The following is a 101,828-nucleotide window of genomic DNA, read 5'->3' on the forward strand; positions in this document are numbered from 1 at the left end:
CGAGTCTTGTACAAGAACGAATGAAGTTTCCGGGGGAAATAACGTTGATCTTACAAAAATGTTGAAATGAGTCTCATAAAAACACGACGTTGTATACCTACATTTTATACCTACTAAGGACCATATATATAGTGTATCTCAGAAACCATGGGACGTCTAGTCATTACAGTCACATTTACTGACAACAGATCTTAGGACAGAGTCGTATATTTTCCAGAACTCGTTATTGATCTTAGGACAGAGTCGTATATTTTCCAGAACTCGTTATTGATCTTAGGACAGAGTCGTATATTTTCCAGAACTCGTTATTGACTTCCCTTCTGTGGGAAGATAACATAACTCGTAACCTCTCTCGTGTATGATGAGGGCAGAAATCGTAAATTCCCTCACTTGGAAAGAGGGCGGAATTCCTTATTTCCCCACATGTGGAAAGAGGGCAGAACTCGTAATTAACTTCCCTCATGCGGGGTAAGGACAGAACACGTAACTTCCCTCATGCAGAATAAGGACAGAACACGTAACTGCCCTCATGCGGGGTGTGGACAGAACTCGTAATTTCCCTCGTGTGGATGAGGGCGGAATTCGCAATTGCCCTCATGTGAATGAGGACAGAACTCCGGCGTAACTTTCCTCATGTGGGCTGAGGACAAAACTCGTTACTTCCCTCATACAGGGTAAGGACAGAACTTGTAACTTCCCTCATACAGGGTAAGGACAGAACTTGTAACTTCCCTCATGAGTGATGAGGACAGAAATCGTAACTTCTATCATATGGCACGAGAAAACAACTCGCAATTTTCCTCATTTGAGATGAGGATAGAAATGGTAACTTCCATCATGTGGGACGAGGACAGAAAATCGTAATTTCTCTCATGTGAGCCTGAGAACTCGTAGCTTACCTCATGTGTTGGGAATTAAAGCAGATACAAGATGTTACAATGGTTTGTGTCGCAAACAATCCTCGATGGCTTCACAAATAAACTTTGATGACATGACATTCATACACCTTGATAGTTCATTGAATACATACAAACTATTGAATACACACAGCACGTGTAACACCACGTCTCACACACTAGTACATTTGGTAGGTTTACGCCCCTTTGTTTTAATGAAGATCTAATGATACATGTATTTTATATTCATTGTCGTTCAAATTATCCTTCCTATCGTGAAAAATATGTCCACGTGTGACCAATCTGTTTAGTTTTCCACATCTCATTCATTCTTTTACTACATTATTTAATAGCATATATGATGGACGCAGGCTGAAAGCCTATATATCCATATCATGTATAATAATACAAAACATAATCATAAATATAAATACTACGGTGCAGTTGGCTTGATGTAAGAATTGAAATGTTATGCAATTACATAAAACGCTTATTTTTCCAGTGTTCATCTAAAATGATTTCGAATTTAAATACAGAATCAGCATCAACGACACTGTCTGGTAAATTATCCCAGGAGTCTATTATTCTTTGGCTAAAGAAATGTTTACGAATGTCTAGCCGACACCGTGGTTTAAATAAATTTTCTGAATGTCCCCTGGTTCTCATCGAATCGTCTATCTGGAAAAAGTTCAGAGTTACTCTATAATCATATACATTATTAACTGTTTGGAATATGTTTATCATATCTCCTCTATCCCTTCGATATTGAAGCGATGTATGATGAACAAGCTCATTTCGTGTTTTTACCATGGTTATTCTGCTGATTTTTTATGCAAAATCTGTACCTTCGACGCTAACTGAACGAAAGCAAGGTGATAAGAAAAAAAAAAGTCATGTAAACAAAGTGTTGTGTAAAATGATCGACTAATCAAACAATCTTGCATCATATCTTTTTAGTATACATGTCTTATCAGAACTGTATTACTTTATTTATTGTGACAAAAATCATATGAGTATTCTATTCCAGGAACGTATATCAGGGACATGTAAGTTATATACATGTATGTCCCTGCGTATAACATTCTCGAAGTCGGTCATCCGGGTACTTGTCACGTGACTGAACCCGGAAACGAAACCGCCATATTTGTTTGGGGGTAAAGTGGGGTAACGCGGTTGAAGATGCCGAAAAGCTGTTGTGTGTCGGGATGCACTGCAAACAAGAAGAAGAACCCGAATTTCAAGTTCTTCATTATACCGTCCGATAAACTCCGACGATCTAGATGGTTGTCAGCCATCAACAGAGCGTTTTTAAACGCAGACGGAACGATAAATAATGGCAAAGTTTGGTCTCCACCATCAGCACATTGTTACGTATGCTCGGCACATTTCATTTCTGGTGAGTATATTTTTGAATTAATACTATCATCTCCTTTATACACACGTAATTATGCAACGGCGTACATTATATCGGCAATATCATATATTGATATATTTACGTATCTCTAAATGAAGTGATAAAACCTTAACTCAATGCCAGTCTACAGTAGACAGAATGTTTTCTGCACAGCATGTCTACTCGCGATCGTTTCCGGTACGGTGTTATTACAAGTAGTATTGCACAACTCGTCATTTAATAACAAAATTCAAAATAAATTATATAATTTTTAGCTGTACCACTGATGGTCAGGAGATAAATGGCTGAATCATTTAACTGTTTAATACAAGGTTGAATACCAACCTCGCTGTCACCGTTTTGGAAGACTTCTTTTAATTCTTGAAACTATACAGTAAGTTTACAAACTATTATAAGTGGCATCTGAAAATTAATCCCATTACAATCAAGTTTCTTGTGCTTTGGTTGTTTGAAATCATTCCATAACTGTATTTTTTAAATTTCAGGTGAGAAGGTAAATGATCCTCGGCACCCTGATTATGTGCCTTCTGTTTTTCCTCACAATGAAAACAGAGTCTCTGATGCAACATCATCAAAGTCTACAGGAAAGATGGATCGCTATCAAAGGGTCATGAAGAGATCAGCTAACACAAGTTCAGGTGTGTAATAAATTACATGTACCTATCAATAGAATAACTATTGATTTGTTGCATAAATACATGCAGTACAGATTACTTCCCTAGTTATATTCATATTGTATTATTACAACTCAAAATCATTAAGTGAGTATTTATAAAGAAAAAAATATTGAGAATCACAGTGAAACCAATAATATGGAATGGAAATAATTCTTAGTATTTCTTTATAAATTCAGCGAGACTTTCCAGTGTTCTGAGACAGTATATTGTGTATCTACAAAGTATGTAATGTTTTTTCCTCTATATTTAGCTACATCACATGTGAGAAAGAGGCTTAAACTGAACAACCTACCCATCCCTGAGTCTGAAAACAACGAGGAGGATGGAAAGATAACTGAACCAGATCATGTTGTAACTGAACAAGATCATATTGATGAACCAACAAACAAGGATGATGAAGAACATGTGACATTTGAATCCTCAATGTGTCTGGAAGAGAGTGTTGATTTTAATGTTTCGGAATTTGAAACCCCAATGCAACGAGCAATGGAGCCATCAGAGAGAGAAATGCTGTACGCAGAGATTTCCAACTTGAGGCATGAGCGGGATCAGGCACTTGACCAGGTGAAATCTCTTGAGAAACTCTTAAGTGCTTCTTCCCTGTCTTCAGAAAGTGTGGCAGGAAATGATGATGCTTGCAAAAACATGATTGGTATAAGCTGGGGAGCATTTTTGAAAATTTTCCTTTTTCTTAGTACTTTCATGAATGCAACAAACAACAATCTACCATTGAAGGAACAGTTATTCTTAACTCTTATCAAACTACGACACAACTTATCTTTTGATTTCCTTGCTCATGTGAAAGGAATTCCAAAAACAACTGTGTTGGATTACTTCTGGAAGTGGATTGACTTGATGCATGCCAAATTAGGTTTTCTTGTGAAATGGCAAGACAGGGAAATCATTTTTAAAACTATCCCACCTGTGTTTAAGGAGAAATTTCCACGCTTAACTTCAATTATTGATTGTTTTGAAATTTTCATGGAGGCACCTAGAAATTTATTGGCAAGAGCACAGTGTTTCAGTAGCTACAAGAGACATACTACAGTGAAAGTGTTTATCTCTTGCAGTCCGCTAGGTTCTATAAACTTCTTGTCTAAAGCGTGGGGAGGTCGTGTTTCAGATGTACAGATTGTGCGCGACTCAAATTTTATAGATCCAAAATATCATTTGCCAGGTGATCAAATTTTAGCAGATCGTGGTTTTACGCTAGCCGAGGACTTTGCAACAAAATGTTCAGCTGAACTTATAACACCAGCTTTCACGAAAGGAAAAAAACAATTGCCAGCTTCAGAGGTCGAAACATCTAGGAAGATATCTTCTGTGAGAATTCACATTGAACGAGTTATAGGACTAATGAAGAACAGGTTTACCATACTAAAGGGAACCATGCCAGTTAGATGTGTTCAGAGTTTGAAAGATGAAAGTTTGGAGTCTGCTGAATCTAGTTGTGATAAACTGATAACTGTTTGTGCTGCATTAACCAATCTAGGTCAAGGCATTGTGTACAAAGGCTGAGGTATTTTATAACTGTATGATACTATTTAGTTGTACATGTTGGAATATTTCAAATTCTATGGATATTTTTGAAATAATCAGGAGAATGTCTTTGAAGTTAATTTTTGCCAGGATACAAAGTCTATAGGATGCTTAAGCTTTTACAAATAAATATTGTTTCAAAATCTTATATTGTATTATTGATCAACAATTTCAAAAAAATTTTGCAAAACCGTCAACTATCTTGTAATTAACAACAGTTTTGTCACTGGTATGTAAAATAAATTTAAAGTAATTCTTTATTCTTGAATTACTATTCTTTATCATCAGTGTTTGCTTCTTTCATCTAGTAAAATTATCACGAGAAGACATTATAAATAAAAGGGACCCATATGCCAAGTGTATAGAATGTATCAACACATGGGAATTAGCTAATATAGTTGTTTTATGTGTGTTGGGATTCATCCACCAGACATTTGATGGATATAACTTAAATCGGAGAAAACAATGACAAGTCCAAATTCACACACGTGTATATATATAAATACTTAATTCCATACCTGTCCTATGAGGGGTGATCATGATGGTCCGCAAAGAAAAGAGGACTTAATTGGACTATATAGATAACCTGGTGCGCATGTCAATTATATAATTATAAAGAGAATTTTTGCCCTAGTTTAGAATTTAAATGCTAGAAAAGTAAAAAAACAAATGTGAACTTTAACTGTATTGGTATCCTGGGCAAAATGTCCCTTTAAAACATTATTGTACACACGCATACATAGAAGGAACAGAAAAAAAAAGACTTTTTAAAATTCAAATGATTCTTTCATCATTCATCTTTTATATATTAACATCAAAAAAATAAATCCAACAAATTGAAGAACATATTCTGCAACTTAAAACATATTGCAACACTATATATATATATGAATATCTAGTACTACTATCACGATCTTGCACAGCCTAACGCACAATTCTCATACATTATAAATATATTATCCATGGGCATTTATATATAATTCATTTGGGTCTAGTACTATTCTGTATTCACAACATTGCACAACCTATACACCACATATCTTTGAATCAAAATCGAAAGAGTTATTTCAATTTTTTTGTTATACATATGAGATCATGATCATAAATTAATAGTAATAACAAGTATAATACACAACCTCCTAGCAATATATATAAACAGAACTGTGAATCAAAGTCATAAGAAATATTTTGAATCTTTTGTTATATTGATCATGCAGTTGATCTTATTTGAATAGGTCTATATCTGAGATCATGATTGCAAATTAAAAGTAATAACAAGTATAAAACACAAAATGTTCTGGCATATCATCATCAGTAATTGTGAAATAAAAGAGAAAATTTCACTTTCCATCACTTTTTTACAGGAAAGCATTATTGATTTTGCCAAATATACATTAACACTAGACACTACATATCGAAGTCACTTCATAGTTCACAAGATACACCCGAAATCCCTGGGAATACATAGCAAAACCTTTCACATTATGTCAGAATGTCACAATTTCTGTTTTTTCTTTTGCTGTCTACATTTAGGACAGTACCATGTTTTGGATTTGGGTAGTCTCTTTAACTTCAAGCACGCTGGATGAAACCAGTCATCACATCTATCACATCCAACCATGTCTGCATTGTCCTTCGTGGTTTTACATAAACAGAATGTTTTGTCAGCATCTTTCTGAACTATGTATCCAGTTATGTTGCCAGACTTGTTTACATTGCTGTTTTCAATCTTTCTGGTCAACAACTCTGGTAAAACCACACACTTCCAAAACTGTTCAAGACTTTCAACCATTTCGTCGATAAAGGCATCGTCCCTTCGAATACGGCTAATTACACAATCGTTGGGGCTCCATACCACAAAATCTGTGTATTGACCATCACAAGCGTACATCTGTAGCTGTACTTGTGCAAAGTACTTGTGGTTTCTCTTCACACTGAATGTGTCTGCATCCAGACAGAAAGTTTTGTCCTTTAAAGCCTCCATCAATGTTGTTTGTCTCATGTTGTATGGACATTTAATTTCCAGAAGGCCTTTCCCACAACACTCACAAAACACATGGCCATCTGGTGAAGCCCCAAGGAAAGGTTTACTGAAAGAAATACAAAATCCTGCCTTTGCCACGTTTAAGTTCACATGCTTATGAGATATGTCTTTCAAAAAGATCTCTCCTTTTGGAATAATATCTAGCTCACCGCTGTCTTCCACTTCCATCAGAAACTGATACAGTTTATAAGCATCTTCTTCATGCTGCTTTCCCCAATTCAATGAAGGTACATTTGGTGATGACGTGTTGGGAATGCATATCTTCTTCAAGAGGGAAAGTGACGGATTTGATGTTGAAGTATGCAGTACCTCCCCTGCAACTGAGGCAGTGATGCGGCCAGATCTCTGATGGTGCCAGGCTAAGGAACTTGATTGGCTCCTAGTAATGTCCTCCACCTTCTTTACTTCATCAACTGTTATTTTGAAATTTTCAATGGTTTTCTCAGATAACTGCAAAAAGTCTTCATCTGACATCATATTGTTTCTTTCATTAAACATGTTCCTCAAAGAGGGTGGTAGTTTATCTTTTACCAGTTTTGGTCCTAGTCCAACAAAAGGCCCCGCATACTCCTTGAAGGCACTAAGTCCAACTAAATTTTCCTCCAGGCTACTTAAAGACTCTAAAAATGTCTGTTGCTCTTCCTCTGTTGATGGTGTAGGTTGAGTCTTAAATTTCTTATTAGTAAGTCTATCCTTAGCTGCCTGTTTATAAAACTTAATGTCCGATATTGGTGCTGGCTGCACATCCTTGGTGAAACACTGGTTCCATAGACACGATTCATCGGTGCAGGTGGACCTTGTATATCCGAAACGGACCGCTGCTTCCATCTTGAACAACAGGGCGCCAATGTGAGAACAGGTCTCTCCGAGTCTACAAAATTTAAAAACAAAATAAACATCAAACAACAAGCTAAAAAAAATGATAAATGACATAGCCGAATCATGGAAAATAAATAATAGGCATTATGTTTCACATTTTATGGATATAATTTATCATTCAGTCTCATTTCTTCACAATTTATTGGTAAATTTTCTACACGTTTCCCTTATGGCCTTAAATATCTTCAATGTTGTTAAGTTACTGAATAATGCAATATGATCATTTTTTAACACAGTTATTTGGTCAAGAATCCTGTACGTATAAGTAGGCATGGCATATTTGCCATTTTATTAATTTTAATATACCAGATATTGAATTATTTTAATTCATTAAGACAACTCATTGAGTTTAAGTATAAACAACACTTATGTAATTTAAAAGACTTCAACTTTTTTAAAACTTGCCCTCTGATCCATCTCTAATTAGTCATAAAACAAATTTACCATGGGACGTACACAGATTACTTACCCAGCCATACAGTCGCAATGGGCAGTGATAACTGGTCCATTTCTCTTTAAAGCAACCCAAGGGTGATGAGGCTCGTCTGTCACTCTCCATGATGGTTTCACATCTGCCTTTGCAATCACATGTCCACAGGTTGTCTTTCTATGAAAAACTGTCTGCACCCATCCAGATACGAAGAACACATGGGCATCAAGGGATCTGTAGTTTTCCATAGCCTCTGATGAATATACACCTGTTAAATAAAGCAAAACAAAAATTAACAACACTAGTGATATAATTTTCTAACCATTTAAGAACCTAATGAATGTGTCATAGAGCTTGAGGCATTTTGCATATTTAAAATGAAGACCTTGAGGACCAATGAACATGTAATTATAAATTCTAAAGTATGAATATTTTTTCTATATATTATTTCTATTTCAACATATGTATGTGTTAAAAATCTTTACATGAACTTGGGTAAAATATAATTAGAAGTGTTTTGCTAATAGAAATGAAATAATGTTAAGGCCAAAGTATATATATGTTTGTGAGGGATTCAAATTCCTGTTCCATGATTTTTTGAGAGCAGGTACAAATTGAAGTTATATTTATAATTATGTAAAAGTTCAAGGAGTAGTAGTGTGCAGCCAGCTGGGATCAAACCCGTGACCCTCGGCTTACTGGTCCGCCACTCTTCCAACTGAGCTAAAGGGAAATTCCCCCTAGCCGGAAGTAGAAGGCGACCACACAACTATGTACGGTATTTACAATTAAAACCTGGCCTGCTACACTTATAAACTATATATATGCACAGTACTGGAAGTAGGAAAAACACTCAATTTTGGAGACATAAATATTGTAACTATCACATACAGTATAATCTGTATACAAATGTATTTTATTTTTTATTGCATGTGTATTGACTTTTAACATTTATTTATATACTTGGAGGGATCCCGGAGGGGCTATCAAGATTAGATAAAGTGGAAAATGGCCCAACATGTAGACTAGGAAACAACATGCATAATATTTCATTTTGACATAATAAGTAGTTGATATCTTTAAATTTATACACTGTGTCATAATATAGTTATATATGAACCGTTAAACCGACTGAATTTTATAATTATTGTGCTTGAGCTAGGTAGGCCAATGTCATTTATTAAACTGAATCCAGAAACCAATGTGTCAATTATTTAACTTTGTACCGGTGCTTTGATTCATATTGCTGCCGGCGTGCTATATTTATTCACCTGTGGAAGGTGTAGTGTCACGGTTCGTGTGTCACTGTTTGCTTTGTGTGCCAAAAATAGAATTCATACCTTCCAAAATAAACATGTTAAAACAGAGGAAATAACTACTAATACAGCCTTATTCGCGTGTCCTTTTGTTAAGCAGGTGCCCCAGGGTATATCTGTGATTATATATTGACTATTTATTAGCAGTGGTTAAATACTCACGAGGAAATTTGATGAGGTAACTGTAAACATCGTTGTACTGTAATGGCGGCCATTGCTTCGGGTCATTGATCCAGGTGTCAGCGGGGACCTTGTAGGGGCAGATATCTTCACCAATAATATGCAATTTTTCAATATACCGTCCCTTAGCATCTGGGGGTAACTCTTCTTGATATCCGAACGACATGATTAAGAAATATCATAGCTTGACTCAAAAATATGGCAGATGAAAATGGGACGTACGTAATTTAGCAACAATTTCCCCAGCTTACCCCCAAACAAATATGGCGGATTTGTTGCGAAGAATTGTCACGTGACTGTGACGTCATGCCGACATCGAGAATGTAGAGCTATATGCTAATAAAAAGTTATCAAGCAAAGGCATTGTCAACTTAGCCACATCAATCACTCCTTATATGTACAAAAGTGGGCGGTGCTTACTCCAAATCTCGTGCCAACGAGAGTGACCTTAGCTAAGATGGCGGGTGCTTGAATTGCCCGGGATAAGAAAATGATGGGACAACAAACAATAAGTTTTCGTTGCTGATACCGTGCATGCAGAACTCCTTACCATGCGACTTCTGAAGCCAAGTTGGGTCAACCATGGCGGTAGGCAGCGATTTCTTTCTTTTGCAAATAGATTGTATATTGTTAATGAAGTGTAGAAGATGCAAATTGCTGCGCATGCACTGGTCATACTGTCGTATTTTTTTCAACAAATCATTGCATAAAATTTTGTGATTGTGCTTAAATATACTGTATACTGGGTTGTTTTTCATCAATGCTTTATATAATAATATGCGCTTTGTTTCCACATTTTTGCCAAAATAAAAGAAGATATCCGACCATGATCATGCTATTCGCATCTCGAAACACCCTTAGTTATTCTAAATACATTTACAATGTAGTAATTCTTTTATACAGCTAGCGAATGTGTTAAGGTGTGAAAGGACGAAAAACACCAGACCAATAGCGAAGCTTTCCGGAAGGAATCGAACCAGAGTCTCCGGTTTGATAACATTGTCACAACCCATCATCCCATGTCGATGGTTCCGAGAAAAAAAGCCAATTAATAAAATAAAATTAGAACCATATAACGGCAGCTCAGTGGCAGAGACTATCAAAAACAGAGACAGTATTTAAAATCATGTACGGCGCCATATCGACTCCCTTTAATTCTTTTTCTTGAGATTTTGTTGGGCAAGTACAGTGAAAACACCCCAGCAAATCCAGGATGTGAACAGGATATGTTCTACCAAATGAGTTAAAGACTGATACAACACAAATTGCTTCAAAGTAACAGTAATGTTTAGAACAAAGACAAAATACAGCAGGACATATACTTTGAATTAAACCTAGCCTTTGTTTGCTTAGAACGAATATCCATACTCTGCCTACACTGCTCTCAGACAGGGCATGAAGTCCCTCCCATTACCGATAGTGTAGCAAGCCACATACATGTTGAATACACTTTTATACCTTAAGCCCTAACCTTTCTATATGCACCAGACTTGGACTTTTTGACAGATGTCTGGTGTCAGGACAGAGGAAACGCTAGTCAGAATTTTCTGACGATCTTACTACGTAGATACAAGGCAGCTTGAAAGGCGATATTAACATCAGAACCCTTCGGATTAAGGAAACACTAGCTGTGATAACATAGCTCTGGACGACGGACGGACAATTTCTGACAGATGGTTGTCGTCAGAGCTACGATTCCCTTCCATTGGCGGTAGTGTTGCAAAACAATGAACCTCGAAAATGCTACAAATAGCAGATGTTGTGTAACTTTGAAGTAATATTTAGTATAATTAAACATTTCTAATGCCCTTTTAGCAATGTATTAGCCTACCGTCACATCTGGAAATGTCTAATTTGCACATTCCAATATTATAATATTATACTGCTCCGCTGCCTCCGTAATCCGCCATGATACTTCTCGGAAAACTCATGAGGATGCTTATCCGCATATGGTATCCTTGGCCATATATGGATGAAGCTACTACGAATAAAAAACATTATCAGAGAAATTTAACCAGTTTTTGTAAGGGTTGTGAAGAAAGTGCATCTTACTTTGTGTAATTATTCAATTTCAAAATGTTTGACCATGCTCACCGAGGTATATAACTCCGAATCTGTTTATTTGTCGAAATCTTGCTGGAAATCTCATTAGCATCAATTTATTTTGATTTCCTTATAAGGAAATTGACCTTTACACTTGTATCAAAGATGGCGGTATGTTTGAACCGATATCCCAGTGCGTCTTGCTTGTTTTGGATTTTACCATACCTCATACCAATGACCTGTTCTAACATCTTATGGGAAACCATAATTGCTTAGTTGGTGATCATTTTTTCGGAACAAATGCAGTATTCTGATGATTCATGGGTATGAGCATTTCAACCTCATAGTTAAAGTTATGAGGTGGTGGTGTGGTTGAGTGTCTATTTACAGAAGTTAAGCAACATTCAGCAGGGTCGACACATAGATGGGTGACCCATCCGTATCACAGGTTACATAGCAGTGAAGGTATTCTGAAGGTGCTTTCTGACAGTGGGTGCAGTGGGGGAAGCACAATGTTCCTGGAGACTTTGTGACAAGGAGGGGTTTGGGAGGTGGGGGGTCTTTTGGTGAGGTGGCACAAGAGGGACAGCTGTTTATGCTGAGGATGCCAGGTTGAACCCAAAAGAGCTTTGGGACAAAGCTTATAGTAAGGGGCCAAAGTGATGATTCATGGGTTTCAGCTGCCTCGTCCAATAGCTAGCTTTGTGGAGGTACGGCTGAGCTCTTTGTCTATGTACCAAAGTTAAACAACGTCGAGCGTGGGAGCACTTGAATGGGCAACTGCTCTGTTGTACCTCTGTTACACAGTGACATGACAGCATAAACAAATGACAGGGCGGAAATATGTTACAGTATGATGGAACAAGACAGGGCTGATATCGGAGATAACCAGCTGATAGCTTAGTAATTAACAGTTTAGTATAGATATCAGAAAACTCGGTAATTAACATTTCAGTATAAATATCAGATAACTTGGTAATTAACATTTCAGTATAAATATCATTGTGGCAGAACTGGACCTGGTTGATCAATGATCAGTAGATACTCGTGAATTTTTCAATGCAATTACATAGAATATATACAAACTGGTTTCTTATATTCTGCAGGAAAACCAATATTTTCCGTGGACATTCACCCAGATGGATCTCGTTTGGCTACTGGTGGTCAAGGTAAGATTATCGAATACACAAAATTTCTATCTTGAATGTCTTACTAATCTGTTATGTAGTTTAAATTAGTCCCCAACAAGTGAAACCAGGGGGACTATAGGTTTCCTCTCATCTATTCTGCACATTCTCAGCCATGCTTCAAGGTATGTTGGTGAAAGTTGGTATGTAATTTCAGTATCAGTAGCTACAGATCAAGTACGAATTTCAGGGCTTTGAGTCCAAGTCACTGCTACTATGTTTATTGGGGGCCAGTAGGGGTCATGTATTGCTTTAGCAATAGCCAGCATGCTTGTTAACTTAAAGAGTTCATAATCTAGAGTTTGATGTTTGTATCAGAAAACATATTTGCTATTATGAAAGAAGGGCCTCATTTAAGATATATTTAAACATGTATTAAATAGCAAGACTGCTAGTTGATGTGAGATGCGCATGCATGCTTATAGAAAATGATGGATTCATTGTTGTGATTTACAGGAGAAGATTCTGGAAAAGTGGCCATTTGGAACATGGGGCCTATCAAAGATGAAAGGGAAGAGAAAGATGAAAATATTCCCAAGCTCCTGTGTCAGATGGATAATCACCTAGGTATCAAATCATATTCTCGTACTTATTCACTTGTCTTTCAAAAATCTTGGTTTTCAATATCTCTTCATTGTCATCTGTTGAATTTGTCTATCACAAATTTGGTTATTAGGTTTGCACTCCTTAATAGTGAAACATACGGATATAATTTCTTCTCCTTTTGTCAAATTTCCTTTATGGAAGAGCATAACATAGATCAAATGTTCAAATAAGGGAATGGCATGTTTGTGATACTGGGGTGATGTCATATCAGCTGTATTACTGTAATACTGGGGTGGGGTCAGATCAGCTGTATTACTGTAATACTGGGGTGGGGTCAGATCAGTTGTATTACTGTGATACTGGGGTGGGGTCAGATCAGCTGTATTACTGTAATACTGGGGTGGGGTCAGATCAGCTGTATTACTGTGATACTGGGGTGGGGTCAGATCAGCTGTATCACTGTGATACTGGGGTGATGTCAGATCAGTTGTATTACTGTGATACTGGGGTGGGGTCAGATCAGCTGTATTACTGTAATACTGGGGTGGGGTCAGATCAGCTGTATTACTGTGATACTGGGGTGGGGTCAGATCAGTTGTATTACTGTGATACTGGGGTGGGGTCAGATCAGCTGTATCACTGTGATACTGGGGTGGGGTACCGGTCAGATCAGCTGTATCACTGTGATACTGGGGTGGGGTCAGATCAGCTGTATTACTGTGATACTGGGGTGGGGTCAGATCAGTTGTATTACTGTGATACTGGGGTGGGGTCAGATCAGTTGTATTACTGTGATACTGGGGTGATGTCAGATCAGCTGTATTACTGTGATACTGGGGTGGGGTCAGATCAGTTGTATTACTGTGATACTGGGGTGGGGTCAGATCAGTTGTATTACTGTGATACTGGGGTGGGGTCAGATCAGTTGTATTACTGTGATACTGGGGTGATGTCAGATCAGCTGTATTACTGTGATACTGGGGTGATGTCAGATCAGCTGTATTACTGTGATACTGGGGTGGGGTCAGATCAGTTGTATTACTGTAATACTGGGGTGGGGTCAGATCAGCTGTGTTACTGTGATACTGGGGTGGGGTCAGACCAGTTGTATTACTGTTGATACTGGGGTGGGGTCAGATCAGCTGTATTACTGCGATACTGGGGTGGGGTCAGATCAGCTGTATTACTGTGATACTGGGGTGGGGTCAGATCAGCTGTATTACTGTGATACTGGGGTGGGGTCAGATCAGCTGTATTACTGTTGATACTGGGGTGGGGTCAGATCAGCTGTATCACTGTGATACTGGGGTGATGTCAGATCAGTTGTATTACTGTGATACTGGGGTGGGGTCAGATCAGCTGTATCACTGTGGTTGTAAGAAAATGAATGTTGTAACGTTTTAGAATAATATATGTGTAATATATATATTGATTGGATGACACCTATAGAATAATGATAAGTCATTCTGATATTGCATTTCTGTTTCTTGTTTTTTGTGTAGAATTGTAATTTATTTGTAGATGTATATACTGATTCTAGTCTGATGTCTGTGGAAATGTAATTTAAGTTTTGTGTGTTGATAATGTTTTATTGATGTCTGTGGAACTGAAATTAAGTAGTCTTTACAAATCGGAACTGATGTTTGGGCTTAACTGCTGATGTTTACCTTTGTATAGCATGTGTGAATTGTGTTCGCTGGTCAAGCAGTGGGAAGTACCTAGCCTCTGCCGGAGACGACAAACTGGTGATGGTCTGGCAGATATCAAAGTATGTAAATCTCCCATCATTTTACAATCCATAAAGGGAACTGGCAATTCACCATCTCATAATATTGATGAAATCAACTGTTGTAAGAAAAAGAATTTTCTTCAGTAAAGGTTAAATTAAACTTCACAATGATGTTGATTGTACATTTATCTTATATAAACATATGAACAGAGCAAAGGAAATGAACAAAGCAAACCATTAACATTAAGGTATCAACCCATTGACAGTTAGGTAGCAAAACCATTAACATTTAGGTAGCAAACCATTAACAGTTAGGTAGCTAACCATTAACATTTAGGTATCAAACCATTAACATTTAGGTATCAAACCATTAACAGTTAGGTATCAAACCATTAACATTAAGGTATCAAACCATTAACATTTACGGTAGGTAGCAAACCATTAACATTTAGGTAGCAAACCATTAACAGTTAGGTAGCAAACCATTAACATTTAGGTATCAAACCATTAACAGTTAGGTAGCAAACCATTAACAGTTAGGTAGCAAGCCATTAACATTAAGGTATCAAACCATTAACATTAAGGTATCAACCCATTGACAGTTAGGTAGCGAGCCATTAACATTTAGGTATCAAACCATTAACATTAAGGTAGCAAGCCATTAACAGTTAGGTATCAAACCATTAACATTTAGGTATCAAACCATTAACATTAAGGTATCAACCCATTGACAGTTAGGTAGCGAGCCATTAACATTTAGGTATCAAACCATTGACAGTTAGGTAACAAGCCATTAACATTAATTTAAGGTAGCAAGCCATTAACATTTAGGTATCATACCCAAATGTGAATGGTTTGCTTTCTTCATTTTCTATCTTTATTTTGAAAAAGTACACATGTGTTTATCGACTGAATTTGCTTCTTGCTGCTGACTGAAGTACATTCACAATATGTTAATAAAAAGTCACAATTATTATTTGTCTGGTCACAGTTATGCAGGAGGTACCAGTGTGTTCGGGTCTGGCAAGCAGAATGTGGAGCAATGGCGTCCAGCCAGTACACTGAGGGGCCACACTGGCGGTATGGATCTTCATATACTCTATACTGGGAAACTTAAACCTTTTCATATGACAGGGAATATACCCTGACTATATATGTGTGAAATGTTTTCAGTAGAGTTTAGTGTCTACAGTGCCTGTAAAAAGAAGTTATTGACAGTATATGCAATAAATGACTGAAAATAAGGGAGATATTGTGTCACACTGGGAGGTATGGCATGTATGCTATAATTCAGCAGTATTATGTTAGTACAGATTTTTGTGTCCTTCACATATCCTGTAGGGCCATAAAATCTTGATATCATGTGTTCCTGATATCTTCCTACTCAAGTTACTGTCACTTGTCCCACGGAAAACAGAGTCGAGTTTGTGTTGCCTTTATCCAGATCTGGACATCTTGAAGTAACCAGACTTGTTTATTTTACAGATATCTTGGACCTGTCCTGGTCGGGTAATGATGCGTGGCTGGCCACCTGCAGTGTAGACAATACAGTCATTGTGTGGAATGCTGAGAAGTTCCCAGGTAAGCAGCCAAGTGTTAGTCCCATCTATTGTGAAAACACAGGTTTTTTAAATCGCCTTGCGTCCATGGTCCGTCCGTCCCTCTGTCCGTAAACAATTCTTGTTATCACTATTTCTGAGAAAGTACTGAAGGGATCTTTCTCAAATTTCATATGCAGGTTCCCCTTGGTCTGTAGTTATGCATATTGCATTTTGGGACCGATCGGAAACAACATGGCCGACAGGCAGCCATCTTGGATTTTGACAATTGAAGTTTGTTATTGCTATTTCTCAGAAGGTACTGAAGGGATCTTTCTCAGATTTCACATGTAGGTTGCCCATGGTCTGTAGTTATGCATATTGCATTTTGGGACCGATCAAAAAACAACATGGCCGACAGGCAGCCATCTTGGAATTTGACAATTGAAATTTCTCAGAAAGTACTGAAGGAATCTTCTCAGATTTCATATGTAGGTTGCCCATGGTCTGTAGTTATGCATATTGCATTTTGGAACCGATCGGAAAACAACATGGCCATCAGGCAGCCATCTTGGATTTTGACAATTGAAGTTGTTTTTTTATTGATCATTGATCATTTGACCATTGAAGTTTGTTATCAGTATTTCTCAGAAAGTGTTGAAGGGATCTTTTTCAAATTTCATGTGATGTGAGGTCCCCTTGGTCCCTTGTTGTGCATATTTTGAGATCAATTTGAAAATGACATGGCCGACAGGCATCTATCTTGGATGTTGACAATTAGAAATTGTTATCGCTCTTTCATGAGTCATGAAGTGAATTACTTATAAGCTTGTGACATTGAATTTACTGTTTAACTTGTTTTATAAATTTCACATTTCATTACATGTGTGTTAATTCCAGTATGTGTTTCATATTAATGTTCCAATACTATTTGATCACAATCTCGGTGGGAAAATGCTATAGCGTCAAATTTGTTGTGTGAATTCTTAATTGAAGAATTTGATGATTACAGAACAGATTGTCATGCTGAAAGGACATAAAGGGCTCGTGAAAGGTGTGACATGGGATCCAGTTGGCAAGTACCTAGCCTCACAGGTAATCACAAATTTCTTTGATACTTACCTAGCCTCACAGGTAACCACTTATTTCTTTGATAAGTACCTAGCCTCACAGGTAACCACTTATTTCTTTGATAAGTACCTAGCCTCACAGGTGATCACAAATTTCTTTGATACTTACCTAGCCTCACAGGTAACCACAAATTTCTTTGATAAGTACCTAGCCTCACAGGTAACCACTTATTTCTTTGATAAGTACCTAGCCTCACAGGTAACCACTTATTTCTTTGATAAGTACCTAGCCTTCCAGGTAACCAGAAACATCTTTAATACATACCTAGCCTTCCAGGTAACCACAAATTTCTTTGAAAAGTACCTAGTCTCCCAGGTAACCATACATTTCTTTGAAAAGTACCTAGCCTTCCAGGTAACCACAAACATCTTTGATACATACCTAGCCTTCCAGGTAACCAAAAATTTCTTTGATAAGTTCCTAGGTATGTAAATCAAAAACTTTTTTGATAAGTAGCTGTCTTAAGTTGAAATTTTGTCTACATCACTGTATCCTATAAATCAAAGCAAAAAAAAAAGAATATTGAATGTCAGACTTGAATCAATTGTAATAAAATATTAGTCAGGTGAATTGTTTGATGATGATTGTTTTTAAAATCTAAGAAAAAAACAGGATATATAAGAGGCACATGTAAATTTGAAGAGGAGTTAAGATAAATTGCATGTTACACATATCTCCTCTATTTCTGATCAGTCGGATGACAGGAGTGTGCGGATTTGGAGAACTAAAGACTGGCAGGAGGAGTCTGTGATTACAGAACCATTCCAGGAGGTGAGCAAATACAAACCTGTTATTAAAGTAGAAAGGAATTAAATAGTTCAATCTTACCAAACAAGTATGCTTTATGAATGCCATTTATTTTACAGATATTGATGTATTTGCATGTATGACTAATTTATGTAGATCTGTTTTCCAACAATTGTGGAGATACAACCTGCCTCCTGAAACCAAATAATATTGCTATGTTTTCCCACAGTGTGGAGGTACCACTCATGTCCTGAGACCAAATAATATTGCTATGTTTTCTCACAGTGTGGAGGTACCACTCACGTCCTGAGACTAAATAATATTGCTATGTTTTCCCACAGTGTGGAGGTACCACTCACGTCCTGAGACTAAATAATATTGCTATGTTTTCCCACAGTGTGGAGGTACCACTCACGTCCTAAGACTAAATAATATTGCTATGTTTTCCCACAGTGTGGAGGTACCACTCACGTCCTGAGACTAAATAATATTGCTATGTTTTCTCACAGTGTGGAGGTACCACTCACGTCCTGAGACCAAATAATATTGCTATGTTTCCCCACAGTGTGGAGGTACCACTCACGTCCTAAGACTAAATAATATTGCTATGTTTCCCCACAGTGTGGAGGTACCACTCACGTCCTGAGACTAAATAATATTGCTATGTTTTCCCACAGTGTGGAGGCACCACTCACGTCCTGAGACTAAATTGGTCACCAGATGGTCATTACATTGTGTCTGCTCATGCCATGAACAACTCCGGACCTGTAGCACAAATCATTGAACGGGATGGCTGGAAGTGTACCCTGGATTTTGTGGGACATCGCAAGGCCATCACCTCTGTGGTAAGAACACCCACAATACATGTATCTGTGTACTGTAAATAAAACCCTAGATATCTATCACAAGGCCATCACATCTGTGATAAAAATGCCCCAGACACAGGTATTTGTGAAGGTAAAAATAACTGAATATGTATAGCTAGGCTGTCATATCTAGTAAAATTATCCTGTATATTGTTAAAAAGCCCTTGATACAAAATAAGGCCATCATGTTTCTGTAGAAAAATGTCCTTTCTCTACATAACTATTTGTAACAACTTAAGACCATACATACACAGCAAGGCCATAACACATTTGTCTCAATCTATGGCTTCACTAGTAGCTAATTCAAACATTTCAGGGCCATGTTTATAATGACCACATTCATATGACCCGACGAGGTCACACAGGGTCACATACGAGGTCACACGAGGCAATCCTCAACCTGAAATTAATTACTGATGAGACTTATTATAATACTTATATATAATGGTTCAAATTACAAATATGGCTGAAAAATGTTTGGAAACTCAGAGTTGGATTATAAAATGAGTGGACTGATCTTTTTGTTTGTGGTGACATTTATGTCTGTATGGTCAGGTATGTCAAAAAATTATCAATGTTTCGATATATGTGTTTCTTACCCTCATGATGGTATTGAATAGTTGAAAACATACAGTGAAGTGCTGACCGAAGTGCAGGTTGGCTTTCCCCCCTTTTCACTATGGCAGGTCTGATATTAATCGGTCCACAGATTTTAAAAAGGCCGATAAAAACATCCAATTATCTTGTAGCTTGGTGTTATCCTTTCAATATACCTGCATATTATTGATTATGCTGTTCTTCCCTTCGTATCCAATATCTCATACAAGACATCAGCCATGTAATGTTGTAGAGTATCTCTGTTCCTAATGGTGTCATGTCATGGTGAAAATAATCCTATAGCAGGAAAGTTGATGCTGGCTATAAAATGTTAAGTGTAGGAAACAAAGTCACTAAACTCTATTTAACAATACCATATTGTTTCTTGTTTCAGAGGTTTAATCCAAACATATTTTCAAAAAAATTGAAAAAGTCGTCAGAAAAGGTAAGAGTTCGAATTCTCAATGAGCGATACATATTGTTAGTTATAATGAAAAATGATAATTTTTACCAGGTTTGGTAGATGAAGTCAGTTTGGGATATTCAAGCACTGGAAAAATCATGTCATTGTTAATGAAACAGGATTTCACAAAAGTAATATAAAAAGTAAGTTGTTGACAAATTTGTAACTTTGTTGTCAAAGTATGTTCTACTGTATTTATAGGTGCAACAGTACACATGTTGTGCGATTGGAAGCCGAGACAAGTCCTTATCAGTTTGGGTATGTTAAATAAGCCATCATTATTCCTATGGAAAGTGCTTGGATCATTGGGACTTTGTATTGAAACATGTCACTTTGTCACACACAGTGATGGCTGGATTTAAGATGACAGATCATTGTATGAATGGAAAAAAATCTAAATTAATTTCTTTGTCATCCTCAAATAATGGATCTATTCTCCTTTTCTGTCCCTTCATTTATAACAATTTAAGAAGAGATATTCAATGGTTTAGTATGGATAACACTCTTTGTTCTGAACCTTTGGCAGGTTCGAGTTTGTGCATTCAACAGGTCCTTAAAAAAGAGATCTTTTTGACAGTGCTTATTGAATGTTTTTCCGTGTTACCGAATCATAATTCCAGATATTGACCAAATAGGTATTTAAATGTATTTAAGATAAACTTTTAAGAAATATCATGGAACTCTCTCTTTCAGCTGACCTCATTGAAAAGACCCCTGGTTGTTCTCCATGACCTGTTTACCAATTCTGTTTTGGACATTACATGGTAAGTGAGAAGATATATGCATTAAACATATTTTGATAGAAAGATTTGTATAAAATTACCTGAGACTTTTAAATTAAAAATATAGTTAATTGTTAACTCAGAGATATTCTCTGTATTGCTCACCCAAGTATATAGCTCAAATGAAATATCACTCCAAAATATACTCCGGGTATAGGAATTACTCATTCAAAACATACAGTAATCCCTCGACCTATCGCCACTCGATAATACCGCCACCCTCGCATACCGCCACCTTGTCCCCTAGAACGGATTTTTGCGCTCTTTAATTCCCCCGTTAAGTCCGCCACCCTCGCATACCGCCATCCGCCATATGCTTTCAAGAACGAATGTGCCGAATCACTGTATATTTCCCTCGATTTCACTGCCATGTTTAAATTGCCGTGGAACTCTTTAGTGTTCTAATTTTAGATACGGGTACTTCCCCATTCAAGCACAGGTGAAGTTACGCTTCAGTGATTCTATTCGCTGATCGAATCGTCATCGGTATTGACAAGAGGAATGTTTGTTTTGTAATAAAACAAGTTATGAATTCTACTCACATTGTTTATGAGTACGACTGACTGTCCGACAATTTGTTGACGCCGATAAACAAAGAGAAATTACCGATGTGCAGACAGAAAGCGACATCATTGACTCCGTTACAAGTTTTGATAACAGTGAAACGGACCTTTAACACTGACTATGACGAACCACAACATATTCCAAGCGGAACAGAGGCAAAAGCCGCTATAGAAACGGTAATGCGATTTCTAGAGACGTCGGACAAAACAACAGAATTAGAAATAGACTCTTGCAGAATGATTTCAAAAAAAAATATCGGAAACTATCACAGACAATATGCGACAAAAGCATATCAGTGATTTTTTTTACCAAACTACAAAAACAATAACCATATTTAGACACTTTTACTGTTCAGTACCTGAAATTGAAATGTTTGTGTTTTCTGATTTGATCACAATATAAGACATTGGATTCCTACATTTTTGTTTTTGTCAAATTCGATAATACCGCCACCCTCTTTATACCGCCAATTACAACAAGAACAAAAGGTGGCGGTATAACGAGGGTAGACTGTACGTTGTGAACAAATAACAGTCTAGCTAATTATTCACTATAATGAAATGAGTCTTTGTTCCTGAATGTACAATGTACCGAGCTGTGGTTTGTTTGGGTATAAGAATGAAGTATCACCAAGGGGCAATACATATTAGTATTTTCCTTATGCTCAAAGATTTTTAGTGATCTGTGCTAACATTTATGACATATATTTAGGGGAAAGAATGGGATGGAGTTAGTGGCTGGGTCTTGTGATGGAAGCATTGCCTACGTTGACTTCAGCCCAGAGGAGATTGGTGTAGCCCTATCTCAAAAGGAGATGGTAAGTACAGATAATTTAGTTAAAGATATACATCTAAAGAAGTACTTATTTCAAATTGTTTTTACAGTAAAAGTTTAAAAAGAAAGATAACTAGATTAAAATTATCAAACTGTAAATCTAATTAAAATCTAGATGGTCATTTTCACTATGTTACATGAACATTAGGGGTCCGTCGGGATGATCTTTCGGATTAACCAATAATATGACTACTTCCAGAATCTTGGAAGGGAATTTTATATGTCCGAATTAGCATGACTACAGTGCATAGCTTGCATAATCTTATCAATTTGTTTCAAGTCATTTCGTCCCACAAAGCATATAGCTATATACAAGCTGTGCCGAAATGGTTTGCTTTAGATGCATGCTGTGACAAAATAGTTTGCTTCGATGACATCGACAAATTGACAATTTGCCCTGAAAGTGAAATACACACATCTCAAAGGTCATCAGAATGTGACCCCTTATGGTATGTTGTTAGATGTTCATGTATAGTGAGAATGACCTTCTAGATTTTAATTAGATTGTCAAACTGTTAAAAGCATTTTAAGTTCTTTCAACTTTTCTTTGTATAGAACATGTTTCTGGAGAAAATTTATGGGAGATGCTTAACAGCAAAAACTCAAGGTAACTCTGCAAATCAGATCATAGAGTCGACTGCTCTACTAAAATTACAACAGCAGCAGAGACAGAAACAGGAGGAAGAGAAAAAACAACAACTTCAACTGTCTAAACAGGAAACACCAGAGAAAATGGATACCTCTGGTAGTCGTTCGTCCTTGATGAATGGATTAGATGGACCATTCAAGGTAAACATAAAGATATAATGGATTAGATGGACTATTTAAGGTAAACATAAAGCTATATGGAAGATTACTAATTGTTCTTAAATAGCACTTCTTGTGCTTCGCAAGTGTCCTTTGTTATTTCCATTTTTTCCACCTAGTTCTGTTGATAAGTACTTCATGTTTTGAATATCTTCCTTATTTTGTATAATGATTTTATTGTCTTGCCAGCAACAAAGTTTCAAAGGAAGTGAGACTAGTATAACTTTGCTGACGGCGACGACGGCGTTATCAGCGTTTCTTTTTGAAGTTTTGCATTTAGATACTGAGTAGTTAGATCACATAGTGGACATCTCAACACAGCCTTCATTTATGGAATGTCATCCAGAATTAATGGTGCTAGGAATGTTGAAATTAGGAATGTTGGGAATCAGGACTTTTAAAGTTCTGTGTTTAGCTCAGTTTCTCAAAAATATCTATGTTATTCCAACCACACCTGGAATATAGATCCATTGTGGTAAAAATCTGCAGATTTTGAAAAACCAATATAAAATATTTGTTACTTCTCTAATTGATTTACAAATTATTTCACAGCCAAATTAGAATGAATTCTATAATATATCAAATGCATTTTCTTCTCAGTTTAGAAAGTGATTTTGGGGGTAAAAATGACATTTAGATGAATTTTGAGAATAAGTGATTTTCCAAATTTGATATTTGTTTTGCAATGCATCAATTCACACATATTTATAATGTATACAGGTGCTTCCATACTGTTAAATGGAGGGCTTTTGGTTGTTTTGGAAAAAAATTTTAGTGAGATTTTGAGTTGGCTGAAAACTTTCGATACAACACTGACTCGAACAAGTTTGTGTTTCAAGGTGCCAATGTCAAAGACAAGGTCATTTTTACGATTATTGAAAACCATTTACAGTGCTCTTGTGCCTTCATTATTTAAGGCATTTTCATCAAACTTCATATATTGGTCAATATGAGAAAGCCTCGACAAAATACATGGCCTGTAAGCTGATTGGTATTACTTGCAATACCTTGTAGTTAAACAGATATGAGATAAATTGTGCAGCTGAAAAGAAAAAAAATATCTTTGTGAACTTTCTGTTCACATTTGACATAATGTCAATGAATTGCTCACAATAACGGAATCAGTCAAATTCCTGTTTATATTCCCTAGCCTAGAGACAAGCAGATAGAGACAAAAACACCGGATGGACGGCGAAGGATCACCCCAATATTTCTATGTCCCCAGCCAGATGTCAGTGGCAGGTAGGTGATACTGAGGAAAGCTTTATTGAGTCGTGTAAAATCTGGAAACTTCATTCCCAATATGCTTTATAGGTTCTGTAGTTTGTAAACTTTTTCATGTATCATACCTCGTCTTGTTCCTGTAATACATGTACAGTGCAACTTCTGAAAACCGATCCCTCTCAAAACCAATCACCTCTTGTGACCCATCAAAATGGTGATGTCTTGCGGCATACATGTGTAGAGGTAAATTGGTACATAACACCTATGAATAGAGGTGCATTCTGATTTAAATGTGTACTAATCCAAATGGTCAAGCTGAAACCATGTATCATAGAAGCAGTACAGTCTGTGTTTACCATCAGAAAGCTTGAAAGCCGGAGTTTTGCATCTAATTTGCATGAGGCACCAAATGGGTTATTTTTGCAGTGAACAAATTCATAAACGATAGGAAGCTAATAGTAGATATGGCTCCATTTTAAAATGCAATATCAATGTCCCAAATAAGATCGTTAGGAACTGGTTAATGTTGGAAATTATTGTTCTTATTTTCATTTGTAAAACCATTCTAGGTTGCTATGAAATAAATACACCTTATCGTGCCCTATAAGCACTGAGGTGTACAGGAAGCGACCAGCCAGATGTAGGTCAATACCGATGCCGGTGATAAATGAAATGATATGGATATGGCATACGTTTGCACTCAGTAATATAACTTATTTAATGAATTTATAGAATGCAGTATATAAATACTGCATTCTTTATATTCATTAACTTCCAAAATATTAACAATGCTTCAAAGATATGAAACGTCGTCTGATCAGTATTATCCCCATATTCTGACAGGTCAATATGGATCACTTCTCTAAACTGATCCCTCTCCACAAACCGACCCAAAATTCATGTAACGTGCAAGATCGGTTTTGGGATGTTCCACTGTACATGGTATATTTTGAATAGAGGTTGTGATAATTAGATACTTATTTAGACATTTTTTCTTTTCGAGAAGAGACACATCAGTTATCCAGTTGTTACACTGAGAGCTATGCATTGTTATCAATCCTTATGGGTTTTGGGCTTTGGCCCTTTTTCACTGTAAGACTCTAAAAAGCTTTGGCCCTTTTTCACCGTTTGAATAACTAATTTTGGTCTCATACCAGACTCTAAAAAGCTTTGGCCCTTTTTCACTGTTTGAATAACTAATTTTAGGTCTCATACCAGGACTTTAAAAAGCTTTGGCCCTTTCACTATTTGTATTTAGTCTGCTTCTTTATTTTATATACTGTAAGGGCTATTCCAGTTAGATATATATCCTGTAGGAGAAATCCAGAAATACAGAAATTCTATGCATGGTGAATGCAGGAGAAAATGTGTCTTATTTCATTGTACTGTTTTAATTAAATCACTACTTTAGACAGGATACAATTGACAAATTGTACCTGGTACTTTTTTTGGTGTACAAATGTCGGGTTCCATTCCTGTTATGTACATCTTTGACTGGAGTTGGGGCACTGAGATTTCTTACAAACTCACTTGTAATGTTACATGTTTGTTTCAGTGTGATCCCTGCCCCCTATAGTGCCATAAGCAGTAGTATCAAGTTCACTACATCTAAAGACACGAGTAAGATCCGTGTGGAGAAACAGAATATTGTAACACGACCAGGTCTTGCCTCACCGTCACCCAAGTCCAACCAGACAGCCAGTATGTCCTCACCTCCGGCAGGCTCCACTCCAAAGTCTAGCAGCGAAGCCACACCAAAATCTAGCATCAGGGCAGAGTCGCCAAAACCTATCAATGCTTCCATACAGGTAAGGAAGAGAGATAAAGACAGGTATTTTAAGACATTCTTTAACTTGTAAGAGACTGTGTTAAACTGGTCTTTTAAGTTTAATCCAATGACATTTTACATTGGTAACAGAACAAAATGTTCAATTTATCATTAAGTATTTTAACTATAGAAGCAGAGACCCAGTCAAATGACTGACAATAGCAAAATACAGCTAGATACAGGATAGTAGGTTTTAAAGAATTCAGTACGATGGGTGGTGGGGGCACTTGATCAATAACAACAGTGGATCTGAAATAGGTAAAGAGGTTATAAGGAAGTTTTTCATTTCATATTTGAACTGAAATTTTGACAAAATATGTGGACTTGCATGACTAAGGTTAGTTTAGCTTTAAACTGAAAATACTTACATCTTACTCCTCCATTCTTCAGCCAATGGCAGCCCTTACCCCTGTGAAGGAAAGTGCTGACAAGCCTGAGAAGGTGAAATCCAAGAATCTTGTTAGTACACCTGAAAGGTGAGAACATATAATCTGTTATACAATTTCATCATCTTATAATTGGCAAATATCTACACTGAACTCTGTGGGATTTGCCTACATTTGATTTGCTTCAGAGTTAGAGATTACACAACATTCTGCCTTAGGCCATATCAAATTAATTAGTTGGTTCTCAGGCCAATTCTTGAAAAAATAGATGAGGGAGAGAGGCATTTAAAAAAAATTTTTTTTATCATTTTATTGGATACAAAACAGATGAGAGATTTAAAAAAGAAATTCATTCACATCAAAATGAAACATTTTAATAAATGCTTTGAAGCAACTTCTGTATTCATTAATTTCGACAAGAAAGGAAAATTTTCACAAAAATGGCATTCTTTCAGTTTGTCGGGAAACATTGATGTCCAAATCGCCATGGACCCATCCTTTATCGAAAACCCCCAAGTATATTCCACGGCAGTATCATTGTTGATCCTTTCTGAATCTGCACGCTGTGTGTGCACGGATTTCAAAGCCATCATCTGCATGGAGATAGTCAGCCATTTGCATCAACTTACTAGGTCTCTTTAGAGCTTGTAACTGCTTTTCATTCAAACATTTGAAATATTGGCGAGACTACAAGTACGAACAGGAATGCGGAAAACAAATTTTAGATTTTTTCTCCGAGTTTACGGGCGCATTAGGGAATTTTTATTTCATTGTTTTTGTGATAAAATCAGTAATGCAGCTACATTTTTTTGGATGCGGGTGGGCTTGATAACCAATTAATTAATGTTCTATGGCCTTAGGGATGAGATCTGAGGAAAAAAACTCTTCAAATCTCAAGTTTTCAAGATTATTTAGTGTTGATATGATTGTTTTGGGGGAAAGAAACAAAAAATATCAGTGATCATTGTTGATAACTAGTGCAGTAGCTCACTTCACCAAATATTTCCACTCTATTAAAACAGATACTCGTCAAAATATTTGATGGGTGTCAATTTACTGGGTGATAAGTATATAGTATTACAATTAGCTTAGATTAATAGATTCTACTGTAAACATGATGGTCTCTGATTTTATCATACACAGACCTGAAAAGGACAGAGTCAAAGACAAGATGAAGGGAGTCAAGCGTAAACATGACGGTGTTCATGGGGAGCGACTAGAGAGAAGGGGCCGACCACGCAAAGTTGACAAGGAGAGAGCTCTGGCTGCCCAAATGTCTTCAGCTCCCGCAACACCAGTAAGTATTGAGCCATATTTTATAATGTAAATTTATTATTTAATTTGAAATTTAAAATATGTATCAAAAATAAATCTTTGAATTGTAATATTTTAACTCTTCGAATTGTAATATTAAAACTTTCAGCATGTAGAGAAGGAAACAATACGATACGTAGCGACGACCTCTGACCTCAAACTTCCAACACCACCTGTAGAAAAGTCTTTCACCAAATATGTAAGTTGAAATCCCAACCTCAGTAGGAATTGTGTAAAGTATTTTGTCAATGTTAAGAGATGGACAATTGAGTGATTTTCATCTGTTTACTGGGTATATTTGTGTAGAGGATTGTGTGTTTTATGGTGTAGAAATGTGACTTCAGTCTGATGAAAACTCCTATGTTTTACCATCTAATCAAAGATTGAAATTTAAGTAGAATCAAAACATATCATCTTTGATTCTACTACCAACACATTTGGACTTTCATTGTAACACCTGTTTTACCTGCTGGGTGATTTGTATCCGTAATCAAGCCAAATCCTCACTTGAATGTCCTACACAGATCTATGGACGAGCTGCTGATGAGAAGTCTTCAATGTTGGAGGTAACAAATGACATTCCTCTGGGAACACACAAGGTTCATCGCATTCAGCTAGTGCAGGATGGTGTCAGAGAATGGGAGCAGGTTCACACTGCCCGAATCCTGGCCATGGAAGGCTCTAAGTATGAAGGATAACACCACACTTATTTTATGTCATAGTCCTATCACTGAATATTTACATTTGGTGCTACAGTCTCCCATTGCCTCCATGTTAATCTGGGCAGCATCTATGAGCAGATAGACGCAGTCAAGATCACATGACATGATTGTTACGCCATTTTGATCAAATGGAAATGTTTCGCTATGCACTACAAATGAATCATATACCGCATTTTGATTGAGAACAATTGCATTACTACAACATCATTTGTGTGTTAGATTGGTTGCAAATCAAACACAGAAAGGAATTTGATTTAAAGATGCTATTCTTTCAAATGAACATACAGGGAAATTGGTAAAGATAAAGGATGTATTTATTTAACATAAACATAACAATTAAAAGCTTGTTAGATTGAATTTTATTTTCACTTTAAATGCAATCTGGGTAACAGGTAGATATTCATGGCGCTCTAACTATCTATTTATGATAAATACAATCTAACAAGCTTTTTTAGCCCACCATTATCAGATGGTGGGCTGTTCAAATCGCCCTGCGTCCGTGGTCCGTCGTCCGTCCGTCCCTCCGTCCGTAAACAATTCTTGTTATCGCTATTTCTCAGAAAGTACTGAAGGGATCTTTCTCAAATTTCATATGTAGGTTCCCCTTGGTGCCTAGTTATGCATATTGCGTTTTGAGACCAATCTGAAAACAACATGGCCGACAGGGAGCCGTCTTGGATTTTGACAATTGAAGTTTGTTATCGCTATTTCTGAGAAAGTACTGAAGGGATCTTTCTCAAATTTCATATATAGGTTCCCCTTGGTGCCTAGTTATGCATATTGCGATTTGAGACCAATCGGAAAACAACATGGCCGACAGGCAGCTATCTTGGATTTTGACAATTGAAGTTTGTTATCACTATTTCTGAGAAAGTATTTAAGGGATCTTTCTCAAATTTCATATGTAGGTTTCCCTTGGTGCCTAGTTATGCATATTGCATTTTGAGACCAATCTGAAAATAACATGGCCGATAGGCAGCCATCTTGGATTTTGACAATTGAAGTTTGTTATCGCTATTTCTGAGAAAGTACTGAAAGGATCTTTCTCAAATTTCATATGGAGGTTCCCCTTGGTGCCTCATTATGCTTATTGTATTTTGAGATCAATTGGAAAACAATATGGCCGACAGACTGCCATCTTGGATTTTGACAATTGAAGTTTGTTATCTCTATTTCTCAAAGTACTGAATGGATCTTTCTCAAATTTCATAAGTAAGTTCCCCTTGGTCCCTTGTATTGCATTTTTGGACCAGTCTGTCCTGAAAACAACCTGGCAAACAAACAGCCATTATCGTTAAATCTCAAATTTCTTATATAGCTAGGATTCCCTTGTTTGAAAAGTACTGTAGGGATGTCTCAATTTGCACAGATTAGTAAAATGAAGGGAAAAGTAGAGAAAAGATCAATCTGACATGGAACCTATGAAGATCATTCAATGGTGGGCGCCAAGATCCCTCTGGGATCTCTTGTCTTGTTAAACATACCCCACCACCCTTAATTTGTATGTAGGGATCAATAAAACAGAAAGAAAACATTGGTTGAATAATGTACTCGTTGCAGGAATTTTAATGTACTTTGAAGATTACATATGTTTACAGGTGTCGGAACCATATACATTTTTTCAATGATTAGGAAAAATACATGTATTATATATCTATGTATATATATTAATATGTTCTTTTAATAAACAGTTTATGTAAGTAAGTCAGACTGTTTGACTGTTTCCAGGGAAGTGGTTTGTGCTGGCTGTGAGGATGGATCTGTACATGTTTATTCAGTCTCTGGGCGTCGCTTGGTGCCACAACTTGTCCTTAATTCCCGAGTAGCAAGACTGTCCGTCAATGGGCATTTTGTGATGGCAGTCTCTCAAAAAGGCAGCTTATATGTCTGGTATATCCTCTTTGATGTTGATTTCGCTAGTATCTATTGTTACCAAACTCATATTCAAAGGCTGAGATGTATGAAGCAACCATGCATATGAAATGTAGGGGGAATATTGAACCTTAAAAAGTGATTGATTGATAGATTTACGGGGTCTTATGGCCCCACAGTAGCCAGGATCATATGAGGAGGGTCTTGAAAAGTGATATTATGACTTCAGGAAATCGGCTTTGTAATTTTAAAACACTGAGTGAATAGTATATTGTTTATGATGTCATAATCATTGCGATGTCACAATACCCAAATGTAAATTTTCTGTTTTCAAAATAGATATAATGGAATTCCACCCTTTTGTAAACAAGTTTCATATCTTATATAAAAATAAAGAACCTTTGATTTTGGTCATTATATTGTTAAACTGACCTGACAGAATCTAAAATATTGATCTCTGGCTTCAGTCTCGGTCAGTATTTGATTCTACCGGGCCGGTATAACACAATATTGACCTCCCCAAATGTCCATAATTGATAATTATCACTATGAATACGAATATTCTTTCACTTTCGTTTAGCAATTTATATCATTGTCACTTTTATTTCAGGAATATGCAAACCAAATCTGCTGTGATAAAAGATGTTAACCTTTCTTCAATAATGTCCGGTATGTAAAGCTATTTATGGAGGAAGAGTCGGCATTTATTTAATGTCCGCATTTATAAAAATTGTACTTGATAAGATCAATGATATTACAAATATTTTACAATGGACAAAAATATTAGTGGTTTAGAAGGTTCATTTACTTCTAGGAAATATAATGACAGAATATCAGAATTTGTGCAGTAGTTATTGGGAAGATAACTAAATAATTATCTAGGACAGTTTTCGTTTATCACAGTCGAAAAAGTATACCTGCTTGGACCAATGTAAACATTTGAATGGTATAACCAAGGGAGGTTACTCTGGATAAAGAATTTATGTATGCTTTACAGGAGAGGATAATATTACAAGAGCATCCATGACTAAGGATGGTGTTCCCATGGTTACACTGTCTACCCACAAGTCTTATACATTCTCACCAGATCTGGCATGCTGGTAAGTAGTTCTTCATCAATCGGTCATAGCAGTAGTGTAATATTGATTTTATTTTTCACAATAATGCCTCACTATATGATAGCACTTTATGGGCATCAAAGCAGCAATGTACATGTATTGTCCTATGATCTGATAGTTGTGCGAGTATTTGCCTCTTAATATTCATTGGTATTTTGGATGTATGTATGCATTCAATAGATAACTGTTTTCTTTTGGGACTAATAATGGATCCCATAATAAAAGCCATTTTCCAAAAATCACATTTTCATTCCTGAAAATTTCTTTCTCAATTCACCACTTTTCACAGCAGGTGACAAATTGTACAAATACTTGGATGGATAAATCATTCAGAATAATGATTATTATATAGACAAATTATTTGTTATTATTCCTCTGATCAGAAGGGGACAATACCATCATCCAACTATTGTTCCATCATTCCACATCACCAATTCCTACACAATAACTCTGTGTAAGTGGACTGCACAAACTCAAAACTTCACTCTGTTTTTTGGAGAGGTTATGCTTGGGACTTCTCTGGTTCAGCGACACCTTGTTGATATTGTTTTACAAAACTGAGATAAATTGTGTTTACTGATTTATATATCTTGCACTGTAGGACACTGTTATACAGTAAAGATGATCCACTACAGCATTGCTCAGATCACCATAGCTACACTCCAGCCACCTCCATACTGAGGACTCCAGGCCCACTGGCCTCACTACAGCCTTTACAGGACAGGTAACTACACACACCATGACTGTGTATCACCCTGCCTGTTACAAACACACCATGACTGTGTATAACCCGGCCTGTTACAAACACACCTTGTATCATTCCAGCTGTTGTGAGGAGATTCACTCTTTAAAAAGCTTTTTACATAATTTCAGGTTCCAAAATTTTTATGGGAGTTGTATTTCTTTTGTGGAGACAATACATAAGAAACAAACCTGTATTTAAGGGTTTTACATGATTTTAAGCTCCAAAGATTTCAAGGGCATTATGTTCTTTTGCAGAAATTTGTATAAAGATATATAATGGTCAGTGTTAAGGTTGCAGGTGTTATGGGTGAAAACAAATCAATGCATACGTAGTTAATGGTTCATCAGTTGCTTGTTTTTGGCAAAATACATTTTGATGAAGGCATTATTATCTAACAGGCAAGCATTTATGGTGATGGCTGACTTCTCCAGTGGAAGTAGAACAAGGCCTTGTTTGTTTACGTGTCTAGTTTTAATTTAGGCATCAATACTGATGGACTTACAGATCTTAACACCAGGCCTTGAAAAATCCTAAAATACAATAACATCATGTGGTCCACCAGATGATAATAACAGGCCTTGATAGCTCAGCTGGTTAGAACGTGGGCCACGTAACCTCTGGTGACTATCCGAGGTGTGTGGTTTGACGTTCCCAACCTGTGTAAGTTTGTGTTTGTCGGGAAGCTGATAAACGAGCTGGAATGTTGTTCAGTGAGGTAGTCACTCATCTGGAAGCAGACCTCGCCTAAAAATAACCCTGACTGTTCCTGGGGTTATAAACCCAGTAAACTAACAAAAGAGGATATAAACAAACATCTCTGATTCTTCTTGTTAAGCCATTTGCACTGCAAGTATTGAAAGTGCACAGGGCACTTATCTCTGTACAAATACTAATCCTTTACATCGGGTAGGAAAGTAGATTTTGAAACAGAACCTTCTTTTGAGTTTGATGTTCTTTCCCTTTTGTTAAGATAATTTTAATAAAAGTTTATTTGTCATAATTACAGACTTGGATCCCTTGCTGGGCGTGTACTGAGTTCAGGACACCACCTTCAGCAGACAGCCACCCTAAGTCACCTGGAGTCTCAGCTCACGGCCTGTGTGTCCCTACAGTCTGGAGCCGAGTACAAGTTCTGGCTACACACCTATGTCCGCTACATTGTCAAAGAAGGTCCGTATCAAATACAATTGTTTGCAGTTTGTTTAGGGCAAACATGATAATTCACTTGTTATGATAATTATTATGATAATTCAAAGATACTTATTATAGCCAGAAACAACTCTATGGTATATCCTAAGAGAGAAAATAAGAAGTGTATTGACAGTTACTTGGCTCATTGTGGTATGATATCCATTGCTGAACTAGTCGTAGCATGATATCCTTTGCTAGACTTAAACGTCCATCATCAATTCATAAAGAAACTGCTGATCAAGAACAGCTGCATGATTTGATATGGTTGTAGGAAATGGTGAATATATAGTAAATGTCTGTCTTACTCTAATTTGTAACAGGTACAATATGAAAGAATGCAGACAACCTAGTAGATAAAATGTTAATTACATTTGTTTGTAGGTTTAGAAACCAAGCTGAGGGAAGTGTGTGACGAGTTATTAGGCCCTATATACAAAAGCAAGCGGAAATCTTCCTGGAACTCGTGTGTCATGGTCAGTATATTTTATCAGTCTGAAGATGGTACCTCTTGAATGAAGACTTGATATCACCGTTTTAAATGGATAATTAATTTTGAAAATGAATTATCTAAAGTGGAATTTTAATCTTTGGACAAAAGATATTCGACTCAAACTATCAGTCTTTAATAATGGACTTACATCCTTCAATAGTCAGTGAATAGGTCTCTGATAACTTGTAAATAAACAGTTGTATTTGATACAATGGTGTTAATAGTTTTTGAATGTTTCATTAACAGGGTATGGATAAGAGAGATATACTACAGGAGATTTTACCTTTAATTGGTAAAAATCTGAGCCTGCAGAGACTGTTCACAGAATACCAGGAACAACTGGATACCATAGACAGGTGAACGAGGCATTCCTCAGTAGATGGAAAGATACAACTAGGATGTATTCCTGTTTACCTGGAGATCTAGCTAAAATCACACTCCAAGAAAAAAGAACATCAGAAGTATTAAAACTTCTCTGTAAAGCTTTGGACTTCCTGCTAGAGTCTGCAAAGCCTTTTGAAGGATTCAAAAGATAATTGTATGCTACAATGGAATCTGAAGGAAAAGAGTTGTGAAAAAAAATTACAAATGTGTCATGAAGCATTTGTAATACACATCAACGTATTGCATACACAATCATTCAGGATTAGTGATACGGATGCAAGGCACTCTTGTTATGGTCAAGCTGAAGAACTGCATCAAACATCACATACACAGTCATTAGAGATCAATGCCAAGTACTTCAGGTTCAGACTATATCCAAACCATTTATGATAGGTCCTCACAAGTGAAATGTGAATTTTTCTCTCATTGCTCACATGATTTGGAATAGAGGGACAATTTTCACAAAAATCTTAATGTTGCATACCATATCTTGAATGTAAGCTAGGTTTTCTGGGATTCGAAATAAATCATATAATTTCAATGAAATCTGTACACGGTAACAGACTTACAAGGTTACATATGCCAGAGCATATTTGCAAGAATTCTGGATACAGCAGATTTCGAAAGATTCTAAACAGTGAGTGGATTCTCTCATCACCAATTCATTGCTTAGTTTCTCGCGTGAAAACCCCAGGGAATTTCTACCGTGTATTTATTAATACAGTTTATGCGGTTCTGTAGTATAGTATGAAAGGAAGCTGATTAACCCATCTCAAGATGTATTGACCTATGCAAGCATATTCTAGACAACTTGTGTTTAAGAATTGTCCGTGTAAGACCGCCACTTTAGTTGAAGTGTCTATTATTTATTAGTACATTTTAAAAACTGCTGGTCGTGATATATCTTACCTTGCTATAAGATTTGGGGTGTATTTTAGAGAGGTGCTGATTCCTATAAGATTTGGGGTGTATTTTAGAGAGGTGCTGATTCCTATAAGATTTGGGGTGTATTTTAGAGAGGTGCTGATTCCTATAAGATTTGGGGTGTATTTTAGGGAGGTGCTGATTCCTATATTCACTTGTTATTCTGTCACTGCTATAGCTTTACCCTTACAGTTATCATCTACACTCCGTATGTCATAGTAAAACAGGACTACTGTAGCCAACAGCATTAATAGCTGATGTTTTGTTACAGATAGTAAACGTTTACTGTGAATGGACATTATGTGATCCTGGTTCTTCACATGATTACCTAATCTTTAGCTTTTATCTACCATGTGATAAAAATAGTGTTTTCCAACTTTCTGATAGGATAATCCTAAGTATTGCTTAATGTACATGTTAGATAGAATGAATTACTCTGTAACTCTATCAATATATTTGTCATCTCATAAACCTGTCTTTTCCCATAGCAACGTTGTTATCATTATCTAATTAACCAACCGTTCCCAGGGCAACATCGTTATCATCAATTCATTACACAGTCATTCAGAAACTTCTGTCATTATTTATTATCAAATTTTTACAAATATTTCTTTCAAAAATTATTTGTCTAGCAGGATATCATATTTAGGAAGTGTTCAGTGTTTGATAATGTGGTATATGAAACACCATAACAATATGATACTTCTTCATGTTCATTTGAAGCGATGTATGGCTTGACAAGAGTCTTAGGAAATATAGTTTACCAGGAGGCAGCGACTTGATCAGTACTAAACTTTCTGTCTTTTACTGAACCATGTCAGAGTTATGAACCGCTGTAAAACCATCCCAATTATAGTATTGTTGAGACCAAAGTTTCCTACAATGTTTCATTAGTGCCACCAGTGTATTATGGTTCATGTTTGTGAATATGTGAGTGAGTAGTGTGTACATGTAGAGTATATACATGTATATGTGTGAGAGGTGCTGTGTCGGAGGGGTCAGTAATGGATGTGTGAGGGTGTCCCTGATAGAGAAGGTTACCTCTGTAGAAGAGGGAAATTATCTGTCGTGCAGTGACATGCATCTATCAGGTTTATAATGTGCTGTTTCCTCACTTGACTGTACTAGCTGCATTATAGTGCTGAGATATTGTTTCTTCTCATTTCCTCCCTTACTCTCTTTCTCTACTAGGAATTCTACCCTTTCTTTAAATAAACTGGGGTTTGACCTGTGTATAACAAATGATGGCCGGACACAGAACTACTCTTCCTCTAACCTACCAAACACATACAGAACCTCTGTCCTACCAAACACATACAGAACCTCTGTCCTACCAAACACATACAGAACCTCTGTCCTACCAAACACGTACAGAACCTCTGTCCTACCAAACACATACAGAACCTCTGTCCTACCAAACACATACAGAACCTCTGTCCTACCAAACACATACAGAACCTCTGTCCTACCAAACACGTACAGAACCTCTGTCCTACCAAACACATACAGAACCTCTGTCCTACCAAACACATACAGAACCTCTGTCCTACCAACACATACAGAACCTCTGTCCTACCAAACACATACAGAACCTCTGTCCTACCAAACACGTACAGAACCTCTGTCATACCAAACACGTACAGAACCTCTGTCCTACCAAACACATACAGAACCTCTGTCCTACCAACACATACAGAACCTCTGTCCTACCAAACACATACAGAACCTCTGTCCTACCAAACACATACAGAACCTCTGTCCTACCAAACACATACAGAACCTCTGTCATACCAACACATACAGAACCTCTGTCCTACCAAACACATACAGAACCTCTGTCCTACCAAACACGTACAGAACCTCTGTCCTACCAAACACGTACAGAACCTCTGTCCTACCAAACACGTACAGAACCTCTGTCCTACCATACACATACAGCACCTATGTCCTACCAAACACATACAGAACCTCTGGCCTATTAAACACATACAGAACCTCTGTCCTACCAAACACGTACAGAACCTCTGTCCTACCAACACATACAGAACCTCTGGCCTATTAAACACATACAGAACCTCTGGCCTATCCAATACATACAGAACCTCTGGCCTATTCAATACATACAGAACCTTGGTTATAACCGACCTGCTCCTCTGACCTACATTAATCTACAGGTGTTACACCTACGTAACACCAGTGTTAGGTTCACCAATGTATTTCCAATGTTTGTTATAATGTGGTGATTTGTGAATAAACCACTTCATTTCACTTGAACTACAACCGTGAATAAAAGTAGCTAAACATGACCAGCTGTGTTGTTTAATCCTTTACCAAGAAACTAAGAGGTATAAGGCCATGTTTTGTATTGAGGATAATCAATACTCTCTATATGTTTGACGAGACTGCTGTTTAAACTTGGCGGTAAGGCACGTTGTTTAAAGAGATAAAATATGACCATCGTTATCACCTTATATATGGTCACCTTAAAGAGGTTTGGTGTCTGTGATCAGTCGAAACCCCATTGTCACAGGATTACAAGATGAAAAAACATAACAAGGATTCGGAGAGTTGGGTGATTGCCTCAAGTCAAATCCTGTCGAGAGTTACAATGTAGGTGGTTGACGTCAGTCAGGTCCTGTCGGAGAGTTACAATGTAGATGGTTGACGTCAGTCAGTTCCTGTCGGAGAGTTACAATGTAGGTGGTTACCGTCAGTCAGTTCCTGTCGGAGAGTTACAATGTAGGTGGTTGATGTCAGTCAGTTCCTGTCGGAGAGTTACAATGTAGGTGGTTGATGTCGGTCAGTTCCTGTCTGAGAGTTACAATGTAGGGGGTTGATGTCGGTCAGTTCCTGTCGGAGAGTTACAATGTAGGGGGTTGACGTCGGTCAGTTCCTGTCGAGAGTTACAATGTAGGTGGTTACCGTCAGTCAGTTCCTGTCGGAGTTACAATGTAAATGGTTGATGTCGGTCAGTTCCTGTCGAGAGTTACAATGTAGATGGTTGACGTCAGTCAGTTACTGTCCGAGAGTTACAATGTAGGTGGTTGACGTCAGTCAGTTCCTGTCGGAGAGTTACAATGTAGATGGTTGATGTCGGTCAGTTACTGTCCGAGAGTTACAATGTAGGTGGTTGACGTCAGTCAGTTCCTGTCGGAGAGTTACAATGTAGATGGTTGATGTCGGTCAGTTACTGTCCGAGAGTTACAATGTAGGTGGTTGACGTCAGTCAGTTCCTGTCCGAGAGTTACAATGTAGGTGGTTGACGTCAGTCAGTTCCTGTCGGAGAGTTACAATGTAGATGGTTGATGTCAGTCAGTTCCTGTCGGAGAGTTACAATGTAGGTGGTTGATGTCAGTCAGTTCCTGTCGGAGAGTTACAATGTAGGTGGTTGACGTCAGTCAGTTCCTGTCGGAGAGTTACAATGTAGGTGGTTGACGTCAGTCAGTTCCTGTCGGAGAGTTACAATGTAGGTGGTTGATGTCAGTCAGTTCCTGTCGGAGAGTTACAATGTAGGTGGTTGATGTCAGTCAGTTCCTGTCGGAGAGTTACAATGTAGGTGGTTACCGTCAGTCAGTTCCTGTCGGAGAGTTACAATGTAGGTGGTTGACGTCAGTCAGTTACTGTCGGAGAGTTACAATGTAGGTGGTTGATGTCAGTCAGTTACTGTCGGAGAGTTACAATGTAGGTGGTTGATGTCAGTCAGTTCCTGTCGGAGAGTTACAATGTAGGTGGTTGACAGTCAGTCAGTTCCTGTCGGAGAGTTACAATGTAGGTGGTTGACGTCAGTCAGTTCCTGTCGGAGAGTTACAATGTAGGTGGTTACCGTCAGTCAGTTACTGTCGGAGAGTTACAATGTAGGTGGTTGACGTCAGTCAGTTCCTGTCGAGAGTTACAATGTAGGTGGTTGATGTCAGTCAGTTCCTGTCGGACAGTTACAATGTAGGTGGTTGATGTCGGTCAGTTCCTGTCGGAGAGTTACAATGTAGGTGGTTGACGTCAGTCAGTTCCTGTCGGAGAGTTACAATGTAGGTGGTTGACGTCAGTCAGTTCCTGTCGGAGAGTTACAATGTAGGGGGTTGATGTCGGTCAGTTCCTGTCGGAGAGTTACAATGTAGGGGGTTGACGTCGGTCAGTTCCTGTCGAGAGTTACAATGTAGGTGGTTACCGTCAGTCAGTTCCTGTCGGAGAGTTACAATGTAGATGGTTGATGTCGGTCAGTTCCTGTCGAGAGTTACAATGTAGGTGGTTGACGTCAGTCAGTTCCTGTCGAGAGTTACAATGTAGGTGGTTGAGGTCAGTCAGTTCCTGTCGAGAGTTACAATGTAGGTGGTTACCGTCAGTCAGTTACTGTCGGAGAGTTACAATGTAGGTGGTTGACGTCAGTCAGTTCCTGTCGGACAGTTACAATGTAGGTGGTTGATGTCGGTCAGTTCCTGTCGGAGAGTTACAATGTAGGTGGTTGATGTCAGTCAGTTCCTGTCGGAGAGTTACAATGTAGGTGGTTGACGTCAGTCAGTTCCTGTCGGAGAGTTACAATGTAGGTGGTTGATGTCAGTCAGTTCCTGTCGGAGAGTTACAATGTAGGTGGTTGACGTCAGTCAGTTCCTGTCGGAGAGTTACAATGTAGATGGTTGATGTCGGTCAGTTACTGTCCGAGAGTTACAATGTAGGTGGTTGACGTCAGTCAGTTCCTGTCGGAGAGTTACAATGGAGGTGGTTGATGTCCGTCAGTTCCTGTCGAGAGTTACAATGTAGGTCGTTGATGTCAGTCAGTTCCTGTCGGAGAGTTACAATGTAGGTGGTTGACGTCAGTCAGTTCCTGTCGGAGAGTTACAATGTAGATGGTTGATGTCGGTCAGTTACTGTCCGAGAGTTACAATGTAGGTGGTTGACGTCAGTCAGTTCCTGTCGGAGAGTTACAATGGAGGTGGTTGACGTCAGTCAGTTCCTGTCGGAGAGTTACAATGTAGGTCGTTGATGTCAGTCAGTTCCTGTCGGAGAGTTACAATGTAGGTGGTTGACGTCAGTCAGTTCCTGTCGGACAGTTACAATGTAGGTGGTTGATGTCGGTCAGTTCCTGTCGGAGAGTTACAATGTAGGTGGTTGACGTTAGTCAGTTCCTGTCGGAGAGTTACAATGTAGGTGGTTGACGTCAGTCAGTTCCTGTCGGAGAGTTACAATGTAGGTGGTTGACGTCAGTCAGTTCCTGTCGGAGAGTTACAATGTAGGGGGTTGATGTCAGTCAGTTCCTGTCGGAGAGTTACAATGTAGGTGGTTGATGTCAGTCAGTTCCTGTCGGAGAGTTACAATGTAGGTGGTTGATGTCGGTCAGTTACTGTCGGAGAGTTACAATGTAGGTGGTTGATATCAGTCAGTTCCTGTCGGAGAGTTACAATGTAGGTGGTTGATGTCAGTCAGTTACTGTCGGAGAGTTACAATGTAGGGGGTTGATATCAGTCAGTTCCTGTCGGAGAGTTACAATGTAGGGGGTTGATATCAGTCAGTTCCTGTCGGAGAGTTACAATGTAGGTGGTTGACGTCAGTCAGTTCCTGTCGGAGAGTTACAATGTAGGGGGTTGACGTCAGTCAGTTCCTGTCGGAGAGTTACAATGTAGGTGGTTGATGTCTGTCAGTTCCTGTCGGAGAGTTGGGTGTTTTCCGTTAGTCAGATCCTGTCGCCATAAAGATCAAGCATATTCAGAAATATTGCGTTTAGACTGTCCCTAATGCGTCTGTTTCCAATTTGTTTATAGATTATAATTTAAATGAAATTAAAAGCATACCATATGTGACAACAAATCCACGCCTTGTGAACAAAACCATTGTTCCGTATAAAGTGATAGAAAACGATGTCAAACAGGATCGAAAGAATTGAACGCTTGAAATTAAGACGGCGCCATGTCAAATCCGTGTGATGTCACGTTCTCAAAATGTTGATTGGGTGTAGTGGTGACGGAAAATCAAATGTCAAGTACGTCTTCAACTCCTACAATGATTAAATATATCATTAGAGATCATGATGACGTCCATCAACTCCCATGTAAGAATTATACCTGTTGCCCATATTGCACGAGACAACACAATTCCGGATGTTGACTTTTCTTTCTTAACAACTTTCTAATGTCTCCCTTGGAACTATCTCGCCTTTGCCATTCAATTTTGCGTTCGCCCCTGCAAGGAAGGCTTTGAGTTCTGTACCCTGGTCCAAACATATCACAATTTCTAAAATGGTAGTTTTTATGTCTGCATTACGATCAGCATTTTTAGGTTCGCCCGTTGACAGCATAATATGACTCACTGGAAGGGAGTACCCTGCTGGGTGCCCTTGGCAGTATGCTTCTCTGTGAAGACTGCACCAGTTCCCCCTATCACAAATTAAAAAAAATGGAAATTGTAGCGAAAATGTTCTTGCAAAGGTCTAAAACTGCACACACACACACACACACACATAAAATATAGTTTTGACATGATTCCAACTCGACCTGTAATTCATTATGATAAAGCTACATACCAGGATACAAATTTATCCAAGCATGCAGTTAAACGAGATCCAAGAGGGATCTGGGTGCCCACTATTGAAGGTTCACAACTTTTTCTTGTACATATATACGTAATTTTTTTAACGCAACACACGATAGAAATATGTATGTCACAGTATGACAGCTAGATACAAGCAGCCTCCCGTTGGTGAACTCGTTGCCAGAGTTTCGAATGTCCCTTTCCCGACCCTAACAACAGTAGAGCAACATGGCGTCTTCTTACATCTCACTGTACTTGCCGGAACAGCGTCATTCACAAACAACACGCACATTGAAATGAAAGTGTCCAATAGTGTTTAATGATATTACCAAGACAACATCTGATTTAGCTTTTACTTAAAAAAATGAAATCAATGTTATGGATGTCATGGCTTTATATCCGAGGCATTGTTATCGGTAACAAACTATACAAGAATATTTCTCTTACAAATATACATCTTCGATTACCATCTTCATCAAATCTCATACGACTATCAAATGTCTAAAGTACTAAAATCAATGTTTAAAAATAATTAATGATAAAAATGACAATCTCATTAGGGACTATCACATTGTATCTCCTATTAATCAGCACAATTTAGGTTAATACCTACATATCATTGTTGAAAAGGAGAACAGTTGTACAGAGGCCATAGAAACCCCATAGGTAGACAGTCGAACCCAGTGAATAGATAAACTAAAGATTTCCATGCCAAATATAAGATAGAATTATAAAACAAAAGTGTAAATTTATCATCAGACTAGTACGAGACATATTTCGGGACACATTGGAGATAGTTTTATTAGTATAATGAGTATACTTGGGTTAAAGAAAATAAAAATATAATTACTGAATTAAAGCTGTAATATACAAAATGTACAAGAACTACAGGAACATCCTACATCTGATATTTCCCGACTAGCAAGCCTCTGCGCACCTTTTACTAAAACTTCACCGCTGCATATAAGACATAAATAGATTGAATGTGTACAAGTTTGGGCACTTTAATGAATGATGTACCAAATGAGAATGTTTGGTACATAAATAACAATCCAAGCACTAATATTTCAAGCTGGTCAAACTTCTACTAAAAAAACGTCTAAAGACAGACCTACATAGAAAAGGCAAAGTTAAACAATAAAGTAGAGAAATGGAAATCTCGGGTAATGGACAGAAAAGGGAGGGAAGTTAAACGCTAATGGACAGAAAAGGGAAGTTAAACGTTAATGGACAGAAAAGGGAAGTTAAACGCTAATGGACAAAAAGGGAGGGAAGTTAAACGCTAATGGACAGAAAAGGGAGGGAAGTTAAACGCTAATGGACAGACAAGGGAGGGAAGTTAAACGCTAATGGACAGAAAAGGAAAGTTAAACGTTAATGGACAGACAAGGGAGGGAAGTTAAACGCTATTGGACAGAAAAGGAAAGTTAAACGCTATTGGACAGAAAAGGGGGTGAAGTTAAACGCTAATGGACAGAAAGGGGAGGGAAGTTAAATGCTGATGGACAGAAAGGGGAGGGAAGTTAAACGCTAATGGACAGAAAAGGGAGGGCAGTTAAACGCTAATGGACAGACAAGGGAGGGAAGTTAAACGCTAATGGACAGAAAAGGAAAGTTAAACGTTAATGGACAGACAAGGGAGGGAAGTTAAACGCTAATGGACAGAAAAGGGAGGGAAGTTAAACGTTAATGGACAGAAAAGGGGGGTTAGTTAAACGCTAATGGACAGAAAGGGGAGGGAAGTTAAACGCTAATGGACAGAAAAGGGGGGTTAGTTAAACGCTAATGGACAGACAAGGGAGGGAAGTTAAACGCTAATGGACAGACAAGGGAGGGAAGTTAAACGCTAATGGACAGACAAGGGAAGTTAAACGCTAATGGACAGACAAGGGAAGTTAAACGTTAATGGACAGAAAAGGGGGGTTAGTTAAACGCTAATGGACAGAAAGGGGAGGGAAGTTAAACGCTAATGGACAGAAAAGGGGGGTTAGTTAAACGCTAATGGACAGACAAGGGAGTGAAGTTAAACGCTAATGGACAGAAAGGGGAGGGAAGTTAAACGCTAATGGACAGAAAGGGGAGGGACGGTAAACGCTAATAAACAGACAAGGGAGGGAAGTTAAACGCTAATGGACAGAAAAGGGAGTGAAGTTAAACGCTAATGGACAGAAAGGGGAGGGAAGTTAAACGCTAATGGACAGACAAGGGAGGGAAGTTAAACGCTAATGGACAGAAAGGGGAGTGAAGTTAAACGCTAATGGAAAGAAAGGGGAGGGAAGTTAAACGCTAAATGACAGACAAGGGAGGGACGTTAAACGCTAATGGACAGAAAGGGGAGGGAAGTTAAACGCTAATGGACAGAAAGGGGAGGGACGTTAAACGCTAATGGACAGAAAGGGGAGGTAAGTTAAACGCTAATGGACAGAAAGGGGAGGGAAGTTAAACGCTAATGGACAGAAAAGGGAAGTTAAACGCTAATGGATATCTTGTTCTAAAAGTGTTTTAAGAGTTTGGTAAATGGATGTATATCGTGTTCCCAAACACAATAGACATCTGTTAATAAACACATAATGATGATAGTATTAAAAAAAAATTAAAACAATAATAAAGCACTATTGGAGAAGCACCTGTTTTTGTTTCCGCCGAATATCGCCACACTAATGCAATAAGCGTTAATATCGATACAGTAATACAATAAGTGTTAATATCGATACAGTAATACAATAAGTATTAATATCGATACAGTAATACAATAAGTATTAATATCGATACAATAATACAATTAGTGTTAATATCGATACAGTAATGCAATTAGTGTTAACATAGCTACAGTTATACAGTAATTAGCGTTTACATCGCCATAGCAATATTGTTAGCGGTAGCATCACCAAGTAATACAGTCAGCGTTGACAACGACACTAATAAAACTAGCGTTAATATCGTTACGGTAATATAATTAGCGTTGATATCACGACAGTTATACAGTTAGCGCTTACAGTAATACTACAGTACTGGCGTTACCGCCTCAGTAACACGGCGCTAATATCGTCACAGTAATACAATAAGCGCGGCTATCACGACAGTATATACAGTTAACATTAATACCGCCTCAGTAATACAGTTAACATTAATACCGCCTCAGTAATACAGTTAACATTGATACCGCCTCAGTAATACAGTTAACATTAATACCGCCTCAGTAATACAGTTTACATTAATACCGCCTCAGTAATACAGTTAACATCAATACCGCCTCAGTAATACAGTTAACATTAATACCGCCTCAGTAATACAGTTAACATCAATACCGCCTCAGTAATACAGTTAACATTAATACCGCCTCAGTAATAGTTAACATTAATACCGCCTCAGTAATACAGTTAACATTAATACCGCCTCAGTAATACAGTTAACATCAATACCGCCTCAGTAATACAGTTAACATTAATACCGCCTCAGTAATACAGTTAACATCAATACCGCCTCAGTAATACAGTTAACATTAATACCGCCACAGTAATACAGTTAACATTAATACCGCCTCAGTAATACAGTTAACATTAATACCGCCACAGTAATACAGTTAACATTAATACCGCCTCAGTAATACAGTTAACATTAATACCGCCTCAGTAGTACAGTTAACATTAATACCGCCTCAGTAATACAGTTAACATCAATACCGCCTCAGTACTACAGTTAACATTAATACCGCCTCAGTAATACAGTTAACATCAATACCGCCTCAGTACTACAGTTAACATTAATACCGCCTCAGTACTACAGTTAACATCAATACCGCCTCAGTAGTACAGTTAACATCAATACCGCCTCAGTACTACAGTTAACATCAATACCGCCTCAGTAATACAGTTAACATCAATGCCGCCTCAGTAATACAGTTAACATCAATACCGCCTCAGTAATACAGTTAACATTAATACCGCCCCAGTAGTACAGTTAACATCAATACCGCTTCAGTAATACAGTTAACATCAATGCCGCCTCAGTAATACAGTTAACATTAATACCGCCTCAGTAATACAGTTAACATCAATACCGCCTCAGTAATAGTTAACATTAATACCGCCTCAGTAATACAGTTAACGTTAATACCGCCTCAGTAATACAGTTAACATCAATACCGCCTCAGTAATACAGTTAACATCAATACCGCCTCAGTAATACAGTTAACATTAATACCGCCTCAGTACTACAGTTAACATCAATACCGCCTCAGTAATACAGTTAACATTAATACCGCCTCAGTAATACAGTTAACGTTAATACCGCCTCAGTAATACAGTTAACATTAATACCGCCTCAGTTATACAGTTAACATTAATACCGCCTCAGTACTACAGTTAACATTAATACCGCCTCAGTAATACAGTTAACGTTAATACCGCCCCAGTACTACAGTTAACATCAATACCGCCTCAGTAATACAGTTTACATTAATACCGCCTCAGTAATACAGTTAACATCAATACCGCCTCAGTAATACAGTTAACATTAATACCGCCTCAGTAATACAGTTAACATCAATACCGCCTCAGTAATACAGTTAACATTAATACCGCCTCAGTAATACAGTTAACATTAATACCGCCTCAGTAATACAGTTAACATTAATACCGCCTCAGTAATACAGTTAACGTTAATACCGCCTCAGTAATACAGTTAACATCAATACCGCCTCAGTACTACAGTTAACATTAATACCGCCTCAGTACTACAGTTAACATTAATACCGCCCCAGTACTACAGTTAACATTAATACCGCCTCAGTAATACAGTTAACATTAATACCGCCTCAGTAATACAGTTAACATTAATACCGCCTCAGTAATACAGTTAACATTAATACCGCCTCAGTAATACAGTTAACATTAATACCGCCTCAGTAATACAGTTAACATCAATACCGCCTCAGTAATACAGTTAACATTAATATCGCCTCAGTAATACAGTTAACATTAATACCGCCTCAGTACTACAGTTAACATTAATACCGCCTCAGTAATACAGTTAATGTTAATACCGCCTCAGTAATACAGTTAATGTTAATACCGCCTCAGTAATACAGTTAATATTAATACCGCCTCAGTAATACAGTTAACGTCAATACCGCCTCAGTAATACAGTTAACATCAATACCGCCTCAGTAATACAGTTAACGTTAATATCGCCTCAGTAATACAGTTAACGTTAATACCGCCTCAGTAACACTACAGTATTAGCGTTACCGCTACAGTAATACCATTAGTATTAACATCGCTACAGAACGGTGTACCAAAGCAAACACTATAGCGACGGCCATTGCTATACCAAACACCAAGATGCGATTCATGTCAAACAGTAAAACAGGACGTAATAAAACTGGACATTATGTATCAAATTCATACTCGTAGTCAACAATTACCATTCATAGAAAAATATGATATTGAAATAGATATAAGAAAAACTCGGGGTTTATCATTATTAAAATGGAAATATACATAAATGTTAATAATAAGATAAATCAAAATTAAAACCAAATAAAATACTGGTATTTGTTTCTGATAAACATACTTAGAACAAATATTTCTCGTTTTTTTAAAGGACAAGCACGCCGGCAAGTTAACAACACATGACATAATAAAACAATATTAGTTAATGTAAAACGTTGAAAACCCCTATGGTATTATGCATATAATGTATACCCTTAAAAAACCAGTTATCTTTCGGGCTGTACCCGACCGTGCAACATGCTAAATGTAAGAATGTCAGCAACATCTTATTCCTGCTCACACGTGTTGGTGGAGACATATGCAAATGTCAGTATCCGAATCTACACGTATTAATGTCCTCGTCGTCGTCCAAGATGGTCACGCGACGGCGTCCATGCACTTTTCTCCTGAAGTCCAGATTTCTGTTGGACCTGAATCCTTTAGGTTCTGGGTATTTTTCGTCGGTGTAGCTGTAGTGTTTGTTAGCCTCGCGCCAATACCATTCGTCCTCCTCCTCAGGAAAGTACTCCTCCCCGTGGAAGTAAGAAGCGGGAAACAGATCTAGGTAGTTGGGGTGGGGCACGAGTCGGACACCCCGGGATTTACAGGTACATTTTGTAGGATGAGCATCACTGAGCGGGGGCTCGAAACGGGACTTTTTGACCGGGACATTTTGACGAGAGTTAATAATATTGGATGGGAGACTGAGTAAGGGGCCACGTCGACAAGTGTTGTTGCTGATGGTACATGCGCGTTTGTTGACGTTCCGTGAATACTTGTCAGTGATTGACGCTTCTAATTGTCTCCACTTTGTACCACCCGGGTCCCTCCGAACCAAAATGTCCTCTCCTCCATTGGAAGTTGTGATCTTTGACATTTTTACAAACTCGCAGTCTCTTTCAAGGCAAGTGATACTGAAGTGCGTTTTTTTAGAATGATCAAAAACAGACTGCAGTTTCTTGAACACCCATAACCTGCGATTGTCCAAGGAAAACCACGTGTTGCTCAAACAAAACACACTGATTTTAGGAATGGCCTCGATGCTGATATCTCCTCTGAGCACCTTGTCCACTACTTCACCCAGGGGCATTTTGATCACATTTCCCTTTGTGTTTTTCACGTGCATAGTGTTGGCAATGGTATCCTGTGTATACCTTATGTTACTAGGACGCAGACTTATGTAGGCATTTCCCCTCTTTCTTTTTCTGTTCATCCTGATAGAATCTAGCTGTCTGTTTACAATATGTCCGATCCCTGTGCATGAGACTGGGGAACTAAACACAACTCAAATCAGCCGCGTGACTGTCACGTGCTTTCGATGTTTACTTTATTTCCTCCAAAAATGAAGATTTCAGAAATAATGTTGTGAAACAGCATTGTATTTTACGTACGGTTCCGAGGATTCCGGGTAGTTATCCTCCGGAAGGCCTCGTGCCTTTATATTACCTATGTTTTAGTCCTCAGTTATCGGTTAGACCTCAGAGCAATACAGACGTATATTCCTGTCGTTGCTGTTCTGTTTGACAATATCGTCATACAGATACGATAGCTCACTCCTGACATGTTACACCACTCGATTTCACAACATTGGTGTCAGAAGTGGGATGTTATATGCCTGAACCCTCAGAAATCGAGTGTGATGTGATAGATTTTTTATACACTGTATTTTTTTTTTGTGGTAATCATTGTTTAGTTTTCCCATTAGCTTTTTGCAGTATGCACATTTTTTATGTTTCCCGACTTTGTACAGTTCTGTTTCCGGTTGAAATGTCCCTTTGTGACCATTGTAATTACTTTGTATGAGTTTTCAGTTTTGATTTTTTGAGAATAATGTAGATTGTACAAATTCCTTTGTGTACACATAGGACCTATACCTGATCAGTTTACCTGTGGTTCGGTACGTGAGCTGTTTTCACTGGATAATCGCTCGTTGGTATTAGCCTATACCTTGTCACTTGTTTGAATTGAATGGTCACTTTACTCTGTGCATTTATTATTCATTTCATTATACAGTTTACCTGTGTCATTTAGTGTACATATTTTATACATTTTCCAAACGAACTTCTTGTTTCAGCTAGCTTTATTGTCGACTCGGATGCTTCGAATCGTTAACGCTGGTTGTCTACTGAAGTTGCTTTTTTTATGAATACTTTAGTATGAACTTCATCACATTGGATGATTTAATCCATTTTTGTCACACAGGTATTCTAAACATGTTTTTTCTGTTTTTGCAATTACACGTACTTTGTACGCTTTGCTGTGTCAGCTTACTTTTTGTATGATACATTCGCCTGCATTTTTTAGGCGGGGAGGAGGCTGATATATTCACGGACGGAACGAGGCGCCATATTTGAATTCCATACATGTTTAGCTTTTGTTTATATAGTTAGGTGGGTTAATCTCATCAGCCGTTATACAAAAGTAGTATGATTATATGTGACTTTGTGCCCAGCAATAACTTTTGACATGTTTTCTCTATACTTAAATTTGTTCATATTAAGACACGTCATCGGATATCATACAATATCGGACTTTCTGACGTGTGAAGTTTTCTGATACCTGTGCTTGTATTGTAAATTGTTGGCCTTTTTTCATTATTGTAATCGGTTACTGTGTAATGTCGGATACTCTGACGTGCATGGCTATCTGAATTTTCCCCATGTGTTGTAAATATTTGTAATCAGGTTTTGTGCAATGTCGGATACTCTGATGTGCATGTTTATCTGAGTTCTTATGCTGTACTATAAATGTTATATTTTTGTCTAGTATAATCTGTTGCTAGGGATACTCAGTCCTTAACTTGGTACTCTGATTATCGTTGTAAATATGCTTTCGTTAACTTATGATGAGCTTGTGACTATATGTAGAAAAGAGCTGTACCTTGTTTCAAAAGGTTCTAGTGAATCTATTGATGGTTACGCTGATAGGATCACAAATTTAGCTACAGCTGTATATTGGAAGTGTGGGGAGGAAAGCATCAAACGTACAGCTATAGACATGTTCCTCAAAAGTGTGATGGAAGAGGAAGACTACTATACAGTTGTAGACAACGAATTCGCCAAATCATTAGAGGAGGCGATTGCAATCGTTCAAGAGTATAGGTTGTTGAGAGAAAGTGAACCAACTGGGACAGACAGAGAGAGCGAGAAAGACACCACAGGGGAACACGAAGATGAGATTGTTGAAGAAAAAGTGCGAATGGAAGATGAATCTATTCAGACACAGAACAACATACAAAGTATCGAGAGCGGTTACTTCTCCAACCCGACCCGTGCCCGGGTACTCGGGTACTCGTAACAGCCCTAGTTACGGAGATTTTTTTGAGATTACAGTAGATTTAGATAGTTTTTATTTTAAAATGAAGTATTGTCAGTTCAAAATAATCATTCTGAGTTGATGTCTTCATTACAGTAGTAAAATAAAGGTTTTGTTTTGTTGCTAGAACTAAAAATACTGCCATGGTAAAATGCTTTCACTTTCTATTACCGGAACTTTCTAGACTGTGACGTCACAGCCATAACTGTCAAGAGTGTTACGGAGGTCATTTTTTCAGAATTCTTAACCAGTTTTTGCAGATTTTTAAATCAAATTTTGCAAAATTTGCAAGTTTCGCAATATTCTTACTATTTTTTTGTTCATTTTTTTTGCATATTTTCAATTTTTGTACACATATAAAGCTAAATAGTGGCAAACAAACATGTTAAAATAGGATGTTAGCATGTTAAAATAGCATGTTAGCATGTTAAAACACTAAATCAGCATGTTAAAACAGCATGTTAGCATGCTAAAACACCAAATCAGCATGTTAAAATAGCATGTTAGCATGTAAAAACACCAAATCAGCATGTTAAAATAGCATGCTAAAACACCAAATCAGCATGTTAAAACAGCATGTTAAAACAGCATGTTAAAACATCAAATCAGCATGTTAAAATAGCATGTTAGCATGTTAAAACACAAAATCAGCATGTTAAAACAGCATGTTAGCATGCTAAAACACCAAATCAGCATGTTAAAACAGCATGTTGGCATGCTAAAACACCAAATCAGCATGTTAAAACAGCATGTTAGCATGCTAAAACACCAAATCAGCATGTTAAAACAGCATGTTAGCATGCTAAAACATCAAATCAGCATGCTAAATTAGCATGTTAGCATGTTAAATTAACATGAAAAAATCAGGACAAAATCAGGACAAAATCAGGACAAATTAATGACAAAACATGACAAAAACATGACAAAACATGACAAAAACGACTAATTCATGACAAAACATGACAAAATCAAAACAAAACATGAAAAAAATGACAAAATCATGACAAAACCATGACAAAATCATGACAAAACATGAGAAAACATGACCAAAACATGACAAAATCATGACAAAATCATGACAAAACATGACAAAAATGACAAAATCATGACAAAAGTGACAAAATCATGACAAAAATGACAAAATCATTACAAATAATGACAAAATCATGACAAAAATTACAAAATCATGACAAATCATGACAAAATCATGACAAAAATGACAAAATCATGACAAATTATGACAAAAATGACAAAATCATGACAAAACATGACGAAATCATGACAAAACTGACAAAATCATGACAAAACATGACAAATCATGACAAAATCATGACAAAACATGACAAAATCATGACAAAATGATGACAAAAATGACAAAATCATGACAAATTATGACAAAACATGACGAAATCATGACAAAACATGACAAAAATGTCAAAATCATGACAAAAAATGTCAAAATCATGACAAAACATGACAAATAATGACAAAATCATGACAAATACATGACAAAATCATGACAAAAATGACAAAATCATGACAATTAATGACAAAATCATCACAAATACATGACAAAATCATGACAAAACCATGAAAAAAATGACAAAATCATGACAAATAATGCCTTGAAAACCAACACGACAAGCCATGTACATACTATACTAGCATACCGAAAGTCAATAACGTCATGAAATCCAACCCGGCTAGCGATTTACATACTATACTAGCATGCCGAAAGTCAATAACGTCGTGAAATCCAACCCGGCTAGCCATTTACATGCTATACTAGCATACCGAAAGTCAATAACGTCATGAAAACCAACCCGGCTAGCCATTTACATACTTTTCTTCAATCTCCAAAGGTTTTCACCATGAAAAGATAAAATCTCAAGAAAATACAGTTAAAGAAATGTATGCCACTTCTGTATTTGAAACTAAGATACAGAGAGAATTGATGACATCTATCCGGGGGATTTTCTCTCTCCCAGAATGCCTCATTCAAGATGGCTGCCTCCATGGGCAGCCATCTTGAATGAGGCATTCTGGGAGAGAAAATTCCCCATAGTGCCATCTTATCTCACTATATTTACATTTGGTGTGGCAATGCCCTTATATATTACTAGTAAATCCCTACCAAAAGCAGCTTCATCTATGAGAGTATAACTGAAGTTGCCCTGAGGGCGTATGAATATCTCACTTTTGAATTTGAATTTTGGAAGATTTTTTTCATATTTTTTTATTTTTGCGATTCATTAATAGAATGTAAATATAAGCGATAAACTGCCTAGATGCGGCAGACCTACTGGTATAACTGCCACATGTGTCACAGACAAACAATCATGGTGCGCTAGCGCGCACCATTCAGTTTGTCTGTGACACATGTGGCAGTTATACCAGTAGGTCTGCCGCATCTAGGCAGTTTATTGCTTAAATGTATTCTGTGGGTTTGAATCTAGATTAACCCTTGTGTAACTATGTATTTTGCAGATTTAAATCTAGATGAACCTTTGTGTAACTATGTAATAAATGATAATCAAATATGATGACATCGCTTTATTTCATTGACTTTTCCTTACATTGATAGTAGCATTTCTTTAAATAATAATCACGCAATTGATTAAAATATTCAATTTATATGCGAGATATAAAAGTTTACTTACATTTTCATGTTTTCTAGTGGGCCTTGCGGCTGCCTGGTACTGGCCAGGCGGGGCCTTGCGGATGCCTGTTACTGGCCAGGCGGGGCCTTGCGGATGCCTGTTACTGGCCAGGCGGGGCCTTGCGGATGCCTGTTATTGGCCAGGCGGGGCCTTGCGGCTGCCTGTTACTGGCCAGATGGGCATTGCGGCTGCCGGTTACTGGCCTGATTCTCACTTTGATGACTTAATATCATTTGTGGTATTTCCTTTCTACATTTGATATACGGCTAACATAGATAATGTTAAAGACGCTTCCGGTTCCGGACATAGGGTTTATTCTCATTTGAGCAATTTTTTACAACCAGGCATCGCAAACAATATATTTACCTGTCAACTCGTTCTAGGTATCTCAATTTGACCGATATACGGAATTTGATCAAAATCCTTTAAAAGTGAAGTCGCAATACTCACTTTTAAGTTAAGTCAAATCCGACTGAAATAGCAAATACACAAAAACTTCAGTAACCTACCTTGGTTTATAATCCTTAGACATCAACTCATGTTATTCATATGTGGGATGACAATGATTTAAAGATGAGAAAATTGATCAAAAGCGGTCGTGATAGCCGACGATGCATCGACTGTGGAACGGAATCAGGATATATATTTTAGAGGGGTTTTGCAACGGGCAATCTGATTGATCGACAGCTTTGTACACAGTACGATACTTTAATTGTCGACCAATCAGACTGTTTTAAGAGAGGTCTAAGATAGATAGCTACTTCCGTTCCACGGTCGATGCGTTGTCCAATTTTCAAGTGTAGGAGCTATATTTGTTTAATAGATGCTAACCAGATGCCGACGCCTGTAGTTAGATTGAACATACGAACTGCACACTGTATCTCCTCCATGGTTAAACATGATTTATTTTGTAGTTCATACTTTGCCCCCAGTGCAATCAATTGTGTCTCCCGAATGTCGCCATTGGTTTTGCTACGTTATTCTCTATTTCTAACCAACATTCTGATTCCCCAGCTGAAGTCACAATTTACTTGACGTTGAGCCATTGGTCATTTTGTGATAGTTTAGTACGCGTGAATAGTTTAGTACCCATTGAATGGTACGACAACGTCATGCTTGGTTGTTCGAATGCTAAATGTATTTGACGGCCTTATCAGCACGCGTTGTCACGAACTGGCCATGTACCAGGTATAACAACACGACTCACCAGCTTCAGGTCGACCAGATTTCCGGACTGGAAATATCATTCTAAACTTAGTGTGGTTTTACTGACTGACTGTTGCTGATGATTGCTGTGTTTGTGCTTCTACACTGAACGCTGCCGTTAACGATGGGTGTCCGCGATGACCAAACAACGGCGGAGGACTCGACCGAACCATTGGTCTGCAATCATGTAAATAAGCTAGGTAACGGCTGGGGTCGTCGCCGACATAACAGCTCGCCTCGTGTTTTTGGGGCTTCAGACACCTTCGATATATTATTGGACTCGGGTTCAGACTCGCTGACTACCTGTAAACAATGGACATGGCGTCGGTTCGTCGATTTCCTTCACGTTATAGTTGTTATTGGTTATGTAATATATATTGTCTATGTTATCCTCTACGACCCATCACTCGCATTTTGGACAATCATCGACGTTGCCATCATTGTACTCTATGTCCTTCATCGCTTCATTCGTCTCCAAAACGTCGCTAAATTCATCGCCAAATATGGCCGAACACGAATACTCTCCGGGAGACGTTTTAGGATAAATGCAAGGACGAGAAGAATACTCCGACTGTAAGTCTTATGTAGAATTTGATGGTGCATTCACATGGGATAGGAATATATTTTGAGATTGATATGAAATTATTGTGACGATATAAAGATCAGGTTGACTTTCACTCCCCTAAACTTACCGGTATTCTATTAGTGAATTTTTAATACCCTTTCGAGACACAATATTCCCCATCACCAACTCGTACGTGACATCCCATAGACAGCACATTACATATATGTCGACCACCGACATCATTATAACTGATAAGATTTTCAAATACACACGAATGTAACCACGTATTGGTATGCGTTATGTTCATGTTATTGATAATTGGGCTACATTGATTATGTTTTGAACATGGATTTCAGATGTCAGACCATTTTGCATCATTTCCCTTATATCTTCGTTTCAGATGTCGGACCATTTTGCATCATTTCCCTTATATCTTCGTTTCAGATGTCAGACCATTTTGCATCATTTCCCTTATATCTTCGTTTCAGATGTCAGACCATTTTGCATCATTTCCCTTATATCTTCGTTTCAGATGTCAGACCATTTTGCATCATTTCCCTTATATCTTCGTTTCAGATGTCAAACCATTTTGCATCATTTCCCTTATATCTTCGTTTCAGATGTCAGACCATTTTGCATCATTTCCCTTATATCTTCGTTTCAGATGTCGGACCATTTTGCATCATTTCCCTTATATCTTCGTTTCAGATGTCAGACCATTTCGATCATTTCCCTTATATCTTCGTTTCAGATGTCAGACCATTTCGATCATTTCCCTTATATCTTCGTTTCAGATGTCAGATAATCTTGCACCAGTTTCCTGGTATCGTCGTTTTAGATGTCAGACCACGATGATCCTGGCATGTTTGACTCCCGAGTTTCAGAGGGTTTAACATATTTCTGTCAAAGACACCTGTTGTATCTCACAATATGCCACAAGAGGTGAATAATTAAGTGTCCTCTGATGGTCGGGGATTTCTCCGATGCCTCTATTTAAGTGGACGTCGGAGATCCCTAGGAAAAAAAGCCTTGTATATCCCACTGCATATTGATCATAGGAGTTGACCGACGCTTCCAGCAGAATCGCGAATTGTCTTCCTGATTGCTATTTAGAAGATACTGAACATTGCAACATTCTGAATATTGATATTTTCCTCCCTTTTCGGTAGTTCCCTTTTCTTTCTTGTTGTATGGGGGCCACGATAACTACCTCGGTTAGAGTGCCACTACATAACATCAGGGTGAAGATCCGAGGTGCGTTGTTCAACGTTCCTTACCGTGTCTGGTTGTGTTCTTCGGAAGCTAACAATCGGACCGGTCTCTGCTCTCATATTTGTGTCCTTGGGCAAAACACTAATTGCTCTGGATGGCATGCGACGGGACTCCCGTATGTTGTTCAGTAAGGTAGTCAATATCTACATAAGATCCCCCTCAAATTGACCCTTGACTGTTCACGAGGCGATAAACCAAGCAAGCAAACATTCTCCTTGCACGTTATCTTCTGCTGTTGGTGATCCTCGACGCTCGCTCTGAGCCCAATTCCTAAACCCGATTTTCCCCATAGGAAAATGTAACAATAATATATATACTAAAACCCAATGATGCTTTGCTATGTTTTTTTTTATGTTGAATAAATTCCGCAACAGTTGCGAGGACGTTCAATTCAAATTAATTTTATTTCAATGTTTCACATTTCGGAGGTTAAATTCTTTGTTTTGGAACTTTGGCTCATGAGAATGATTGAAATTTCTGTTCGACACCATCGTTTGGTGGCAAGATCTTCCAAAAGAATGTTGGCATGCCCATAGAAACAATCTGTGTCACTTTCTAGGCCAACTTGGCCAAGCCTCATATGGGCCTTATGATTTTGAAGAGTGCATCAACTAGACCTTGAAATGTCCTTCAGATTCATCTATAGGTATCTTGGCGATGAGTTGTATTGATCCCGTCGATCGGATATATCCTGTAGAACTTGAAATTGCTCACCTCGATCTTCACTCACAATGAAGGGTCAGTTTATAAATAACTGTATAATAAGTGTGGTGATTTCAACTTTCGAATTGTAATTTTTTCATTTATAGATAGTAACATTCCTGCTTCCCCTCCTTATGGTGTCCCGGTTGATTCGGTGTTCAGGGACTTTTTGTAATCATCACTATTTCCATAAAAGAAATATTAATCACATAATGTATTGAGAGATGCAGGTTGATGATCATCACGGGGGAGGTTTAACTCTTTATCATAATCTCATTCGGAAATATTCGATTTCCTATACGATATGAATGACATCATGTTCGTAGTTCTGTTGTCATCATCTTAGTGAGAATGTGACTTACAGTAATATTATCATGACAGATGTCGTCGTGACCTAGATTTGTATGGCGGGTGTCGTCGTGACCTAGATTTGTATGGCGGGTGTCGTCGTGACCTAGATTTGTAAGGCGAATGTCGTCGTGACCTAGATTTACATGGCAGGTGTCGTCGTGACCTAGATTTGCATGGCAGATGTCGTCGTGACCTAGATTTGCATGGCGGGTGTCGTCGTGACCTAGATTTACATGGCAGGTGTCGTCGTGACCTAGATTTACATGACAGGTGTCGTCGTGACCTAGATTTGCATGGCAGATGTCGTCGTGACCTAGATTTGCATGGCGGGTGTCGTCGTGACCTAGATTTGCATGGCGGGTGTCGTCGTGACCTAGATTTACATGGCAGGTGTCGTCGTGACCTAGATTTACATGGCGGGTGTCGTCGTGACCTAGATTTACATGGCAGGTGTCGTCGTGACCTATATTTGCATGGCAGGTGTCGTCGATGAAGCAGAAGTCGCTTACTCTTCCGGAGCACACGACCTTACTTTTCCAAGTGTATCCGTGCAAGTCTGTATTTTGTCCCCGTTTTATGGATATTTATTTAGAATAACGGCGTCGTTTTCATGTCTGTAATCTCTATTCTTATTATATTTGTTTCAGGTGCCTGACAATTCTAGCTTTGTTGTTGATAATCACATTCATTGCTTTCGATGTTCGAGCCGACACGGAGAGGCTGATATCTTTTGGTGGACTGTGTCTACTGGTATTCCTCATCTTCATCACATCCAAAGCTCCCTCCAAGGTCAGAACAACATGGCGGTCAGGACATGCTAATAAATACCGTGATATGCGTGATCGACCTAATACAATGTAGAAATGCTTTCTTTGAAGAATGGTAATGAACGATATGCTCATTTTGAATGAAGAACGTTACGTGTTACCCTTATTTTCTGTTTCCTGTCATAATGACGTCACTTCCATTTCAGGTTCGCTGGACACCTGTGTTATGGGGACTGATACTACAGTTTACTTGGGGAGTCGTAATACTGAGATGGAAACCTGGATACGAGATATGTAAATTAGTTGGCGACGCTGTTGTTGGTTTCCTTACATTCGCAGACGAAGGATCAAAGTTTGTGTTCGACGCTGAAAACTATACGATGCACGTTATTGTATTTAAGGTATGTGGCGATTGATAAAAATAGCTTCTGTTACTTTCCGTCTAACCAGGTCCCAAATAACACGCATGACCATGTTAGAAACACATACTCACGTGATTACATGTATAGTTATGTGTGTTTACTTTATCTCTAATGACATCTAATTATAGTCGTTCTGCTGTAAATAGTAGATGATGACGGAAATCCTAAATGATGTGAAAGAAATGCATCGTATCTAGCTATCAATGGTGTTATATAATCTTATATCTAAATACAATGGACATATGAATACAATTGTTTTATAACATGCTACAGAATTATCTTATGGTAATATATACCTTAACTCCATTGAAGTAACCTAGCTATGGCGAAATATTTGACCTTTTTGCAGTCCCGTGTCCCCAGATCCTGTCGGTCGTGGTGTACTTCAGTGATATAACTTTGTCTGTCCTCAGATCCTGTCGGTGGTGGTGTACTACAGTGATATAACTTTGTCTGTCCCCAGATCCTGTCGGTGGTGGTGTACGTCAGTGATATAACTTTGTCTGTCCCCAGATCCTGTCGGTGGTGGTGTACTACAGTGATATAACTTTGTCTGTCCCCAGATCCTGTCGGTGGTGGTGTACGTCAGTGATATAACTTTGTCTGTCCTCAGATCCTGTCGGTGGTGGTGTACGTCAGTGATATAACTTTGTCTGTCCCCAGATCCTGTCGGTGGTGGTGTACGTCAGTGATATAACTTTGTCTGTCCCCAGATCCTTCCGGTGGTGGTGTACGTCAGTGATATAACTTTGTCTGTCCCCAGATCCTGCCTGTGGTGGTGTACTACAGTGATATAACTTTGTCTGTCCCCAGATCCTGTCGGTGGTGGTATACTACAGTGATATAACTTTGTCTGTCCCCAGATCCTGTCGGTGGTGGTGTACTACAGTGATATAACTTTGTCTGTCCCCAGATCCTGTCGGTGGTGGTGTACGTCCGTGATATAACTTTGTCTGTCCCCAGATCCTGTTGGTGGTGGTGTACGTCAGTGATATAACTTTGTCTGTCCCCAGATCCTGCCGGTGGTGGTGTACTTCAGTGATATAACTTTGTCTGTCCTCAGATCCTGCCGGTGGTGGTGTACGTCAGTGATATAACTTTGTCTGTCCCCAGATTCTGTCGGTGGTGGTGTACGTCAGTGATATAACTTTGTCTGTCCCTAGATCCTGCCGGTGGTGGTGTAAGTCAGTGATATAACTTTGTCTGTCCCCAGATCCTGCCGGTGGTGGTGTACTACAGTGATATAACTTTGTCTGTCCCCAGATCCTGCCGGTAGTGGTGTACGTCAGTGATATAACTTTGTCTGTCCCCAGATCCTGCCGGTGGTGGTGTACGTCAGTGATATAACTTTGTCTGTCCCCAGATGGTTCATTCCCACTCAGCCAACATGTTGTTTTTGCTATATAAACATTACCTGAGTTTACCTGTGGAAAATGTAGGTATAGTCTGTTTCAGTATACGTATACATGGGACTCAAAGGTGACTAACAATAAAAGTGATGAAAATGTTTAAGAATACCTTTAAAAATATACATTCATGTGTACGTATTAATAACAGAATACATATACTGATAATTTATTACTTATATTAATAATGATAGTACACAACACTTCAAAAATGAAATAACGGAAAAATCTTTCATAATTAAAAATGCACCATATACAGGTAACAATGATATACAGTGTACTTTCAATCATTTTTTCCCTTGTTCTTTTCCCCCTTTCAATTAGATATGATTACTATCTTATAATAAGCAACTAATTCTTACAAATGGAATTATTGTTTCAACAAAAATAAAGGTGCATTTTGTTAAAATCACATAAAGAGTTAACGGCATAAACTTAATGATATGTAGTCAAAACTGTTTACAAGAGTATGTGTATGTAACCAACACAAAAACAACCAATTGTTATTCCCTCAAAATTACAATAAACAGTATACACCTTGGTCCAATCATTTGACCAGATCCATTAGTTATTTTTCTCTGAACACTTACTGTTTCCTGAACATTAACATTCAATTTCATAAAGGGACCTAAGTGTTTATGATATACTTTGAGAAATTGAACTTGTGTATTCTAAACATTATATACAAGCGTAATTTAACATTCAATTTCATAAAGCAACTTGAACTTGCAAGGGTTATGATTACCATATACTCGTGTTAAAGGAAGTGACAATTATATAGACTAGTATTTCTTTGTAATAATAAGATTGAACTATTTATTACGTGAATAATTTCGTATGTGAAGACTGCATATATGAGAACCGCCGATATGATTAATTGACTTTGGTGATATTGTGAACTTTATCCGTGCTTTCTAGGATTATACTGATTTGTGCTTTATTATTCAATCAGTTTCACTATCATACATGATTTGTTTTACTTGAACTATTAAAATGTGATTTAAAGTGTTTTGTTTTTAATCGTTTTCTCTTAAGTACATTATATATACCTGTTATATATTACAATGAAACAGGTAACGTTGACTTAAACGTATTGATAATGTGACCTTTCAATGTAAAGGTTAAAATTGAACAAACGTATTTTCTGTTTTATTTATAAAACATAATAATTATGATAAAGTGTGAAATTTTTAACAATGAAAGATATAGAAAAATGAATTATTTTCAGTAATGTATGAAAATTTGAGTTATTTTATTTTAATTTTTTTAATATAATAAAAGTATTTGTGATACATATACATTTAGTATACATTATCTACAAACTGATAACAGCATGTAGCACAGGTAATACAGGTAACACAGGTAACCTGAGAATCAAGTACTTCTCCAAAACAGGCTATAACTTACCTGTAATTAGTGCCTATTGTTCTCTATTGTTCCTACCCCCAATGTTAAAATAGGATATGTTGGCTGAGTGGGAAGACACCCCCCAGATCCTGTTGGTGGTGGTGTGCGTCAGTGATATAACTTTGTCTGTCCTCAGATCCTGCCGGTGGTGGTGTACTTCAGTTCCGTTGTATCTATACTGTACTACCTTGGGGTGATGCAGGTCATCATTAAGGGTCTTGCCAAGTTATTCCAGTACACAATGAACACCACAGCTATAGAGTCGTTCGCCGCCGCAGCTCATATCTTTATTGGACAGGTAAGAATATATCTATATATACTAAAGGTGTAAATGCTGGCTGCGAGACCTTTGACAGGCATTCAATAACGGTCTCTTGTTTGATGTGAAGTTGCAAACCTCATCACTTTCATATTTTCGGTTCAACGGAATTCAAAGGCATTGACTAGGAATTTCACACTGATTAAATGATGTTTGATATGAAATGTCATACTATTAGAAGTATGTGAACTTTCAAACTACACATGTTCTCTAGTGTTTCTATATCTTGCTTTCTCTGTTTTCTGTTCAGATGCTATCTCTGGAACAACCTAACGTCGCCCGAATGTTTTTATTCTGGTGTCAGTCTCTACTTATCTCACGCCTGGCAAAGCGTAAATGATTCGAACTCCAAACTGTCATGCACTATAATTTCTTAAGGAATTTCCACGATCAATTGTGTAAATCTGTTTTGTCCATATTTTGACGTCCTTTTACTATCTAACAAACACCATACACAATATTGCTGTCATTTCCTTTACGAAATTAACAAAATGATGATTCTGAAGTGGTTTGTCATAGGCTGTTTAGACTGACTTATTATACGATAAGGTGAGAGTGACTTACCCGATGACCCCCCAATACACGGAAAGTCGATACTTGTCCCTCACAGTGTTATTGCTGGCATTATTTGAGATCTTGATCAGCGTCATTAAAACCCTTAACTGTTATCTATCATTTAAGATATTATCTAATCTGTGCTAGTTGGAGTCTTCGATAGCCTTGAAGCCGTTCTTTCGTGATCTTACGCTGTCCGAGCTCCATTGTGTGATGACGACAGGGTTTGCTACTGTGGCTGGAACAGTCATCGCCGCCTACATAGAGTTTGGGGTATGTATAGATGAGTTACTGGTCCTCTTATATAAACTAGTGGTTACTACTGGGCTAGTGCGTCTACGATACCATAGGGATACGTTCACTAGAATTTGTCATGGCAAAACCGAAGGCTGAAGGTTAGCTAGTTGATTGGTGTCAGTAAAAGCACCTGACCAATCACTAAGTTAAATTACAGAGGAAAGACGGCCAAAATCAAGGCCAGTCAATTAAACGGTATGACGACCTCGAGGTTCGTTTGAGAAACAAACAGTTACTGAGCGTTCGTTTTGACCGTGGCATATCCCTGGGATACAGGAGTAATCTGATTTCAGATCTGGTTTATCATATTCAACTAGTAACACTTTGAAAGTTGACAAATGGTGTTCTGAGAAATGTTATGGCCTTCTTTTGGGCCGTTGATGGCTTCCGCTTGTGCGGAATTGGAGGAAAGGTTGCCCTTGAGCCTTGAGGTAAGCAATGTGCGCCTGACACGAGATAACCTAGAATGAGTGTTGTTAAATGGAATTAAGTGATGTAACAACTATTGACCATTTTTTTTTGGCATTGTTGACAGTACTACATTCAGGACAGGTCCAAGCGCTTGAGAGATGTTTCTGAGTGGGGAAATCCCTGAGTAGGGGGAATCCCTGAGTAGGGGGGAAATCCCTGAGTAGGGGGAATCCCTGAGTAGGGGAATCCTTGAGTAGGGGGGAAATCCCTGAATCTGGGAATTATCTGTAAACTAAAGTTTTGATGAATCAGTTTCACGTGCAGTTTGAGTTTTACATATGCTTTTTTTATTACAGGTGCCGGCGGAACACGTGATTTCCGCTTCTTTCATGTCTGCCCCAGCCGCTATCGCTGTGGCCAAGCTAGGATGGCCGGAGACCAAAGTGACCAGGGTCAAGCAAAAAAATATTGTTCTCACTGAAGTTGGGTAGGAACACTTGTAGTTACATGTGTTTGAAAGATTTTAATTTTCTTGGTCAACTTTTTTGTAGGTCAGTGTCGAAAACTTTCATAAAATCTAAATAAACTGACTGGATCCAATTTCAGTTATCAGGGAATTCTCTCCAATGGTACTTCTGGTGACCCAGCGGCACATCTTAAAATATTTAAAGTGAAAGTAATATATCTTCTACATTCATATTTCTAGAAAGAACGAAAGAGGTTAAGCAGTAGTTGATTAACTTTCTAGAATACCTTTCGTAGTTTCATTCATTTCGATTCCAGTTTTGTCAATATCTCTTATGGTTCATTTTTCTACAGGAAAGCATTACATAATTTATGGTAATTTGCTTAACAAAGGTTGTCCCCCTGTTCAGTTGTTTTATTGACATATTGACCGTCGTTGTAATGTTTACTAGTTTACTATTGTTTCTACCACAATACCCTGTGTTATTCAACTCTCAGACCATCAGTCAATCACTATAGCTGTTGATTAACAATCTGTTTATACCACAGGTGGTATAAGCTCTGTACGCATTTTGATTGGCTAACACGGTGAAATTTGACCCAAGCTGCAATTGTTATTGACGTCATCAATAATATAATGACGTCACATCACCGGGTCCCGGACGTCACCGGTACACTTTATTTGCATACGCGAAATTATACTTGGCCACGTTTCCCTTTGATTCAAGCCGATATTATTGTGGTAGAAACAGGTCACACGACTCGAAATTGTTGGATATGGAATTTATTTCACACGAGTAAGTTATTTTTTAAAAGTTGCAGAAAACACTCGCTAAAGCTCGTGTCTTTTGTAACTTTTAAAAAATAACTTACTCGTGTGAAATAAATTCCATATCCAACAACCACTCGTTGTGTAACCTCTATTTATTATCTAACACAGTCAGGAGATGAATGTGATGGAAGCAGCTTCAGTAGGAGCTGTGACGGCCATTAAACTGGTTTCTTACGTCGTCGCCAATCTCATCGCCTTCATCTCCATCCTGGCCTTCATTAACTACTGCTTCTCCTTCATGGGAGCACGTGTGGGTCACCCGGAGTTCACCTTCGAGGTGCGTACAAATGTTTGGAGAACACAATACCCCACGTGGCCTGTCTGGTGGTTTGTAGTCAGTAATTCATACTATTTGCGTGTAGAGCAAAATGGTACAATGAAACCCGAATCTACCGACCACTGTCTTTAACGATTTACGGTACAGTGTAAGAAACTGATGTTTTTCTCTATCGTTTATTAACGGTATATTATGTCCGTGTTCTTCACTACCATCTATTGACGGAATATTATGTCCGTGTCCCTCACTACCATCTATTGACGGTATATTATGTCCGTGTCCCTCACTACCATCTATTGACGGTATATTATGTCCGTGTCCCTCACTACAATATATTGACAGTATATTATGTCCGTGTCCCTCACTACCATCTATTGACGGTGTATTATCATGTCCGTGTCCCTCACTACCATCTATTGACCGTATATTATGTCTGTGTCCTCCACTACCATCTATTGACGGTATATTATATCCGTGTCCTTCACTACCATCTATTGACGGTATAGTATGTCCGTGTCCCTCACTACCATCTATTGACGGTATATTATGTCCGTGTCCTTCACTACCATCTATTGACGGTATATTATGTCCGTGTTCTTCACTACCATCTATTGACGGTATATTATGTCCGTGTCCCTCACTACCATCTATTGACGGTATATTATGTCCGTGTCCTTCACTACCATCTATTGACGGTATATTATATCCGTGTCCCTCACTACCATCTATTGACGGTATATTATGTCCGTGTCCCTCACTACCATCTATTGACGGTATATTATGTCCGTGTCCTTCACTACCATCTATTGACGGTATATCATGTCCGTGTCCTTCACTACCATCTATTGACGGTATATTATGTCCGTGTCCCTCACTACCATCTATTGACGGTATATTATGTCCGTGTCCTTCACTACCATCTATTGACGGTATATTATGTCCGTGTCCTTCACTACCATCTATTGACGGTACATTATGTCCGTGTCCTTCACTACCATCTATTGACGGTATATTATGTCCGTGTCCTTCACTACCATCTATTGACGGTACATTATGTCCGTGTCCCTCACTACCATCTATTGACGGTATATTATGTCCGTGTCCTTCACTACCATCTATTGACGGTATATCATGTCCGTGTCCTTCACTACCATCTATTGACGGTATATTATATGTGTCCTTCACTACCATCTATTGACGGTATAGTATGTCCGTGTCCCTCACTACCATCTATTGACGGTATATTATGTTCGTGTCCTTCACTACCATCTATTTACGGTATATTATGTCCGTGTCCTTCACTACCATCTATTGACGGTATATTATGTCCGTGTCCCTCACTACCATCTATTGACGGTATATTATGTCCGTGTCCTTCACTACCATCTATTGACCGTATATTATGTCCGTGTCCCTCACTACCATCTATTGACGGTATATTATGTCCGTGTCCCTCACTACCATCTATTGACGGTATATTATGTCCGTGTCCCTCACTACCATCTATTGACCGTATATTATGTCCGTGTCCTTCACTACCATCTATTGACGGTATATTATGTCCGTGTCCCTCACTACCATCTATTGACGGTATATTATGTCAGTGTCCCTCACTACCATCCATTGACGGTATGTTATATCTGTGTCCTTCACTACCATCTATTGACGGTATATTATGTCAGTGTCCCTCACTACCATCTATTGACGGTATATTATATCTGTGTCCTTCACTACCATCTATTGACGGTATATTATGTCCGTGTCCTTCACTACCATCTATTGACCGTATATTATGTCCGTGTCCCTCACTACCATCTATTGACCGTATATTATGTCCGTGTCCTTCACTACCATCTATTGACGGTATATTATGTCCGTGTCCCTCACTACCATCTATTGACGGTATATTATGTCAGTGTCCCTCACTAACATCCATTGACGGTATATTATATCCGTGTCCCTCACTACCATCTATTGACGGTATATTATGTCCTTGTCCCTCACTACCATCTATTGACGGTATATTATGTCCGTGTCCCTCACTACCATCTATTGACGGTATGTTATGTCCGTGTCCTTCATTACCATTTATTGACGGTATATTATGTCCGTGTCCCTCACTACCATCTATTGACGGTATATTATGTCCGTGTCCCTCCCACCATCTATTGACGGTATATTATATCCGTGTCCTTCACTACCATCTATTGACGGTATATTATGTCCGTGTCCTTCACTACCATCTATTGACGGTATATTATGTCCGTGTCCCTCACTGCCCTCTATTGACGGTATATTATGTACGTGTCCCTCACTACCATCTATTGACGGTATATTATGTACGTGTCCCTCACTACCATCTATTGACGGTATATTATGTCCGTGTCCCTCACTACCGTCTATTGACGGTATATTATATCTGTGTCCTTCACTACCATCTATTGACGGTATATTATGTCCGTGTCCCTCACTACCATCTATTGACGGTATATTATGTTCGTGTTCTTCACTACCATCTATTGACGGTATAGTATGTCCGTGTCCCTCACTACCATCTATTGACGGTATATTATGTCCGTGTCCTTCACTACCATCTATTGACGGTATATTATGTCCATCTCCCTCACTACCATCTATTGACGGTATATTATGTCCGTGTCCTTCACTACCATCTATTGACGGTATATTATGTCCGTGTTCTTCACTACCATCTATTGACGGTATATTATATCCGTGTCCCTCACTGCCATCTATTGACGGTATATTATGTCCGTGTCCCTCACCACCATCTATTGACGGTATATTATGTCCGTGTCCTTCACTACCATCTATTTACGGTATATTATGTCCGTGTCCCTCACTACCATCTATTGACGGTATATTGTGTCCGTGTCCTTCACTACCATCTATTGACGGTATATTATGTCCGTGTCCCTCACTACCATTTATTGACGGTATATTATGTCCGTGTCCCTCACTACCATCTATTGACGTTATATTATGTCCGTGTCCTTCACTACCATCTATTGACGGTATATTATGTCCGTGTCCCTCACTACCATCTATTGACGGTATATTATGTCCGTGTCCTTCACTACCATCTATTGACGGTATATTATGTCCGTGTCCTTCACTACCATCTATTGACGGTATATTATGTCCGTGTCCTTCACTACCATCTATTGACGGTACATTATGTCCGTGTCCTTCACTACCATCTATTGACGGTATATTATGACTGTGTCCTTCACTACCATCTATTGACGGTATATTATGTCCGTGTCCTTCACTACCATCTATTGACGGTATATTATGTCCGTGTCCTTCACTACCATCTATTGACGGTATATTATGTCCGTGTCCTTCACTACCATCTATTGACGGTATATTATGTCCGTGTCCCTCACTACCATCTATTGACGGTATATTATGTCCGTGTCCCTCACTACCATCTATTGACGGTATATTATGTCCGTGTCCCTCACTACCATCTGTTGACGGTATATTATGTCCGTGTCCCTCACTACCATCTATTGACCGTATATTATGTCTGTGTCCTTCACTACCAGCTATCGTCCTGATCCACTCAGCCTACTGTTGACCTTGTGGCTTTGACTCTAAGAAAGCCAGAATGACATGATCGGGATGCCATCATATTCAGCCGTGACACTTTAAAATGACTGATAAACATTATTTAATTTTCTATTTACCCTTTTCTATGTCTCTCAGAGGTCCTATGAGACCTGGTAGACAATAAACTAATAATTTCCTTATTATTTAACATACAGTTCTTCTGTTCCTACACCTTCATGCCTCTGGCCTTTGTGATGGGAGTCCGCTGGCAGGACTGTGGTAAGGTAGCAAAGCTCATCGGCAAGAAACTGTTCATCAACGAGTTCCTGTCCTTCGCCGACCTTGGAACGATGATCAAGAACAAAGAATTGGATGTAAGTAATAATCAATATAGATTAGAGAATATATCCATTGAATACTTATAGAAACTAAATGTAGCTTGATTTTATGTATGAAAAAAATACTCCATTGTCTTGTTAGTTGCGTGTAAGTTATGTTCTTAGTCGTAATGTTATCCGCATCCATGGTAAAAGTCGTTCAGATATTCAGGGAGACATTTTCATTTATGTGCTTGGTCGTTATCTTTTTAATTTTTCCTTACAATATTTCGATGAGTTCTTGAAGGAGACGCCATTATTCTAGGTCAGTGTTATGTAGGGAGACATCCTTATTTATGTTGAAGGTCGGTATGTTATGTAGGGAGACATCCTTATTTATGTTGAAGGTCGATATGTTATGTAGGGAGACATCCTTATTTATGTTGAAGGTCGATATGTTATGTGGGGAGAAATCCTTATTTGTGTTGAAGGTCGATATGTTATGTGGGGAGAAATCCTTATTTATGTTGAAGGTCGATATGTTATGTGGGGAGAAATCCTTATTTATGTTGAAGGTCGATATGTTATGTGGGGAGAAATCCTTATTTGTGTTGAAGGTCGATATGTTATGTGGGGAGACATCCTTATTTATGTTGAAGGTCGATATGTTACGTAGGGAGACATCCTTATTTATATAAAAGGTCAATATATTATGTAGGGAGACATCCTTATTTATATTGGAGGTCGATATGTTATGTGGGGAGAAATCCTTATTTATGTTGAAGGTCGATATGTTATGTAGGGAGACATCCTTATTTATATTGAAGGTCGATATGTTATGTGGGGAGACATCCTTATTTATATTGAATGTCGATATGTTATGTGGGGAGACATCCTTATTTATGTTGAAGGTCGATATGTTATGTGGGGAGACATCCTTATTTATATTGAAGGTCGATATGTTATGTGGGGGGAAATCCTTATTTGTGTTGAAGGTCGATATGTTATGTAGGGAGACATCCTTATTTATGTTGAAGGTCGATATGTTATGAAGGAAGACATCCTTATTTATATTAAAGGTCGATATGTTATGCAACCTTTGGCATTTTTTCACCAGAACCGTTCTGCAGTGATAGCTACCTACATTCTGTGCGGGTTCGGCAGTATAGTCGCCATGGGAATCAACCTTGGTGCATTAACTGCCGCCGATCCCAGCAGACGACAGGACTACGCAAAAGGCATGCTCAGGGCCATGATTAGTGGGAACGTCGCGTGCTTCATGACCGCATGCGTAGCAGGTAAGATTGAACCAATAAGCGGTCCTGCTATGATTATATATTATCCAGAATTTAGTATCTTGAAGAGAGTCAATTGGGCGATTTCTTTAATGGCTGAGTCAGTCGTGTAGTTACGTCTCTCGGGCTATGTCCATCACTGTTTACTCCTTAGTGTCTTGTATGGAAACAACTGGTTCCCCTGTCTCCTAAGGTCTATTTAACCAAATCATTAATTCAGGTGCCGAACTGAAGGATTGAAACTCATCCTGCTGTCATTTGTAAATGCCTCGTATCTTACCAGAATTGATCAAACTTTCTCAGACAAAGGTAACGGAGTGACGCTAGAAAGATATCAGTTCAAGACTCGACAGTGTTGGTCTATCCTTTGGGTCATCAGTTTAAGACTGGACAGAGTTGGTCTGTCTTTTGGATCATCAGTTTAAGACTCGACAGTGTTGGTCTGTCCTTTGGGTCATCAGTTTAAGACTCGACAGAGTTGGTCTCTCCTTTGGATCATCAGTTTAAGACTGGACAGAGTTGGTCTGTCCTTCGTATCATCAGGTGATTTTAATATGATGGCGATTGTAACATCACGCGAAATTCTTAATCTAATCACACTGTAGCAAAATGTTCGTTGTTTCGTCATTTAGATATGAAATGCCCAAAGCAATATATATTCTTTGTTTTCACCAACAGGAATGTTGTATCAGGAGTCAAATGTCCAGAGCGGTACTAACGTAACTACTGGAAATGGAACGACTATGGCTTTGAACTTCAGTAACATAGATAACTCCTCCTACCTGTTCACGTGACCGACCACGTGACATACTAATGAGATAAGTTGATATAACCTGGTAATCAGTCGACTAAGAGGACAAGTCTTTGATATGTTTAAGGCCATTTCATATGTCCTCGCTTAGCTCCGATTTTCTCGTAGGGCAAAAAAAGGTATCTTATTCATGAGTTATCCATGAACCAAATACAGTAATCTGATTGGTTCCGTAGAAAATGGCTACAGGAAATCTGACTAATCAAAAACCATCGTTAAATATGTTCTTTGATTAGTTAGACAAGATGGCAGATAACAAAGAATGTCGACACATGGCTGCGGTCATCTTTGTATACCGTTTCTATTGTCTGGACGAGCTTCATCAATAACACTCAGTTTGATTGATCGATAAACATGTGATAATCATGAACAACAGAAGTTTACAAGCCAGTGTTCCCACGGATCAAACGAGTGAAACGAAGAGAAGACTCCGCCGGGACCGACGATGGCTTATACTATGGCTGTCTACTGTATAGACAAATTCGGAGTCTGCAAGACCAGATAGCACTCCCACGTGACCTTGACGCATCACAGTAGTGGGCCTCTAAATGGCGTATGCGATTCAACGCGAAAAGAGTCAAGTAATGAGAGTGAGCAGTAGGAAAAAGTCCACACGAACATTTTTATAAATTCGTGTTCAAGTTCTTCATTTCTTTGAGCGAATTAGCTCATCAGTTTAGACTACAGACATATTATTATATATAATTCACATCCTCATATATACATATATAGATTATATACAGGTTCAGCCATGGAACGGCTGATTTATTTATTCGTTACATCATAATTTCATGTATTTATAATTATGTTATTACATATTAAAAAGTGTGTGTACACATGGACACATTTCATTGAGGTAATAATTCTAACATTTTTATAAATTAGACAACCATATTTTACAGTTTCTGGAAGTCCCTACTTGGGCCTCACCTTTATCGGTAATTTGAAGTTTTATACCATTATTAGTCGAGCAAACCCAACTCTTGGATTTCTCCGCCGCAACTTAAAACACTGTCCAGCGACATTTAAGAAAACTGCTTATATGACACAGGTTAGATCAATGACACCCTTTGGTGTTCCGCTAACAAAAGGGTTATAGAAAGAAATGAAATTCCTTGGTGGCAATCCCTCGACGACTTTGTAACTCTTAACAGTAATAGAACCAGACAAAACATTCAAAAACATACAAACTTATCACCACAATTTGTGAGATCTACAAAAACAGCTGCTTTTCAAAAACAGTAAAAGACTGGAACAATTAAAGTGATATTTGCGTTTTGGCCAAGGATATTGAGCTTTCAAAACTATTAATAGACTTAATTACCTCCTCATGCCGTGGCCATTTATCTTCAACATTGAAGGCGTCCATGTACCATAAAAATACAGACACTTCAGCAGTGCCCATGGTATGATGTGGTGCGATAGTAAATGGTGTAGTATGATGTTAGATGATGTGGTATATTATATAATGTGTTATGATATTATATAATGTGGTATGATATTATATGATGTGGTATGATATTATACGATATGGTACGATACTATACAAATATTGCATTTTGTGGAGGTGTACACGACACTATACGGACCTGGTCAAGAGTGTGTTCATCGAGGCCGCAGGCCGAAGTGAAAAGAACTCTTGACCAGGTCCGTATAGTCCCGTGTACACCGATCACAAAAGGCAATAACTGTTTTGTAATATGGCCAGCTAAAAGGAATGAAAAAAAAAATCCAAGGCTCAATCCAGTCCAAATCCTGTTCACTCATTTTTTCAAAGTCGGCATGCAGACTGACCTTTTGAACTTAAATATGACCGGAATAGTGTTGTTAAACCTGAAGTATTTTTCCCGATGTTCAACAAGTCTTTTTTCTTCAAAATATCTTGTAATTCCTCTTCGTTTAATGTAGCGAAACGTTGTTGGGGGTATTTCGTCTGCAATATTGAAAACAAAAGTGATGCCGAACAATAGTTTGTTTCCAGCATTCGGATTGGCTGTTGTCCAAAAAAACGCGTTGCGTGAGTGGATGCAAAGATTGCCGACCTGTGCGTGCTATAAATAGCACGAACAGGTCGGCAATGCCTGGGGAATTTCCCATCTGAGCTATTTTTAGCACGAACAGGTCTACTCACTGATGGGTACTTGTGAGGGAAACAAATGAAAATTAAGGAACACTCCAGCCATATTACAATATATAAGTGGTATGATATAATATAATGTTGTATGATATAATATGATGTAAGATATTATATGATGTGGTATGATGGTAGATTATGTGATATGATATTATATAATGTGGTATGGTATTATATAATGTGGTATGATATTATATGATGTGGTATGATATTATATAATGTGGTATGATGGTAGATTATGTGGTATGATATTATATAATGTGGTATGATATTATATAATGTGGTATGATATTATATTATGTGGTATGGTATTATATGATGTGGTATGATGGTAGATTATGTGGTATGATATTATATGATGTGGTATGATATATGATGTGGTATGGTATTATATGATGTGGTATGATATTATATGATGTGGTATGATATTATATGATGTGGTATGATATTATCTAATGTGGTATGATATTATATAATGTAGTATGATATTATATGATGTGGTATGATATTATCTGATGTGGTAGGGTATTATATAATGTGGTATGATATTATATAATGTGGTATGCTATTATATAATGTGGTATGATATCACATAATGTAGTATGATATTATATGATGTGGTATGGTATTATATCATGTCGTATGATATTATATAATGTGGTATGGTATTATATAATGTGGTATGATATCACATAATGTGGTATGGTATTATATGATGTGGTATGATATTATGTGATATGGTATTATATTAGATAATGTGGTATGATATTATATTATGTGGTATGGTATTATATGATGTGGTATGATGGTAGATTATGTGGTATGATATTATATGATGTGGTATGATATATGATGTGGTATGGTATTATATGATGTGGTATGATATTATATGATGTGGTATGATATTATATGATGTTGTATGATATTATCTAATGTGGTATGATATTATATAATGTAGTATGATATTATATGATGTGGTATGATATTATCTGATGTGGTAGGGTATTATATAATGTCGTATGATATTACATAATGTGGTATGCTATTATATAATGTGGTATGATATCACATAATGTAGTATGATATTATATGATGTGGTATGATATTATCTGATGTGGTATGGTATTATATCATGTCGTATGATATTATATAATGTGGTATGGTATTATATAATGTGGTATGATATCACATAATGTGGTATGGTATTATATGATGTGGTATGATATTATGTGATGTGGTATTATATTATATGGTGTGGTATTATATTATATAATGTGGTATGATATTATCTGATGTGGTATGATATTATATGATGTGGTATGGTATTATATGATGTGGTATGGTATTATACGATGTGGTATGGTATTATATGATATGGTATGGTAATATATGATGTGGTATGGTATTATATGATGTGGTATGATATTATATGATGTGGTATGGTATTATATGATGTATTATGATATTATATGATGTGGTATTATATTATATGATGTGGTATGATATTATATGATGTGGTATGATATTATATGATGTTGTATGGTATTATATGATGTATTATGATATTATATGATGTGGTATTATATTATATTATGAAGTATGATATTATATGATGTGGTATGGTATTATATGATGTGGTATGATATTATATAATGTGTTATGATATTATATAATGTGGTATGATATTATCTGATGTGGTATGGTATTATATGATGTGGTATTATATTATATAATGTGGTATGATATTATCTGATGTGGTATGGTATTATATATGTGGTATGATATTATCTGATGTGGTATGATATTATATGATGTGGTATGATATTATATGATGTGGTATGATGGTAGATTATGTGGTATGATATTATATGATGTGGTATGATATTATACGATGTGGTATGGTATTATATGATGTGGTATGATATTATATGATGTGGTATGATATTTTATCATATGACTACCGTTATATACGGTGTCATAAACCCATCACATAAATTTTCTTTATGACACTAGTGTAATAACACCTTTCGCTACGCTGATTGGCTGGTTCCGTGAGAACTGTATTCATACGCGTGGGAACGACCTACTTCTTTTTACTACGACTCGTAAAAATGGCGACTAGTGCTTGTAAACTTTGAAAAAAAATCAACTGAACGACAAATTGGTCTATTAACATAACATATTGTACAATCAAAGATAAAATCCAATATGTAAACATCCTAAGTTTTTTAATTATATTTATACTATAAGATGTTAAATTAGGCCTGGCAAACATCTATTTTATGACCCCTAGTAACATATTTCAACTCCGAAAGAAAATTGCGGTTGCGTTGTCCGATAAGACATATCTAGTCTAGATTCTTTTCAAATAAACAAATAATAACATTATTTAATAAAATCCTCATGAAAAACGGCAATGTAGTTTGTTACAACTTGCCTTCAACGGTTACTCAGAATAACATGCTGACACTGTCGTCGACAAACACGTGTAATGTCAAAACAAACAACACTGCCAACAAATCGGCATCCAAAGTCGCTTTTCACGGCAGTCTGAACACAATGTTCAGTGGGAATATTCACGGTGGAACATTTCACATCTCCATAAACTCCCGCGAGGACGAGGATAAACACAAAGCAGTGAAAAGGCGCCGTACAATGGTTCTGTACGACAGCGACAGCGAATAGACATTTGTACAACGAAGCCTCCATTATCGCGCCAAGTGACGTCACGGCTTCGTCACATCAAAAACAGTCGCTCATGAACTTTCAAACTAAAATATTTTCCTCATTGTTTCAAACACCAATGACAATTTATCTATTATAGATTAAATGAAAAAATGCTGAAATTTTGTTTTGAGACGTGTATTTAATAAAATGAATCCTTTTCAAGAGTCAGTTGTGTTGGAACTATTTCTTCTCTCGTCGGTATAATTGACCTACTTCGAAGGTTCGGGTGATTTGGTTGAGATGTGACGATTCAAGGCAAAAGAGAAAATCAGTTTTTGATGGGGAACGATGAAAGAAAACGTCATATGATAAAAAGAATCTGTCATTCGTTTCCCTTCATATTAGATTTATGATACTCGTTTAGAATTTTTTATTTTTGCTCGCCAGAGGCTCGCAAAAATAAAAAATTCAAAACTCGTATCATAAATCTAATATGAAGGGAAACTCATGACAGATCCTCTATATACGATGTGGTATTATATTATATGATGTGGTATGATATTATATAAAGTGGTATGGTATTATATAATGTGGTATGATAGTATAGGATGTGGTATGATATTATACGATGTGGTATGATATTATATGATGTGGTATGATATTATATGATGTGGTATGATGGTAGATTATGTGGTATGATATTATATAATGTGGTATGATATTATATGATGTGGTATGGTATTATATGATGTGGTATGGTATTATATGATGTGGTATGATATTATATAATGTGGTATGATATTATATGATGTGGTATGATATTATATGATGTGGTATGGTATTATATGATGTGGTATGTATTATATGATGTGGTATGATATTATATGATGTGGTATGATGGTGGATTATGTGGTATGATATTATATGATGTGGTATGATATTATATGTGTGTTTATTTCTGCTGTGGTTGATGGTGTTATGTGGTATGTTTATTATGTGGTATGCTCTTATATGTGTGGTTGGTCTTATTGTGTGGTATGGTTTCATATGTGTGGTTGTCTTATATGTGTGGTATGTTTCTTGCTGTGGTTGATGGTGATTATGTGGTATGATTTATTGTGTGGTATGTATTATCGATGTGGTATGGTCTTTATGTGTGGTATGATTTCTATGCTGTGGTTGTATTTACGATGTGGTATTATATTATATGCTGTGGTTGCTTTTATAGAGTGGTTTATGGTTTATCTTGTGGTATGTATATAGGATGTGGTATGATATTATACGATGGTGGTTGATATATATGATGTGGTTGTGGATTTGTATGTGTCTATGATGGTAGATTATGTGGTATGATATTATATAATGTGGTATGATATTATATGATGTGGTATGGTATTATATGATGTGGTATGGTATTATATGATGTGGTATGATATTATATAATGTGGTATGATATTATATGATGTGGTATGATATTATATGATTTGGTATGGTAGTATATGATGTGGTATGGTATTATATATGTGGTATGATATTATCTGATGTGGTATGATGGTGGATTATGTGGTATGATATTATATGATGTGGTATGATATTATATGATGTGGTATGGTATTATATGATGTGGTATGGTATTATATGATGTGGTATGATATTATATAATGTTGTATGATATTATATGATGTGGTATGATATTATATGATGTGGTATGGTAGTATATGATGTGGTATGGTATTATATATGTGGTATGATATTATCTGATGTGGTATGATGGTGGATTATGTGGTATGATATTATATGATGTGGTATGGTATTATATGATGTGGTATGATGGTAGATGGTGTAGTATATGGGAGAGAAAATGCATTAAAACTATAGCAGCAATGGGATTATCTACAGGGTAAAAGCAGGTTATACAAGTAGATAGGTGAAATGTAGGCGATAAACCATCGACTGCATTGTAACTTCTCCAGGGCTGTACAAATATTTTGTAGAAATCGATCAATAAATAATTTTATGTGGCGAGAACATGGTGACATTGTAGCATTGATAGTGTTTCCTAAAATTGCCATTCAACAAATACATGTCTGATGTTCTGATAGAAAACAAAAACAATTAAGCTGTAGATCAAGGCTTTGTTTTAAGGCTATATGTACACTTGTGCCGAGTAAGATTTGTGAATGTTATCAATAATGAACCAATCCACAAATATTACAGAAACATTAAAAACAGATATTTCAATATAACATTATTTGATTTAGATGAAATTACCTAGTTCATTTTGGGTATATAATCAAAATCTACTGAATTCGGAGAGCTTACCTAAACTATTTTTGTGAAACACTTACAATATACAAGGATTGTTTTTTTTGTTCAAATGATAAGAATAGTGTTGTAGTGATAATTTTCATGATTAAAAACGGCTATGTTAAACCATATAAACTGTCTAATTGAGCCTTTTTTTTTTACGTTTTTATGTTGTTGTTTATTTTTACAGAAAAGAAGAAGAAGGAAAAAAAACTGGCACGACTTACATAAGTACTAATAGTAAACTAATAATACTAATACAATTATGTTATTGTTGCTGTTTAAAAATGAAAAAAAAAAAAAAAACGTTTTAGATAAACTCTCTGAATTCTCTAGTTTTCCATTACACACCAAGAAGGCGTGAAAGTTAACCATACATGGGTACGTGTGTGACTAACCCGTGTAGATTTATTCCAGGTGTGTCTTAACGCACACGATCCGGTTACCTGTACTCGAGCTTTGCCATTCAGACCAAACATTGTCGGCTAGTCAACACCAGTAATTTATTGATATCAACTAATTGGCATGAATATAATGATTATGATATTGAATATTTTTGTGATACAGCAGTAGCAAAGTGTATGCTGGCGTACTTATATATAATTACCTTATAGTTCAGCTGCAGTCGAGTGCAATTTTTGTAACGTTACTAACTATAAGTCGAAGCAACTAGAAATCAGAGTAAAAATTGTTTGAACAAAAGACTGTTTTGTTTTTGTTTTTAATTATAAAATATTATTTCATTGCATGCAGCATACCAGACAGCATATTCGTGGAATCCTGTTACTATATATAAACCAGTACAGTGTTATGATCTGAATCCTTCATGTGTTTGCTAGTCACGCGCATCTTTGTCACTGTTAACGTAAACAACACGAGCTACCGGAAGCAACTGTCACGTGTATGCTGTGTAAATGGTCACAATCACATGGTTTACTCAATCATGTCAGTTATTGGGACTTCTTTACTTGGATCAGTTTCTTATGTGTGACGTCACTGTTATACAACCGAAGATATCAGCAGCTACAAGGCAGGGACGTATGTATAATACTCTAAATATTCTCACATTTCATATATATTAATCGATAGAAGGGACAAGTTTCCTTCCTGACCGACTGGTACACACAAGCATGTAATGACACAAAATGGTAAGTACATGTGTACTAAACGGCGGAGTGATCAGGTCATTGCAATACAGAGTCCTTTTGCGCAAAATTCCTTTTGGATATAGTATGTGTGACAAAAGCACTACTTAATAAACAGCGAGTTTTCAAGTAACCGTGTATAGGGTTTATCTAGCTAGAGACAAACACTACACACGTACCGGTGATGTGTGTACTGTGTAGTGACTGGTTAGGTTGCTCCGATTACGTAGATAATTATAAGACTGACTTCATATTTAAAGGTGTCATGCACATACGAGGCTTTTTAAAGCTGTGAGAGGCCAGCTGTATGCAACCTGTTAGTGCTCATGTACATAGATTGTTTTGAGGAGTCTCAAATCTATTTGACAGGGAAGCGAATGAGACATTATCACGAGCGCGTGTCTATACCCAACCAAATCAATACGGGGCACCTGAGTTCAGGACAACCTCGGCCATTTAAAATACATGTATGCAAATACACTACCGGGCGATTTTCAATCGGGTAACAAGTACAAATAATCTGGGTAACATGGGGCAGGGCGATACATGGTAACAAGTACCAATAATACAGGGTAACAAGTACCAATGATATGGGTACCACAGGACATGGAGATACAGGGTAACAAGTACCAATGACCTGGTTACCACAGGACTGGGAGATACAGGGTAACAAGTACCAATGATCTGGGTACCACAGGACGGACATACAGGGTAACAAGTACCAATGACCTGGGAACCACCGGACAGGAGATACAAGGTAACAAGTACCAATGATCTGGGTACCACAGGACAGGGATATACAGGATAACAAGTACCAATGATCTGGTTACCACAGGACAGGGAGATACAGGGTAACAAGTACCAATGATCTGGGTACCACAGGACAGGGAGATACAGGGTAACAAGTACCAATGATCTGGGTACCACAGGACAGGGAGATACAGGGTAACAAGTACCAATGATCTGGGTACCACCGGACAGGGAGATACAGGGTAACAGGTACCAATGATCTGGGTACTACAGGACAGGGAGATACAGGGTAACAAGTACCAATGATCTGGGTACCACAGGACGGACATACAGGGTAACAAGTACCAATGATCTGGGTACCACAGGAAAGGGAGATACAGGGTAACAAGTACCAATGATCTGGGTACCACAGGACTGGGAGATACAGGGTAACAAGTACCAATGATCTGGGTACCACAGGACAGGGAGACACAGGGTAACAAGTACTAATGACCTGGGTACCACATGACAGGGAGATACAGGGTAACAAGTACCAATGATCTGGGTACCACAGGACAGGGAGATACAGGGTAACAAGTACCAATGATCTGGGTACCACAGGACAGGGAGATACAGGTTAACAAGTACCAATGATCTGGGTACCACAGGACAGGGAGATACAGGGTAACAAGTACCAATGATCTGGGTACCACAGGACAGGGAGATACAGGGTAACAAGTACAAATGATCTGGGTACTACAGGACGGACATACAGGGTAACAAGTACCAATGATCTGGGTACCACAGGACAGGGAGACACAGGGTAACAAGTACCAATGATCTGGGTACCACAGGACAGGGAGATACAGGGTAACAAGTACCAATGATCTGGGTACCACAGGACAGGGAGATACAGGGTAACAAGTACCAATGATCTGGGTACCACAGGACAGGGAGATACAGGGTAACAAGTACCAATGATCTGGTTACCACAAGACAGGGAGATACAGGGTAACAAGTACTAATGATCTGGGTACCACCGGACAGGGAGATACAGGGTAACAAGTACCCATGATCATGGTACCACAGGACAGGGAGACACAGGGTAACAAGTACCAATGATCTGGGTACCACAGGACTGGGAGATACAGGGTAACAAGTACCAATGATTTGGGTACCACAGGACAGGGAGATACAGGGTAACAAGTACCAATGATCTGGGTACCACAGGACTGGGAGATACAGGGTAACAAGTACCAATGATTTGGATACCACAGGACAGGGAGATACAGGGTAACAAGTACCAATGATCTGGGTACCACAGGACGGACATACAGGGTAACAAGTACCAATGATCTGGGTACCACAGGACAGGGCGATACAGGGTAACAAGTACCAATGATCTGGGTACCACAGGACAGGGAGATACAGGGTAACATGTACCAATGATCTTGGTACCACAGGACAGGGGGATACAAGGTAACAAGTACTAATGATCTGGGTACCACAGGACAGGGGGATACAGGGTAACAAGTACCAATGATCTGGGTACCACAGGACTGGGAGATACAGTGTAACAAGTACCAATGATCTGGGTACCACAGGACAGGGGAGATACAGGGTAACAAGTACTTATGATCTGGTTACCACAGGACAGGCAGATACAGGGTAACAAGTACCAATGATCTGGGTACCACGGGACAGGCAGATACAGGGTAAGAAGTACCAATGATCTGGGTACCACAGGACAGGGAGATAGACAGGGTAACAAGTACTAATGATCTGGGTACCACAGGACGGACATACAGGGTAACAAGTACTAATGATCTGGGTACCACAGGACAGGGAGATACAGGGTAACAAGTACCAATGATCTGGGTACTACAGGACAGGGAGATACAGGGTAACAAGTACCAATGATCTGGGTACCACAGGACAGGGAGATACAGGGTAACAAGTACTAATGATCTTGGTACCACAGGACAGGGAGATACAGGGTAACAAGTACCAATGATCTGGGTACCACAGGACAGGGAGATACAGGGTAACAAGTACTAATGATCTTGGTACCACAGGACAGGGAGATACAGGATAACAAGTACCGTACCAATGATCTGGGTACCACAGGACAGGGAGATACAGGGCAACAAGTACCAATGATCTGGGTACCACAGGACAGGGAGATACAGTGTAACAAGTACCAATGATCTGGGTACTACAGGACAGGAATATACAGGGTAACAAGTACCAATGATCTGGGTACCACAGGACGGACATACAGGGTAACAAGTACCAATGATCTGGGTACTACAGGACAGGGAGATACAGGGTAACAAGTACCAATGATCTGGGTACCACAGGACTGGGAGATACAGGGTAACAAGACTGTCACTACGGTACATATACAGTACTGTATAGACAGTCACCACGGTACATATATAGTATTGTATAGACAGTCACCCCGGTACATATACAGTATTGTACAGACAGTCACCACGGTACAAATACAGTATTGTACAGACAGTCACCCCGGTACATATACAGTATTGTACAGACAGTCACCACGGTACATATACAGTATTGTATAGACAGTCACCACGGTACATATACAGTATTGTACAGACAGTCACCACGGTACATATACAGTATTGTATAGACAGTCACCACGGTACATATACAGTATTGTACAGACAGTCACCCCGGTACATATACAGTATTGTACAGACAGTCACCCACGGTACATATACAGTATTGTATAGACAGTCACCCCGGTACATATACAGTATTGTATATTATAATATGTACTAATGGGCAATATGGACCACAGTTAATAAAGAAATTGAATTGAATTGTATAGACAGTCATCACGGTACATAAACAGTATTTTATATTTCAGTCAAATTCATTTAATCTCTTTTTCACATACTGACATTATGTATAGAGAAAAACATATTTACAGTATAATATTAACAATTAAGTTAGTGTTCGTAGTTGATACACAGCAGAGTTGTGTAAACATGGATGTACCAATTTTAATTAAACCACAGGTGTGACGTCATCAGCAGAAGAAACACCACCTGTAACACTAATTACATTCGCGTGTGCCTTGTTGTAGTATCTACACTTATCATTGAATTAGAGTTGATGAACTCGGTATTTTTTTTTTTTAATTTTCATATGATATAGGACTGATGGACATAAACATATGTCTTTATATTCATTTTTAAATTGAAGGAATAGAGTTGTAATAATCCCTTTGTTTGAAATTGTCCAAAACCATTTTTCGACTTTGTACCAGAATCAAGATTTTTAAAGTCTGCAATTAAAGTCGTTGTTTTGTTTGTGTGTTATACTAGTATATGTTGTTTTGTCTGTGTTTCCTTTCGTTGATTGTCGTTGTTTTGTTGGTGTTTATACTAGTATTAAGTAGTTTTGTCTGTGGTGTCTTTCGTTGATTGTCGTTGTTTTGTTGGTGTTTATACTAGTATTAAGTTGTTTTGTCTGTGCTTCCTTTCGTTGATTGTCGTTGTTTTGTTGGTGTTTATACTAGTATTAAGTTGTTTTGTCTGTGTTTCCTTTCGTTGATTGTCGTTGTTTTGTTGGTGTTTATACTAGTATTAAGTTGTTTTGTCTGTGCTTCCTTTCGTTGATTGTCGTTGTTTTGTTGGTGTGTTATACTAGTATATGTTGTTTTGTCTGTGTTTCCTTTCGTTGATTGTCGTTGTTTTGTTGGTGTTTATACTAGTATTAAGTAGTTTTGTCTGTGGTGTCTTTCGTTGATTGTCGTTGTTTTGTTGGTGTTTATACTAGTATTAAGTTGTTTTGTCTGTGCTTCCTTTCGTTGATTGTCGTTGTTTTGTTGGTGTTTATACTAGTATTAAGTTGTTTTGTCTGTGTTTCCTTTCGTTGATTGTCGTTGTTTTGTTGGTGTTTATACTAGTATTAAGTTGTTTTGTCTGTGCTTCCTTTCGTTGATTGTCGTTGTTTTGTTGGTGTTTATACTAGTATTAAGTAGTTTTGTCTGTGGTGCCTTTCGTTGATTGTCGTTGTTTTGTTTGTGTGTTATACTAGTATATGTTGTTTTGTCTGTGTTTCCTTTCATTGATTGTCGTTGTTTTGTTTGTGTGTTTATACTGGTATACGTTGTTTTGTCTGTGTTTCCTTTCGTTGATTGTCGTTGTTTTGTTGGTGTTTATACTAGTATAAATTGTTTTGTCTGTGTTTCCTTTCATTGATTGTCGTTGTTTTGTTGGTGTTTATACTGGTATACGTTGTTTTGTCTGTGTTTCCTTTCGTTGATTGTCGTTGTTTTGTTGGTGTTTATACTGGTATACGTTTTTTTGTCTGCGTTTCCTTTCGTTGATTGTCGTTGTTTTGTTGGTGTTTATACTGGTATACGTTGTTTTGTCTGCGTTTCCTTTCGTTGATTGTCGTTGTTTTGTTTGTGTGTTTATACTAGTATAAATTGTTTTGTCTGTGTTTCCTTTCGTTAATTGTCGTTGTTTTGTTTGTGTGTTATACTAGTATAAATTGTTTTCTCTGTGTTTTTTTCCCCATTGATTGTCGTTGATTTGTTTGTGTTTCCTTTCGTTGATTGTCGTTGTTTTGTTTGTGTGTTATACTAGTATAAGTTGTTTTGTCTGTGCTTCTTGTTGTTGATTGTCGTTGTTTGTTTGTGTTTATACTAGTATTAAGTTGTCGTTGATTGTCGTTGTTTTGTTTGTGTGTTAAACTAGTATAAGTTGTTTTGTCTGTGTTTCCTTTCGTTGATTGTCGTTGTTTTGTTTGTGTGTTATACTAGTATATGTTGTTTTGTCTGTGTTTCCTTTCATTGATTGTCGTTGTTTTGTTTGTGTTATATTAGTATAAATTGTTTTGTCTGTGTTTCCTTTCGTTGATTGTCGTTGTTTTGTTTGTGTGTTATACTAGTATATGTTGTTTTGTCTGTGTTTCCTTTCATTGATTGTCGTTGTTTTGTTTGTGTTATACTAGTATAAATTGTTTTGTCTGTGTTTCCTTTCGTTGATTGTCGTTGTTTTGTTTGTGTTTATACTAGTATAAATTGTTTTGTCTGTGTTTCCTTTCGTTGATTGTCGTTGTTTTGTTTGTGTGTTATACTAGTATAAATTGTTTGGTCTGTGTTTCCTTTCCCTGATTTCAGAGATGATCACTTCATTATTTGTCGTTTTGTTTGTGTGTATATGTGTCCCGACCTCCTTCTTTATAGTATCGCTGACTTCCGACATTTCGCATTTTAAATTTTTGATCTGTCGCTCAAGTTAAGCGATATATTTTTTTGTAGGCGGCCATTATAAGTCCCCTACCGGTTACACCGAGGCTATACATGTAGGTTTCCTATCCCGTCTGACTGTCTTCTATCTATCTGTCCGTCATTCGTCCACTCAGTTTTCCGCACTTTTCTCAGCCATACTTTATGGTATGTCGGTGAAAGTTTGTATACAACTTCAGTATGAGTCAGTTTCGACTTTCAGGGCTTTTGGATCAAGGTTACTGTTACTATTTTTAGCCGGGACCAATAGAAGACATGTATTGCTTTAACAATACCAAGCATGCTCGTTTCTTCACATCTTTCCTCGATTAGATAAATTTTGGCCTGTTTATTCTTTCAATTATGCATAATTGATACCATATAGTTTCCAAGTCAACTTCATATTCGTTTATCTTCGATGACATTATCGTCAAAATCGATAGATACATTTAGAAGTTGCCCGCGGTGGTTACAGAGCTCCCTTATGCACATCCGTTCCATGACGTGACGTCATTACGACGACAAAAAAGTGCTTTTGTTTGTTTTGTTTTTTGTTTTTGTTTTTGTTTTTGACATTTATCCTCTAACATCTGGATGTGATTTATTTTTAGACAAGACACGTATATTTCTAAGATAAGAGAATTATAGCTTTATAATAATTACTTATTATATAATTATCATTAGTGGAAGTATGGACACACGAGACATTATAATTACGTGTAATTCTTGTTTTATACTTTCGCTGTTACAGGTATTACAACGTCACATGTGTTTAGATAAAAATACACGGATCGATACGACAATCCGAACCACGTGCTAAACGGCTAGATATGGTGATACTCTTAGTTATTCACCGTGAAATGTCTGACCTTTCACCTTACCCCGTGATGTCACTACGGCCAGCTACCATCAGAGGCCAGAAACATGTAGGCCTACACAAGAGCGTAGGGTCAACTGCCTAGTGAATAGGTATTCAAACATTACTGTTATCATTATCAAGGACCAGTATGAAGGCTTTATGTTAAGATATCTACACGTGTTCAATCTAATCACGAAAATTTCCACACATAGTTATGGACGTCTAAAGAGAAAATCTTAATTCGTTAAGCCCGAGGTGTTTACGGTTGACCCAATGGTTGACACGTCCGTGGTCCATTTATTACACGGTCGAACGGACCCGCTCCGTGTGTTTGTTTAATTAATACGTTAGAATGGAGAACAACAAAAGGTCCTTGTCACATACCGCGTTCAGAGATACGAGTGATGGATCAGACGAACCCCTTGGTGTCCAAACTTCAGACCAATGGAAACGCCAGCGTCGTGGTAGACATGGATGTTTTACCCCGTAAAGGAAATTATGAACATAGTGCTGACCCCGCGGAAATAACGGACACTTTCGGACAACTTTTAAACTACTGTTCTGAGGCTGTGAGCACGTGCAGATCAGCAATAAACCACTGGTTCAACGACGCAATCTTCCTTGCTCTTGTTATCGCGTATATCATCTACATAGTCTTCGTCATCATATTTGACACCTCGACAGCCTTCTGGACAGTCGTTGACCTGATTATCATCTGTCTGGTCGTTATACACAGGTTCTGGGGGATACCAACTGTACTTGCTCACATCACAACGCCGCTCCTTAAGATCCGTCGTCGACATTGTGTCGTCAGTCCGAAGCGACAGATTTTGGCGGGAAGGTAAGTATAGCATATATTTCTGAATTCACAGGTGGTACCCTTTGTGGTATGTATCTATTTTTCTAGATTTATCTTCAAATATTCCCCAGCAGCACGAGTCCATGTAAGTTGGCAGCGAATTATAATGATTTGGGAAGAATCTTAAGTTCAGCCTTGTGTGGCCCAGGTTTCATCAACGTTCCTTAACTTTATTGTTTCCATAAGAAAGTGTTACAGAATTTAAGTGGAAAATCTTAGTTAAGAAACCGTCCTTAAATTCTGTAATAAGTGTACTTACCTGTGATATTTTTTTGAATTAGATAATTGTCCTTAAGTTAAGGAATGCTGATGAAGCTGGCCCCTCGTGAAACATACTCTAAAATCTGCTATGCAGAGTATCTAACAAACAACGTTTGCTAATTATATCTAATGATGCCTACATAAATTGTTTCACGAAAATGTCCACCGACCTTGGTCAGTTCACTTCACTGACAGAAATGTAGCAAGAAATATTAACCGGTGGACAATATGTAAGTAGACGTAAGACACGTGGTCACGAATTGTTTTGTTTCCAAGGGTCTTCACAGCGTCCCTGTTCCTCGCCTTGGGAGTGTACCTTATCGTGGATCTGTATGACGAGCCGGAGAGACTGATCCCCCTTGGGGGCCTCATCCTGTTCTTGGTCCTCATGTTTGTTACATCTACGGCCCCGTCAAAGGTAACGTCACATCCGCCAGAGTTTGGTTCATGACGAAAATTGTATTCAAATCAATAGATTCAATTGACAAACCTTTAATTGATAAGAGGTTGTTCGGTTCAATATCTTCTTAATTACACCGGTTAGGATCATTTTAGCTTCGCATAGATTCTTGTTCTCATTCTCTGGACCTTAGATCGACACCGCGATATCTCGAATCGGCAACGCGATATCTAAGATCGACAACGCGATATCTCAGAGTGACAACGCGATATATCAGATCGACAGCGCGATATATCAGATCGGCAACGCGATATCTCAGATCGACAGCGCGATATATCAGATCGACAGCGCGATATCTCAGATCGACAACGCGATATATCAGATCGACAGCGCGATCTCTCGAATCGGCAACGCGATATCTAAGATCGACAACGCGATATCTAAGATCGACAACGCGATATATCAGATCGACAACGCGATATATCAGTTGGGCAACGCGATATCTCAGATCGACAGCGCGATATATCAGATCGACAGCGCGATATATCAGATCGACAGCGCGATATCTCAGATCGACAGCGCGATATGTCAGATCGACAGCGCGATATTTTAGATCAGCAACGCCATATATCAGATCGACAGCGCGATATTTTAGATCAGCAACGCGATATCTCAGATCGACAGCGCGATATTTTAGATCAGCAACGCGATATATCAGATCGACAGCGCGATATCTCGATCGACAGCGCGATATCTCAGATCGACAGCGCGATATATCAGATCGACAGCGCGATATATCAGATCGACAGCGCGATATATCAGATCGACAGCGCGATATACCAGATATCAGCAATAGGACGACAAAAGAACGAGAATAGTATTGTCTCTTTGTCGTTGTGGTCCAGCGCCCCTCGCCATTTTTGTGAAGCACGTTGGACACTTAGGGACCACTTTTTTTCACATACTTCACAGGATTATCCAGCGGTTGCTAGGGAAAAGATTAATAGAATATATCACGGTCTGTTCCGTGGACAGGAATATCTCAACCCGAGTGTAAGAGATTGGCCAGTCAGCACGAGGCTTGCCGAGTGCTGGCCAGCCAAACTCTTACACGTGGATTGAGATATCCTTGTTCACGGAACAAACCCATGATTGATTATTTTTCTCACATACTTGCAACCAAACGTAAGTTTTTATGAAAGTTTTTCATCGCGCCATCTTCAATGCTCCTTGGAATGTGCATCAAAATGTATGACCCACCCTGTGTAAGATCGATTTATCTTTTCCCTAGCAACCGCCGGATAACCCTGTGAAGTATGGGAGAAAAATCTATCTTACACAGAGGGCGTAAAGACAGCAGGCACGCGCTATCATTTTACGTTGAGTAACAAAGTCGTAAATGATGACGTCATAAATTTTGATGCACATTCCAAGGAGCATTGGAGATTGGTGACGAAAAACTCATAAAAACTTACATTTGGTTGCAGGTGTGTGAGAAAAATAATCAAACATGGGTCTGTTTCGCGAACAAGGATATCACAACCCTCGTGTAAGAGTTCGACTGGCCAGCACTCGGCAAGCCTCGTGCTGACTGGCCAAACTCTTACACTCGGGTTGAGATATACCTGTTCACAGAACAGACCCATGATAGAGTCTATTAGTCCGTCGTCAAGCATCGGTTTGGTCAGCCACACTAAGTTTTCCGAACGTTTCCTTACCAATTGCTACATCAATTTGTAACTACGTATGTGGCTTTTCCATACAGTTTGAGTTCGAACCCAGTGTCTATAGACCATTTTATGCTGGAGTTATGACTCTTTGCATGTAGGGAATTCTCATTATTGTTTTCCTTATTTTTTAATGAACTGCTTGCCATATCATTTTCTAACTTTTTATGTGACTTAATCATAATAGATCAACAGTTTGAGTTGACGTCCTGTTTCAATATTCTTTTATTCTGGAGTAATTAGCTCACCTGACCCAAATGACCATGACGCAGCGCCCGTCGTCCGTTAACATTTCCTTTAAATCGCTACTAGTCCTGAACTACTGAATGGATTTTGATGAAATTCAGCCTTGACCATTATTTGCCAAAGGGGATCTGATGTTGTGTAAATGGAGGGTGTTGCTCCCTTAGGGCCGGAGGGGGCGGGGTCCAATAAAGGGGGAATTGAGATATAACCTTTAAGTCGCTATTTGTTCTGAATGACAAAGGATTTTGGTGAAAATTGATCTGGATCATTATTGGGGAAACGAGATTCAATGTTGTCTAAATGAGGAGTGTGGCTCCCCTTAGGCCAGAGTGAAGGGCCCAATGAAGGAAAAAGCAAAAAATGAACATCCTTCTTCTTAAAGAATGACAGAATTTGGTCCACATTTGCCCTGAATTATTGTTGGGAAAAACAGCTCAAAAAGTAGGATATCATTTGTAATGTAACTGATATGAGAGTAGTTTGCCATGATTACAGAAATATCCTGGTGAACGATGCAAGCCCTCTTGGTCTCTTGTACCCTTTCCACATAGGAAATTCTTATTATAAAACAATATTTGTTTTCGACTTGATGCAGGTCTTTTTCATGAATCAATGATTAGAGTTCAGGTTCAGTCCTTGTGACAAACTCCATCTATTGCTGGAGTTAAGCTACCAATGATAGTGTCATACAATAATGATATATCCACATATGACATCAGATGTGTGGGCGTTAAACTCCACCAGCCAACCGGCAACAAAAAGCATGATGCTGTTCATGACACCCTTTCAATTAAGTGGACGCGCGCGACACACATTCAAGTTGTTTTGCATTAGCACGGTTTCGATCTAAGGTCCAGAAAGCTCTGTAAACAAGAAAATTGTAAATTTCACTAATTGCAAGTCACCATAGTTTTGTCCAAAACTACAATATTTTTCCTTGATTTGTTGGTTTTCACCCTGAACTACAGGTACAGTGGAGAGCGGTATTGTGGGGCCTGCTCCTCCAGTTCATCATGGGTATAATCATCCTAAGGTGGCCGCCTGGTTACAAGGTTTGTAAACTGATGGGAGACGCCGTGGCCAAGTTCCTGTCCTTCACTGACTACGGGTCCAAGTTTGTGTTCGGCGAGAAAACCTATACCATGCACGTTGTTGTCTTCAAGGTATGAAAGTGTTTGTCTTTATTCAAATTAATTAGGCCATGTTGTCCGTAGAGGTAGCCGCTGGCGCTACTTCAAGGAAATCCCATCTCAATATTAGCACGAATGTTCACGGAGGGTTTCTTTTCTTGCGAGTTGCGAGTTACAAAATGCGAGTTGCAAAATGCGAGTTGCGAGTTGCAAAATGCGAATTGCGAGTTGCAAAATGTGAGTTGCGAGTTGCAAAATGCGTGTATCCGGAACATTCCGACTTTCATAAAGGTTTTAGAGCCAGAAACATTGTAGATATTTGTATGCTTTACATGTTTTATTAATACTTTTCAGTATTGTATGAGCGAATATCGGCAACGTTTTAAGACCTTGATATCTGTAAGCCTTATATTTACCTTATCTTTATACCTTCGCCAACACGTCTTACGTTCTCTACGGCTACGTGCTATCGGAATGGACTTATTGCCGCTAGAGGGCACTCGTTGATATATATATATATATTTTTTTCAAAACGAACCCTACCAGAAAGAAGAAATAATAAATTAGACCACAGGGTCTTGGCACGATTCCTAATGTACGATTTTTATGTGTCTATATATACGTGTTATAGTTTATACCGATATACGTGTTATAGTATATACCGATATACGTGTTATAGTATATACCGGATATGGATGGGAATTTGTCCCTGTGAATTGAACAATCCCGCCTAATAGCTATGACATAGTGCAACTTGTTTGTGTACTACAGTGATATAACTTTGTCCCCAGATCCTGTTGGTGGTGGTGTACTACAGTGATATAACTTTGTCTGTCCCCAGATCCTGCCGGTGGTGGTGTACGTCAGTGATATAACTTTGTCTGTCCCCAGATCCTGTCGGTGGTGGTGTACTTCAGTGATATAACTTTGTCTGTCCCCAGATCCTGTTGGTGGTGGTGTACGTCAGTGATATAACTTTGTCTGTCCCCAGATCCTGTCGGTGGTGGTGTACTACAGTGATATAACTGTGTCTGTCCCCAGATCCTGTCGGTGGTGGTGTACTTCAGTGATATAACTTTGTCTGTCCCCAGATCCTGCCGGTGGTGGTGTACTTCAGTGATATAACTTTGTCTGTCCCCAGATCCTGTTGGTGGTGGTGTACTACAATGATATAACTTTGTCTGTCCCCAGATCCTGTCGGTGGTGGTGTACGTCAGTGATATAACTTTGTCTGTCCCCAGATCCTGTCGGTGGTGGTGTACGTCAGTGATATAACTTTGTCTGTCCCCAGATCCTGTCGGTGGTGGTGTACTACAGTGATATAACTTTGTCTGTCCCCAGATCCTGTCGGTGGTGGTGTACTTCAGTGATATAACTTTGTCTGTCCCCAGATCCTGCCGGTGGTGGTGTACTTCAGTGATATAACTTTGTCTGTCCCCAGATCCTGTTGGTGGTGGTGTACTACAATGATATAACTTTGTCTGTCCCCAGATCCTGTCGGTGGTGGTGTACGTCAGTGATATAACTTTGTCTGTCCCCATATCCTGTCGGTGGTGGTGTACGTCAGTGATATAACTTTGTCTGTCCCCAGATCCTGTCGGTGGTGGTGTACTACAGTGATATAACTTTGTCTGTCCCCAGATCCTGTCGATGGTGGTGTACTTCAGTGATATAACTTTGTCTGTCCCCAGATCCTGCCGGTGGTGGTGTACGTCAGTGATATAACTTTGTCTGTCCCCAGATCCTGTCGGTGGTGGTGTGCGTCAGTGATATAACTTTGTCTGTCCCCAGATCCTGTCGGTGGTGGTGTACTACAGTGATATAACTTTGTCCCCAGATCCTGTCGGTGGTGGTGTACTTCAGTGATATAACTTTGTCTGTCCCCAGATCCTGTCGGTGGTGGTGTACGTCAGTGATATAACTTTGTCTGTCCCCAGATCCTGCCGGTAGTGGTGTACTACAGTGATATAACTTTGTCTGTCCCCAGATCCTGCCGGTGGTGGTGTACTTCAGTGCCGTTGTATCTATACTGTACTACCTTGGGGTGATGCAGGTCATCATTAAGGGTCTTGCCAAGTTATTCCAGTACACAATGAACACCACAGCTGTAGAGTCGTTCGCCACTGCAGCTCATATCTTCATTGGACAGGTAAGTACTCTGTAGGAAGAGACACAGACAACGTAAAATGAGCGGGAAAACGTAGGCAGCATTTACTAATGCCTTAAAACCATCTACTAATGCCTTAAAACCATTCTGCAATGGTCTCGACTTTCTCATACTATAATAAAAGATAACCTTCACGTCATCCCTCAGTCCGTTCTGCAATGGTGTTGACTTTCTTCATTGTTTGAAATCCACCAGATGCAAAGGACAAGAGTAGACGTTTCTCGTTGGCCTCCAGCGATGCTTTAGAGCCATATTCCTTAGACAAAGTTAAAACATAACATTTACCACGTCTTTGAAGCAGCTTTTCTATGTTCTCATGACTCTCTTACTGGAAAGGATAGGTAACATCTGTAGTGACCTGGAAGCCGTATGTCTTTGACGACCTGTAACACATATGTTTTAACAGGTGGTGTCTACCGTTGCCTTGAAGCCGTTCCTTCGCGATATCACGTTATCCGAGCTCAATGCCGTGATGACGTCAGGCTTTGCTACAGTGGCTGGAACAGTCATCGCCGCCTACATCGAATTCGGAGTAAGTGTAATCACAGTTTGATAATGATGGACTATAGAACCAACATTTTGTCTACTCATACTTTGTCTGTCAAACATTACCCTTTGTCTATGTGCAGTGGCGTGCCATTCAAATGAAGAAAAACATATTTGACATAAGTAATACAAGCAACATTTCGTCACTATGTGCTTCTCTGCAACACAGGTTCCAGCTGAGCACGTGATCACTGCGTCATTCATGTCTGCCCCGGCTGCATTAGCAGTTAGTAAACTCAATTGGCCGGAAACGGAAGTACCGCGCGGAGAGGAGAAGGATGTCTACATGAACCTTAATGTTGGGTGAGAGTAATATGATTCCCTGTGTATTGTAGATAGGTCGGGAAATCGTCATTGAAATAAAATGCCCAACACTAGGGGGGAACAGGTATACCCTAGAGTCATGTGCCGACGGCGTAACGGGAGAAAAATCGCATAGCGTAGAAGACGGACATTGACCCTTGATAAATATTTCGGTAAATAAATGTTAAACATTTTGGCCTTGAGAAACCGTGTCATTAGAAAAATATATAAACTGTTTGTTCAAGTGTGAAGGGGAAATTTATAAACTCGATAAATGTATTTGTTAAGATGTAACGTCCCAGGTGTTTTACATATAGGAATGAGTATAACATTATGGAGGCAGCCTCGGCTGGAGCATTGACGGCTATCAAACTCATCTCCTACGTCACCGTCAACCTCATCGCTTTCATCTCACTCCTCGCCTTCCTGGACTATTTTCTGTCTTCCATGGGATCACGTGTCGGCCATCCAGAGGTCACCTTCCAGGTAATAGCAACAAACCATTAGCCTGGGGACTCCAGCGATATCTATCTTTAATTTCAACGATAAACCTGTTTACTGGTCAGCTTCTGTTGGGCGTTTGTAACAGATAGCGTACAAACACCTAAACCAAAGACGTTTTAATGAACGTGATCAATCCCAGCCTAGATATATCAAAGTGCCGTATACCAAACGTACAGTATAGATATGATCAGGTATTTACAACATTAAGTACAATAAATACCACGTGCTAACCTAATCTAAATGATTTGCAGAAGTAGATACACGCTAGACATATATAAGTACGTGTAATGCTTTTTTATACATTACAATATATGTATTGTTTTCAACGTCTTTCTCGTTGCTATCGTCTTAGTGCATAAGAAATAACAAATAGTACCACATAAAGCACTTAAACTTTGGAATCCTTAAATTACCTCATTGTGATGGCCTAAAATAAACCAAACTAACCCGTCATCCGAGTTGATCTGGGTGGTCTAGAGTTAATAAATCAGGAAAGAAACATGGGAGCGATACATGTTCGATAGACAAAATTAATTGGGTTAGCAGTGTGTCATCGTCACAGGTAACACGTGGCAGGATAGCAGTTTTCCCTCCTTCATGCCGTAAATTCAAAACAAGTATCTGCCTTAGTTTTCTTCTGCTATTGTAAAGAACTTCGGAATGTCATTTGTTACCTCCAACATTGAAGACTTCTCATCAGCAGCTCGTTTCATATTTAGGCAAAATAAAAGGGGGGAGGGGTTGGTAACCCGTTTGATAACCTCATTATTCATTTGATGGCGAGATGCTGTGTCCATATGCCGGTGTTTGTTACTGTCCATATGCCGGTGTTTGTTACTGTCCATATGCCGGTGTTTGTTACAGTTCCTTTGCTCATACACCTTCATGCCCCTGGCCTTAGTGATGGGAGTCCGCTGGCAGGACTGTGGTAAGGTAGCGGAACTCATCGGCAAGAAAATATTCATCAACGAGTTTCTGTCTTTCGCCGACCTTGGGACGATGATCAAGAATGACGAAATAAATGTAAGTGATACAAAACTTCAGTTAAGCCATTTCCGATAGAACCATTGAACCATTTCCGGTTGTACATCTGTCTTATCGTAGAAAAGGAAACTGAAGTACCAGTCTAGATTGGCTTTGAGAGCAATCTCTAACAGAGTACATTGTTTCCTCTTGCCTTTCGAATTGATGTATGATGGACAATTTGAAAATTTATACTAGCGGAAAAACGAAACGCAAGCTCGGTTTTCTTATAACTTTTAGACATGCGTTCTAAATTCTGTTAAATTTCACACTGTGCTGCATACAAGCACTTTGAAAATGTTCTTCAGTTAGAATTCGGTCGACCGTGACCCCACGACACGTTGCATGCTTTCAGAAGATTTTTCAAGAAAGCGTACATCCGGGGTACAGTGCTCTTGCACAATATGTGCTGGTAAATCATTACAAATCGAGCAGTACATATCAGTAACACAACATTTCTTTTCGAAGCAATTGTACAGCGAAATGCCGCGATTGAGTGGAGTCGATAGGGGTAGGGCCATTGCTCTGATAAGACAGGTGCGTTCGCAACGTCATATAGGCAGCAATATTGTGTACATGAGACAACAGTCTCTCGTTTACCTTTTAGCGTCTCGGAGCTTCAGGGAGATTGAATGACCGCACCGAACGGACGCCCGCGCATTACGTCGCGACGGTAAGATAGATGCATACGTCTCTTGCTGGATGACCGTACCGAACGGACGCCCGCGCATTACGTCGCGACGGTAAGATAGAGGCATACGTCTCTTGCACCTCTAAAACCGATTTCAGACGGCGACGGTGACGGAACATCAAGTTGTCGACACTCATGGTCGGCCAGAGTGTCGAAGAACGGTTAAGAATCGGTTGCTGGAGTTTCATTTAAGGCCACGACGTCCCTATGTTGGCCCGCCACTTACGTAGAGTCGACGCCAACGTCGAATGCAGTAGCTACTTGCACATGCACCTAATCTATTTTGTTTGGCCCATTGGAGACACGTGTTGTTCGCCGACTAGTTCCAAGAGTTTTATTAGCACTCAGGCACGCTATTATTCGCGACAATATGTCAACAAAAATTACAACAGCATAATACAATATATAATTTTGTGCAGAATAGTGAAACACATATTTCTCATACATTTAGACAAAGTTTGTAGTATACACTGCATAAACGTTCGTTCAATACAGGATGATGATAACAAGACTACGGGAAGGGCATGATGTTTCAGAACATCTCATTCCAAAATTTTACAATATATATACAAATTAATGTTTGAAATTCACATATTATTTTTCAAATGTCTTTCTACGGATACGCTTTACAGGTCAGACGGACGACATCGTGTCTATTGACCGACGTCGTGGTGAGTGATATTCTGACACGTGTATGAAGTGACAGATTCGGGGGAGGGTCTGTTATGGTATGGGTAGGGATAACTCCAGGCGTCACCTCTCGTGGTTATCTATGGTAATCTTACAGCAGTATGATATCGGGATCTGGGCATGAGGCCACAGGGTCTTCCTCTTATCCATCAACGTAAACTTACGTTGCAGCAACACAACGTGAGGCCAAATGTTGCTAGGGTTTACCGTGTCCCCAATCGAGCATTTATAGGACGAGCTGGACAGGGGGTGGGGGTTAGGAAGCGCGTCAACGTCGCATTTAACGTCGCTAAACTCACGCAGGCACTTATTTAGGAGTGGAATAATATCCCTCAAAGGGCAATAAACACCTTGATGGGGTCAATGTTAAGGAGAATAAGAGCAGCGACTGATTCCAGGGGTGGGCACACACGCTACTGATTTGAATCAGGTAACGGCGTAGGGTACCCTTGTATATCATAATCTTCGATACTGTTTTACTTAAAGGAACGTTCAATAGTGATCGCTACCTACATTCTGTGCGGGTTTGGAAGTATTGCTGCCATGGGGATCAACCTTGGTGCATTTACTGCCGCCGATCCCAGCAGACGACAGGACTACGCGAAGGGCATGCTCAGGGCCATGATTGGTGGGAACGTCGCTTGCTTCATGACCGCATGCGTAGCAGGTAAGATTTCTTAAGAATTGCAGACCATTTTGTTTAATGCTGATTTAATACTTCACCGTTTTAATAAAACGATCAAGTCAGTTATAGTATTGCTATATCGTTACCACTGTGTAACGTTTTTGTATTTTTTTTTATCATTTAAATGTTTATTGATTTTCAACACAATTAAACGACATCACAAAACAAGTAATACGATATGGAGTATTATACAGTGTGACCAAAGGTGAATTACATATACGACCACAATTTACAGCAGACAATACCAAACGTGTGGTGTTATGGCCACAGGTAGAAATATAGATATAATGGGGAAATGCCTTTTCTTTTTTAGTAGTTAACTGTTTCTGCATTATTGTTAGAAGAATGATTTAACATTAGTACAATAAAAATTGATATACTATGAACTGTCGAATGAATCACTTCATATAATCAAAGTGGGAATATGTCCTTAGTTTATAACTGTCCAGAGACCCTTTCTTCTTATTGTAGTGATTTTTTTCAGAGTTCATACAACTTAAGAATCTGTTTTCAAATTTTGAAACATAAATGTACTTTTTAAAAATGATTATAATTTTAGAAGATGTATTCCCCTTTGAATTTCAAAAAATATTTTCAAGAATTAGGTCTTCTAAAGCTATCGAATCAATCACTCTTTTTTTACAGCATTTAATAATCTGGAAATAATGGTACATTTAGAGAATAAGTTTTCATAGGCTTCATTCTGCAAATTACTATAACTTCAGATTGGAGAATGAGAATCTCTTAAGTGTGACTTACCGGTTAAAAAAACTCTTTTCCACCAATCTTCAACCTTCTCCGATATAATATTTGTAAAATTACTAACAGAATTTGTTCTATTTATTTCATGTATTTTCAGGCATTTTGTATGAGGGAAATCCGTTTCAGAACATGGTGGAAATGAATTCAAATATGACAACAATGTTGAACTCTACCTCAGTGAACGGTACGTCACTGGTTGGTAACATGTTCAACCAATCGTCCTTGATCAATGGTACCTTATGATGACGTCATTGTGTGTTGTGACGCAGTGTATTGACGTTCCCACCAGATTTAAGAGTATTACACAACTGGAGGACCTATCGATGCGGTAGCGCCAAGTACATAGGTTGTGTGTAACTTATATATTATTAAGGTTATATAGGGTTTATTTGCGAACGTTGGTTGTTATTTATAAACGTTTTTTTTACACGTATATGTATATAGCAGTTCAGTCAACCGATTATGTAAGAAAAACAATGTCTTGAAAATGAAATCCGCATTTTTGCTCTTTGTTCGTCGATCTCGGATAGATCTTGGCCACTAACTGGTGTCAACAAAGTACTCCTATTATAGGGACATCACGGGATTATCTCCTTCATATACAGCTTTGAACTGTGTAGCATGGGCACATAACCAGTTGTCCGCTTTGTCCCTTAGTGAGTTGGTGATACAGTTAGCACTAGTCCACGTTTTATTGATAAAACTATTATATTTTCTTTTCAAAGTCAGATGTGTGCCAAATATTGAACATTGTTATTTGTAGCTCAATTTCTCATGCTGAAAATAGTTTCCTGTGAGACTTTGATCACGTGATTCGCATTACAAATATGGCCGCGAAATGTTTGGAAACTCGGAGTTGAACTTTAAAATGAGTGGATTGACCTGTTTATGTATGTTGACATGCATACCCGTATGGTCAGGTATGTCGAAAAAGGATGGATGTTTCTATATATGTGTTTTATATCCACACGGCGGTATTGAATAGTTAAAAACATACACTGAAGTACCCCTCCGCCTTTTCACTATGGTAGGAGTTCCGATGCTAGTCGGCCGATATCAGATTTTTAAAAGGCCGATAAAACACGAGAACTCCCGATTACCCCTTTATGGCCCTGTCACACTGTTGCGTATCGTACTAGCGTATGCCAGCGTATGAAAATTATCACTCATACGCTGGTATACGCTGACATACGCTAGGGGTACGTTAGACATAGGTTGTATACGTTTCAAACACGCTGGCATACGCTGGGATACGCTGGCATGCGCTGGCATACGCTGAGGCAGAAATAATTTTTTGAGCATGTTCAAAAATTTTGTGCGTATGCGGACGTATGGTTAATACGCTAAGCATACGCTAGGCATACGCTGAATACGCTAGAGGTACGATATAGGTACGTTACTCATAGGTCGAGTTCGCTGGACATAAGTTGCCATACGTTGGCGGAAGGTGTATTGTACAGCCCGGGCAGACGATGATTGCTTCTTAGGAGGCATGATGGAGATAGATGTTGATCGTCCGCCGTCTACTGCAATAATGCATTTTATTTATGGGTTTTACGTCCGCTATTACGGCCTTAGCAATGTTTCCGCCTTTATATAGGCACTTTGTCACGTGATAGGCGGTACGCTGGGCTTACGCAGTTCATACGCTGGCCATACGCTGGTCACTCATACGCTACTCATAGGTTCAATACGGTAAGTATACGCACAATTCTGTATTTTCAAGGGCTTTTTGTGCGTATGAAAATTATATTAGGAATTTTCATACGCAACTCATACGTTTCTCTCATACGGTACAGTGTGACGGGGCCATTACAAGACTCCTGACCCGTGCTCTCCAAACCACGTGGTTTCAACTCAGCTTTAATGAATAAGTGTTGTATCATGTACATGTACTTGGGTGATTAGCTTTAAACTTATACAATGTTATGTTAAACTATACAGCTGCATTTATTAAAATCCCGAAAAAGGGTCACACCTGTTATCTGTTCCTTAATTAGAAGTTGTCTCCCTTTAGGTCTGACTGTTTCTCATATACCGTCAAGTATGACAGTTGCCCGCTTACCAAAAATAATGATTCGGAGAACACTGTGTTGTGCTCCAGAATGTTTTCTCTTGTATGATTTTCACGTCCAAGAAACAATTGTTATTTCTAACGTTTTTACTATCGAATGAATGCTTTCGATTTACTGGAAACTGACATGTTAAAAAAAGCTGAACACTGTTCCTACGATTGTGTCTTCGTGGTTTGGAGTGTAAATATCACTGTCAATAAAGGACGAACAATGTGAGAAAGAATTTCTAGAAACTGTGTTCTTGTCCCACCTGTCCAGACTTTACAGCCTGCATCATCCAGAGGGGAGAAACGCAGAGTAAGACTCCTGCTTTGATAACATTTGATATCCTTAAAAGGTCATTGGTGATTTCCTTTGATCTGGAAGTTAGCTGGAAGTCCACATTTCTCTTTCATCAGTGCGAATTTCAACGTTTGGCTTAAGACCTTCCCCTGTGAGATGATATGAGGACCAAGGACAACGCACTTTATGATGAAAGACGAGTTAGGTGTTTTGCGCGCTTTAATTAAATAGATCCTCTATGGATAATGAAGGGATATGTAGGTTGTAGCTTTCGTTTCTGATAATTCTTGAAACACTTCGGACACATGTCAATCTCTTGATCATCAGTAAAGTTATTGTCATCTGCTTTTAAAAGTCATACTTTTCTAGCTTTAATGTCTCTCGTCAAGACAACCTTACAACCCGTACCTACACACCTATTTTTCATGGTGAGAACCACAGGGGCTTGGCACGATTTTCCAAATGATGGTCCATATATATACTATAATACATATATATATGAACCATCATTTGGAAAATCGTGCCAAGCCCCTGTGGTGAGAACGGCACTAATCCAGACGAAATTTTATAAATGGGATAGAAGCTCTTAATAATATACTTCAAATCATAGATATAAAACTATTTACACAAATGGTGAAGTTTTGATCTTTGGTCAGGGTAAGGGTAAGTTAAAAAGCTCTCTATAGATATGCTAAATAAGTTTGAATGGACTGAATATGGAAGACAATCAAAATGTTATTTGTGACAATCTGCATTCATTGCTTAGTAATGTAGCTCCATAATGAGTTGATTAGTGCATCTCCGATTAATTTGGGTAAAATGTATAGACAAGGGAACCAACTTTGATGGCACAAAGCAATGTGTCGGCGAGTGGTCTCTAAGGGTAAAAAATTCGTTAACTTTTTTCCTATGAGAAATTAAGATTGCTGGAAACCCCACCTTTCTGATTCTGATCCGTGTTGTTTCTTTATATATTGATATTTGTTTGGAAATTTACTTATTAGATATTCGATTCTGTATATATTGCAGTGTGAAGTACGATTAATACATTAGGCCTAAATAATCCCGTGTTCCTGCTAACCCTTCCGACCCTGTATGTCTGTGCCTACTCTGGAGTTTGTATGGTCAAGTAAGGAATAGTCCTTGTCTTTATAACCAGAGTAAAAACTTTCTTAATTAAAAAAAAAAAAAAATTCCTTTTTCTGGCATATGAGCGGAAACACGTATTATTTCAGGCCAATGTACTGGTGATGGACACTTTGTAACCTGAATTATAGAAATAATTAGCCAATGAAGAAACATATTTTCAAACAAAAGATGAAATATATTTGCTAACGATGATTACCATAGCTGTCAATAATTGTGATGGTGCTTTTTTGGGTGCAAAGGAGGTGGTGCATGGCGGCCCACAGCAGAATCTTATTTTATGCATGATATTATGATAGACTTTTACCAAATACATGTCATTTGAGACACTAAAACGAAAATTGGCAAATGCTGTATACGCAGCGCCACCTAACATGATTTCTGTAAAAAATGTGTACCCCCACCTTTAAAATTCATTATATTTATCGTACAAAAGTACTTGATAAATTTCATATTGCATTGATATTCTCATGTGATGTTATATTTTATAAAAACGTGTGTTTAGTATGAATTTGTATAATAGAAAGTTGTAATTACAGCTTTTTTAACAAAATTATCAGTAAAAAAATTACCTTCTT

The 101,828-nt window shown here is 38.3% G+C and overlaps 5 protein-coding genes across 5 annotated transcripts; 4 read left to right on the forward strand and 1 right to left on the reverse strand.

The window, feature by feature from the left end:
* Window positions 1-2,000: 2,000 nt before the first annotated feature.
* On the forward strand, window positions 2,001-4,786 carry LOC117333414. Its single transcript, XM_033892701.1, has 3 exons — window positions 2,001-2,292; window positions 2,796-2,948; window positions 3,238-4,786. The coding sequence occupies exons 1-3, from the start codon at window positions 2,076-2,078 to the stop codon at window positions 4,503-4,505; spliced, it is 1,638 nt and encodes a 545-aa protein (XP_033748592.1). The 5' UTR covers window positions 2,001-2,075; the 3' UTR covers window positions 4,506-4,786.
* Window positions 4,787-5,290: 504 nt separating this feature from the next.
* LOC117333415 lies at window positions 5,291-9,692 on the reverse strand. The gene is made up of 3 exons (XM_033892702.1): window positions 9,358-9,692; window positions 7,919-8,147; window positions 5,291-7,441 (listed from the first exon to the last, which is right to left on the reverse strand). Exons 1-3 carry the CDS (start codon window positions 9,539-9,541, stop codon window positions 6,022-6,024), a joined length of 1,833 nt encoding a protein of 610 aa, XP_033748593.1. The 5' UTR covers window positions 9,542-9,692; the 3' UTR covers window positions 5,291-6,021.
* Window positions 9,693-9,817: 125 nt separating this feature from the next.
* On the forward strand, window positions 9,818-37,713 carry LOC117333416 (protein HIRA-like). Its single transcript, XM_033892703.1, has 27 exons — window positions 9,818-9,963; window positions 12,525-12,587; window positions 13,062-13,172; window positions 14,829-14,919; window positions 15,872-15,960; window positions 16,366-16,461; window positions 17,431-17,513; window positions 18,243-18,320; window positions 18,974-19,141; window positions 20,154-20,204; window positions 20,424-20,480; window positions 20,916-20,986; window positions 22,280-22,385; window positions 22,958-23,191; window positions 24,360-24,451; window positions 25,989-26,241; window positions 26,652-26,737; window positions 27,791-27,944; window positions 28,071-28,160; window positions 28,486-28,646; window positions 30,412-30,573; window positions 31,166-31,224; window positions 31,553-31,655; window positions 32,275-32,397; window positions 33,425-33,588; window positions 33,991-34,082; window positions 34,346-37,713. Exons 1-27 carry the CDS (start codon window positions 9,927-9,929, stop codon window positions 34,457-34,459), a joined length of 2,988 nt encoding a protein of 995 aa, XP_033748594.1. The 5' UTR covers window positions 9,818-9,926; the 3' UTR covers window positions 34,460-37,713.
* Window positions 37,714-50,244: 12,531 nt separating this feature from the next.
* Window positions 50,245-72,892, forward strand: LOC117332308 (solute carrier family 28 member 3-like). The gene is made up of 10 exons (XM_033891192.1): window positions 50,245-50,705; window positions 58,137-58,278; window positions 58,463-58,657; window positions 61,622-61,789; window positions 62,513-62,638; window positions 63,430-63,560; window positions 64,479-64,647; window positions 68,436-68,594; window positions 69,655-69,835; window positions 70,511-72,892. The coding sequence occupies exons 1-10, from the start codon at window positions 50,245-50,247 to the stop codon at window positions 70,624-70,626; spliced, it is 1,848 nt and encodes a 615-aa protein (XP_033747083.1). The 3' UTR covers window positions 70,627-72,892.
* Window positions 72,893-78,647: 5,755 nt separating this feature from the next.
* On the forward strand, window positions 78,648-100,045 carry LOC117333417 (solute carrier family 28 member 3-like). The gene is made up of 11 exons (XM_033892704.1): window positions 78,648-78,789; window positions 85,646-86,594; window positions 87,150-87,291; window positions 90,215-90,409; window positions 92,364-92,525; window positions 92,950-93,075; window positions 93,259-93,392; window positions 93,710-93,878; window positions 94,761-94,919; window positions 96,787-96,967; window positions 97,845-100,045. The coding sequence occupies exons 2-11, from the start codon at window positions 86,158-86,160 to the stop codon at window positions 97,988-97,990; spliced, it is 1,851 nt and encodes a 616-aa protein (XP_033748595.1). The 5' UTR covers window positions 78,648-78,789; window positions 85,646-86,157; the 3' UTR covers window positions 97,991-100,045.
* Window positions 100,046-101,828: the final 1,783 nt, after the last annotated feature.

This window comes from Pecten maximus, chromosome 8, assembly GCF_902652985.1.
Source record: "Pecten maximus chromosome 8, xPecMax1.1, whole genome shotgun sequence".
NCBI classification, from domain to species: Eukaryota; Metazoa; Mollusca; class Bivalvia; order Pectinida; family Pectinidae; genus Pecten; species Pecten maximus.

Excerpts from the sequence above, each read along its gene's own strand:
- LOC117333414 (XM_033892701.1), top strand. The coding sequence starts at position 2,076 with ATGCCGAAAAGCTGTTGTGTGTCGGGATGCACTGCAAACAAGAAGAAG. Across the intron at positions 2,293-2,795 it reads CTCGGCACATTTCATTTCTG|GTGAGAAGGTAAATGATCCT; the intron begins GTGAGTATATTT and ends TTTAAATTTCAG. Across the intron at positions 2,949-3,237 it reads ATCAGCTAACACAAGTTCAG|CTACATCACATGTGAGAAAG; the intron begins GTGTGTAATAAA and ends CTCTATATTTAG.
- LOC117333415 (XM_033892702.1), bottom strand. The coding sequence starts at position 9,541 with ATGTCGTTCGGATATCAAGAAGAGTTACCCCCAGATGCTAAGGGACGG. Across the intron at positions 8,148-9,357 it reads TTACCTCATCAAATTTCCTC|GTGTATATTCATCAGAGGCT; the intron begins GTGAGTATTTAA and ends TTTATTTAACAG. Across the intron at positions 7,442-7,918 it reads CATTGCGACTGTATGGCTGG|ACTCGGAGAGACCTGTTCTC; the intron begins GTAAGTAATCTG and ends TAAATTTTGTAG.
- LOC117333416 (XM_033892703.1), top strand. The coding sequence starts at position 9,927 with ATGCGACTTCTGAAGCCAAGTTGGGTCAACCATGGCG. Across the intron at positions 26,242-26,651 it reads CTATCAATGCTTCCATACAG|CCAATGGCAGCCCTTACCCC; the intron begins GTAAGGAAGAGA and ends TCCATTCTTCAG. Across the intron at positions 28,647-30,411 it reads CTGGCCATGGAAGGCTCTAA|GGAAGTGGTTTGTGCTGGCT; the intron begins GTATGAAGGATA and ends GACTGTTTCCAG.
- LOC117332308 (XM_033891192.1), top strand. The coding sequence starts at position 50,245 with ATGCTTTCGTTAACTTATGATGAGCTTGTGACTATATGTAGAAAAGAG. Across the intron at positions 61,790-62,512 it reads CTCATATCTTTATTGGACAG|TTGGAGTCTTCGATAGCCTT; the intron begins GTAAGAATATAT and ends AATCTGTGCTAG. Across the intron at positions 62,639-63,429 it reads CCGCCTACATAGAGTTTGGG|GTGCCGGCGGAACACGTGAT; the intron begins GTATGTATAGAT and ends TTTTTATTACAG.
- LOC117333417 (XM_033892704.1), top strand. The coding sequence starts at position 86,158 with ATGGATCAGACGAACCCCTTGGTGTCCAAACTTCAGACCAATGGAAAC. Across the intron at positions 93,076-93,258 it reads CCGCCTACATCGAATTCGGA|GTTCCAGCTGAGCACGTGAT; the intron begins GTAAGTGTAATC and ends TCTGCAACACAG. Across the intron at positions 93,879-94,760 it reads ATCCAGAGGTCACCTTCCAG|TTCCTTTGCTCATACACCTT; the intron begins GTAATAGCAACA and ends TGTTTGTTACAG.